This window comes from Cetorhinus maximus, chromosome 2 (assembly GCF_964194155.1).
Source record: "Cetorhinus maximus chromosome 2, sCetMax3.hap1.1, whole genome shotgun sequence".
In the NCBI taxonomy this organism is placed as follows: Eukaryota; Metazoa; Chordata; class Chondrichthyes; order Lamniformes; family Cetorhinidae; genus Cetorhinus; species Cetorhinus maximus.
This window is the reverse complement of record NC_135880.1, coordinates 111,454,774-111,598,952: the sequence shown is the minus strand read 5'-3', so window position 1 is coordinate 111,598,952 and position 144,179 is coordinate 111,454,774. Positions and strand designations below refer to the sequence as shown.

At 45.0% G+C, this 144,179-nt stretch overlaps 3 protein-coding genes across 4 annotated transcripts in view; 2 read left to right on the top strand and 1 right to left on the bottom strand.

The window, feature by feature from the left end:
• LOC144696798 (intracellular hyaluronan-binding protein 4.S-like) overlaps nt 1-233 on the bottom strand; it is a 44,715-nt gene extending 44,482 nt beyond the window's left edge. For both annotated transcript variants that reach the window (XM_078568549.1, XM_078568555.1), the window contains exon 1: nt 1-233. This exon is cut by the window's left edge and continues 2,872 nt beyond it. The gene's annotated coding sequence lies outside the window, so the exon portion shown is untranslated.
• A 26,047-nt stretch (nt 234-26,280) lies between these two features.
• Nucleotides 26,281-36,707, top strand: znf367 (zinc finger protein 367). Its single transcript, XM_078568419.1, has 5 exons — nt 26,281-26,643; nt 28,403-28,553; nt 32,573-32,692; nt 33,404-33,542; nt 35,114-36,707. The coding sequence occupies exons 1-5, from the start codon at nt 26,386-26,388 to the stop codon at nt 35,346-35,348; spliced, it is 903 nt and encodes a 300-aa protein (XP_078424545.1). The 5' UTR covers nt 26,281-26,385; the 3' UTR covers nt 35,349-36,707.
• Nucleotides 36,708-61,865: 25,158 nt separating this feature from the next.
• hsd17b3 (hydroxysteroid (17-beta) dehydrogenase 3) lies at nt 61,866-121,274 on the top strand. Its single transcript, XM_078556988.1, has 12 exons — nt 61,866-62,045; nt 66,384-66,603; nt 75,943-75,989; nt 77,156-77,231; nt 92,576-92,683; nt 94,721-94,788; nt 96,691-96,735; nt 98,331-98,365; nt 103,068-103,149; nt 104,844-104,909; nt 113,685-113,831; nt 121,194-121,274. The coding sequence occupies exons 1-12, from the start codon at nt 61,866-61,868 to the stop codon at nt 121,272-121,274; spliced, it is 1,155 nt and encodes a 384-aa protein (XP_078413114.1).
• Nucleotides 121,275-144,179: the final 22,905 nt, after the last annotated feature.

Here is a 144,179-nt window from a genome sequence, read left to right as displayed (position 1 = left end):
GCTGCTCCTGAGTCAAGGTTGACCATAAATAAAGGGATGGTGTGTAGGAATGAACCTAGAAGGAAAATAAAGAAAAAATAAGCCCTTATCTAGAAAATGAATGAATAAATTAGGAGGCACAGCTTGGAGTGTAAATAAATAACTATGGTTGGATGAATGAATCCAGTTGGAATAACTAAATAGAAATTAGAAGCTAAATAGAAAGGGAAATGTACCAGATAATAAATGGTGCCAAGTAGAAATAAAAGGAAAGTGAAGAGGAATAGTTCAGGTCGGAAAGAATAAAATTAACAGGAGGAAGAAAAAAGTAATGATGAAGCTGAGGAAGAAATCAACATACCTGCTAAAAAGATTTTAAGTGAAAATAATCAAAGATGTGTTCAGCAACAATGAAGTGTTAAAGTGCTTTTTGATTGAATTCAGAAAAACATGGAGCTAATCGGAATGCATTCATGAGCTTTAGCTACTCCAGATGTGTTCTCATGAAACTCAAAGATAATTATTCTATTAGCCATGAGAATCATTCAGAAGTGTCCCCATCAACATAATTATAGTTCCATTAAAATCAAAAACAAACACTTGAACATGCCTAAAAGTCAACTCAAATATAGTGAAACCTATATAATGTTTCCAGCCATGTCCCAGTGGTAGCATAAAAGCAAAATACTGCAGATGCTGGAAATCTGAAATAAAAAGAGAAAGTGTTGGAAAAACTCAGCAGGTCTGGCAGCATCTGTGGAGAGAGAAACAGAGTGAATATTACAAGTCCATATGTGTGGACTTGAAACATCAACTCTGTTCCTTTCTCCACAGATGCTGCCAGGTCTGCTGAGTTTTTCCAGCATTTTCTATTTTTATCCCAGTGGTAGCACTCTGGCCTTGAACACTTCAATGCTGTACTGAGGTAGTACTTGCACTGTTAGAAGTGTCATCTTCCAGGTGAGATTTTAAACCAAAACTCTTCTGCCCTTTCAGTTGGACATACATGGCACTATATAACGAAAAGCAGGTGAGTTGTCTCCTGTGTCCTGGCCACTAATTTTTCCTCAAATGATATAATTAAAACAGATTATCTGATGTGTTCAAATTGACTACCATGTTTCCTCCACTACAACAGTGGCTATACATCAAAGGTATTTCTTTGGCTGTAAAGTGCTTTGGGAATAAATATTGGCCAGAACTTTAGGAAAACCCCCCTGTTCATCTTCAAATATTGTTCATATCCACATAAACAAGCAGGCAAGTTCTTGGTTTAAAATATCATTCAAAGGATAATGCCAGCAATAATAAACTACTCCCTCAGTGCTGCACTGAATTGAATGTTTCTTTTGTCACAATTGAATCTCTATGTGTTTACAGCAGAAGCATGATCACAAATTTTCTGTTATTTGGCAGGGATGAAGCAACAGAATTTGGTTCAAGGTTCAGTGAAAAACTGTGCCTCTAATCATAAAACATTTAATCTTTGTCTGTGTACTAAATAAGTCTCTTAATTGCACTTCCAGTTCAAACAGCAATGGAAGCAAGCTCAGTGGTGTAATCTTTGGTGCAAAATATGTAGTCAATTTCAGTTCAGGCCTTCAACCTGAAAAAGAAAAGAATACATAACATATAAACTACAATGTAGAAGTCTGAAGATACCAAGTGTTTTACTTGTGCTATCAGTAAGGTATGAGTTCTTTCTATTCATTTGTACTCTGGAGGTCCTTGGCTCATTGTCTGCTGATCCCTCATCCTGAGCTTTTTTGTGGTAGTCTGTGGTGGTTTAGCAATTGCCTCCTACTCTCAGAGCTAGGGTGAGGAGCCTGCTGGGCACCAAGTCCAGCTTAGTTGAAATGGGAATTGAAGCTATGCTATTAGTACTGCATTATTCTGAGCCACATGGTAGTCATCCAGCAAACTGAGCTAAACGCCCCAGTTCTTGCACTTATCTTTTTTTTTCCTTTTATCACTTTGCTAATTGGTGACACTGAACCAAGGGACTCTCAATGCGCGTAGTGAAATTTCATTTCCATGAGAGTATTGATAAAGGTCACAACAACATTTACAGGAGTACTTCAAGATATGGCTCTCTACCTTTTTGAGTATATATGCAGAAAAAAACATACCCATATTCATTTAAATGGAAAACTAATATATTTTATGTCAATTGCACCTCTATATAGGTTCTCCAATTGAGTTGCCATCTAGTTGCCATTTCTGAGGCCTGATGCAGAACATCTTATTTTTTCCCTTTGTTTCCAGTAGATTCGTGGAGAGTTGTTGCAGCCAAGATTTAGGGATAAAGTATCACATTCCTTCAGAAATTACGCTGTATATCATGTTAAGAAACTTATTAAAATGTGATATGAATACTGTTTCTAGAATAAGTGTAGGATTGTGGACAATTATCCCCACCTGTCTAACTACGCAACTGGTTTTAACTGGATTAAAAATTAAGCTTTGCTAGAAGCTTGGTTGAGGCAGCAGACTGGCCAGGAGAGCATACAAATAGGCGAGATTCGAGGTGACACAGGCCTGAATGGGACATGCTATCATACTATAATTGAGCTATAATAGGGGCAGAGGTGGGAAATATAGAGCTGGAGGTAAATAGTCTGAATGACAAGCTTCATCTTGAGTCAGTAGCTGGGGGTGTTAGAGTGTGATTTTGTGACAGGAGCTGGAGATGTTGGCTTCGGTCTTCTCAATGTTTAATGGGAGGATATTGTGATTCATCCAAAACTAGATGACAGCACAGGGGCAATGCGGGAGTCTAAAGAGATGGTGGAGAGGTAGAACTGTGTGTTATCAGCACACGTGTGGAAGCAGATCCCATGTCTACAGATGCTGTTACCCTGCTTAGCAAGTTCATGAGGAAGAGAAGGGAGCAAAGGACTGATCTGTGGGGATTTACCAGTGCTGCCTCTTAGAGGCTGAATCTACAGGTCAAATATCCTTTATCCATGCATCCAACACATATGAACACATCCAAAAATGGAACTTTTATTTGAACAGCTATACAGTTAATTTGTAAGTTAATAAAACAATGTAATATTGCATAACAGGTGTAATAAGTGTTGACAGGTAAGAAGTAGGGTGTGTGAGGGTTGGCAAATAGAGAACCAACCTAGTATTTGGTGTAGGATTAGGCTATTGTAATGTGAATAGGCCTAGGCCAACCGTATATACAGTAGATCCGAAAACCAGAAATATCTGGAAACTGAAACGTAATTGGCCGCAAGAGTTTTGGATAAAGGATACTCGACCTGTATTTTAAAGAAACTCAACGATCTATCACAGTGACAACATTTCTGCATGTACAGAATATAGAGCAGGTAACACATATTCTAAACATCAAATAAAGACTATCCGCCCAAGAAATTACTATTGTGCAAGATTTCCCTGTTTGGAATAATTTCTATTATTGCTCTAGCCAAAGACCACATGTGATTTAACCTTTCCAGGTATGGGAAAGAAGGAGCAAGTGGCCTGCCTAAAAATAAAATGGTGCGATGGTAAAAAGTGAATTATTTTGGTGTATTTGATGCACAATGCAGAGAAAAAATTGATGGTCCATTATTGACAGTTACATTTACAACAACTTTGAATCTCTTTGTCACTGTGCCCTTTCAATCTACTAGGGATTACACTGGTGTTAATCAGAGTACAATGTCATTATCTACACAGAAGGCAGTTGAACATCTTCACGTTTATTTTTAAAATAACTTTTAAGCACTCAGGATTCATTGCACACAAATCCAATTAACATACAGTACAACAATCATATAGGCTACATCAGCAGAAAAAGATTTAAATGGTGATGGAGAAACTTTTAGAGGCAATGGGCAGAGTTTAAACTGCTGGGGGATTGGGGGGGTGTGGTCAACTGCAACAGGGGATTAAATACCCGAAAAAGTGGGGTTAGGTCGGGAATGTCCGCTTTCTTGTTTAACCCAGGCGACTTTGCAAGTGGGGAACCCCTGTGGAGCTGCCAGGAAAGTAATTTTGATATAGGAATGGATGATTAATTTAGGATTTAATCCAGAATTTTGAGTTTAACAGCCAGGGCACAGATTGCCAAAGCTATGTGGAAATTTTCAGAGTCAACAAGGCAAGAGCACAGTAGGAAATCATTATTTAATGAAACTGGGAGACTAGAAAGCCTTTGAAGAATGAAACTGCAAAGGTTGTGGCCAGCCATTGTGGAACTGGACCTGTTCTGAGGGCCTGATTTCACTGCTTTCAAGGTGATTTTCAACTTTTTCGAAGTCACTTTACCTACTTTGGACTTTACTCAGATTGACTGAACTTCTTTGCTGTTAGCCTTCACTGCAGCATGGGAACAGCTTGTGTAGCCATAGGGACCTCTGATGAGGAGCAAGAGAAGGAACCGCACCAGAAGCGGCACCAGATCGCAGCAAAAACAGCAAGAGTACCAGCAGCAGCAGGAAAAGCTCCAATACAATAGCAGCTGTTTTCTTTGTAGCCACAAGCCACTCCACCAGACAGAGGTGATGGATACAGAGTTCGAGCTCAAAAGAGGTGATGTTCCCCTGCAAAAACAAAAATACCTGGAAAAACTCAGCAAGTCTGGCAGCATTTGCGGAGAGGAACACAGTTAACGTTTCGAATCCGAATGATCCTTCAACAGAACTAAGTAAAAATAGAAGGGAGGTGAAATATAAGCTGGTTTAAGAGGGGGGATGGGACAAGTAGAGCCAGTGATAGGTGGAGATAACCAAAAGATGTCACAGACAAAAGGACAAAGAGGTGTTGAAGGTGGTGATATTATCTAAGGAATGTGCTAATTAAGGGTAGAAAGCAGGACAAGCAAGGTACAGATAGCCCTAGTGGGGGTGGGGTGGGGGGAAGGAATCGAAAAAGGCTAAAAGGTAGAGATAAAACAATGGTTGGAAATATATTTAAAAATGATGGAAATAGGTGGGAAAAGAAAAATCTATATAAATTATTGGAAAAAATAGGGGGGGGGGGATCGGAAAGGGGTGGGGATGGAGGAGAGAGTTCATGATCTAAAATTGTTGAACTCAATATTCAGTCTGGAAGGCTGTAAAGTGCCTAGTCGGAAGATGAAGTGCTGTTCCTCCAGTTTGCGTTGAGCTTCACTGGAACAATGCAGCAGTCCAAGGACGGACATGTAGGCATGAGAGCAGGGTGGAGTGTTGAAATGGCAAGCGACAGGGAGGTCTGGGCCATGCTTGTGGACAGACTGAAGCTGTTCTGCAAAACGGTCACCCAGTCTGCGTTTGGTCTCTCCAATGTAGAGGAAACCGCATTGGGAGCAACGAATGCAGTAGACTAAATTGAGGGAAGTGCAAGTGAAATGCTGCTTCACTTGAAAAGAGTGTTTGGACCCTTGGACGGTGAAGAGAGAGGAAGTGAAAAGGGGGAGGGCTATCTGTACATTGCTTGTCCTGCTTCCTACCCTTAATTAGCACATTCCTTAGATAATATCACCACCTGCAACACCTCTTTGTCCTTTTGTCTGTGACATCTTTTGGTTATCTCCACCTATCACTGGCTCTACTTGTCCCACACCTGCACCACCCCCCCCACCCCCCACCACCTTAAACCAGCTTATATTTCACCTCTCTTCTATTTTTAGTTAGTTCTGTTGAAGGGTCATTCGGACTCGAAACGTTAACTGTGTTCCTCTCCGCAGATGCTGCCAGACTTGCTGAGTTTTTCCAGATATTTTTGTTTTTGTTTTGGATTTCCAGCATCTGCAGTTTTTTGCTTTTATCTTGATGTTCCCCCGCACATGGTATACAGACAAAGGATGAGCTTCCTGGATATGACAGAGCACCAGTGCCTCAGGGGACTCAGGCTTTCATGGTAGGTCATTGCTGAGATCTGCAGCCTCCTGGAAGAAAACCTTCTTCATACCTGCTTCAATGACAAACAGGTTCCCAACCCCTGACTAGTTTTCCCACTGTGTAGGGTCTATTTAGATAAAATTCCACCCAAAATCTGAGACAAATTGTCATTTGGAAGAGTATTGGTGACGAAATGAAAATCAGCATGGATTTCTTAAAGGCATATTGTGCTTGACTTACTTCATTGACTCTGTTTATGAAGTAACAGGGTAGCGTATTTGTTGTCTTGTAAATGGATTTTCAAAAGACAACAGAAGGAATTTTGCCAGCCCACATGAGGTGGGCCCATGGAGAAGTGGGTGCAGTAAATTCGGGGAGAACCGTGCTGAATTAGCACCCCGACCGTGTCCTGGCATCGGGGAATTTTACCAGCAGTGGGACCAGCTTTGGACAGGCTTTCTGCCACAAGGAGTGGGGTAGGGGGGGGAGCAAATTTAAGTATTGTTATGAAGCTGGACTTTACAAGCCAGTTATGTTTTAAAATGTTGCCTTCAATATAAGGTAAAATTGAGAAATCCAGAAGTACCCTAGTTTGGAAACGTGCCTATGGCCTAGTTGCCAAGAGGGAGAAACTCAAACAGAAATCTATTGAAATATCGAGTGACAGTTTTCATACCTTTATACAGTATCTCACAGGAATGGGCCAGCTGTTTTCTGAGACACAAGGTGAAATGAAGAAGATACTGCTGTGTGGAAAAGCGAAGCAGTTACTGCTGTGGAGAAGCAGAAAAGAACTGTTTTGTGTTAACAGCCAAGCAGGATGTTTGTAAGAGTTTGTTTTCTATTCAAAACAGATGGGACTTTTGGAGATTTAAGGAACAAGGAATCGCCAACATGGGCCTTGCTGGTGAAAATCAGATCTGGATGACTTGGGCTGAGTGGAACAATTTTCAAAGGACACTGGAAGTTTTGACCTAATGTGGCAGGGAGAAGTGAGCCTGCTGGAGAATGTTTCTATAATGCTATTTATGTCTGCCAGAAGTGCGATGCGTAGCGAAAGGGGTTGTAAGATGTACTTTGATTGTGTTAGTTAATGCAAAAGTATCTTTCTTTAGTTTGGCTACATTAGTTACCTGTTAAGTAATGTTTGATCCTCGATGATTTTAGTTTGTTTGTTACAGTAAAAATCTTAAAACATGAAATGTTGTCCTTTAGTTCTTTCCATTGGTTCTTGGAAATACATCTCCTAAAAAATGATCAGTCTCTACAGGGATTGTAACAATATTCAAATGCTCTACCACCACCATTTTTGCTGCTCCACCAAGTGGGAGGCTGCCAGTTGAATGAAGGTGGCCTCCCAGCAGCAGCCCAGGGGAGAAGTAATTTTTTATTCAAAGAGGGGCCACAGGCAGGGACACCAGTCCCCATGGCTCCAGTGATCACAGTAATGGATCCCTTATCTGGTGTCCCAAAATCCAGAAGGACCCGAAAACCTAGTGTCCTGAGTAGCAATTTGAATAAAACCCTTTGATTCTTTACTTTTTGTAACTTATTTTATGTATTATAAGTACATGCTAGGCTGAGGACCCAAAATCCGCAAAATCACCAGATCTGGTACACATCCGGACCCGAGCTTTCCGGATCCAGTATCTCAAAGTGATTTCCCCTCCCTCAATGTAATATTTATTTCTCTTAGAGTTTTTTTTTAGCCTTCCTGGTGTAGGCTGCAGGGCCCCTGATTTCCTTAGCAGTGGCCACCGCTCCTGACCATTTGCCAGCAGCACTCTGAGGTGGGCCTTCCTCCTGAGTGAAAGGCACAAGTCCCATGTCCAGCCAATGAATGCTCCACAGAGCATTAAATGGATGTGGGGCAGCCGACATCCACGTGGATGCATTCCCCGCCGACTTTATCAGTGACAGAGTGGGAAACTTCACCATCTGAAAAATCCTGCCCGAAGTATCCTGTAACAGACTTGATGATAAAATTAAAACTGATAGAATTAAAGGGATAGTGGCAGGGTGGTATCATAATGTCCAGTTATGAACTTGGCTAAGTGACAAAAAGCCGAGTGGCAATGAGCAGTTGTTTTTCAGACAGACGGAAGTATAGAATGGTGTCCCCCACTGGCTGGTATTAGAACCACTGCTCTTTCCGATGACCTGGACTTGGGTGAGAGGGCATAATTTTAAAGTTTACAGATGGCGTGAAATTCAGAAATGTAGTAACAGTGAGGAGTATAGTAACAGACTCTAGGAGGACACAAACAGACAGGTGAAATTTAACACAGAAGTATGATTTTGGTAGGATGAATGAAGATAATGAATATAAGCTACTTGGTACAATTTTAAAAGGAATTCAGGAACAGAGAAAACTGGGGCATACTGCACAAATCTTTGAAGGTGGCGTGACATGTTCATAAGGATGTTAAAAAGGAGTGTGGAATTAGTGGCTTTATTAATAGCGGCATACAGTACAATGGTAAGTTATGCTAAAACTTTTTAAAACACTAGTACACTTCAGCTGAAGTCTTGAGTTAATCCTGGGCACCACACTTTAGGAATAATGTCAAGGTCTTAGAGAGAACACAGTGGAGGTTTACTAGAATGGTACTAAGGATGAGAGACTTCAGTTATGTAAAGAGACAGGTGACGTTGTCAGTGTTCTCATTACAGCAGAGAAGATTAACAGGAGGTTCAATACAGGTATTCAAAACTATGAAGAATAAAAACAATTTACATTTATATAGCACCTTTAATCTAAAGAAACATCCCAAGGTGCTGCACAGGAGCCTTTTTTTAAAAAAAAACTGAGACACAAAAGGAGATATTAGGCCAGATGAACAAAAGCTAGGTTAAAGAGGTAGGTTTTAAGGAATGTCTTAAAGGAGGAGAGCAAGGTATTGCCAAATTTTAAGGCAGGTCTTTATTATAATATTTTTATTCCATTTCCCATTGGCTGTCTGCTAAATTGACAGGCTGGTCAGCTGTTGAACGGGAAAACCAGCAGCAGAATCTACAGCCAGAGATCGTTGGAAACAGCCCAAGGTAATTATTAGGGGGGAATCGAGAGTTTGGGGCTTGGTGGGTGCAAGTTGCGGCACAGGGAAGACAGGGGCTACAATCAGCAAAGAGAAGGCTGAAGGCTTTGTTCAGGACCTGGGAGGAACGCTCCTTCTCCTCCTGGCCCACAAGAAATGCTGTAAAAGGCACATAACTTTTTGAGCTGGAAGCTCCCACCTCAGTTTTACTGCCGGATTTCCTCAACCCTGGGAAACCAACTGTTAATTTAGCACAGGTTCCCACGTGCAATGTGGAGGCCTGATTTAAATAGTTTAATTAAGTATCCTACCTCTCCAATGTCTGATCCTACCCCTCCCTTCTTGGGGGTTTAATATCAAGGACACAAGAATTCAGAGCAGGAGTAGGCCATTCAGCCTATCAAGTCTGCTCTGCCATCCGATAAGATCATGGCTAATCTGATTGTGACCTCAACTCCATTTTCCAGTCTGCCACCCATGACCATTGGCACCCTTGTTGATCAAAAATCTGTCTAACACAGCCTTGTATATATTTAATGACCCAGCCTCCACTGCTTTCTGGGGAAGAGATTAATGACCCTCTGAGAGGAAAAGAAATTCTCCTTATTTCAGTCTTAAATGGGAGACCCTAATTTTTAAACTGTGTCCCCCAAGTTCTAGACTCCCGCACAAGGGGAAACATCCTCTCAGCATCCACCCTGTCAAGTTCCCTCAGAATCTTATATGTTTCAATAAGATCACCTCTCATTCTAAACTCCAATGTGTATAAGCCTGACCTGTTCAACATTTCCTCATAAGATAACCCCTTCATACCAGGAATCAATTAAATGAATTTTCTCTGAACTGCTTCTAATTTAATTATTTCTCTCCTTAAGTAAGGAGACCAAAACTGTGCACAGTACTCCACATGTGGAATAACTAAGGCTCTGTACAGCTGCAGCAGTACTTCCCAACATTTATATTCCATTCCCCTTGCAATAAACACCAACATTCCATTTGCCTTCCTAATCACTTGCTGCACCTGCATACCAACTTTTTGTGATTTTGTGTACCTGGACACCCAAGTCCCTCTGTACTGCAGAATTCTGCAGTTCCCCTCCATTCAAATAATACTTGTCCATTTTGGCAGGAAGATTAGAAAACTTCACATTTTCTGACATTATACTCCATCTGCCATTTTGTTTCCTACTCACTTAACCTATATAATCCTCGCTAGACACTTTATATTCTCTTGCCAACTTACTTTCCTACTATCTTTATGTCATCAGCCAATTTAGCTACCATACATTCAATTCCTTCATCTAAGTCACTGTTGTAGGTTGTAAATAGTTAAGGCCCAGCCCTGAACCCTGCAGCACTCCACTAGTAATAGCTTGCCAAGCCGAAAATGACTCATTTATCCTTACTCTCTGCTTCCTGTTAACTAACCAATAACCTATCCATGATATTATGTTACCCCTACATCATGAGATCTTATATTACATCTTAACTTTTGATGCGACACCTTATCAAATGCCTTTTGTAAATCCAAGTACATCACATCTACATGTTCCCCTTCAGTAATGCTGAAAAAAGAGACATGGAGCAGAGATTTTAGCTTGGCAGGCGGGCACGAGTCCGACCTGCTTGAGCATTAAATAAAGCGCGTTGACATGGGCCGAGTGTGCTGACATCAACGCGCACTCTCGTGACATTTCACTAGACAGGCGTGCGATGGAGACGGAGGCGTGCCCGCCATTAATTAAGTGGCCAGTTAAGGCCCTTGAGGCACTAATTGCCTCCAACTTTATGTAGCCCGTGCGATTTTTAGGCCGTCGCATGGGCAAAACGGGCGGGCCACAATTTGCAAAACCTCATCCCTGGGCGGGATAAGAGGGGTCAGTGGGCTTGTCAATGTGATTAGTGAGGAGTTCAGGATATCACTTGCTGCTGGTTGCTTCTGTGAACAGGACAGCTTCGTTTCACTTCAGAGCTGCATTTAGATATTTAGAGGCTTCAGTTCAGGACTCAGTGTTGTTTTCCAGGTCCACAGAGAATTCACACTACGTGGGGGCTTCCAGGTATCAGACAGCCTTCCCTTACCCTGGTAATGGGGATTGTAGTCTCTGCTGGAGGCACCTCCTCCTCTGAGGAAGAGAGGGCCAGAAGGGGGAGGAGGCCAGGTGCCCCTATTCAGATTCCAGGGGAGTGACCTGTGGGAGGAGAGGCGCAGGCACAAGGGGCGCAGGGCCAGCAAGAAGTCCAAGGCAGGAGGGGGCCGCAGAAGACACCAATATTCTGTTGCCAGGGTTTACAGGTGGTGGTGCAGCTACCTCAATATGACTGAGGTGCAATGCCGAAGGAGGCTCCGTCTCTCATGACCTCTCAGTGACCTCCATCTGTGAGAGGATCGGCCCTAAGATCAGTTCTGACTGTGTGGGTGGACACCCCATGCCAGTGGCACTGGAGGTCACAGTGGCCCTCAACTTCTATGCCTCCGGCTCTTTCCAGGGGTCAGTGGGGTATCTTTGTGGAGTCTCCCAATCAGTTGTCCACAACTGGTGACAGACACTCTGTTCAGGTGTGCATTGACTTTCATTCATTATTGTATGGTCAAGGCCAGCAGTGCTGAGTGAGCCAGAGGCTTCACAGCCATTGTTGGCTTCCCCCCCGTCCAGGGTGCTATAGACTGCACACATGTGGCCATCAAAGGGCCAGCAGGTGAGCCCAGTACCTTCGTCAACAGGAAGGGTTTCCACTCCATGAACGTGCAGATAGTGTGTGATCACAGGATGCAGATTCTGCAAGTCTGTGCAAGGTACCCAGGCAGATCCCATGAAGCTTATATCCTGAGACACTCCCAGGTGCCGAGGTTCTTCAGTGCTCTAGCCCGACTGGATGGATGGCTGCTGGGTGACAAGGGCTATCCCCTCAAAAGGTGGTTAATGATGCCTCTCTGCCACCCAACAACAGAGGCCAAGCGGCGGTACAATAGGAGCCACGTCTCCACAAGGGTGGTGGTAGAGAGAACCATCGGTCTTCTCAAAATGTGCTTTTGATGCCTGAACAGTTCAGGGGGCACACTCCAATACCCCCCCAGAGTGGGTGTCACTGATAGTGGTTGCACGCTGCACTCTCCACAATCTGGCACTGGCAAGGGGGGACGCAGTGGAGGAAGAAGATGTAGATGCAGCTGCACAGGGAACAGATGATGAGTCCAGTAGTGAGTCCGAGGGCGAGCACGGTGGTGAGAACGCTGAGGGGATAGACGCTGACCTGGGTAACCTCCAAGGAGACAGGGACACCCAGGACACTTTGATCCAATGCTCCTTCAGCTAGCCCACCAAATAACCACCACCACGTGCCAGGGCTGCAGGCTCCATACTCGATCCCAGAGAGGACCAGTTCCTTGGTCAACAACATAAACAATGTGCCTTTGGAATAAAGTTTCAGGAGACACACGTCCACCATAACATCATTGGCTGCCCTGCACCTACTGAGCAAATGAAGCATACAGAGGCCAGTTGAACAAAATAACATCTCATTTACTTGTGAATGTTAAACATTGCAGAAATTAACATGAACTGGTGTTTTCAATCACACCATTAAAAAAAAAGAAAAATGGGGGAACCAAATATCATCTATGAATAGGCCGTGTTGTGCTTAAGGTGCTTTAAGTTTTCATTTGCGAGTGCTACGTCTAGGTGCTCCCCCCTCGCTGGCACCGGCATTGGAGACAGCCTGCTCACTCTGCTGTCCTATTGGCCTTGATAGCCTTGGCGGGCGTCCTCCGGCCCATGGAGCCTGTGCTGGCCCCGCCTTGGAGGAAGCGGCCAGTGCCATGGCTGGCATCTCCCCAGTTGCCACAGCCTCATCAGATACCATGGTCACTGGCAGAGGGGTGGAGGAGCTCTTGCCAACATCTGGAGCGTTCTGAGAGGAGCTCGCAGAGATGACAGGCACCTTGTGCACCAATGTGAGGTCGCTTTGGACCTCCCTGCTCACCATTGATGGATGGGCATCTAGCTGGGATAATGGGTGCTCAATCCATCTCCCACACTGACACTGACCAGCTGAGGTCATTGCCGCTGTGAGGGCTTGCAGGTCTGAGCGCATCTCCAGGAACCCGTGGTTGAGTCCCTGGAGGAGCCTCTCCATGAGAGTTGCCACTCTCTCCATGGAGGAGGCATTACGCTTGGCCATGAGGGTCAACGCAGTGCTAATGCTTCGCAGGGACTCCTCCACAATGGACACCATGACACGCATTCCCTCATGTATCTCCGCCAGATCCTCCCTCACATCCTGCTGGACTTCCAGCATCTGCAGCCTCAGGGATGACTCCAGAGACCCATCATCAGCCACCGATTGAGCATGTTCCTGGTCCCCAGCAGTCCTCCAACTGTCAGCGCCCTGGGCACTGTCTCTGCCTGCACCTCAAGCGAGTGTGAAGTGCCCTCACCAACGTGCATCGATAGACTACATGGCAATGTTATACCTGCCGAGGTGATGGTATCTGCACTGGTGCCTGCTTGACAGAGAGGGTGTGATGCAGGTGCGTGGTGAGCATGCTGGTCCTCAGGGGTCAGGAGTGGGCCTTCAGGCTCCTCATAATGAACTGCTGGTGAGCCTAAAAGGGAGAAGAAGGACAAGTCACTAGTTTAAGTCATGACACTGTCACTGTGCATGCCTAGCACCCTGATGAGACAGAGATTTGCATCATGGTGCCCTTGTCTTTCAATTATCAATGAGGATTCCATGTTCCAGGCTCACATCTATATAGAGACAACACTGCAATGGTAGCAAAAACTGCCATTCTCACCTCAGTGCACTGCAGTCTTACCTTTCTCTGGCACCCCAACCTCACCGAGGGCCTCTTGCTTGTATTGCGAGAGTGTGAGGAGGTGTGAGGGTCCCCGCCAGTCCGTGGCCTCTCAGCAATGTTACTGGATGTTTTCTCCTGAAAGGATAGAGGAGCATTGATTAGTCTGCTCTCTACCTGCAGCACCATTGCAGCCTGGCCAACCCCACCTGAGGAACACCTCGCAGGGCTCAGCCGATTGGTGACCCTGGAATCACAAGGCACTCAGTCCAAGCAGCCAGGGCTCACCCCCTTGGCCAGCTCCTGCCTCATTGACATTTGGCACTTACACTCTAACACCTCTGAGGTCCATGGGGAGATGGGCAGCTGTTAAGTGTTCTGCAAAGTGACCCATGCCAACACGGTATTCACCCTTCCCGATTGCAGCAGATTGTTAAAGCGCTTCCGGCACTGGACCCATGTGCGCCTCACCACGTCGTGGCTGCTGACCCTGGAAGCCACCTCCTCCCAGGCCTTTTTGGTGGTGCCTCTGGGGACAAGGGCTTCTCTCCTCACTGCCATCTCTTTCAGGAAGGCTGTGAGGCACTCATCTGAGAAACGCGGGGCTGACTGCCCCGCCGACCTGCCCTCCCACCTGCCGTGTCCACCCGCTACGGTTTCCATTCACAACATTTCTGTGTCCTTAGGTGGCAACCTTCTAGGGGCTGCCGAGGCCACATTTGAATCGGCCGCCGGGTCGCCATTGGACCCGGCGGACATCATGTCTCTGTCCGCCCCCTCGCGCAATATTCCAGGCTGCGTATCACGCTGGGCGGGCCTTAATTGGCCTGCTTGTGTAAAATCACGGAGCGCTGCCGACTGCGGGCAACGGTCTGCTTCCCGACCGCATGCCCCCACCACCGATCCTGCATGCCAAGGGTAAAATTCACCCATGCGGTTGAAGCTTTTCACCTTGCGCTCATCAGGAGAGATGCAGGGATGGCAAATTTCAACGGGAACAACAGTTTTTACTTTCCCAGTAACACAAACTTTTCCATTAACTAATTTTATTGTAAAGGAGACAGTTATAAGATACCAGCTTCCAAAAAAATGCACAGTTAATCAGCGATAACAAAGCAGAGTTGTATTTAAAAGGACCTTTCATTTTAAATAGCCTGAGAACTGACCGTGACGCTGCATCTGCACATGAGCAGTACGCGCTCCCCCTGGTGTTGTGACACAAATAAATACAGCCTATCGGAAAACCTGGCAGCCAATCTGAACGCAATAAAATCCCACAAAAAGCATTCATTTAAGTCGGCAAAGAATCAGGTTAATTATTAATAATAATTAATAAGGTTGGTTGAAGGGTTGCGGCACGCTGACGACACAGCGCTACTTGCAGAATCAGAAGAGGCCCTACAAAATATCAGAGATCAAGTAAAATCTGAAAGTCTAGAATGTGGGTTGCGTATGAACACCACTAAAAGGACAAAAACAATGGTAGTTAGAAGGAATACATTAGAAGAAACTAGATTGAAGTGAATTGTGTCACACTGGAAGAAGTAGATAAGTTTGTCTATTTAAGACAAATAATAGAAGATGGTAGATGTGATGCCGTGCTCAGAAGAAGGATAGAGGTAGCCAGAGGTAATTTTGTGAAGATGACGGTTGTGCTAACAACAAGAAAACTCAAGCTTGTAACAAGGAAAAATCTCATTAGACGTTACATTCTATCCACTTTCCTGTAAGTCTCCGAAACCTGGTCAATAAATAAAGACGAGTGGAAGAAAACAGGGGCGTTTGAAATGTGCATGCTATGACATATGCTTAAACTTCCATATAGAGATTGTAAGACAAATGAAAAGGTGCTTGAAATTGCATGAGCAAAAAGGACTCTTAAAAAGTGACACCCCAAAAAGAAAATGTCAGTGCTTCAGCCATTTGGTCAGAGTTGAAAAGCTACAGAGATCTCTGCTACAGGGCACAGTGGAGGACAGCAGAAAGAGGGGTCAACGTAGGTATAGTTGGATGACAAATGTCAACAGAGCAGTTACAAACAAGCTGCAGTGGGTGTGTGAGGATGACACGAGAAAGATGAGCATGGCATGTCATGACAGCATAAATCCTGGTTGGAGATTGGATTCTGCCAGGGCCACTCAGCTCCTGACATCATTACAGTCTTGGCCAACAGGGATAAAAGAGCTGAACTCCAGAGGTGAGGTGAGAGTGACTACCCTTGATATCAAGGCAGCACTTGACTGAGTGTGGCATCAAGGAGCCCTCGCAAAACTGAAGTCAAAGGGATTCAGAGGGAAACCCCTCCACTGGCTGGAGTCATATCTAGCACAAAGGAAGATGGGTGTGGTTATTGGAGGTCAATCATCTCAGTCCCAGAACATCACTGTAGGAGTTCTTCAGGGTAGTGTCCTAGGCCCAGCCATCTTCAGCTACTTCATCAATGACCTTCCCTCCATCATAAGATCAGAAATGAAGATATTCGCAAATGATTGGTGCTGAACATTATGCATTCATGACTCTTCAGATGCTGAAACAGTCTGTGTACAGCTGCAGCAAGATCTGGACAATGTTCACGTTTGGGCTGTTAATTGGCAAGTTACATTCATGCCACACAAGTACCAGGCAATGACCATCTCCAACAAAAGAGAATCCAAGCATTGCCCCTGTTGCTAGGTCAAAATCCTGGAACTCACTTCCTAACAGTACTGCAGGTGTACCTACATCACATGGACTGCAGCTGTTCAAGAAGACCACCTTCACCACCACCTTCTCAAGGGGAATTAGGGATGGGCAATAATTGCTGGCCTAGCCAATGACATCCCATGGAAGAAAAGAAAGGAGTAGCTAGAAGCAGCAGCAGCAGGTTCAAGGAAAAATGCTTGTCAGGTCTCTAAGAGGCCTCTCCTGCTGTTCTTTGAAGGGTTCTCAAAGATATCTTATGTCCACCAAAAAGGGTAGGTGAGACTTTGGCTTAATGTCCCACCTGAATGAGGGCAAAAGGGTCATTGTTAGTCCTGTGGTATGCTTCTCTTTTTACGTCACCTATAACAGAGGCCATCGGAGATGTGAGGCTATTTTTTGGAAACTGTCTTTTTTCAGTGAGCCTGGGTCAAATGTGTTGTGGAGGAAGCCTGAATTGTCATAAATCTTATGCTGCAACAATATGAGAAGATAACTTTTCCAACCATAGGTTCTCACAAAACCTAGAACCAGCTGCTTAAATAATCGCCCTGATCTTGGGGACAATTATTATTAGATGTAACAAAAATATGCATTTTGTATATATAGTATTTACCATTCTGTAGATGAGCTAAATGAATAAAAAAAAAAGAAAGACTTGCATTTAAATCATCAGATGTCTCAAAGCACTTTACAATCAATGTAGTACTTTTGAAGTGTAGCAATTTTTGCAATATAGGAAACGTGGTAGTAGAACATTTGCGCACAGCAAACTTCCAGAAACAGCAGTTTAAAAAGACCAGATATCTGGTTTTTGTGATGTTGATTGAGGGATAAATATTGGCCAGGATACCAGAGATAGCTCCCCTGCTCTTCTTCAAAATAGTGCCAATGGATCTTACATCTACCCAAGTGGGCAGATGGGGCCTATTAACGCCTCATCCAGAAGACTTCCCCCAGGATGTTGATAATGGGGGATTAACTGATGGTGATATCCCCTCATTACTGCTCTGGAGTGTCAGCCTTGATTTTTGACCTCAAGCCCTGAAGTGGCACTTGGGCACAAAACCTAGTAATTTAGAGGCCAGAGTGCTACTCACTGAGCCATGGTTGACACATAGTATAAGTCAATTATTTTTTTCAAGCTCTTTCGCTGATACCAAGACCTGCAAATAACTGCAGTTATAACATCAAAAGACATGTGTCCATGGTACTGTTGGTTATATACCCAAATGAAGCAGTAATCCCATTGCAGAAAAACATGGGCCAGAATTTTATGTTCGGCATGTGGGCACATGCCTGACACGCCCCAGCATAATATGATGAACGATGACGTCGGGCATGTGTCCCGACGTCACTGCGTACCCTCGCGATATTTCGCTAGGCAGGTGCAGGATGAAGATCGAGGCGCGCCCGCCATTAATTAACGGGCCAGTTAAGGCCCTTGAGATACCAATTGTCTGTGGCTTTACCTAGCCCATGCGATTTTCAGGGCTTTGCATGGGCGCAATGGGCAGGTGGGCAGGCCACATTTTCAAAAACCTCATCCACGGGCAGGATAAGAGGGGTGAGTGGACTTGTTGATGCGAGTTGTTTGTACTTTAGCTTGTAAGTTGCTGCTGTTTGCTTGTGTGAACAGGACATCTTCATCTTGCTTCAGAGCTGCTTTGACAGAAATAAGAGGCTTCAGTTCAGGACTCCGGAGGAGTCATACCACTTGGGTCCTTCCAGGTATCAGACAGCCTTCCCTTACCCTGGGAATGGGGATTGTGGTCTCCGCTGGAGGCACCTCCTCTGAGGAGGAAGAAGGGGGAGGAGGCCAGGTGTCCCTATTCGGCCTCCAGGGGAGCCACCTGTGGGAGGAGGGACGCAGTCACAAAGAGCGCAGGGTCAACAGGAAGTCCAAGGCAAAAGACGCCACTATCCTGCTGCCAGGGTTTACAGGCGGCGATGCAGCTACCTCAATATGTCTGAGGTACAATGCCAAAGGAGGCTCCACCTCTCAAGGGAGACAGTGACCTCCATCTGTCAGGTGATCGGCCTTGAGATCAGCTCCGACTGTGTGGGTAGACACCCCACGCCAGTGGCGCTGATGGTCACAGTGGCCCTCAACTTCTATGCCTCCGGTTCTTTCCAGGGGTCGGAGGGTGACCTTTGTGGAGTCTCCCAGTCAGCTGTCCACAGTTGTGTCAAGCTGGAGACAGACGCTCTGTTCAGGTGTGGATTGACTTTCATTCGTTACCGCACAGACGAGGTCAGCCAGGAACAGCGAGCCAGAGGCTTCGCGGCGATTGCTGGCTTCCCCCGCATCCAGGGTGCAGTTGACTGCACACATGTGGCCATCAAGGCGCCAGCGGGTCAGCCGGGTGCATTTGTCAACAGGAAGGGCATCCACTCCATGAACGTGCAGATAGTGTGTGATCACAGGATGCAGATTCCGAAAGTCTGTTTAAGGTACCCAGGCAGCTCCCATGAAGCTTATTTCCTGAGACACTCCCAGGTGCCGAGGCTCTTCAGTGCTCCAGATCGACTGGATGGATGGCTGCTGGGTGACAAGGGCTATCCCCTCCAAAGGTGGCGCATGACGGCTATCCGGCATCTAAGAACAGAGGCCGAACAGCGGTACAATAGGAGCCACACCTCCACGAGGGCTATGGTAGAGAGAGCCATAGGTTTTCTCAAGACGTGCTTCTGATGTCTGGACTGTTCAGTGGCACACTGCAACACCCCCTAGATCGTGCATCACTGATAGTAGTTGCATGCTGTGCCCTCCACAATCTGAAGCTGGAGAGAGGGGATGCTGTGGAGGAAGAAAGTGTTGTCGCAGCTGCTGTGGCAGACGATGAGTCCAGTAGTGAGTCCGAGGATGAGCAGGGTGAGGAGAACACTGAGGGGATAGATGCTGACCTGGGCAACTTCCAGGGAGGCAGGGACACCCAGGACACTTTGACCCAACGCTCCTTCAGCTAGTCCACCAAATAATAACCACCACCACATGCCAGGGTTGCAGGCTCGATACCTGACAGGAATATTTGCATGTTGAACAAGATGCACTTTGTGCCATTTCAATAAAGTTCATTGACAAACAAGTTACTCATAACATCATGAGTTATCCTGCACCTGCAGAACTAATGAAACAGCCAGAGGCTTATTGAACAGAAACACATTTAATTATGTGGTGTCTGGCATACATAAAACAAATGAAATTGATACCTGTTATCCATCACACCAATTAACATTTAGCTTAAAAGTGGAGGAAAAAAATATCACCAGCGATAAGCCTGTGTTGCATTTAAGGTACTTTAAGTATTCACTTGCGGGTGCTACATCTAGGTGCTCCCCCTCGCTGGCACTGACATTGGAGACAGCCTGCTAACTCTGTTGCCTTGTTGGCCTTGATGACCTTGGCAGGCGTCCTCTGGCCCTTGGAGCCTGTGCTGGCCCCGCCTGGGAGAGAGCGGCCAGTGCCACGGCTGGCATCTCCCCAGTCACTGCAGCCTCATTGGATGCAACGTCACTGGCAGAGGGGCGGAGGAATTGCTGCCATCATCCGGAGCGCCCTGAGAGTAGCCTGCAGAGACAACAGGCAGCTTGTGGGTCAATGTGAGGTCACTTTGGACCTCCCTGCTCACCATTGATGGACGGGCACCTAGCTGGGATGCTGGGTGCCCAATCCATCTCCCACACTGACACTGAACACATGAGGTCATTGCCGCTGTGAGGGCTTGCAGGTCTGAGTGCATCCCCAGGAATGCCTGATTCAGGTCCTGGGGGAGCCTCTCCATGAGAGTCGTCACTCTCTTCATGGAGGAGACAGTGCGCTCGGCCATGAGTCATTGCATTGCTCATGCTCCGCATAGACTCCTCCACAATGGACACCATGGCACGCATTCCCTCATGTATCGCCGCCAGATCCTCCCTCACACCCTGCTGGACCTCCAGCATCTGGTGCCCCAGGGACGACTCCAGAGGCCCATCATCAGCCACTGACTGAACATGTTCCTTGTCCCCAGCAGTCCTCCGACTGCCGATACCCTGGGCACTCTCTGCCTCCGTCTGCACCTCAAGTGAGTGTGAAGTGCCCCCACCAATGTTCACTGGGATACTAGCCACTGATGTAATGCCCACCGAGGTGCTGATATTTGCGCTGGTGCCTGCTTGGCTGAGAGGTGTGACACAGGTGAGTTGTGAAGGTTGCTGTCCTCTGGGGTCTGCGGTGGGCCTTCAGGCTCCTCACCCTGATGGGCTGCTGGTGAGCCTGAAAGGAATAACAAGGACATGTCATTAGTTGAAGTCATTACACTGTTACTGTGCCTGCCTGGCACCTGGATCAGGGTGCCCTCGTCTTTCCATTATCAATGGGGATTCCATGTTCGAGGCTGACATCAAAATAGCGACTACAATGGAATGGTTGCAATTACAGACATTCTGACCTCAGTGTACTGCACTCTTACCTCCCTGTGGCACCCCAACCTCACCGCGGCTGCTTGACCGAGGCGCATGGCGCCTCTTCAGCTCCAGGACCTCCTGCTCATATCGAGTTAGGATGAGTGAATGGGGCACTCCCAACCTCTCGGCATTTTTCTGGGATGTCTTCTCCTGAAAGGACAGAGGAGCATTGATTAGTCCACCCTGTACTTGCATCGCCATTGCAGCCTGGCCAACCCCGCCTGAGGAATACCTCGCAGGGCTCAGCTGATTCGTGACCCTGGAGCCACAAGACATTCATTCCAAGCAGCCAGGACTCACCCCCTTGCCCAGATGCTGCCTCATTGACATTTGCCACACAGTCTAAGACTTCTGAGGTCCAAGGCGGGGAGGTGGGCAGCTCCTAACTGCTGTGATAAATGACCTATGCCAACATGGTACTCACTCTTCCTGATCACAGGAAGTCATTGAGGTGCTTACGGCACTGCACCCATGTGCACCTCACCACATCTTGGGAGGTCACCCTGGATGCCACCTCCTCCCAGGCATTTTTGGTGAGGTGGTTGGGGGGGGGCCTCCTCTTCCCATCCCTGGGGACAAGGATCTCTCTCCGTGCTGCCAGCTCCCCCCAGGAGGGCAGCGACACACTCATCCGAAAAACACGAGGCCGACTGTCCCGCTGACCTGCCCTCCCGCCTGCTGTGTTCACCTGCTACGATCTCCATCACGAGGTGGACGTGCTTCACTGGCAGCCTTCGAATGGCTGCCATGGTCACTTTAGAATCGGCCATCGGGTTGCCATTGGACCCGGCGGACATTGAGCTCCCGCCCCCACCCACCCTTTCTCGCTGTTGCCGCTGCCGCGTCTTACACCGGGTGGGCATTAATTGGTCCGCTTGCATAAAATCGCGGTAGGGAGCCGATCACGGGTGGCGGTCAGCTTCCCGACTGCCCCCGTCTGCTCCCGCCGAGCCCACCCGACGACGGAAACATTCTGGCCAAAGTTTTATTCGCATGAACAGCAAAAAAAAATCTGTATGCTAGGAATTCAACAAACCTAGATAGCTTAAAGTACTCACTATGTATTTTAGGCTAGATACCAATGGATAAAGATCTGATTATCCCACAGCCTCCCTCATGTTGCCTTATGGATACTGAAGAATAACAGTAGCGTCTAATTCACATGAAGGCTGTTTTGATTTATAATTGTAAGTTTCTCTTATTTTGATGAGACCTTAGAGTTAAATGAAAGGTCATTGATCTGAAACATTAACTCAATCTCTCCCTCCACAGACATAACCAGACTTGCTGAGTATTTCCAGCATTTTCTGTTTTTATATCAGTTTTCCAGCAGCCTCAGAATTTCTTTTTGTGTTATGATCATATTAGTGATGCCTCTTCAGATGTAGGGGCAGTTGTAGAACTGTTTTTCCATTAGTGACATGGTCGCCATTATTGATCTATCAAAAGCAGATATTTCCTTTCGAAGTTGCACGCCTCCAACTGCCAGCCCCCGCATCACCACCACCCCCCAAATGGTGGCATTGTCACTGGACTAGTAATCCAGAGACTCAGGGTAATGCTCTGGGGACCTGGGTTTGAATCCCACCACAGCAGATGGTGGAATTTGAATTCAGTCATTTCAAACTTGGAATTAAAAGTCTAATGATAACCATGAAACATTGTCACCCATCTGCCAACCTTGGCCTGCATATGACTCCAGATCCACAGCAATGTGGCTGACTCTTAAATCCCCTCTGAAATGGCCTAGCAAGCCACTCAGTTGTATCAGTTGTACCGTGCTAGAAAGTAAATAAGGAATGAAACTGGACGGACCACCCAGCATTGACCTTGGCACCGGAAATGACAATGTCAAACTCAGCCCTATCAACCCTGCAGAGTCCTCCTTACTAACATCTGGGGAGAGCTGTCGCAGAGATGAATAAAGCAACAGCCTGACATAGTCATACGCACGGAGTCATACCTTACGAATAGTGTCCCAGACACACCACGAACATCCCTGAGTATGTCCTGTCCCACCGGCAGGACAGACCCAGCAGAGGTGGCAGTACAATGGTATACAGTCAGGAGGGAGTTGCCCTGGGAGTCCTCAACATCAGCTCTGACCCCATGGAGTCTTATGGCATCAGGTCAAACATGGGCAAGGAAACCTTCTGCTGATTACCACGGATGAATCAGTACTCCTCCATGTTGAAAACTACTTGGAGGAAGCACTGATCGTTTTATTTCATTCATGGGATGTGGGTGTTGGTCTAGCCAGCAACCTTTATTGCCCATCACTAATTGCCCTTGAAGAGTGGTGATGAGTTGGCTTCTTGAACCGCTGCAGTCCATGTGGTGTAGGGACCCCCACAGTGCTGTTAGGGATGGAGTTCCAGGATTTGGACTCAGTGACAGCGAAGGAATGGCGATATATTTCCAAGTCAGGATGGTGAGTGGCTGGGAGGGGAACTTACAGGTGGTGACATTCCCATGTGTCTGCTGCCTTGTCCTTCTAGATGGTAGTGGTCGTGGGTTTGGAAGGTGCTGTCTAAGGAGCCTTGGTAAGTTGCTGCAGTGCATCTTGTAGATGGTACAAGCTAAAAGCAAAATATGCAGATGCTAGAAATCTGAAATAAAAACAGAAAATGCTGGAAAAGCTCAGCAGGTCTGACAGCATCTGTGCAGAAAGAAACAGAATTGATGTTTCGAGTCCATATGATGCTTATTCAGAGTGGAATTCATAACGTCTTCTTGTAAAGGAGCTGATGAGATTTTTTTTAATGATTAAAGAGACAGAGGCGTTGGCAAATGCTGCTTTATGTAAATAATATTGTACATCTGCTTGGCCGTGCATAGATAATAAACACACGTAATAAGCTCTGAAGAAGGATCATATGGACTCGAAACGTCAACTCTGTTTCTCTCTCCACAGATGCTGTCAGACCTGTTGAGTTTTTCCAGCATTTTCTGTTCTTGTTGTAGATGGTACTGTTATGACCGATGCAGTTGGTAAAGCGGAGTTATTTAAAAATCCCAGAGGGAAACTTTAAACAACTGTCAAAACCTATAATTTTAAGTGTTATGTTTGAGATGCGACTCTAAATTGAGGAATTAGACCATCAGTTCTCGAGGTTTTACATTAAACTAAATGAAACATTTTATTAATTTACACAGGTTAAAAATATATACACATGGCTACAAATTACTACTATCATAACTTTTAACAAATTCCCAAATTAATCTCCATTAAGGCAACAGCAACCCATAGACTTAACCAAACACCAGGCAAAGCATTTTCAGCTTACGAATTCAAAACCTGTGGAGCCAGTTGGAGGCTTACAGCTGCCTTTTGATCTCACATTGCCTCTGCTCTGCACACCCGAAAACTGCTGAAGTTATAGCTATCACTCCCATTGAATGTTCATTCTCCTTGTATCAACAACGTCTGAACTAAACCTCTCCAATAATAAAATCCCATTCAAAGTACCAACTTTATTAGTAATATAAATATATTGCTTGGTAGCTGCTAGAAAGATGTCAGTTTCCATCCCACTTCTTGTATGCTCTATTCACCTAGACTAGCTGGCTTTAATCCAATTAAGACATACATGCAGACTTAACCTCTATTTTAAAAGAAAAATATTTTCCAAAATATTATATACATTAACAGCTTCATGACAGTACCCACTGCTGCAACTGTGCGTTGGTGGTGGAGGGAGTGAATGTTTGTGGATAGGATACCAATCAAGCGGGCTGCTTTGTCCAGGATGGTATCAAGTTTCTTGAGTGTTGTTGGAGCTGCACTCATCCAGGCAAGTGGAGAGTATTCCATCACACTCCTGACTTGTGCCTTGGAGATGGCGGACAGGCTTTGAGGAGTCATAAGGTGAGTCACTCGCCTCAGGATTCCTAGCCTCTGACATGCTCTTGTAACCATAGTATTTATATGGCTAGTCCAGTTCAGTTTCTGGTCAATGGTAACCCACCAGAATGTTGATAGTGAGGATTCAGTGATGGTAATGCCATTGAATGTCAAAAGGCAGTGGTTAGATTCTATCTTGTTGGAGATGATCATTGTGTGGTGCTTTTGTGGCGTGAATGTTACTTGTCAGCCCAAGCCTGGATATTGTCCAGATCTAACTGCATTTGGCCATGGACTGCTTCAGTATCTGAGGAGTTGGGAATGGTGCTGAACATTGTGCAATCATCAGCGAACACCCCCACTTCTTGACCTTATGATGGAAGGAAGGTCATTGATGAAGCAGCTGAAGATGATTGGGCCGAGGACACTACCCTGAGGAACTCCTGCAGTGATGTCCTGGATCTGAGATGACTGACCTCCAACAACCACAACCATCTTCCTTTGTGCTAGGTATGACTCCCAACCAATGGAGGGTTTTCCCTGATTCCCATTGGCTCTAGTTTTGCTAGGGCTCCTTGTTGTTGCACTGGGTCAAATGCTGCCTTGATGTCAAGGGCAGTCACTCTTACCTCACCTCGGGAGTTCAGCTCTTTTGTCCATGTTCGAACAAAGGCTGTAATGAAGTCAGAAGTTTAGTGGCCCTGGTGGAATCCAAACTGAACATCAGTGAGCAGGTTATTGCTAAGCGCATGCTGCTTGATAGCACTGTTGATGACCCCTTCCATTACTTTACTGATGATCGAGAGCGGAATGATGGGGAGGTAATTGGCCGGGTTGGATTTGTCCTGCTTTTTGTGTACAGGACATTCCTGGGCAATTTCCACATTGCTGGGTAGATGCTAGTGTTGTAGCTGTACTGGAACAGCTTGACTAGGGGCACGGCAAGTTCAGGAGCACAAGTCTTGAGTACTATTGCCGGAATGTTGTCAGGGCCCATAGCCTTTACACTATCCAGTGCCTTCAGCCATTTCTTGATATCACCACCCCAACCCAGCGCCCCCCATCATTATTGTCTCAAGAACCCCCCACCCACCCCTTTTTACGTTGAGCCCACCACACCTGCTCTCACAGTCACCAGCACCCCCATAATCCCGTAGTCAAAGTGTTCCTTACTTTATTTCATAAGAGTTGGTCACCCTGGCGCTCATCAATAACAGGGTATCATGAACAGGCCTTTATTTTCTAGGAAGGTTTTGGGTCTGTTAATGTATAAAACTAAAATAAGACTTATAGAATTGTGTATAAATAAAAGTATCTCCAGAAGCTCAGTATTCGTTTTTTACAGACATGGTTCACATAAACACAGTGTTTATAATGTATGCACGGCCAAGCAGATGTACAATATTATTTACATAAAGCGGCATTTACCAACGCCTGTCTCTTTAATCATAATAAAAACAACTCATCAGCTCCTTTGCAAGAAGACGTTATGAATTCCGGCGGGTAAAACCTGGGCTCAGCCAATCAGGAAAGCGCGCCGGCGCCTGATTGGCTGAGACTGGACATTCCAAAGCATGAATGGAGCTGTCAATCAGCCATTGTGACGTCGCTGGGTTCCGGCGCCGCGTTCGGTTGGTTTCTGCAGAAAAGGCGGGAAATGCTTAAACGCGGGAGTTTGTGTCTGAGTGGCTGTTCCGTCACCGCCGTTTTATTTATTTATTTTCACTGTTTTTCCGTCTCTCTTCGGGCACCGTCCTTGCGATGGCGGAGAATCAGATCGCCGGCGGTTCTCCCAGGCGTGTGTCGGTCATTAAAACCACCCCGATTAAACCCAAGCGCCTGGATGTGAGCCCCACCAGCCCAGGCTTCAGTGATTTCATGGTGTATCCGTGGCGATGGGGTGAGAACGCCCACAATGTCACCCTCAGCCCCGGAGCCACGTTCACCGGCCCCGGCGCCAGGGATACCCAGTGCGGGACAGCGGCGGCTCTGCACCAGGAGCTGGATCATCTTTCACAGGTCGGTGAGTGAAGATCGGCAGCAGCAAAACAAAAACACTAGCAGCTTGTAGCGCCGGGGAATAGAAAGTGAAGTCTTTGCCTTTTGAAAAAAAGTTTTTTTAAGTTCCACAGTCTGGTGCTTTAGACTTCAAATTTTTTTTGAATAAATAAATAGCCTTTAATTGTAGAAGTTAAAGCGCGGGCGGGCTGCTGCTGTAACTGTGTGGCTCTGCTTGGCGCCCATTTTCAGTAACTGTGTGTTAGGGGGATGGAGGAGTAAATAAACAGCGGCAGCAGAGAGCGGGATTTATAGCAGCCTCAAGGAGAGCTACAGTTAGACCCTGCTTCACCCCCCACCCCGCCCCCGTTAACAGATTAAACCCGAGTCCTGTTGCTTTCCCGCCGCCGTTGCTGTTGATTTCATTTGCTGTGGAGGGAGGGAGGAATTCAAATGAATGAAATCACTTCCTGGAGAGCTTGTCAAAACTCCAGCGCGCCAAAAAAGAAACGCAGCTTCCTCCCGCTGGGTTGTTTAAAGAGACCCTTCCAACCCTTCCCATCTTTTCCTGGCTGAGAGGAATGCATCTTTTCGAAAGTCAGGCTGTTCCATTTGGAGTTAGCTGATGTTCAGCTCGGGTGAATTTTAATGTGCAGACTGATGCCATTGCGCCGCAAATGATTCCATTCACATGCAGGTTTTAAAAATAATTTGTTCCTGTGTCAAAACATTCATGTGCCTGCCAGCGAGTGTGCTGCTGAAAGTCTGCACCTACAAGTATTGGAGCTGCAGTTTAATGGAGTGTGTTACAGCCAGGGTGTACTCCTACATTGTAAACTGAGTTGTGCTGCACAACGTGCAGCTGGTGGGTCTCTCGTACCCGCCGTCTTGTAGAGCTCAAAGACATGCTGACCATTTACTGACTATTCCTCCTTAGAGCGCGGGGTGGGGGCGTGAGGCAGGGCCAGTCTCCGAGGTTTGTTTTGGTTCCAAGATGATGCACTTGATTGAAACGATGTGAGCCTTGCTCGGCAGACTATCTGAACCAAACAAGTTCACAATGTTCCAGGTCACTGTTGGCTGGCCGGTCAGTTGAATCTGGCTCATTAATGTGCCCTGTTGGATAACAGCAACTTGAGAGTATAATCTATTAAAACATGCCACAGGAGTGTAATCTTTAAAAAAAAATTCTGCCAAAGAACAAGACATTAGGACAGGTGACAGTGGGTTTTCAGGACTGTCTTAAAGGAAAATGGGCATGTTTTGGGACTGAATTCTAAAATTTGGCACCTCTACTGCTGTAGACATGACTGCCAGTAAATGAACCTGTTGCTAGGGACAGCCATTCTCCCTATTCAACTCCACTACACTGAGATAGGAGGTTGAACAGGCAGTGAAAAGTTAAGCCAATATAATGTTGAGCTATGTGGTTTTTAAACCCATTAGCACCCCAGCACAAACTGGAGGGCAGTGCTTAAGCCTGCCACCTTGCCAACTTTTGCAGAACTGCCTGAACTTGGTAAGTGGCTTGAGCCTAAAAGGGGAGAGAGTGCTTTCGGTATTGAACTCTGAGAAACGAACTGGATTCTTCAGCTTGGTTTGGAGATTTCAAAAAGATTTCCCAAATTGGTTTTCAAGAAAGCATCAGGGGCTCTTGTGGAGAATTTTGGTGGAACGGTTCACAATCTTGCCTGTTGCATCAAAAGTCTACCATTGCTACATACCTCTGGTATTAATGAGAGAGTAAGTTATTAATCCAGATTGGGGTGTCTTATTTCAGGATGGGACAAGACGTGGCCGGCCAAGAGCAGAGCTCATCCGTGATCTGATAAACGAGGGTGAACACTCCTCGAGCAGAATCCGCTGTAATATTTGTAACCGAGTGTTTCCCCGTGAGAAATCCTTACAAGCTCACAAGAGAACACACACTGGTAAGATGTAGAACTTTTGATGGGTAGCTTACATCGGCAAATGAAGTATGCCACAGTCCTTGCTTCATCCGGGTGATGATCTACTGATGTAAATAACGGAGTGCAAATGATCACTTTGTAGCTTGCACCTTTCTGTGTTTTTGCACACTTAATTCTGCAGGTAAGTCCTGACTTCCAGTAGTATGGAAGATTTTAATTATTGCAGCTTGTCATATCATCAGTCCATAACTTGGTAGTAATTTTCCAGGAATAATGTAATGTAATCTAGCAGAAGGCACTACACAGCTCTTTTACTTTCCATGTTGGCTTTATTACTTATCTTCAAAGTTTTACTTTAAACTATATTATAAATCCCAGAGTGATAGGTCTACTGGATCATTTAACTTTGTTTCTGACCTTGTATCTGTTATTAACCAGAATAATTGCTCATTCTAGCCTGCACATCAAGATTGTCACCACTTGGCAAAATTTAATAACAAATCATTGGTATTTACCAAAATTGTGCTAGTAATAAATCTGAGTAATCTTGCTAAGTTGAAAGTTAGTCTTATTAAAAATAAATTATGTTCTTTCAACGCTAGCAGATCTTGTGCTACTCCTCTAATGAGGATGACTTGTGCCGTTTAGCACATATCTTACTTTATTGCTGAAGTACAGTTGCATATAGCTTGGAATATTCTTTTAAAGGCTACAAAGTGTGATTGTTATGCAGTCATGGTTGTTTCACTGTAACTTCTTAGTCTGATCAATAGATGTTAGGTTACCTTTCTTTAAGTGTATCTGCTAACATCTGTTAGACAATATTTTGTGTTGAAGATTCTGTAAATTAGAAATAATTGGCTTTTTCAGTATATATTTGGATGTATGACAATTGTCAAAACATTGGCTTGTGGCTAATCATTTGCATAACTGAACACATTTCAACTTTTAAATAGAGATTAAACTATTAATTTGCAGTAAAAAAAGTAATTCTTATTTCATGAGTCGGCAAGAAACAATTTGGGCAATTGTTCTTGTGATGATCTCTTCATTTTATCCCCTTTTGGCTCCATACATAATTGAGAGCAGCCCAGAATTTAGGCAGGAACACTAACTGAAAGTATTGCGTATTGCATAAAAAAGACATTTTGTCAAAGCTTTTCATCTTGCACTAATCAGGACAGGACAATTTTTGAGAGACCTTGCATTTCCAGGGTAACCTGAGGTAGACTGGGCACTTTTCAGGGTTGAAAGTGAATGCCTGGAGCACGTTCATGAGTTTGCATGCTATACAGCGCAAAGTGATCTGATCAGGGTAGTCATTATCCTACAGGATGTCTTTGATGCGCCCTTTTTCAGCATCAAGCTTGCATGATGAACAAATGGCTTGGGGTCTATTTACAAGCTTGCCGATGAGGCCAATCTTGTAGCGTGTGGAACCGTAAGAATCCCAACGCATGTATTTACTTGTGAAGGTAGACTTGTGGTAGAAAAACCTCTGGCAGATTTCTCAACTAGGGAGTTCATTTGACTGCTCCATTTCAAAGATAAATTTGCGTGCGGAATGGAGCCCATTAAGACATGCAAAGAAATTATTACATGCTGCTCCAGATTTAAATATAGCAAATGTATCCTCCACATATCGGAAATATGCGAGAAGTAGGAGGTTAGGTGTCATTCCATCGAAGATGCATTTCTCATGGAACCCAGCAAAGATGTTTGCGAGAGCTGGGCCTAGGGGGGATCCCATGGCAACATCATCTACTTGGGGATACGTGGTGTTGTTAAAGCTGAGCTCAGCTGCGTGAGTTGCCGAGTTCATAAGCTCAATGAACACTGATTCGCACAATATTGGCGGGTCTAGATCACCATGATATGGAGCTGCAGCTACCTTAAAAATGTATTTCTTAATTCAGTCCCATGCTTCTAATCTCTGGGCATCCGGTGTGGAGGGGCAGGTGGGAGGAGGACCTCCTCATGAACCTGCTCTTGGCCAAGTTGGCCATCAACAGGCGCAGGCAGCGGGCAACCGAGGGGGTCGGCTGGCCCAACTGTCTGTCCCTCTTCTGCAGCTATGTTCGTGGCGGGTGTCCCTGAAGAGGGAGCACATGGTGTTCGCTGGCACGATTGAGGCCTCCTGTGACCAGTGGGTACCACGGGGATTAGGGTGCATTGTTGACCCCCATAATCACGTTTTGGTTTAACCTTTGTAAGTTTTCCTTTGTGGTTTTGTCTTTGTTGCAGTTCTCCTTTAAGGAGCTTTAATTTGTTCATTTGCTCTTTGGTTAATCTGTCTCCTTTAATTGTTTATTTGATTACTCAAAAGAGTATAATGCTGCAGCGCAAATATCTGTGGCTTCCTTAACTGGAACATTGGTAAAAAGGCTGGTAATGTCAAATGAGCACATGGACGCAGCATTGCTATCAAAATGCAAGTCCTGTATGGCCTTCGCAAATGTGAAAGAATCCTTTACCATGTACGTGGAAAACTTGGTCAAAACTGGTTGTAACGATTCACCCAGCCATTTGGCCAATTCATGTTGTGCAGAACCGGTCATAGATAAGATAGGGCATAAAGGGACATCACTTTTGTGTGTCTTGGGCAGCCGATACATGCATGGGTGCAGCGAGCCGTGAGGACAAACCCTGTCTTGTACATGATGTGGCAACTCATCGCTCTTACACAAGTCCAGCAAGCAGTGTTTAGCTTAACTAATCAGATCATTTCACACTATATCGTGCAAACTCATGAACATGAGTTTTTGGCCCTGAAAAGTGTCCAGTTTACCTCCGAATACCCTGGAAGGGCAAGGTATCTCGAAAATGTGAGCAACAGGTGAAGCTAGCTGTTTCACACTACTACTATGCAGTAGAAAAATGAGTGGTATTTGTCACTGATAGGATACTGCAGTCAAACCAAAAAGACGTTCTGCCTAGCTCATGAATGAGTAATGTGGTATATGAATTTCAGGGCCTGTGTGATGCTAGGTATGTAGGCCGTACATCCCAAAGATTGGTGGATCATGTCAAACAGCATGTCCCTTCTGTTGTTCGCAACGGGCAAGGTACATACTGTACCCAACCAACCTGTGCTTGCAAAACTCAAAACACCAGTGTCCAACGTTAGATGTGATTCCGCGATTGGTCAAGACATTTGCTGAATAATCCTCAGTGTGCTAAGAATTATGCTGACAACCAACTTAAGATTGTCAATCAGGCTCACAGTGCAGCGCATTTACATGTACTGGAAGCTACATATATTAATACACAGGGCTCTGTTCTTTGCAGACAGAAAGAACATATATACACATTGTGCCTGTTTAAGCTAAACAAAATAAGCGACAGTCATTTGCTGGTTCATTCCTCAAGGCAATGCCTTGACCAATCAGAATCAAGCTGTCTAGTTTAAATTTCAAACCTCTTGGCAGTTAATTATCAGTCACCATTAACTGATGCATTCTCCATTGCAACACTTCTACCAATCAGCGTCCACTTGCCAACCAATCAGCACTCTCTTCTCATACAGTATAAAGTTGTTGCTTCCCCTGACATTGGTAATCTTGTGATTGTCCTGATGAGTGCAAGACGAAAAGCTTTGACAAAATGACTTTTCCAGCAATATTCAAGTTCTGTACTACCAAACGACTATTTGAAAGTATTGCATTGAAGGGTTCTTTAAAACAAGGTGGGACTCTAACGTTAAACGCATTCAGGTGCTGAAATTGAGTAATAGCTGGGTATAGGCAGAAACCATACATTTCGGCATTTTTAGTGCACAGTATTCGCTTTAGATGATTAACTATTCACTGTAATTTCCAATTCTTATAAGCTTAAATATTGTAAAGGCTTTTTTCTAAATTTGGTCAAATAAAGTTCAGTAAGAATTATGGTTGTATAATTACTGCAAGAGCAATTTTAAATACATTATACTTGCAAATTTTTACCCTGACCCCTGTAAAATTAAAATTTTGTTCTTTATACAAGCAACTGAAAAAGGATTCTAATTTTTAATTGTTTGTATTACTATGGGTTTCCTTTAGGTGAAAGACCTTATTTATGCGACTACCCGAACTGTGGGAAAGCATTTGTTCAGAGTGGGCAGCTAAAAACTCACCAGCGCCTTCACACTGGGGAAAAGCCATTTGTTTGCTCTGAAACTGGTAAGCTGTCAAACTCTTTTCATATCTCCCTACCGTGTGACAGGCTGATCCAGCAGTAAAATCAGATCTCTAGGTTTTCACTTCGTGCATGCTGGGCATCTTGTGTCTCAAATTAATTTATGATTATAGAATGAGGAGTGCTTAATGTAAACATTAGTGTACTGCTCGCTAAGGTGTTGACGCTTATATATTCATTGCCTCCTTTGAAAGCGAGAGAGGCAATTGTGCAAACCTGAGCCAAATTACTCTAGAAATGAGGATATTTAGACTTTCTTGTGGCATGGAGTTTTCTGTTCTCCCATTCCAGATTTGCACCCAAAAAGAGAGCAAATGCTGCTGAGCAGAATATTTTTGCATTACAGCAGGGGTCGTAATGAGGCTTGCACAGGATGTGGGTGCAAGCTTGAGCAACAGTGGAGCAGGGAATTACAAACCAGAAAGGCTCCGTGCAAATTTCTATCACCTAATTCAGCATTTCTTCGGTGTTAGTTGCACACCTGCGCTCCCAGGGCACAGACTACAGTTTGGCTTTTGAGTGTAGAGCTGCTGCATATGAAATGTAAATTGAAGAGCAGATGTTGCATGTTGTTTCATCTTAAATTGGATTAGGGCAATGCTAGTTTTGGAAATAATTTCTGCTGAATTAACCTGTTCAAGAGAGATGCATTTTATATGAGAAAAGTGATGCAACATCAACTGGTTTCTGCACAGGCTGTGGAAGCAGGTTTACACATGCTAACCGCCATTGCACCAAGCATCCTTATGCACGTTTACGGAGGGATGAAGTGTCTAATGGAGCAAACAAAACACAGGCTGCTGACAACAAGGCTGTTGCAGAATGGCTGGCAAAGTGAGTATGTTTAGAAAGAATATCTTCTAGAATAAGGTTTGTTTTTATTTTCAGTGTATTAGCTAATAATCCACAGTTGCCACTTGTTACTAAACTATCCATTCCTGGTGACAAATCCATAGGTCTTCATTTGGATTGAGTTTTAAGATGAGGTTAAAGTTGGGGGAGAAAGGAGGAATCTGTTTGACACAGTCCCTATTGAGAATTAGATGCCTTGCAGATGGAGTGCTGAATTCCACCTGAAGTCTCAGTATTTGACCTAATGGTGAAGGGACAATGAGTCAGGTTTTGACTGTACTGGTTTGAGCAGAAGCCTCATGCATTGTAAATGGTGCAGAGTTTGGTGTCACTGAGAGCTTTCAGTATCTGTTCCTTGGTCTGGAAGGAGAGTCATGTCCTAAACTTTAATTGTCTTAACTGAGTATTTAATTTATTGTGCTTGCACAATGCCGGAGATAGATGCCTAGATTCCTTATGGTCTCTATTCTGGATCTCTGCATTTTTTCTTTTTAGCTTACACTCATTCGAACGGCTACTGAAACTGTCTGGCTGATTCCGTTTTTCTTCACTGTAATTGCAACTTAGAAAATTTGTTAGAGATCCTATGGCTGCAGAGGAAGCTCTCTTCGCTGAATTTGCAGTGGACTTCTCTGATATTCTCTGGATAGAGATGGGTTCTTCCTTTTAAGTGGCTAATTTTTCCAGGGCTCCTTTTAAATGACCCAAATTTTAGGCACCTATTTCTGGGAAAGCTATACACATGTATGGGTGAAAGAGCTCCAAAGAAACTAGTGTAAGTGCTGCTGCTATTGAGAACTATAACCATCCCAATGTAGCTGACTTCACCCAAACTTTAGGTCAGACTGGCTCAAGATTTTACACGTAGTAAATGTACGTATGAAAGTAATGACGATGTTACAGTTTCACAATGCCCGATCAAAATTCCTGAACTTGCAGTTAGGATTATTTGACTTGCTTCTGCCCACTCTTCAGTGTGGGTTTTGTACCTAAATTTAGTAGAGCTGGTTAGGGAGACAAGTCTAGAAAGAAAAGGCCTGTCAGTTGCTGCCACTTTACCTCTTATTGAGCATGGGACTACTGGCACACTTGGTAGTAAGGATCCTGAAGGAAATATTACATTACTGCATAGAATTTAGGGCCATGAGTGTAGATCTCAAGAATGTGTGTTTGTGTTGCAGGATGAGGGAACACTGCAAAAAGCATTCAAAACTCGATTCTACCATGGGCTGATGTTAACTCAAAAGTTCTACATAGTGAACATTAGTGCGAAATGTTCACAAAGCATGTGTATGATGGCCCTTTTCCTTCATGTGACATCTTTACATTTGCCTTCTTTCTTATAAGTTGACTTGTCTCAGCTCTGTCAGGATAGCATGCGCTAAATGTATCGGGGGAAACTGCAGTTTGTTTTCAGTTGAGATATTTCTGCTTATGTTGAAGTATTTTTATATAGATAGATCTTCCAAAGCGGTTTATTTCCAATTGGCGGATGTGACGAAGATCATCTTAAACTGGAAATGCTGAGTTTCTAAATTCTGTCTTACCTCCAGATACTGGGAGACCCGAGAACAGCGTACCCATCCTGTGAAGAACACTGGACAGAAGGCTGACCAGGAGCAGCAGGACCCTTTGGAGTTCATACAGTCTGACGAAGATGAAGAAGAGGAGAAAAATGGGCCACATGCAGCAGCACGCCGACGTATGCAGGAGCAACGGGAGCGACTGCATGGTGCTCTGGCTCTCATCGAGCTGGCGAACTTAACTGAAGCACAGTTGCGCCAGTAACTGCAATGCATATATTTTATGAAACGGAACTGTCTGTGGACTAGGGTCCTACTAGTCCACTAGACAAGTCATGCACCTTATATTTGCTTTTAATAGGCTGCTATTATGTAGAAATTAAGATGATGAATGTTGTTGCCCTTGCTTAAAGGAGCACCAGTGTTATGCACTTTTTGTCTGGAAAGGTTTGTTTATGTAAAGTTTTAGTTTAGTAAATATTGCAAAGCTTTGAAGGATCACATAATGTAGGGCAGGAAATGAATCTGCAGGTGCTGAATTCTAGGTGTAGCAGGAATATTTAACTTGCATTTATAGTGCAAAATTTGCACTGTTTGATGGAATGTAAGATGAGCAGTGCCTTTCTGAGATCTTCCTTAGTGACTTTAACTTTTTAAGCTTCAGTATACGCTTTCCAATAGCAACATTTATAGTCATCCAAGCAAACGCACAAGAATTCAGTTAGCATCTGAAAGAAGGGAAAAAGGTTAACCCTTTTTCAGAAGGAGCACCCTTTTAAAAACTCTTACAACCCAACCTTTCTCTTTCTGGCACTATCTGAATTGCAAGTGCATTCTCTTTTTTTGTTCATAATTTAGATTTTCAGCATTCAGTTTATTTTATCTTGGGCCAGATTTAGTCTATCATTCTGTTAAATTATTAAAGCCGCTGAGTTCCATAACTTTTTCCTCTTTTCAGCAGCCCTTTAAAATGCACTGATGGCCTGTTCACCGAGCTCATCTATTTGAGAACTGCTAGTATATTGGGAAGGATAGTGCAGTAATTTTCATCTATTAGCCACAATGAGTAAATACACCCCACCTTTATCATCATAATAGGCAACCTTGGCTTGGTTGAAACAAATGATCCGTTTTTTGTCGGAATTGAAAAGGAGAAATCAATTAAATGGGAACCACTTTAAAACATGGCCTCATATCAATCTGAATTCCAGTAACAGGTAAATATGTTTCAGATACTTTATCTAAACATACTATGATACAGTAGCTTCAAAATATACATGAGATGGACCAAGTATTGACATACTGTGGAACACAGCATTGTCTGAAGGTACCACTGAACTCAATTACCGTACACTCAATTTATAGTAGTCTAACATGAAAAACTTAACTAACTCTGAATTTGAAAAAAAAATAGAGTAATTGGACTTATTTGCAGCTAGGTGAAACATTGGAAAAACATTTTTGCCCTCTTTAATGGTTATTGGAAAATTGTGACATCTGATTTAACTAGAGATAGTTAACTCAATTGTAAATGATCGTCAGTGCTTGAGTATTGTTGCTAAAGTTTAGTTTTACTGAAGCGAACATGAGGGTATAGCACTAGGCTTTTTTTTATATATATATATATATAATATATATATATATAATATATATAGCACTAAAAGCACAGGAGGCTAAAGACTTCTGTGCCAGACATATTGACAAATTGCACCTTTTGTGTGTTGAAATGCAACCTGTATTCCGTCAAATGGACTTAAGCAACCCTGTGAGGCCTGGATCTTGATTTGGTGCAAATGATTTAACCCAACTGGCATCACACAACAAATGCCCTGAATTTCTGCACTTAGCGTGTGTGGTGCGCGTTGCTGCCCAGGTACTTCAATCTTGTGTAATAAGCCCTAGAAACAGTGAAGATGCTGATTTCTGAGCAACAACAAATTGCCTGCCCTATTCTTAATCTGTAAAATGCAGGCTTAGGGATCTACAAGTGAAATGTGGTACTCATTAATTTTAGTTGTTTAGTGAAGTTTGAACTGGGTGAGTTTGGGTGATGGAAGAAGTTTTGTTGAATTTCCTGTTGGCAACACTAAATTGTATTGCTGTGTATCAGTAGTTTTATTATAGTCACATTGCAGTTTTTATAGCTTGCCGTTATTGCTTTGTTGCAGTGTCTCTTAATTTTTAAAGTCCTCTTATTTTGTTGGACAACTTCAATTTGTTTTGTCATAATCCAATATTTTCTGCCTTTTTTTCCAGTTAAACATTTACATACTGCATGAAGTTTTTAATTCTGTAAGTTGACGAGCTTGAAATGCCATTATGGTATAGACTAACAGCTGTTTATAGTTGCGCACGTTTTACATCTACACAGTTACAGCATTGGCTGAAGCAACCGGGACTGATTTTATTCCGTCACTTTCCAGAAAAAAGCAGTCTACCCTCAGTGTCCAAACAGAAGAGATTTTGTGCGTTTCCAAGCCTATCATGCTAGTCAGTTTCTGTGCAAGACTTCCTTCATCAGCTAACTAGGTTTTGTAATTTTAAAAAATTCATGGGATGTGGGCTTCGCTGGCTAGGCCAGCATTTACTACCCATCCCTATTTTCCCTTGAGAAGGTGGTGGTGAGCTGCCTTCTTGAATCGCTGCAGTTCATTGAATCTTATTTATTTTACGTTTGAGTTGAATAAAGCTGATGTCACTTCGAGATGTATTTTGTTTTATGGAGAAGTTAGACTACACTGGAGATGTATGAACCCACAGGTTTTTGTTTTGCTTGAAACAAAATGTCATTTTATGATTGCAGGTGTGTAGTTTGTGTCTGGTGACTTCAAGGTAAATAACATGGTCGTGGCCAGAGTTGCTATTTCCACTGGTCTCTGCTCGGCTATGCATCCATGTGGTTGGCAAAGTGCTGCAGTTTAAGAGGGAAAAGATCAACAAATAATATTGCTCAGTAATAATTTTTAAGACTGCATGGTTTTGGACAGCATTGCAGAAATTGTGAGTTCATACAACTTCAGTTTGTGGGAAGGAACTGGAGGTAGAAAGAGTTTCAAACAGGAGTCCCTGTTTTTTCTCAATTTTGTTTGTTAAAGAGTTTGTGATGTTTAATTGATTTGTAACCAATTCTAATTTAAGCAGATTTGTAAGCCGGAACAGAACTTGTAGTCAAGTTGTGTTAGCATCACTGACTAGTGAGGATATTTGTCATCTGGTCTTGCAAAGCTGATGATTGCTGTACTTTATTTGTACAATAAAGTTGCATTGCTGCACATTATATTCTAAATTTATTGAATATTGAATTTATTCCCCATCTTTTAATTGCTAACTTTTGTCTTTTGTCTTATGTACTGGTGTGTACCTGAGGAGAAGGTGTGAAGATGGTCTGCCTCCACACTTCTTCCAAAGTTTCTACAAGGCACAGTGGCCTCAAATCAACCTTTCCCTCTGCCTTGGCTGAGATCAGGATTCCATTGCACTTTTTTTTTTAAAGAGTTCCCCAAATGACCTATGCTATCTGCAAGTTCCATTAACTACAGAGCTATGACAACATTTTGGAGTTAGTCTAGTCCCATCAGTAATTGTGGCTGTGTAGGACAGTTGTAACATTGCTGTAACCTGGCAATGGAACAGAATTTGGAAGGTGCTTTGAGGAATATTTAACATGCTGATTGTGGGGCCACTGCTGCTTTAAAGGTGAGCTTTCCCTACTGCACTTAAACCTTGTTTTGTTCCATGCACCTATTATCAATGTAATGAGTTGAATAGTTTATCACTAACATAAAGGGAATGTTGGATGACAAATAGCCTCTCTGGTGGATGAAAAGGTTTAGTCTCCCACTAGGGAAAGGTTGATTTTATGTTTAAAATGACAATGTTTTTTGTTAAGTGCCAATCTGGGCTGTTTAATGCATGTACATTTTGCACTCGATTAGTTGTATGTCCAGAGGCATACTTTTTTGTTGCAATGTTTCTGGTTTGGATTTTGATATTTTTAGGAGAAATGGGATCAGTTGTGGATTTTCTGGGGCTTTTTTTTAATAAGGCTGCTTTATGAACTTGGGTTCAAGTGCCAAATCCACTTTTTAAATTCAAATTTTGGTGAGCTTTAGTTTTGCCCTCACTGTCCGTTTATCAAGCTGTAAAGAACAAGACCGTTACCAGCTTGCATCTGCCTTTGTTCATTAAACAAGCACCCTAGTAAATCTGCTGAAGTATTAATATTCAATAAATATTGGCAGTGCTAAAATGTTGGCTCTCTTATTGAATCCTTTCATTATCTTGCTTCTTCCATGCTATATAAGGGATTATCTAACCATTGGATTTTTTTCTGAGGGTCGGGAGTCTTTGGAACTCTCTTCCTCAGAAGGCAGTGAAAGCAGGGTCTTTGAATGTTTTCAAGGCAGAGCTAGATAGATTCTTGATTAACAAGGGGGTGAAAGGTTATCGGGGTAGGCGGGAGGTTACAATCAGATCAAGACTGCTCCACCATTCAAGATCATGGCTGAAGGGCTCAGTGGCCTGCTCCTAGTTCGTATGTATTAGCTACTTGTTACAATTATGAGGTTGTTTATATTGTGGGTCTAGTTTTAAATTTAGAGTAATTGAAGAGGGTCATGTGATCAGTACTGAAGTCTGTCTGAAAGTAAGCCTGAGTGGTTTGATAGAGATCAAAGAATGGCTCATTGTTTTGCTGGGAAAAAGGTGCAAGGTGAGGTATGCTTGGAGACAATGGCAGCAGTCTTTGGCTTTGCAATGAGTAAACTCTGAGCCTCCCAAGGTCCCAGAAAGGTGTCAAAGATACCAGGTTGTAAATAGTTGTGCTTAAAACGGTCCATTTACTTCTAAGACAAAAGGGGTTGGGATCAAGGATAGCTATTTGTAATTCCACCTAAACACATGGTTATTATGACCGATGCAGTTGGTAAAGCTGAGTTATTTAGAAATCCCAGAGGGAAACTTAAAATTATAGGTTATGACAGATGTTTAAAGTGTTATGTTTGAGATGCGACTCTAAATTCAGGAATCAAACCACTGGTTCTTGAGGTTTTACAATAAGCTAAATGAAACATTTTATTAATTTACACAGGTTAAAACATATATACATATGGCTTCAAATTACGACTATCATAACTTTTAACATTCCCAAACTAATCTCCATTAAGGCAACAGCAACCCATAGACTTAACCAAACACCAGGCAAAGCATTTTCACCTTACAAATTCAAAATGATATTCTTTTCACTTTGATTCCTGTGGAGACAGTTGGAGGCTTGCAGCTGCTTTTTGATCTCACATTGCCTCTGCTCTGCACACACAAAACTACTGAAGTTATACTTAGCACCGCTCATTGAATGTAAATTCTCATTGTATCACCATCATCTTTGAACTCCACCTTTTACAATAAAACACCTTTCATGGTACCAATTTTATTAGTAATATAAACATACTGCTTGGTAGCTGCTAGCTAGGTGGCTAGTTTTCACTTCACTTCTTGAATGCTCTAGTCAAAAAACGCAAAAACATGCTAGCTCTTATATGTCAAAACTAGTACACATCAAAGCTCCCAGACTAGCTGGCTTTAGTCCAATTAAGACACACCCACAGACTGAACCTCTATTTTAAAGGAAAAATATTTTCCAATAATATATACATTAATAGCTTCATGACAATGGTTAAAGTGTTTCATGTTGCCATGGAGAAGAGGGCAGAGGGAGCTAATTTTGAGATCAGGTTACAAGGTTCCCTACAAATTAATGAAAATCACTGACAAAATATAGAAATACAAGCACCATGCATGTTGTTCTGCGCTCAGCTTAGAAAGCATTTTCATTAAATAAGGTCACTATTGTATCATTACAGGCTTTCAGTACAGAATGTTATCAATTGCAGAAGCAGAAATATTTCCCTTTTGCACTTTACCTTCTTAAAATGTTCACCCATATATTTTAAAGTTATTGAGCACAAGACAAGAGGAAACAAAAGCATAAAAACAAAAAGCTAAAAGCTACTGCGGATGCTGGAAATCCAAAACAAAAACAGAATTACCTGGAAAAACTCAGCAGGTCTGGCAGCATCGGCGGAGAAGAAATCAGTCAACATTTCGAGCCTTCATGGCCCTTCGGCAGAACTGAAGCATAGTTAGAAGAAGGGAGAAATATAAATTGGTTTAGGGTGGGTGGGTGGGGGGGGGAGGGGGGTCTCTCTCTCTCTCTCTCTCTCTCTCTCTCCCCCCCCCCCCCCAACCCACCCACCCACCCTAAACCAATTTATATTTCTCCCTTCTTCTAACTATGCTTCAGTTCTGCCGAAGGGCCATGAAGGCTCGAAACGTTGACTGATTTCTTCTCCGCCGAGGAAACAAAAGCCTTGCTTTTAAATCATTTTGCTTGCTTATCACTCTTGATAGCAGTTTCAGTACTAAATGCATTGTGGGACCAATACTAATCAGTTGTTTGAAGTGATTAACTCTTCAATGTAATTGAGACTTCTACAGAATGCAGAAAGGGGAGAAAAGGTTCCAGACAGAAACACAGAACCTTGATAGCCACTTGAAACAGAAATGACACCAGTGTACCACAAGATGGTGATATTCTCTGCACAGCACAATTATAAAGGGGGTTTATAAGTCCTTAAATAACCTTAAATTTCAATTACTTTAAGTGTACATATGATGGAAGCAAACTGAACACATGAAATTATAATTCATAAAGTTTTAAAACAATACAGTAAAAATTTCTAGACGTCAACATAATTACCACATTGCACATTGTTTTTCCTGATTTTTCCAACAGCTCATCTTTTGCCTTTTTCAATCAGTTTCAGTATCTGAAATAAAATGGAAAAGCATTAATGTTGCATTTGAATTACACTTTCATATATTTACAGTTTGATTCTATCATCTAAATGCAAAGTTTTTAAAGTTGCACAAGGACTTTATAAGCATTCATATGTATCCTGGAATGTTATAGCATAGAAGGAGACTATTTGGATCATCATGTCTGATCGCTTTGAAAGAGTTATCCAGTTAGTCCCACTCCCCTGTTCTTTCTTCATGGCTCTGCAAATTTTTTCCCTTCAAGTGTTTATCCAATTCCTTTTTGAATGTCATTATTAAATCTGCTTCCACCACCCATTCAAGCAATGTATTCCAAATTGGCACATTCTCATATTTTTTTCCCCCTCTCATGTTACCTCAGGTTCTTCTACCAATAATCATCTTACATCTGTGTCCTTTGGCTACTGACTCGTTGCCACCGGAAACAGTCTCTCCTCTTTTGAAACCATTCATGATTTTGAACAGCTCTATCAAATCTCCTCTGATGATTAATCTGAAGCGTTAACTGTTTCTATCTCTACGGATGCCAGACCTACGGTTTTCACATCTCTTAACCTATTTTGCTCTAAGCAGAACAGCCTTAACTTCTGCATTCTCTCATTCCTGATACTTTTTTTAGTAAAACTCCTCTGCATTCAGGTCTTAATATTCTTTTGAACACACCTGAGGCCTAACCAGTATTTTAGAAATACTTAACATATCATCCTTGTATTTCTACTTGTCTGTCTCTTTTTATAAAGCCAAGGACCTCATATGCTTATATAATTGCCTCCTCAACTTATCTTGCCATCTTCAAAGCTTTTTGCATGCACACCCCAAGGTCTTTGTTCCTACACCCTCTTTTCAAATTGTACCATTTAGTTTGTATTACCTCTCCTCATTCTTGCCAAAATCTCATTATCTCATACTTGTGTTAAATTTATCTCTGTCCATTTCACCAGTCTGTCCTGCTGAAATCTGTTACTATCCATCTCATTGTTTACTACATTTGAGTTTTGCATCATCTAAAACTTTGGAATTGTGCCCTGGATACTGTGGTCCGGGTCATTTCTTTATATCGATAAGAACAGTTGCCCTAATCCTGACCCCTGGGGAAAGCCACTATACTTTGCTCCTGTCTTCAACAATTGTTCACCACCACTCTGCCTTCTGTCCATTAGCCAATTTTGTATCCACATTGCCACTGCCTCTAAGCCCATGGATTTCATTTTTCTAATGCATAATAGAAACGTTAGGTGGCCATATCTTACCATTTTGTCAGACTGTCAAAATATCTGGTTATAACACATCTCCATGGTCTTCAGTTTTTGCACAAATAACCACTTCAGACCTGTGTGACTTCTAATATTCATCTAAAGAAGACAAAGATTAGAAGAAATCGGGACTTTTAGATCATATCTCATGAATCTTAATGGAGTTATCTGAAGTAACGAAATTAATGAATGAATGCTATTCAGTGATGTCACTTATTTTGAATTTTCAATTGGCAATAAAATTCCACCCGTGAGGATTCTAATATGATTATAGAATTAACAGCAATTTAAAAATTGGCTTGAAACCTGGCTTGCCAATAGAGAGCTTAGTGTGATGAAACATGGAAACTGTTCTATTTAGCAACAATGGGGATAAAATTGGTCAATTATTGTTTGTGACTGGAACTGACGCACTTCCAAATGCAATAATGTGAGACTATAAGGTAACTGTAAATCAGGTACGAGAATGTAATCCATCCAATACTTTGCCAAATGTGGAGGATCTGTTCACATTGTTGTCAGGAGGCCAGAGTTTTTCAAAGTTACACCTGACAAATGCCTGTCTGCAGCTTGGGTTAAATGATGAGTCTAAGCCATATCTGACTACGAATATAAACATATTTCAGTTTCATAGGCTGCCATTTGGTTTTTCTTCATCCCTTGGAATTTTCCGAGAGGTAATGAATTGAATTTTACAAGGAATTGAGCGAGGAGTGTGTTATTTGGATGACATACTTATTTCAGCTCCAAACAGGCAGACCCATGATGACAGACTGAAAGAGGTGCTCAAATGTTTGGAAAAGCTTAGAGTTCGGGCGAAGACACACAAATTTGAAATGCTTCAAAACTCTGTAAAGCACTTGGGTCACTGGGTAGACAAAGATGGGTTATGTCCTACCAAAAGTAAGGTTCAAGCAATAAGAAATGTGCCACCGCCTCAGAATATCTCTGAGCTCCGATCTTTTTGGGCCTAGTGAATTACTATGGTAAATTCATACCAAATGTGGCAACATTATTGTGTCCATTAAATGGCTGTAGAGGGAGGGTGTTCTGTGGAATTGAACAAAGGAGTGGCAAAGCATTTGATTTGTGTAAAAGTCAACATGTAGAGGGTATGGTGCCCAGGCTTGCCAGCAGGTGATAGAGGGTCTGCTAAGACAAAAGGCCCCACAAGCATTCCTTTCAGCTCAGTGACTGGGACGTTTAGCACTCTTTGTGACCCAGCGGATTCCAGTCAATAGATACATATCATTTGTTGGAGACCTAGAGGAGAATTTTCTCCCTGTCAGTTGGGCCATTCGGGAACAGGTGGGTGCAGAGCACCCGCGATCGGCACCGCGCTCCCATTTTACACGGGCGGGCCAATTAAGGCCCGCCCAGCGTGAAGCGCGGCTCCCGAGGTTAGCGGGAGTGGGCGGGCAGCGGGAGTGCAATGACCGCCGGGCCCAATGGCGACCTGGGGGCCTGTTTAAATGAAGTACTGGCAGCCCTGCAATGGCTGTTCATCATGGCCAGTAGAAGGGTTCACCAGAGCGCTGCTGGAGAGCAGGCCAGGTCGGAGGGTAGGGCAACCGGTCAATGTGCCCCTTGGTTTTTCACTGAGTGCCTAGCTGCCCTCCTGGAGGAGGTGACAGCACAGCGGGAGGTCCTCATTCCGAGGGAGGCGGAGGCCCACCCGCCTGACCAAACGTGCCTGGGAGGAGGTGGCAGAGATAGTCAGCTCCCATGACGTGGTGCAACACACGTGGGTCCAGTGCCGCAAGAGATTCAACGACTGCTTGTGCTCGGGAAGAATGAGTACCATGTTGGCAGAAGTCACATAACACAGCTGGTAGCCTTTCCCCCCAAGGACCCCCCCCAACTCTGAGTACAGTTACAACATTGAATCCTTCATGGCATGTTTCCCTCGCTGGGTGGGCCGGCAGATATTGCCCATGCCTAATTCACCCTGAGAGGGTTGAGCTAAGATGGGCACTGCACCCACAGCATGTGTGACACTGACACCCGGAGTAGAATTTTGGGGGCAACCTCAAAGATCTGCACCTAGGCAGAATGCTGGAACTGCGAAGCATGTCAAAGTCAGGGTGATGACATGCTGGGAGGGGAGCTTCCAGGTGGCGGGGCACCAATCCATCTGCTGGCCTTTGTGTTCCACGTGCTTGTGCCTCCTTACTTTGCAAGGTTAGGCCGTGTGGTGCCAAGTGTGATGGAGGCAGCATTTGGACAAGGGCCGGGGGGGGTCAGGCCTGGATTCTGTGTGTGAGGGTGCGGCAGCTGCGGGGTGACGAAACACTGGATCCCTGCAATGTCCCACTCTGGCTGGGTTAGCAGGGATGTGATGGGAATCCAGCTACAGGGTGGACTAATCAATGCTCTTCTCTCCTTTCCAGGAGAAGACTGCACACAGTTCCACTGAGTGGATGTGGACTGGTGGAGGCCAGGCCCAGTTGGTCATCATGACCAAGTGTGAGCAGGAGGCGATGGATCTGGAGAGGTGCCATGCGCCCAGGTCCACCAGTGGCAGTGAGGCTGGGGTGCCACAGGGAGGTATGTTTGGCGAGCACTCAGGTCACCATGTGTGTCCCAGCAGCCATGGCACTGCTGAATGCTCAGTGATTGAAGTTTGCAACATGGGTTGACCATTGATTATGGAAGGATGAGCGCATAATGATCCGGCGGACAGGAATGCAAATTGACGTTGTCTGCGCTGTAACTAATCAAATGTCTTTGTTCTTCCTTTCAGTATCACCAGAGCAGGGCTGGGAGGAGGAGGCAGAGGGGCCACCTCTCACACCTGAGGCCCCTGAACAATTGGGCTCACCAGCGTCACACCATCTCTGCCATGCAGGCACAAGCACAGATACAAGCACCTCGGTGGGAATTAGATCATTGGCTAGTTTCCCGAGACACAGTGGTGAGGGCTCTTCACACTTGCTTGAGGTATGGGTGGAGACAGAGAGTGCCCAGGACACCGGCAGTAGGAGGAATGCAGGGGACCAGGAACATGCTCAGTCGATGGCTGATGCTGTGCCTCTGGAGTCATCCGTGAGGCAGCAGGCGCTGGATTTGCAGCAGGGTATGTGGGAGGATCTGGCAGGGATACATGAGGCAATGCGTGGCATGGTCTCTGTGCTGGAGGGGTCCACGTGGAGCATCACCGATGCAATGAGCCTTGTGACCGAGTGCCATGCTTCCTCCATGGAGAGAGTGGCGACTCTCGTGGAGAGGCTCCTCCAGGAGAACAATCAGGGCCTCCTGGGGTTGCATTCGGACCTGTAAGCCTTCATAGTGGCATTGACCTCAGCTAGTCAGTGCCGGTGTGGGAGATGGTTTGGGCACCAAGTATCCCAACTCGGTGCCCATCCATCAACGGTGAGCAGGGGAATCTGAAGCGACCTCACGTTGGTGCAGCAGTTGCCTGTCATCTCTGCGGGCTTCTCTCAGGGCGCTCCAGATGAGGGAAGCAGCTCCTCTGCCAGTGACTGTGGGATCCGATGAGGCTGCGGCGACTGGGGAGAAGCCAGCTATGGATTTACTGAGGAGGCCCTTAGTTAGTATTCCTACCCAGGCAGATTTTGCACTCAGGTATCAAGTATGGAGCCTGCAGCACAGGCTTGTGTTTGAGGTCCATCTGTGGTGTGCTAACTGAAGGTTCATTGGATTAAAGCCTCCTGGGTGTCCCTGCCTCCCTGGAGTATGCCTGGGTCAGCATCTACCCCCTCAGCGTTCACCTGTGCATGCTCATCCTCGGACTCACTACTGGACTCATTGTGTGCAGCCAGAGCAACTGCGTCTACTTCTTCTTTGTCCACTGCATCGCCCCTTTCCAGCGCAATATTGTGGAGAGCGCAGCATGCAACCACAATCAGTGACACACGATCTGGGGGGTATTGCAGTGTGCCCCCTGAACGGTCCAGGCATCAGAAGCACATCTTGAGAAGGCCGATGGTTCTCTCTACCACAGCCCTTGTGGAGGCTCCTATTGTACCGCCGCTTGGCCTCTGTTCTTGGATGGCGGAAAGGCGACATGAGCCACCTTCTGAGGGGATAACCCTTGTCACCCAGCAGCCAACCATCCAGCCGAGCTGGAGCACTGAAGAGCCCCAGCACCTGGGAGTGTCTGAGGATGTAAGCGTCGTGGGAGCTGCCTGGGTACCTTGCACAGACTTGTAGAATCAGCATCCTGTGGTCACACACTATCTGCACGTTCATGGAGTGGAATCCCTTCCTGTTGACGAAGGCACCGGGCTCACCTGCTGGCGCCTTGATGGCCACATGTGTACAGTGTATTGCACCCTGGACACGGGGGAAGCCAGCAATGGCCGTGAAGCCTCTAGCTCGCTCTGTCTGGTTGGCCTCATCCCAGCGGTAGTGGATGAAAATCAATGCACGCCTGAACAGAGCATCTGTCACCTGCTTGACACAACTGTGGACAGCTGACTGGGAGACTCCGCAAAGATCACCCACTGACCCCTGGAAAGAGTCGGAGGCATAGAAGTTGAGGGCAGCCGTGACCTTCAGAACCACTGGCATGGAGTGCCCAGCCATAGAGTTGGCGCAGATCTCAGGGCCTATCATCTGACAGACGGAGGTGACTGCCTCCCTTTAGAGACAGAGCCTCCTTCGGCACTGCACCTTAGACATATTGTGGTAGCTGCCTCGCCGCTTGTATACCCTGGCAGCAGGATAGTTGCATCTTTTGCGGCCCCTTTTGGTCCTGTTGGCCCTGCGCCCCATGTGCCTGCGCCTCTCCTCCCAAAGGTGGCTCCCCTCCCAAAGATGGCTCCCCTGGAGGCTGAATGTGGACTCCTGGCCTCCTCCCCTTTCTGGCCCTCCCTTCCTCCTCAGTGGAGATGCCTCCAACTCTCACTCCCAGGCTAAGGGAAGGCTTCCTGAAACCAGCAAGGCCTCAGAAATGATGTTTACTCAAGAGTCCTGACCTGAAGGCTGTTACTCCTGTCCAAGCAGCTGTGAGGAGTTTTGAAGTATTCCTGCTCACACAGGCAAGTACCAGTAACTTTAAGCATTAAATGTCTGACAAATAACACTCGCAACCCCACTCACCCCTCTTATCCCGGCCGTGGATGAGGCTTATACAAATGTGGACTACCCGTCTGCCCATTGCACCCGTGTGGCGTCCTGAAGATTGCACGGGCCCAGAAAAATCGCCGTCGATTGCTACCTCAAGGGCCTTAAGTGGCTCATTAATTAATGGCGGGCGCACATTGGAGATCATTCGCGCCCGCCCACCTAAATATCGCAATGATGCACGATGTCGTCAGGATGCTTGCCCGACGTCACCGTGTGTCATTTCACGCATTGGCATGGGGAGCCCACCTCCACACGCTTACGAGAAGATTCTAGTCCTGGTGGAGAGGTTTGGGGGTGGATGGGGGGTGTTGGGGGGGGGGGGGGGGGGGGGGGGTCATGTGACCTAGGCCTCTGGCTTGTTGAACAAATTAATATTGTCTTGCTGAGCTTAATAGCTTAGCCTGCTCTTTAACATCTGACTAGTAGCCACACAAAAAGGACCTCTGCGAGGTTGAACACCTGACCCTATCTATACTACTTCTGTTGGAAGCTCTGTGCCATCGTCTACTAGACTGATTCATCTCTGCATCCCTATCTTGTCTTTTGAAGCACGTTGATCTCTGTGAAAGATTACCTCATTGGACTTTGATTCTGGACTATGGAACTCACGTGAACAAATCTTTATTTTCTTTGTGGACTATGTGCCATAAAACCTTCTTCCTTTATCCCTCTCTTGCCGTGTGTGTGCAGAGGTGATGTTGTAAACCCTCCTTGACTTTTGAGTGTGTGCAAATAAATTAACCCTTTGAGTTCATCCTATCTCAGTTCTGCTGTGGGGTTATTAATAGAAACTTGGATGGTACAAAAAATGAGGGGGTTGGGGAAGTGCACCACCACTGAAAAAGGGGAAAACAAATCAAAACACCTTTCTGTTTATGGATGGGTGGTGAGAGGAGAAAATAGTGCTGTTTAAATTAACCCCCTTCCTGTGTATAACAGAAATTGGGAGCTCAAACCTGTGATCGCCCATTTGAATTTGACCAGATCCAAGTTTAAGACACAAGCCAAATCTGATTTAGAAGAGTAATTTGGAAGCCAAAAGAAAAAACAACTCAGTGACTGGAATGAATTATAAAACACAGTAACTTACCACAGCAAATTCCTTGTTCTCTAACACTAAGAAAATGGCAACTTTCGATGCCCAGATGTGCATCAAGCAAGGAGATCTGAACGGTGAAACATTAGCATCCCTTAGCAAAGAGCAACTGAAAGCTGTAACTAGAGAGTTACTTAAAATTACCCAGTAAAGTGAAGAAAAGCGAACTGATCCAGTTATTGGTAGAAATTTGGATCTCACATATCCAACAGAGCAAGTAGAGGAAGAGCCCAACCATGACTTTGAATCTCCTCTCCTAGTCAAATTTGAGCTGAGAATGCAGCTAGAATTTCAGGAGAGAGAAAGAGAGACAGAGAAAGAGAGGGAGCAAGAGAACAGAGGAAGGAAAGAGAGGCTCAGAAGAGGGAACCAGAAAGGGAAAGAGAATTCCAGCTCTGGAAATTGGAAATAGAGCTAGCAGCTCAAAGAAGGAGGGAGACCAGAGAGCTGGGAGCTGTGAGGGAAAATCTCTCTCTCCCCAGTAGCACCCCCTTTCTCCCTAAACCAGAACCACTCTCTGAGGCCTTCAAGTATGCTACATTCATTCCCAAATTTGAAGTGACATGGAGTAATTTTTTGCCATTTTTGAGAAAGTAGCCAGACAGCTAAAATGGCCATTGGATATCTGGACATTTTTAATTCAAGGGCAGCTGTCAGGGAGAGCCCAAGTGGTCTACTCCATGCTGCCTCCTGATATGTCCATGAATTATGAGCAGACCAAGGCTGCCATCCTAAGTATCTACAAGTTAGTCCCGGAGGCATATCACCAGCAATTTCAGAATGCTCGTAAGAATCCCACACAAACCTGCATCGAGTTCAAATAGCTGAAGCAAATCGCGTTTGATTGATGGTCCTTAAAGATCCTATGCACCTATGAGGGATTGCGTGTTTATATTGTGAGAGGAATTTAAAAACTGCTTATCCTCCAGCCCGAGGACGCACTCGGACGAGTAGAGAATTCTCACAGCCTGTGATGTAGCCATCACAGCAGCCAGCTACAATCTCACACATAGGTCTGAAAACACAGGCAGACCCTTTCCAAACCATCCTCATGAATATTGGAAAGGTAAGCAGGGTGATCTAGATAGGCGAGGTCTCCCACCTCGAAAAAAGGAAAAAACAAAGGAGGATGTGAGGAGTGCTCCTGCAGCCCGAAAGGAGAACAGCCGCAAATCAATGTTTTCCCGTTGTAATAAAATATGCTACTCCAGGCCTGAGTGCTGGAAATTATGAGGAAAGCCTGTAGGTCTAATTGGGCTCCACGTGAGTAGTTCTCCCCGAAGTACAACCCAATGGGTTGGGCGACAGAGCAGACAAAGACTCTCGCTGCAGAATCTTACCCCTTAGAGGGCATGGCACCAAGTGTTCCTGAGCAGGACAAACTCCCAGAGAGCTTCCGGAGTTTTATCCTTTCAGGAACAGTGTCCCCATACTCATCCCAAAAATGTGAGCAAGTCCGTTGTACTGCTCTGGGACACAGACGTCACTCAGTCCTTAATGCTGGAGGGAATCCTACCCCTTGATTCCCCCTCTGAAGGCTAAAGCACTGATCAGTGGAGTAAGAGGAAGATCTATGTTTACAACCCTCCGTAGGGTCCACTAGAGCGTGACCTTGTTTCAGGCCGTGCCACGGTCAGAATTGTCCCTGAACTACCCGTAGCAGGAATTTCCTCCTTGGAAACGATTTGGCTGGCAGCAAAGTGTTAGCCAGCAAAAGAAAAGAGGCCCATGTGGGCCAGCAGAAATCTGCAGGAGTGCAGAAGGCTGGGGAATGTTCAGAGGCCCAAAAGGGTGAAATAAAACCCATAACCATTGCGCGAGAGCTGCTTGAATGTAACACGGCCAAAGCCAGGCCTGTATGGTTAAAAGAGGTCCAGGAAGGGCCAACAGAATGTAAAACAGACTTAACAGAATATCCCAGAATTAAACAGGAACCAGAGAAGTCCCAGAGCAGGGAAAGAGATAGTGAGGGCGATGCTCCACATAGTCGAAAAGCCTGAAGAAAGGCAAGTTGCTAAAACAGGAAGGAAAAGGGTTAAGGAGTTGCCTGAAGCATGGCTGGCAGAAGCCTTCTTTCTGAATTTAAAGAGGGACCAAGGGAGTACCCCAACAAATGAGCAAAAAGGGAGTGAGATGCCTCACCCGGGTGAAAAGCCACGAGAGAGTATAGCCAGAGCTGCACCTCTACTTAACATGGAACAAGTTAGGAGAGTGCCCACTCCCAATCCAAAGGCACCGGCTAAGAAGCCATTGGTTGGTCTAGCCGGCAGCTTTATGGCAAATTCAAATTGGGACCAGGAAAGTTCCCAAACTGACCCAGAAAGAGCGAGGGTGATGCCTTACTTAATTGAAAAGCCACAGGGAGGTACAGCGAGAGCGGACTGTCCGCCAGAGGGCAGTAGTGTTCCAAACGATATACAGCTTTGTGACCCAACTGACCAGCAGAGAGATTCCAATCAGATTGGATCCCATCTTCACCCATCTTGAGGCAGAATTGAGAGGCAACCTGACAGAGCTGCCCACTGCATTTGAAACCAGCCCACCAGGCTGTAGCACTGTAGCCCTAACTGGTATGGACGTGGAAGAGACCCCTTCCAGAAGGCAGCCTTCCTATCATCCGATCCATGAAATGTTGGCCCAGGCTCAGGAGAAGATTATCTACCTGTTGCAGTGCCAACCCCTAGCACCTAGCATCAGTAACTGGAATGCCCCAGTTGTACTCGCGCCTAAACTGGACACTGAATGGGACTCCCCGAGAGAGGCCAAAGTCCCATTAAAGAACACCAATCTCCTGACAATCAGCCCAATCACAATGCCTGGATTGGGACAACTGAACCCATAGGTTACCAAGGTGGACAGGGAAGCGCTAAGCTGGACAAGGGCCACTCAGCCCTATGATCAAAATAACTGGCACTCACAGAGTGAGATGCCCAGCATTCCCCTGTAGATAGCCCTGTGCAGCTTGACCATTACTCACCACAAGTTCAAACCACCATGTAAAACCCCCTGACCCCTTTAGAAGATATGTAATCAGGATTTGGACAGGCACAGAGTTTTGAAAACCATGGATTTGCTTATGTCAGATCCCCGACACAGGAAAATTCAGAACTCTAACCCTGAATAGACTTCCCCCTAAGGACAGATTTTGAGCCTTCCGAGGGCACCTAAACATTCCACAACTCAGGAAAGTGTCACGACTCACTGGGGATTGTGTGCTGTAATATCAAGCCCCACTGTTCCCCGAGCTGTAACAGATGTGAAAAGTTTGATCAAACCATCAGATTGCCCCAATTCCACCTAACTGTTTGATTTAGGTTAACAGAATACGAGCACCAGGTTTGTAAACTTAATGACTAAATAACTGTTTATTGAACAAATTGTCTTTAACCAGTGGCAAAGGAAAGAAATATGAACTGCTAATTTCTAACTCTATAACCTAAACTCTACTCCTTCTTAAATCCCTATACACACACATACAAGACACATAAGACACACAAAAACATGGATTTTAAGGGTGGTATAGAACAGTTCAATAAGCACCAATTCCGGAGTACAGGATTCGTTGGGTTGATTTTGATCAATATCTTTCAAATTCCTTTCAGTTCTTGTTGGTGACACAAGGTGGCCTTCCAGCACTTTCAGTCTTTAGTTCACTGGTTGAGCACTTGTCTTTCAATGTCTCTAACAGTAATTTTCCCCTTTGCCTCTTGACAGGGGGTTTTCAGAGAGAGAGCAGGTTATAGAGATATGAGGAGGGAAAAAAACAGCTAGCTATTACTGTAGGATTACTGGAATCTTACACACACAGGAGAGAGAGGTTTTTGGTCTTTTTCCTTTCAGGCTAGGAGCTATTCTGCTGCATTGCTCTCACACAAAACCTAGTCACCTGGTCAGGAGCCAAATAAAATGCAGCTGTCAGGCAGCTCCCTTGGTCCAGGACTCCTTTCTGGCACTATCCTGTCTTTCATGGCACACTCTGTTCCAGGACTGCAACACTGTATATATCTCTCATCCTGTTCCAGTGGACATGTCTTTCAAACTGCAGCCATTGTCATTTTAATCCACAGTCCAACAGAAAATAAAAAGATATGTTCTTTACAACAGTCCAACAGAAATAAAAAGATATGTTTCTTAAAAAAGCACAATGTCCTTGCTGATGCACGAACCCAGGTTAAAACCTCAAAAAATGCAGCAGCGAAGTGCCATTGTCGCTGCTAGCTTATATTTGACTTTCCAGTGTGAATGAGAGGACAAATGCACACTTCTTTACTTCCTGTTTTTCTTTCATAAGACCACATATTAAAAAAAAGAATAAAATTCATTTTTTTCTCCAAGACTTGGAGGACTGTGATGGACTAAGACCTCATGCTGTATATTTTTTATAAAACATATACATACTCATTGCTATTTCTAAATTTTAACATTGTCCCATGGCTGAACAAGATTCTTAAAATGGCTGGACCTATGTCTGTCTGTGACCCTAGAACAAAAGAAGCCACTTTGCAGTTTCAGGAAAACTCACACCACATTGTCTCTGAGAAGCCACTAATGATCACCTGGGGACTGCACAGCCCAATTTCAAAGAGAGCTATACAAAGGCAACAAAAACAGAAAATGCTGGAAAAACTCAGCAGGTCTAGCAGCATCTGTGGAGAGAGAAACAGAGTTAACGTTTCGAGTCCATATGATCCTTCTTCAGAGCTGAAGAGGAGTGGAAATGTGATGAAATTTATATTGTTTAAGGAGGGTGGAGCGGGTGGAGCTGGATAGAAGGCCAGCGATAGGTGGGGACAAATGAGGGATTGACAGAGATGTCAAAAACTAAAGGACAAAGGGAGTGTTAATGGTAGTGGGTAGTGCTAAAAAGGTGCTGATGGTGGCATAAAGGTAAGGTAATTTGCATTTGATAACCAAGGCTTGCCAGCAGGACACAGAGGGTCTGCTAAGACAAAAGGCCCCTTAAGCATTCCTTTCATATCATAATGACTGGGACTTTTAGCAGTCTTTGAGACCTAGCCAAATTCCAGACAATGGATACACATCCTTTGTTAGAGACCTGGTGGAGAGGTAGGGGTCATGATTAACTTATTGAACAAGTTAATATTGCTTTGCTGAGCTGAATAGTTCAGTCTGCTCTTTAACATCTGACTAGCAGCCACACAAAAAGGACCTCTGCCCAGGTTGAACACCTGGTCCCATCTACACTGCTTCTGTTGGAAGTTCTGTGCCATAGCCTATAAGACTGATTCATCTCTGCACGCCTATCACATTGTGTGAAGTGAACACCACTGGAAAAGTAATTCTACAATAATGGTTTTCAGCCCGCTGACCTCTGACCTCATCTGGACTGTGAATGATCTCTGTAAAACCTTCTTTTCTCTATCCCTCCCTTTGGTGCCTGAGTGTGGAAGTGATGTTGTGAACCCTTCTTCCCATGTTTTGAGTGTGTGCAAACAAACTAACCCTTTGAGTTAATCCTATCTAGAGTTTGCTGTGGGGTTATTAATAGAAACTTGGATTGCAAAAAAACTGAGGTTTTGGAGAAATATACCACCGCTTATAAAGAGGGAAACAAATCAAAAACACCTTTCTATTTATGGATGGGTGGTGAAAGGAGAAATTTGTGCTAGTTAAATTAACCAACCTCCTGTCTGTAACAGAAGGTTATGCTGGGTGGATCAAAGCTGATGGGTGCAAGCGTGAGAATGACAGGAGGAGGTTGGAAGGTACAGGAATGAGTCTGGAAGGTTACATGGACCATCTTTTTTTTTGCTTCAAACACATGTGAGGATGCTAAGATAGCACATCAAAGTTAAAGGAGGATTGTTTTTGATGACTGGAGTTTGTGTCATGCAAGATTGGCTGATTAAAGGGATTCCCTAATTATTAGTTAAATGGATGAAAACCATGGATGAGCATTCTCTCACATGTATGTCTGCCTCTTCACACGGTGCAATTACTCCCATAACCATGGGGCTCGTTCACCCAATGTTCCTGCAACCTCAGGAGTAGGAGGAGAGAATGCAAAGAAGGAGAACTCTTGCTGCCCAAAAACAGAGGCCACAAGGCCAACAGCAGGCAGCACCAGACAGGGAGGCTGGTCCGGAGGCAAACAACTAGGGAAGGCATTTGTGAAGATGGCCACTGGTCCGTCAACGCACCCAGAGGATAAGAACAAACTACCTCCAGACATCAGAGAGGCGATGCCAGATATGTATGAGGAATTCCTAGGAAATGGTCATCCAGATATGTCAGGTTTTTCACCAAGACATGCAGCCATGTGCATTTGGTTGAAATTCCATGCCAGTGGCCCTCCAGGTTACAGTGGCACTCAATTTGTACACCAGTGGTGGCTTCCAGGGTGCGACGGGCAACATATATGCCATCAGCTGATTGATGCCCTATTTAGTCATGTGTCATGAAGAGATTAATGTCTATAATGTTATTGGAAATGATTGTTAAATTGGAATTGTAGTAGGGTCTGTGTCTATGTGTGTGTCAATTTGTGTGTCTATGTGTGTCTTAATTGGATTAAAGCCAATGCTTTGATGTACAATAGTTTTGAGATGTTAATTAGATAAATGCAAGGAAGTCAAAAGGCAATATGCAATTTGCATTTGTTGAATAAACCATTCAAAAGAATGGGTAAAATCTTGCATCTAGCTGGGAGACGCCAAGCAATGTGTTTATATTACTAATAAAATTGGTGGAATGAAAGGATTATTGTTAGGAGAGGTAAAATTAAAAACGTAGTAATACAATGGAAAATTTACATTCAAAGCAAAAGCTAGATATAAACAGAAAGGAGTTTGTGTGTGAGTCAGAGGCATTTAAGATCTAACCAGCCTGTAAGCCTACAACTGTCTGCAAAGGAACCAAATTAAAAGGAATCTAATTTTGAATCTGTAAGGTCAAATGTGCTTTGCCTGGTGTCTGTTTAAAGTCTATGGGTTATTGTTGGCTTGGTGAAGATTTACCTGGGAGTGATTACATTTGGGAATTTGTTTAAAAGTTATTATGGTAGTAATTTGTAGACATGTGTATGTGTTTAGTTTGTTGTTAAATTAATAAACATTTACTTTAGTTTTATATAAAAACCCTTTCGAGGCTCGGTGGTCTTATTCCTGAATTCAGAGCTGCATCTCAAGCATACCAATCGAAAATATAGGTTATGACAGTTGTTCAAGTTTTCCTCTGGGATTTAAACAACTCAGCTTTTGTCATAACACGTGCCAATGATTTTATCCACTTCACCATGGATATAGACAGCCAGGCAGCAAGGTCAGCCGCATTCAGTGTCATCGCTCGGTTTCCTCGAGTGCAAGGTGCCATCAGCTGCTCTGATGTGGCCGTAAAAGCTCCAGGGAACAACAAGCTATATTTGTAAATCGTGAATGGTTTCACTCCTTGAACGTACAACTAGTGCACCGCAGGAAAAGAATAGCACAGGTCTGTGCTTGTTTTCCAGGGAGCTGTCACGATGCACATATCTTTTGCTACTCACAACTCCCACAGCTTTTTAAAGCCCCAGCCTAGATTGATGGATGAATTCTCAGTAACAAGGGCTATCCCCTGTGTATATGGCTAATGACGCCAGTGAGGCATCACAAAAGCAAGGCAGAGGGGCACTACAATCAAGCTCGTCCGCGGCGGTTGCCAGCCTCTCCATGGATGAAGCCATGCACCCAGATGCCTGGAACATGACAGAAATCATGGTGTGCATGGACTCCTCTTTACATTCAAAGGGAAAGCTAGATATAAACAGAAAGGAGTTTTTGTGTGAGTCAGAGGCATTTAAGATCTAATCAGCCTGTAAGCCTACAACTATCTGCAAAGGAACCAAATTGAAAGGAATCTAATTTTGAATATGTAAGGTCAAATGTGCTTTGCATACCCTGTGCAAAGCTGCACATAACCCCTGATATCTCTGTCATATTGTCCCCTAGCCTCTGCTGCATGTCCAACAGGCTTCTTGTGGCCGCTACCTGAAGCCCGTCATCAGCGTGGGGTTCAGCAGGGGCCTGATCCCTAGCAGTTCTCCAAATGTCTGGGGACCCGGCCGTCACATCCTCCCTCAGCTGCTGGGACCTGCCTGTGTTGTGCTCACCAGACTGTGGTCCCAAATCTATAGGTAAATACTCTGTGGACAGTGTGGGTCTAACTGTGCTGGCGGAGTAGAATGATGAGGCAAATGACAGTGCATCCACTGGGGCACTGGCTTCTTTGCCCCCAGAGGTGGAGTCTTTGGGCTCCTTCCGTGGCTGCGGCCTGGTCCTTGGATGGTGATGACCTGTTGTAGAGAACAAAACAAATCACATTCAGAATCATCACAGTTTGAGTGCTTCACATTTCATCGCATCCATCCTGTGCGCCCTTTTTCCCACCAGGATGGTTGCTTCTCCCTCCCTATGCCTGGTTGGTCAAGCCTCACTGTCTATGACAGATCGTGCTCCCTCTTCCCCAGCGATTTCCATTGCCTCCTCCTTGGTGCCTGTGAGGAATTGATAGCCAGGAACTCCTTCATGTGGGAATTATGGGTCTGCTTATCCTACATGACAAATGCAAGATTATGACATGTGAAGTGATAACTAACTCCCCTATCTGCATGCATTCCCATGACACATACTGGCCTGTCAGTGCCACGTTGTGTCCAAGCTCACACAAAAGGCAAGCTTTCACACGCTTTGGCCTTAATTGCCATGTGGCATTAAGGCTGATCACACATTCACTTTTCTGGCATAGCTGCCCACTCGCATGTATACATTATTGATGACCACAAGAGAGACTCCTGTTGAAGATTTGACACTGCCACTTATCTTGGCGGAGCAGGTTGTTGACTTGTTTCCTGCACTGGACCCATGTTTGGTGCATTACCCCAGAGTTGCTCACCTCCTCTGCCACCTTTGCCCAGACCTCTTGGTCTGGTGGGAGGGTCTTCTGATGCCATCTTCAAGACAGAGCACCTCCCGCGTTTCCCTGATGGCCTGGAGGAGAACATGCAGGGAGGCATCACTGAACTGTAGGGCTGGTCTGCTGCGATGATTAGTCGTCTAATGAGGTGTTTGAATGAGCCTCTGATGAAAATAGTAGTCTCCAGCATAGCAGTGTACAGGCAGTGATGCACAGCCTCCTTGTTTGACCAGGAGGCTCTTTAATAGGCTGCCCATTGATGCAGCATTGTCAACTGACAGCAGGTTTCACCAATGAAAAGCTTCCCTCTCTGCTAAACACACGTGTTTTCCATGCTCGCCTCTGGCACTCAGAATTTTAACGATAATCATGTGGGAAATGGCACAGAAAGGAAGTGACGCAGAGTTCTGGTTTCAGGAACAGCACATTGTCAACAAAACCCTGGCCATTGTATCCTTTCATTAAGGAAGGAGGAGTGGAATAGCACCCTCTTATAGCTATTTGTATATGCATGTATATAAACCAAACAAGATTAAACAAGTTCACTTTGTACCAACCATGTTGCCCACAAGACTGTAAGACCATAAGACCATAAGACATAGGAGCAAAAATTAGGCCATTCGGCCCATCGAGTCTGCTCCGCCATTCAATCATGGCTGATAGGTTTCTCAACCCCATTCTCCCGCCTTCTCCCCGTAACCTTTGATCCCCTTACCATTCAGCCCATCGAGTCTGCTCTGCCATTCAATCACGGCTGATAAGTTTCTCAACCCCATTCTCCCGCCTTCTCCCCGTAACCTTTGATCCCCTTACCATTCAGCCCATCGAGTCTGCTCCGCCATTCAATCATGGCTGATAAGCTTCTCAACCCCATTCTCCCGCCTTCTCCCCATAACCTTTGATCCCCTTACCAATCAAGAACCTATCTATCTCGGTCTTAAATACACTCAATGACCTTGCCTCCACAGCCTTCTGTGGCAATGAATTCCATAGATTCACCACTCTCTGGCTAAAGAAGTTTCTCCTCATCTCTGTTCTAAAAGGTCTTCCCTTTACTCTGAGGCTGTGCCCTCAGGTCCTAGTCTCTCCTACTAATGGAAACATCTTCCCCATGTCCACTCTATCCAGGCCTCTCAGTATTCTGTAAGTTTCAATCAGATCCCCCCTCATCCTTCTAAACTCCATTGAATATGGACCCTGAGTCCTCACAAGTTCCTCATATGTTAAGCCTTTCATTCCTGGGATCATTCTCGTGAACCTCCTCTGGACCTTCTCCAGGGCCAGAACATCCTTCCTGAGATACGGGGCCCAAAATTGCTCACAATATTCTAAATGTGGTCTGACCAGAGCCTTATAAAGCCTTAGCAGCACATCCCTGCTTTTATATTCTAGTCCTCTCGAAATAAATGCCAAAATTGCATTTGCCTTCCTAACTACCGACTCAACCTGCAAGTTAACCTTAAGAGAATCCTGCACTAGGATTCCCAAATCCCTTGGCACTCCAGACTTCTGAATTCTCTTCCCATTTAGAAAATAGTCTATGCCTCTATTCTTCCTACCAAAGTGCATGACCTCACACTTCCCCACGTTGTATTCCATCTGCCACTTCTTTGCCCATTCTCCTAACCAGTCCAAGTCCTTCTGCAGCCTCCCCGCCTCCTCAATACTACCTGTCCCTCCACCTATCTTTGTATCATCTGCAAACTTAGCCAGGATACCCTCAGTTCCTTCATCTAGATCATTAATGTATGAAGTGAAAAGTTGTGGTCCCAACACTGATCCCTGCGGAACTCCACTAGTCACCCGCTGCCATCCTGAGAAGGACCCCCTTATCCCCACTCTCTGCCTCCTGCCAGACAGCCAATCTTCTATCCATGCTAGTACCTTGCCTCTAACACCATGGGCTCTTATCTTACTGAGCAGTCTCCTGTGCGGCACCTTGTCAAAGGCCTTCTGGAAGTCCAAGTAGATATGTAAAGATAGGACAATGACCTTTAGGTTCACCATGATGAATATATGAAAGATTTACATTCGTCTAAGAGATGTAGACAAATTATTTATATGCGTCAAGGAAAGAGTAATGGATATTAATTTTGATTCTTGTAACACAATATGTATTGAACAGAAAAATGAACATTATGTACACAATGAAGAGGTCCTATTTTGAATTGGACCTGTAAATTGTGAGACAGTAGGAAGCTCAATGCTGCATAAATATATTAAAATTTGGTTTCCCATACAGGGAGGATTGCACGAGGTGCTGGTTCCCATGAACCCCAAATAGAGGCTTCAATGACAAGATTAGAAATGACAAAAAATAAATAAATGAAACAGCAATGTAATGTCAAATAATATGAAATACAACCTAGTCTCAAATGAATGGAAATACTTACCTCTCCTTAAAAGGGTGACACAAATAGGATACGATTTTGTAGGTCCATTAGGAAAAGTTAAAAAAAACATATTTTGGTGAATTTTAAAAAAAATATTTGTTGATGGGATGTTGGCGTCGCTGGCCAGGCCAGCATTTACTGCCCATCCCTAATTGACCTTGTTCACAGAGCATTTAAGAGTCAACAACATTATTGTGAATCTGGAGTCACATGTAGGCCAGGCCAGGTGAGGACAGCAGATTTCCTTTCCTAAAGGATTTAAGTGAACCAGATGGGTTTCTTCGACAATCAATAATGGTTTCATGGTTATCATTTGCTAAAAATGCTAATCTTTGTAAAATTGTTATGAACAAGCTGACTCATTACTGGAGACATCTGACAAGCACTTTAGCGTGTCAAGAAATACATCTTTAAACTTCTATGGATAACTTGGCAGTTATCAGTATTCTATCTTGAAATATACATTGTACATTGTAGATTCAGAAAAGAATAGGTAAGATAATCCCAGGACTTGGGTTTTTCGATTATGAAGGAAGAGTTGAAGAATTGGATTTTTCACAGGAGAAAAGTGATTGAAATTGGCTGCACTCCAAGTTTTTAAATTGCTAAGGATCATAGATAATGTAGGTGTAATCAAGAGGTATAATTTTAGCTGTGGGCACAAAAGTGGATTTAGTGCATAATTACCAAATGTCAAATGGCATTAAAGTACAGAACAACTTTAATTTATTCAGCCTCTTTAATGTAGAAAAACTTCCCAAAATGCTTCACAGAGGTGTAGTCAAAAAATAAACTCTGAGCCAAAGAAGATATTATGAATTGTGACTTAACTTTGGATTAAATAAAGAGGGTCTTAAAGAAGGAAAGGAAGGTGAACAGGGAAGGAATTTCAGGATATGTTGCTTAGGCAGTTGAAGGTACAGCTAAAATTGGTAAGGAGAACTTGGGGCTTGTAAAATAATTCAGAAGAAGAGTTTGTGGGAGAGGGGGACACGGGGTTTGTAGGGCTGGAACAGGTTACAGTGATAAAGATTGACAAAACCATGGAGGATTTGAACAATGAATTTGAGAATTTTAAATTTGAGGTATTGGGGGGTCCAGCAGCTCAGTGGGGCCAAGGGTGCTGGATGTGTTGGAATTGGAACAGGAAAGGATATGAGTAGCAGAGATTTGGATGAGCTACAATTTACAGAGAGTAAAGGATGGAAGGCTACCAGAAGAATATGAGAATAGTTGAGCCTGATGGCATGGATGAAACTTTCAGCAGCAGACGGGTTAAAGTAGAGGTAGAGGTGGCAGTCTTCACGATGGACAGAAAATGGGGTCAGAAGTTCAGCTTGGGGTTGAATAGGATGCTGAGTCTGATTCAGCCTGGGAAAGTGGTCAGATTGGGTGATGGAAACAGTGGCAAATGTGCAAGTTTGTGGCAGGGGTCAAAGGTGATAATTTCAGTCTTCCTGATGTGCAGCTGGAGGAAATTGCCTCTCATTCAAGATTGGATATTGAATAAACTTTGACAAAGTAGAGATAGTAAATGGCCTAGCGAGATTGTGAAGAGGTAGAGAGTCTGTCATGAGTATGTGGAAGCTGACCCTATGTCTGTGGGATACATTGTAAAGAGGCATGTAGATAAGGAAGTAGCAGGGGGAGTGGTGGAGGGGGGGTTGGGGGCGGGGGTTTGTGGTGCAAGGATAAACCTTTAGGGCACTCTGAAAGAGAAACTTGTTGAAAAGTGTTTGGTATTTTGAAACCTTGATATCATTTTGCTCCACATAAAAGCTAAGATTTTATACTATATTGCTAAATGTATTTATTTATATTAGGTTACATTTTGTGGTAACTTGTGTGGTTCACAAAAGATGATGGGATACAGTGCAATCGTACAGCACTGAAAGAGGCCATTTAGTCCATCATGCCTATCCAATTAGACTCACTCCTCCTGCTCTTTTTCCCAAAGCCCGAAAAATCTCTCCCTTTGAAGTATTTACTCAATTCCCCTTTGAAAATATTATTGAATCTGCTTCCACTGTTTCAGGTAGTGTATTCGAGATTATTATTGCTCACTGCTCATTTTATTTCCCTCAAGTCACCTCTGTTTCTTTGCTAATTACTGTCCTCTGGTTTTTGAGCATTCTGCCACTGGAAAACAGTTTCCTCTTATTTACTGTCAAGACTCTTTGGGCTGGATTTTAAGGTCATGCACCAGGCAGGTTTTTTGGCCGGGGTTGGGGGGGGGGGTCATGTAACATATGACAGTTGGCTAGCCCACCGCCTTTCTGCCCACTCAACCCCAATCCAACCCATTCCCCATAAAACAGTAGGTGGGCGGGCACCAAAATTGGCAGCCTGGCTACCATTTTTAAAACGATAATTAACGGGCAATTGAGCTTGTTAACAAACTAATTGACCTGAATAGTATGCTGCTCACTCCAAATCTGGGAGGCATAGGCCTCTGCCTATGCATAGGCATGTGGGAGTGGGTAGGCTGTTTTTTCAACTAGACTGGTTAAAAGGTGAGAAGGAAGGGGGTTACGTCCTTTGGAAGGTGCCCAGTGCGCATCAGGGGCATTCCCCAAGATGTTAACTCCAATTTTGTGCCTCCCAACCTCACACCCCTACCTAGGCTTCCGATCCTACCCCGTCCAAAACCCAGGCTTTACCTGGGTTCGGATGCAATGGCTGTTTTCATCTTGGGGTCTGCTTGCAGTCCCAGCAGTGGCCACCACTGAGTCCTGATGCTCCTGAGACAGCTAGAGCTGCTGACCACTGAGAAGTTGGTTGGTTAGGCAGTCGAAGGCATATACTCAAATTGGAAAGAAATGACTAGTGGTATTCCACAAGGACCTGTGCTGGGACCTCAACTAGTCACTATATTTATTAATGATTTAGATAAGACAATAGGGAGCCATATATCAAGTTTGCCGATGACACAAAGGTTGGTGGCATAGTACGTAGTGCAAAAGGGAGCAAAAAAAATTACAAAGAAACATTGACAGATTATGAGTGGGAAAAATTGTGGCAAATGGAGTTCAACTCAGGTGATTGTGAGATCATCCATTTTGGATTAAACAAGGATAGATCCAAATATGTTTTTAAATGGTGAAAAATGAAAAACAGTGGCGGTCCAAAGTGATTTATTCGTCTGTGCACACAGATACTAAAATGTAGTAGTAAAGTACAAAAAATAATCAAAAAAATTAATAGAAAGTTACAATTTAGAACTAGAGGGCTCGAATATAAAGAGGAAGAAGTTTTGCTTCAGCTATATGAAGCCCTGATTAGACCATCTGGAGTTTTGTGTACAGTTCTGGGAACTGCATCTTAGAATGAATATATTGGCTCTGGAAGGAGTGCAGTGCAGATTCATTTGATGTTACCAAGGCATCAGGAGATAGGTTATGAAGAGAAATTACTAAAACTATGCTTGTATTCCCTGGAATATGGAAAATTAAGAGGTGATTTGACTGAGGATTTTATAATTTTGAAAGAAATTGATAAAATAGATAGAGAGAAAATTTTTCCAGCAGTCAGGACAAGGGGACCAAACATTAAAATCAGAGCCAGGTCATTCAGGAGAGAAATTAAGAAACACTTCTTCATGAAAAGATGGTGGAAGTGTAGAACGCCATCCCATAAAAAGCAGTAAATTCTAGCTCAATTTATAATTTTAAGTCTAAGATAGATTATTTCTCGACAAGTGTGTTAAAGGATATGGAGCCAAGGCAGGAAGATAGAGTTGGGATTCTGTGGGAGGGGTAACATAGTGGTATTGTCACTGGGCTAGTATTCCAGAGACCCAAGATAATGCACTGGGGACCAGAGTTCAAATGTCCACCATGGTAGATGGTGAAATTTGAATTCAATAAAAATCTGGAAAAACTTATCCTTTAGGAAAGGAAAGCCTACATGTGACTCCAGATCCACAGAAATGTGGTTGACTCTTAAATGCCCTCTGAAGAACGCCATTCTGATTGAATAGTGGAACATGCTTGAGGGTTTGACTGGCCTACTACTGGTTGACTGTATAATTGTTGTCCCCATGTTTATGTTAGTTCTTTTAGTGGATCTTGTAGTAGATTTTGTAGTAGAAGGCCCCTTGAATTTACTAATGAAGGACCACATGAGGAACCCTTTTAGAAATTTGTCTCCAATATGTGGAGTAGGATTCAAGACTTGCCTTGCTCAGGAATCTTCAGTGTTTCTGGTGACCGCCAACTAAGGCTAAGTTGTTAAAACATAATTAGTTAGTGAAAAATGTTCCTGTGCAGACAAAGGAGCAGGAGCGCTCTACGGGTCCTACAGGAGTCACAATCACCACCTCCCCCATAACCTGCTCCAACGTCTCAAGATTCACTTGAGGGCCAATGCCAGTGAGGCAGATTGGTCCAAATTGAAGTTTTTGCTTAGGCTAACTACCTGTGGAGGCTTAACCAGCAATTCCAGTATGTGCAGGGTAGGCTGAAGATATTTGTTGTGGACAAGTTCTTTCAAGTCTAGATTCCCTTTTTTCAGTCATGCTCATGCTAAATAGTAGGAGTATCCTAACTCCAAGTTCCCACTGGTTATTGGGGATCAGAGACACAGACTCTGGGAATGAATGAAATTTACAAGAGCTGCTCTCTCTCTCTTGTCAAGGGTACTGATTTCAATGACCTCACCAGATGTTTCAAGGTAAGAATCTTACCTCTCAGCTCAACTCACTTGTTTTTTATTTCTTGCCACTAAACCCAATATTTCATTCACTTTTTAAATGACCTGGGTGCCTTGAAGTGCTGCTTCTATTATCTTGTGAAACTGATCTCCAAATCTCTGCTCTTTTATATCAGCCAACCTTCCTCCATTCAAAGCATAATTATGACTTTTATTTTTACCAAATTGTACCACCTCACATTTGCTGACATTGAATTCCACCATCTCATAAACTGTGACCGGAGATAGTGTTCTTTCTGTGTATGAATAGAAGTGGTGTCAGTACAGAAACCACCTGGAACACCATTACGGACTTTCAGCCACTATGAGAAACTGCTGTTAAATCTCTGTTTCCTCCCTTCTACCAGGGTTTTAACCCCATTTTCTACCTTTGTCCTAATTCTACACTTCTTAAACTTGCTTCACCTGGGGTCCGAATATGCAACTTATATAAAATCTATGCGCCCCATAAGCACATACTGGAGTTTCTGGCCACAGGGCTGTGCCCAAACAGCTGTCTGCACCAGTCTGCTCCAAGTTAATATGGTGTCTTCCCATTGGCCTTGCAAACTCTGATCAAGTTGGTGCTGGAGGGCTGTGGTGAATACTAGTGGACGCTCTGAAGAAGAGTCAAACGGACTCGAAACGTTAACTCTGTCTTTCTCGCCACAGATGCTGTCAGACCTGCTGAGTTTTTCCACCAATTTTTGTTTTTGTTTCTGGTGAATACTATCCCGCCATGGAATGTTGGCTCCGTCGACTTTTGCTGTCATGTTGGGTTATTGGGCGGGAGATTTTACCTGTTCACGATTGGCAATGTAAGTGTATTTGGAGTTTAAATTTGATTTCACCACAAGAAGGAGAACAGTTGAACTGTCATTTCAATCAGTTGTGACCTGAACAGTAAATCTCCTTTGGAACGAACTTCAGGTTGTGTAAGCAGGGCTCAATTTTGATTGGTAGTCTTCTTGCGGTTCCTATGGCAATGGTATATGATAGACAGTTGATTTGCCTTACATGAAATGTTGCAGCTCAGCTCGAAGCAGTCTCATCACAGGTTACTGTTCCTGTCTGAGCTTGGCAGTGATACTGCAGCAATGGAAAAACTCTTGGAGGATACATTCATTTTGTTTGGCATATTTGCTATTTTAATTTTTTTTCTAAAAATAATGAAATGCCTGAGGTATTTAGTACTTACCAAGTGGTTTGGAGTCCCGAATTCCTTCTTCAATTCCTTGGGCGAATGGGCAGGTAACTATTACCTTTATGCTTTCCTTTTCAGCGATCTGCTATATTTTGGTGCGGATGTGCTAATGTATAGCAATAAGGGATAGTTATAAAGTTTCATATTTTCCACCTGGGCGTGAACCTACTTGCACAAATAGTTGGGGGACTAGAAAATTCTCAGGTTTTTTTGCAGGTGGAAGTTTCAAAACATTTGGACGGGTTTCAACTGATATCAACTTTGAACATTTTGCATCGGTTTTTCGTTTAAATGTTTGCATTTCACTGGGGCTCGGGTGGTGGGGAATGGGTGGGAGGGATCCAGAATTATAGTTCCCGAAATCGTGCACTTTTTGGAAAGTAGAGTACCATTATAAAGGATCGGAATCTGTGGCGTAATTCAATTATGTCCGAGTTATAATTATTCTGAAATACAGACTAAATTCTGTTGGAATAGGGTGCAGGCAGGATATGTACCTGCCACAAACGGATGCACGAATCGCAAAGGATCATGAAACTATTCGAAGAAGTAAAGGATGTTCTTCTCCATGTCCTGACCTCTATTTATCCCGTAAACGCCTGATCTGCTCATTATAACATTGTTGTTTATGAAAGATTGCTGTGTGTAAATTGCTGTGACATTTCCTACATTGATGATGGATTCTCCCGTCGATTGGACGGATGAGTGTTCAGCAATGAAAAAAAGGACCAGTTTACAGTCTAGGTTGATGCTGTCTCATGTGTGACATTAGACCAAGTATCAATTTGCATAACCGATTGCAAATATTGCTTATGAAGTCGAGGTTAGAGGGATTGGTGGAGGTATTGGCTTTGTGTCACAGTAACTTGTCTGGGATGCACTTGACTCTGTTCTCCTCAAATGTCAAAATCACTTGATGACAGAGACCTCTCCACTTGGGTCTGTCCAAAGTTGTTTTTCCCCTACATATTGGGATCCAGCTTGCAAGCAACACACTTAAAAAAATACTTGGCTGTAAAGTGCTTTGGGATGTTCAGAAGTTGTGGAACTTTATTCTTTTCTGATTTAGTAAATACCTAATTGATATAATACCTTCCAGTTATAATTTTTGTACAATTTATTGATTTTTTGCAATATACAGCAAGTTATAAAGATAATAAATAAAAAACAAACCTAATTCAATGACTCCCACACATCACCATTGAAGCCCAGCTTCAGGGAGATTAGACTCCATTCTCAATGAGAGCCACTAACGCTGCCTGACCCCTGGAAAAAACACATTACATAATAGTGCAATCACAAGCTGACGTGAATTCTGCTTCCCCCAGTTTGTTTCTCTCTCTAGTTGGACTATCTGTCTCTCCCTCTGTCTCCCTGCACACTCCCTCTCCCCCCCCGCCCCCTGCCGTTTGCCTGTGGTGCACTTGACATTTTACTGGATTATTTGACATTGGTCTCAATGCTATCTACCTCACAACCAGCAATGAAGCAATGTCTCTAAATAATGGTGACGGGGGTGGGTGGGGTGGGGGAGTCCAAAAGGGCTCAGACATGTAGTGTGGTTACAAGCCATGAGAGCTAGGGTGCTGCTTATCTTCTTCTTCCTCTTTGGCAGTCCCTCAGGATCTGGGATGACTTGCTTTCACTCTGATTTGATGCATTCTAAAATGATGAATAAGTCCAACATGTGATCTGCAGACTCTGCAGGTGGTGTTTGAAAGGTTGGGTACATACATACGAACTAGGAGCAGGAGTAGGCCACTCGGCCCTGCTCCACAATGTAAGAAGACCATGGCTGATCTGATTGTAACTTCGCGCTTACCCCCGATGTCCTTTCACCCCTTTGTTAATCAAGAATCTATCTAGCTCTGCCTTAAAAATATTCAAAGATTCTGCTTCCACTGCCTTTTGAGGAAGGAGTTCCAAAGACTCACAATCCTCTGAGAGAAAAAAATTCTCCTCTGTCTTAAATGAGTGACCCCTTATTTTTAAACTGTGAAACCTAGTTCTAGGTTCTCCCACAAGAGGAAACATCCTTTCCATATCCACCCTGTCAAGACCCCTCAAGATCTTAAAGGTTTTGATCAAGTCACCGTCACCTCTTACTCTTCTAAACTCCATTGGATACATGCCTAACCTGTCCAACCTTTTCTCATAAGACAACTTGCCCATTCCCGGTATTAGCCTAGTAAACCTTCTCTAAACTGCATTCATATATTTCCTTAAATAAGGAGACCAATATTATACACAGTTCTCCAGATGTGGTCTCACCAGTGCCCTGTACAACTGAAACACAACCTCTCTACTATTGTATTCAATTCCTCTCACAACAAATTCTATTAGCTTTTCAAATTACTTGCCGTACCTGCATACTATCTTTTTGTGATTAATGCATTAGGACACCCAGATCCCTCTGATTCTCAGAGTTCACACCATTTAGATAGTATGCTTCTTTTTTATTATTTCTGCCAAAATGAAAAAATTCACATTTGCCCACATTATGCTCAATTTGCCAGGTCTTTGTCCAAGACTCCTTAGACAGCACCTTGCAAACCCATGACCACTACCATCTAGAAGGACAAGGGCAGCAGATACACCACCACCTGGAAGTTCCCCTCCAAGCCACCCACCGTCCTGACTTGGAAATATATCGCCGTTCCTTCACTGTTGCCGGGTCAAAATCCTGGAACTCCCCCACTAACAGCACTTTGGGTGTACCTACGCCACATGGACTGCAGCAGTTCAAGAAGGCAGCTCACCACCACCTTCTCAAGGGCAATTAGGGATGGGCAGTAAGTGCTGCCCTCACCAGCGACTCCCAGATCCCTTAAATTAATAACCAAAAACTCACTTAACCTATCTATGTCACTTTGTAGCCTCCATATGTCCTCTTCACAATTTATTTTCCTACCTATCTTTGGGTCATCAGCAAATTCAGCACCCATATCATCAGTCCCTTCAGCCAAGTCATTTATATAAATTGTAAAAAGTTGAGGCCCCAGCACTGAGCCTTGTGGCTCACCACTTGTTGCATCCTGTCAGATTGGGCGTTTGGAGGTTTAGTTATCCTAAACTTTTATAAAATACTGGTCATCCCCAGCTGGAGTATTGTGGCCAATTCTGGGCATCACATTTTAAGAAGGATGTCAAGGTCTTGGTGGGTGCAAAGGACATTTTACTGGATTGGATGACATGGTGAGACGAGAGAAACTTGGATTGTTCTCTATGGTGAGGAGTAGCTTAAGAGGAGATTTGATGGAGGCGTTCAAAATCATGCAGGGTTTTGATAGAGTAATTAAGGAGAAACTGTTTCAAGCATCAGAAAGATTGATAGCCGGAGAATACAGATTTAAGGTTCTTGGCAAAAGGAAACATTTCCCTATCTTTCCAATTAGACACTGGCTCCAGGAGTGCCATCCAATTAAGGATGATAGGTGGGACATGCACCCGATTGGGCCAATGGGAGGGCCTGCAGCATTGTGCTGCTGGTAGGACTAGGGGAGGTGTTTGCTGCTACAGCAGGCAGAAGAAAGCGAGGGTGCCTGAAGATGGAGCCGCTTTCTGACGATATCAATGCCCCGTGGCAGGTGGCTCTGGGTTGGGAGGGTGGGAGGTGTAGTTCGTATCAATAAAAGAGGCTTCGCTGGCACCCTTGGCCTGCCACAGGGTCTCTGCCACCAGGGACCCATTGGGGTCGCCGCAGCTTGGGGCCTGTGTGCCACTCACAAAATCCTGGAGGCATCCCCAATCTGACCCCCAAGTGGTCAGCTAATTAGCACATGCTGGGTGGGTAGCTGCTTCCAATACTCACCTGCCTCTTGCAAGATTGGCTGGAAGTGGCAATGCATCGGGTGGCTGACCTGATATGCCATGTTGAAAAGGGCCAACCATAACCCCCCATCCGAATCTACCACTGAAGCCAACCCCGCGTGGCTGATAAGACTCTGCCCATTAACTCTGTTTTTCTCTCCACAGATGCTCCCTGTCTGGCTGAGTGTTTCTAGCATTTTCTGTTATTATTTTGGATTTCCTGCATCCGCAGTATTTTGCTTTTGTAATGGCCTGTTCTGTCGTTGGCACAATGAAGGTAGAGGCCAAGTGAGATGGCAGGTTGGAAGGGGTAACCATGAATATAGGTCAATGACTTGATATGGTGGATAGGAGGACATTGAACCTGAAAGAGAGCATGACGAATCGAAATGGACGTTGAGATTGTTTGAGAAGTAAGAGGAAGACTGAAGTGTGATTTTTGCGATAGTGCTAGGTGGGAAGCTTTAGTAGGTTGGAAGATGTCATCACCCATCAGCAAAGTTTCCATCAAGGCCAACAATCATCCACAAAAAGCTCATGGATGGCAAGGGTCTTTTAGAGAGATATGCAGAGAGGTGTGTTGATACCTGGCCTGCTGGCAGTGTCTGTAAACTCAGCACCGGGAGGGATGAGTGGGACTAGGAGGTTGGCAAGACCCAGTAGACGAGCTGGATGGGAAGGTCGGTGAGAGTAGGATGTTGCAAGTTGGAGTTGGTGCTCGGTAAGAGACAGTGATGACTTCCTTGATGGGCCTTTTGGAAGAATGACAAGTGAGACACAGAGGAAATCTTTAGCCTTTCAACGCTGGGATGCCAGCAGGGGATCAGGAAAGTTCAGGAATGATGATAGCTTGGGGTAGGGATTTGAAGAGGAGTGGGGGTAAGGGGTTAGAGTGCCTGAGTGAGGAGAAATTTAAGGAAAGAAGGAACAAAAGGACAACAAAAGAATGACTTAAGAGGCAGATAGAAGAGATGGACAGATCCAGAGCGGAAAGGCAGTAAGACAGTCATAAAACTCAACAGGTTGGCGTGGGTTATAACAGTGGGGGTGGGTTTTAGCAGTGGGGGTGGGTTATAGCAGTGGGGGTGGGTTATATCAGTGGGGGTGGGTTATAGCAGTGGGGGTGGGTTATAGCAGTGGGGATGAGTTATAGCAGTGGGGGTGGGTTATAGCAGTGGGGGTGGGTTATAGCAGTGGGGATGGGTTATAGCAGTGGGGGTGGGTTATAGCAATGGGGATGGGTTATAGCAGTGGGGATGGGTTATAGCAGTGGGGGTGGGTTATAGCAGTGGGGGTAGGTTATAGCAGTGGGGATGGGTTATAGCAGTGGGGGTGGGTTATAGCAGTGGGGATGGGTTATAGTAGTGGGGGTGGGTTATAGCAGTGGGGATGGGTTATAGCAGTGGGGGTGGGTTATAGCAGAGGGGATGGATTATAGCAGTGGGGATGGGTTATAGCAGTGGGGGTGGGTTATAAGCCAGACAAAAAGCAAGGAAAAGGCAGGTGGGAAATAAAAAACAACTTGTAAAGTGATCAGGTGGACAGGAGACAATTTAATTACTGAAGTGATAGTGAGAGACAAAAGAAGGCATAAATTAGAGAAATTAATATATGACACCCAGAGTTTGTGAATAGTTAAAGCTGGATGGATAATTGGTGTATGTAGCATAGAAAGTTGGCTGAGAAACTTAGCAGAACAATGTAGAATGTGGCGAAACCAGAAATAAAAGAAGAATTTCATAGTCTGTCTCCTATTCCTGGCAGTTTTTCCCCTTTTTGAGCATCTTGTCTTGTCCCTCCCCTCTGCCCTCACAGCTAAATACGATAAAAACTTTCTCAGATCTTCACTGCTTTACCCCTTCAGCTTCTCACTGAAAGATTTCTCATTCTCTGTAGTTTCAACCTCCATCCTAATTCATCATGCCATCTCTCCTGGGTTTACTGTCTTCTTATCCTTCCTTATTCTCTCTCTCCCCTGCCCATATTCACAGCCAACCCCATTCACATGGCATCACCATTCCCATCATGCCAATCACAGATAAGGCCATCTATGACCTTATATTGCATACATCTTCCTTCCCCTTCCCAACCTTACTTCCTTCTTCTTCTGCCCCTGAAAAAAAATCTCTTCCAGTTCACTTACAACTGCACTTTCAAAATTCTGACTGTTTAACAGTTTGCCCCCTATCACCAACATTTCTGTAGTAACTGATTTAATCAACCCCATCCTCACCTCCACCTTTTTATGTCCTAGTCCCCATCAAATTACTCCCTCTCACCATGGTAGGGCCCTCATCCCTACTCTGAAATTCCAAGGGATGCAGATTTTAACAGGTATGGTGGTCAACTGATTTAATCATTCACGGCTGCATCTGGCTGGACCATAAAGCACTATTGGGTCCTTTTCTCTATTCTAGGATCATCCTAGAATGCAAAGGTAATCCCCAGCTTCTGTTCTCTACTAAAAACAGTCTTGTTAAGCCACTCTCCCCTGTCTCCCCCACCTTGTCTCCACCAGGTGCGAGGAATCATGATTGCTTTGTCATTAAGACTGAGACCATCTGATCAGCTAACTCTACTACTTTCCTTCCTTCCCCTTGCCCCCTGGGCCAAATTTTCTTTAAGGTTCACCCCTTCCCTGGTCCTGAACTCCCACCTGTCTCAAGTTTCTCTCCTATTTCTCCCCATGCCCTCTCTGAGCTCAACTTGTCCATAGGATCCACTTCCTACTCGCTTGACCCTTTTCCCACTAAACTGCTGACAACCTAGCTTCCTGGCTGCAATTTTAACTGATGTTTTAAGGTTCTTTCTTCTCAGGTATTGTCCCCTCTCCTCCAAAAAAGCATCCTTGCAAACTGTACAATCTCTAATCTCCCTTTCCTCTCGATTGAACATCTTTCTCAGAACTCGGTTTGAATCTCTCCAGTCAGGGTTCTATCCTTGCCACCATAACAAAACAGCTGTTATCAGAGTCACGAATAACACCCTCTGTGCCTGAAAAACATAAACTACCTCATCCTTCTCGACCTCTTTGCAGCCTTTCATGCAGTTAACCACACTCCTCCTCCACCACCTTTCCACTGTCATCCAGCTGGATCAGACTGTACTCATCTGGTGCCATTCTTATCTATCCTGTAGTCTATTGTAACCTGCAACAGTTTCTCTTCTGGCTCCTGCACCATTACCTCTAGATCTATCCTTGGTCCCTCTTCTCTTTCTCATCTACAAGCTGCCCCTGAGCAACATCATCCAAAAACACATGTTAGTTTGTACACGTACGCTGACAGCACCAACTTTATCTCTGCACCACCTCTCTCGACTCTAAATTGTCTCTAGGCTGCTTGTCTGACTCCTAGTACAAGATGGGCAGACATTTCCTCAACTGAATAATGGGAAGACTGAAGTGGTTGTCTTTGGTCCCCACCACAAACGCTGTTCCCTAGTCACTAACTCCGCCCTTCTCCCTGGTGATTGTCTGAGGCTGAATCAAAGTATTGCAATCTTGATGTCATGTTTGACCCTGAGATGAACTTCTGATTGCATCTGCATCATCACTAAGACTGCCAATTTCCACCTTCTTAACATCACTGCCCATTCCCCGCCCCCCAACCCGGCTCCCCAACGCCATCTCAGCTCATCTACTGCTGAAAGCTTCATCCATGTACTTGTTACCTCTAGACTTGACTATTCCAATGCACTCCTGGCTGGTGTCCCACATCCTACATGCCTTGAGCTTTAGACTATCCAAAACTCTGCTGCCTGTGTCCAAACATGCACCAAGGCCCATTCACCCATCATCCCTATGCTCGCTGACCTACATTATACCAGATGTCCAGCATCTGCAGTATTTTGCTTTTACATTATACAAGGCCTTGAATCTAAAGTTCTCTACCTTGTTTTCAAATCCTTCCATGGCCACACCCTTTCCTATCTCTGCAATTTCCTCCAGCCATACAACCCTCCAAGATATTTACACTGCTTCAATTCTGGTTTCTTAAGCATCCAGTTGCACAGATTCTAAGTTTTGGAATTCCCCAAACCTCTTTTTCTCTATCTTTGCTTCTTTAAAACCAACCTTTTTGATCAAAACTTTGGCCCTAATACTCTCTTGTATCTCTCAGTGCCATTTTGTTTGATATCTCCTTTGTGAAGCTTCTTGTTATATACTACGTTAGTTGCTTTAAAATTAAAGTATTGTCATTATCAATTGTATTACTGGTTCAGCTGTTGGGGAAACAATTGGGTAAAGGTTGCATCAGATTTTCACAAAGGCTACTCAGCACTTAAAAACAATGAATAAAGGAAAGGTTACGTTTTGCCAAGAATCTTAAAACCTCTCTAAAGTTACTTCCATTTTACAGCACTGTTGCTTCCAGCTCATTTTATGTGGGAGAGTGACAGAGTCCATGTTAGGCATTGGAGAACAATGGGAAACTGTGAAATTCTCAACTTGCTGCTTCTTGTCCTCAATTCCTCCACAGGATATGAAGAGCAGCATGACTGGCTATCAGGACATTTTTTTGTGATCTTGTCTTCTGTTGAACTTCCTCTTAAGAATTCCAATGCTAATGTCCTTTCAGTGTGTTAAGCAGTTGAGAAACCAGTCTCATGATTTATACAGAACTGTTGCTTATCTGCAGAAAATGTAGTTGTTATTGACAGTAGATGATCACATCCTGGGAGTTACCATTGACTAGAAATTGAACTGGACTAACCATATAAATACTGTGGCTACAAGAGCAGGTCAGAGGTTAGGAATAAAGCCTCTTTACCATCTACAAGGCACAAGTGTGATGGAACACTCTCCACTTGCCTGGGATGAGTGCAGCTCTAACAACACACAAGAACCTTGACACAATCCAGGACAAAGCAGCCCACTTGATTGGCACCGTATCCACAAAAATTCACACCCTCTACCACCGATGCACACTGGCAACAGTGTGTACCATCTACAAGATGCACTGCAGGAACTCACCAAGGCTCCTTCCAAACCCATGACCACTACCATCTAGTAGGACAAGAGCAGCAGACAAATGGGAACACCACCACCTGGAAGTTCCCCTCCAAGCCACTAAACATCCTGACTTGTCGCTGGGTCAAAATCCTGAACTCCCTCCCTAACTGCACTCTGGGTGAACCTACAACTCATGGACTGCAGCGGTTCAAGAAGGCAGCTCACCACCACCTCCTCAAGGGCAATGAGGGATGGGAAATAAATGCTGGCCTAGTTAGTGATGCCAACATCCCTTGAATGAATAAAAAAAACCACAACTCTCATGTAGAGTTTTAAAAATGCAAATCCCTTGCATATCAGTGATAATTCTGAGTCTGTGGATAGCCCATGATTTTCTGATCATTTTAGCATCTGGAAGATTGTGGGCAAATGCATGCTTGAGTTTCCAATGTGTGCTCTCAGTGAGTGTGGCTCTTCCAAAGAGTGCAAATACATGAATTTATCCCTGCAGCCCATGATCTCTACTTTATTTGCTTTTTGAGGTAGAAGTTTTTTTTCACAAAAGTGGAACTTAAGTTAACAGACTATGGTAAATTACATTTGTAATTATATTTGTTTTCAGTCATCACTGGTGGAACAGATGGCATTGGGAAAGCATATGCACATGAGGTGAGATCTCGCCATGATTTCTTTATATTGCATAAATTACAAAACTTAATTGCTTATTTTGAATATCTTTTGTCTTCTGATTTTAGGTAAGCTGCAATTATTTGTGTATCAAGTATTTCCAGGTATGCGCTCTAAAGAGAATAATTATTCTGACGCTCATTGTTGTTGATGGGTTACAGACTGGTTTTACATTTGAGTTTAGAGAGGTTATGACACTACCCTGAAGGAAGTCCAGAGGCCGCCAGGCCTTAAGGGAGTGGGGGTCCTGACTTCAGAAGGGGTCTTATGTTGGAGGCGCCCCACCCCTTGCCACTCAAGATCTTAGTCTGTTGATTTTCAGGCTTCCTGTACACAGGATCAGTCCTCCGCCAGCCTAAAAATTGAGGCTGGGCAGGAAACAGCCCTTAAATGGTCAGTAATTGGCCACTTAAGGGCCTCAATTGGGGCAAGGGCGGGCTTCCCGTCCGGGCCTTGCCCTCCCCAGCGTAAAATCGCTGCATGGTTGGCGTGGGTGGGAACCCAGAGGGAATCCTGTCCCTTCAATTTCACGGTCCCCACCCCCTGCCTAAAAATCCACTGAAGGGGGAGCATAAAATTCTGGCCTATGAAAGATCATAACAATCGGTTGTGGTCTGAAACCTGGCTGTATCTCCTTGTAGGTGTGCCGCAGTGCTGATCAATGGGGATGGTATCATGGCATGTTACGGCAATGTTGCTCACAAGCATCTCATGCAGCACTACCTGATTGCAGCAGTCATCAGGCTAGAGGTTGATAGTTAACTGTTCCATCTGTCCTCTTCATTTTGGCTGCCATTTCTTAATCTCCTGCTTTCAGCCTACACCAAAGCTTTAAAATGCTCTTCAGGCTTTCCAAAAGCTTTCTGAATTTTTGTTCACCTATTGTGATACTCAAATTTAATTAGTACCTTCTCCTTAAATTTCACTTGCTTGCAATTTTCCTCTTCCAGCACAAATTTGTACCCAGCCAAATCCAAGTCTGCAGCTGTCCTGTAATAAATATCGCAATGAGTTTACCTCCGAACTGAGTGCTAGTAGCATTGACCTGATAGGATATGCATCAGTTTGTAGGTAGAGCTGTTAGACAAAAATCAACCCTATTGTCTTTGAAAGCACATAATGCTACCCAATGTTTCTTTTCTTCACAGTTTGCTAAGCGTGGTTTAAATATTGTACTTATCAGCAGAACTAAGGAGAAACTAACAGAGGTTGCAGATGAAATTGGTAAGATGACCATTTTCTGTTACTGTTTTTTGTTCTTTTGTAACTAAATGTCACCATTGGGAATTTCTTTAGTGTGTTCTCTCCATAACTTTGGTGGAAGATTAACAGAAAAGCTGGATAAACTATGTAAGCGATAATGTAAGATAAACAGCACAATAACAGGCTATTCGACCCAACCAGCCCATGCCGGTCCTTTAATAATTCATGCCGATGTTTAGGCTTCACTTGAGCCTTTGCCCATCTTTCCCCATCAAAATCCATCATCCTAACCCTCTATTCCCTCTCCATAAAATGCTTGTCTAGCTTCCCCTTAAATGTATCTATACTATTTGCTTCATCCATTTGCTGTGGTAGTGAGTTCCACATCCTGACCACTCTGTGGGTGAAGAAGTTTCTTCTGAATTCGTTGCTAGATTTCTTGATGACTATCTAATATTGATGGCCACAAGTTTTGCTCACCCCCACAAGAGGAAACAGTCTCTGTATCCACTTTTATCACCCCAGAGCTGTCTTTTTTTTCTGGAGAAAAGAGTTCCAGTCTGTCAATACTTTCCTAACAGGTACACCCACAGATTTCTGGTATCATCTTTGTAAATCTCCTCTACACCCTCTTTCGTGCCTCTAATGCGGAATTTTATGGTCCCGCCGAAGTCAATGGACTTTTGAATGACTCACATTCAAGATGGGGCTGTAAAATTCCACCCTATATCTTTTTTTTCTAATTTATTCATTCATGGCTAGGCCAGAATTTATTGCCCATCCCTAATTGCCATTGTTCAGAGGGCATTTAAGAGTCAGGGTCTGGAGTCACATTTAGTCCAGATCAGGTCAGGATTTCCTTCCCTAGTGAACCACATGGGTTTTTTTTTTAAACAACAATCAGTAACGGTTTCATTGTCATCATCATCAGACTTTTTAAATCCCAGATTTTTTATTGAATTCAAATTTCACCATCTGCCATGGTGGGATTCATTCCCAGAACATTACTCTGGGTCTCTGGCATACTAGTCCAGTGACAATACCACTATGCCACCACTGCCACTGACAATACCAATATGCCACCAGCACCAGTGATAATACCTCTACGCCATCACCACCAGTGCCAATACCACTATGCCACCACTGCCTCCCCTTGAATAATATAATGACCAGAACTGCCTGGATTATTCTAAAGTGTGGTTTAACCGAGGTTCCACGCAGGTTTAACATAACTTCCCTACTTTTCAATTCTATCCTTCTAGAAATAAACCCTGGTGCTTGGTTTGCGTTCTTATGGCCTTGCTAACTTGTGGCGCAATTTAGTTGTGGGTGATTTTGTAGAATACAAGAAGTAATTGTAAGACCGTAAGACATAGGAGCAGAAATTAGGCCATTCGGCCCATCGAGTCTGCTCCGCCATTCAATCATGGCTGATAAGTTTCTCAACCCCATTCTCCTGCCTTCTCCCCATAACCTTTGATCCCCTTACTAATCAAGAACCTATCTACCTCGATCTTAAATACACTCAATGACCTGGCCTCTACAGCCTTCTGTGGCAATGAATTCCATAGATTCACCACTCCCTGGCTAAAGAAGTTTCTCCTCGTTTCTGTTCTAAAAGGTCTTCCCTTTACTCTGAGGCTGTGCCCTTGGGTCCTAGTCTCTCCTACTAATGGAAACATCTTCCCCATGTCCACTCTATCCAGGCCTTTCAGTATTCTGTAAGTTTCAATCAGATCCCCCCTCATCCTTCTAAACTCCATTGAATATGGACCCTGAGTCCTCACAAGTTCCTCATATGTTAAGCCTTTCATTCCTGGGATCATTCTCGTGAACCTCCCCTGGACCCTTTCCAGGGCAAGCACATCCTTCCTGAGGTACGGGGCCCAAAATTGCTCACAATATTCTAAATGTGGTCTGACCAGAGCCTTATAAAGCCTCAGCAGCACATCCCTGCTTTTACATTCTAGTCCTCTTGAAATAAATGCCAACATTGCATTTGCCTTCCTAACTGCCGACTCAACTTGCAAGTTAACCTTAAGAGAATCCTGGACTAGGACTCCCAAGTCCCTTTGCACTCCAGATTTCTGAATTCTCTTCCCATTTAGAAAATAGTCTATGCCTCTATTCTTCCTACCAAAGTGCATGACCTCACACTTCCCCACGTTGTATTCCATCTGCCACTTCTTTGCCCATTCTCCTAACCTGTCCAAATCCTTCTGCAGCCTTCCTGCCTCCTCAATACTACCTGTCCCTCCACCTATCTTTGTATCATCTGCAAACTTAGCCAGAATGCCCTCAGTTCCTTCATCTAGATCATTAATGTATAAAGTGAAAAGTTGTGGTCCCAACACTGGCCCTTGTGGGTTATTGCTCTTTTAATTTAGGCTTGCTGTTCCTATCTTTTTGCCTATAGTAAAAACATCTTGAGATTTTTCTGAAGCTCTGAAGAAGAGTCATACGGACTCGAAACATTAACTTTGTCTTTCTCTCCACAGATGCTGTCAGACTTGCTGAGTTTTTCCAGCATTTTTTGTTTTTGTTTGAGATTTTTCGGCTCCACTTAAATGCTTCACCACAGTTGACGGGCCTTTGTTTTGGTGTTGCATATATTGTGCGGACGTAGTGTTGCGAAACCACGCTTTATATCAAAAATTGTTTCTGAATTTATTGGCTGGAAACCCCTCATTGATATTTTTCAACAGAGACTAAAGCTGCATTCTAGTGACCTGGGATCTCAGTGAAAGATGGCTTCACATTTGCATCACTGCACCGTCTAAATTCCCAAATCATTAAAATAGAGATAACCTGTCTGCAAAGCCACACCAGGAACAATTGCCTTGAAAGAGATGAATGGGAGCCATCTCCTATCCCTTTAGCAAAGCATGCAGACAATCACCTGAGTGCTCAACTGGGTGGAGACAAACCATTAGATATAATCACTTGGGCAATGGGACCCTGGCTGAGAGAGGAATTCCCAGCCATGATCTAATCAGGTTAAAATTAGAATACACAATCCATGACCATATTTGGGCCACTGGGCAGTTGGAGAGAGATGATCATGTGACGAGACAGCCCTTGGTGTTTTAAACACCTGCTTTCTCTGCAGAACAGGTCAAGTAACTGAGATGTTGAAGGAATAAGACCATATGTGGGTTCCTTCCTCCCACCGTCCCCACCCCCACCCAACTTGCAAGTTTTGAACTTTTACTGAGTTTGATTGTGCAGGTGCCACAGACAGAGATTTTAAAAATACCTCAGCCCAGCATTGCTATCTCCAGAAGAACAGATAAATTGTCCATCTATAGCTTTCAACCACTTTGATGAGAAAGCAGCAGGAGCCTGAAACCAGCCAAGCCACCAACTTCCAAGAGCCATGTACCCCTTTAATTTTACTGGACTCTGAATTACTTAATCTATCCTCCCCAGTCTGTAATCTATTTGTGTCTGCATGGACTTTGATTGTGTGTGAAAGTCAGAGCATTTTTATTATTTTACTTAGACTGGGTTAAGTACAATAAACATTATCCTCATTTCTTATTAAAAACTCAGAAGAAACCTGTTGCAGACAAACAAGGAGAGGGAGAAGTGGGGAGCCATTCAACCCCTCCTCAACTGATTGTAACAGCGGCAAAAGCAGCAGATGCCCATAGGAGCCTGCATGGGACCTGATGAGTTTGGTTTGGGGGCCTTATAAGCTGATCGGTGAGATGCCTGTGTGAAATACCATTCCCAGTAGGCAACTCACTAATCTGGAGATGGAGTAGTTGAATGTAAAGGCCCTTTGGCAATACATTAATGAAGGGATTAGTATTGACAATGAAACGAAACAATGGGCAAAATATTTGTAGAGTAGCAACTACATTAATTTTGAATTTCTTGCCTGCAAAATCCATCAGCAACTATCATAATGTTTCCAAAATCTCACTGTAGCTGGAAAGGCTGCCTTTCGATTTTGTAGCTTCAGTGGTTGGTGGAGGGAACACAAGTTGGCAGGCAGGCAGGATGAGAATGTTATCTGGGGGTCTTGCCCCAAATTGTAAATATATGAGCCTCCCAATGGTGGGAACTCTGGTCACCAGAATGGAAGTTCATCCAAAAATCAGGATGAAGGGTAGCTCAATGATATATGAGCATTTCCACCAGACACATAATTCTGATCAGATTCCTGCCCTGTGTTAAGCCCAAGTGGGGCAGTAGTGACTTTAAAATCACCCTGATTGTTTACTTTCACTGTTTAATCCATTGTGGCAAAAATGCTATCATTAAGGAATGCCAGATTGATTTTTACAGCTGTGAGGTATCAGTGGAAAATCTCATATTTGTTGCTATTGGGTTCACTAAGTCATAGAATTGTAATGGATAGAGAGATGCCATTTGTCCCATTGAGTCCAATGGGCTCTCTCTAGAGCAATCCAGTCAGTTCTGTTCACTCTCTCTAACCCCATGGCCCTGCAAGTTTATTTCCCATAAGTACCCGTTCAGTTTCCTTTTGAAATCGTTGATTTGATTGTCTTCGCTTCCATCATCCTCTTAAGCAGAAAGTTCCAGCTCATTACCACTTGTCTCATTTTTCTTTTAAAAAAAAAGTTCTGCCTCACATCCCCACTACATCTCCTAAGAGTCTTACTCATATAGTCCGTGTAGGGAGTGCCTATCTGGAAATTAATGGATGGAATGTTAACTTTCTAATCTTTGAATCTCTCTTCTTATCTACATGTGGCTGCCAGGTGATCAGGGTGTCTCCATCTGGCTCTGGGCATCTTATCTTTTCTTTCTATCTGTCTCTCTCACAGAAACTCTCTTGTTTTCTTGTGCAGCTATCACTCCTTTTTATGAACATATTTAATAGCCTTAATTTTGTGATCCTAGAAAAGCTAAGATTGCACCCTCTCAGCTCTATGGCTCTCCTTGTGGCTGACCCTGTTCCCTTGACCTCTGCCATTCCCGCCACTACAATGCTTGCTACCTTTCAGTCACAGCACATTCCACAATCCTTTCTGGCCTGATCCTCAGACCTGCCTGTCTTTTGCAATTGCTCATGTTGCAGCATTTCTTTGACAGCTTCTTTTTGCCATGACTTCCAAACTGGCATCTGTCGCCTCACATTGTTTTGAATATCCTGGGACTTAAAAACAATATGCCACAAAAGGCTGTTGCCCCAGACCTTTGGCACTAGTGTATCTTTGTGATGTACTAGCAAATTTTGCAATTTCAGGTTCGGTCTCATTTTGATTAAGCACCAAACACAGGAGAAGCTTGTCCAGAGATCTTGGGCAGGACCAAGCTTGCCAGGAAAGTGGAAGTTCCATCAGTGACTCAATAAGAGGGTTCAGGAATGGGCTGTGGCTTTAAGCTCAATATTGACAAGCTGTGAGGTTTTAGCTGGTTAAACTTGAGCAGTACCACTAAATACATTGAATCTGCCAACCTGTGCCAATGGTCACCAGAATTTAAGTGTGACATGTTACTGTTAGGATGAGCATACACATCAGGCAAACAGGTTTGTCAGCCACCACCAAACACATCTTCCATTCACCCCCCCCGGCGGCATTCCGTAGGGATCGTTCCCTCCGTGACTCCCTGGTCCACTCCTCCATCACCCCCTACACCTCAACCCCCTTCCACAGCACCTTCCCATGCGCCGCAGAAGATGCAACACTTGCCCCTTTACTTCCCCTCTCCTCACTGTCCAAGGGCCCAAACACTCATTTCAAGTGAAGCAGCATTTCACTTGTACTTCCCTCAACTTAGTCTACTGCATTCGTTGCTCCCAATGCGGTTTCCTTTACATCGGAGAGATCAAATGCAGACTGGGTGACCGCTTTGCAGAACACCTTCGTTCTGTCTGCAAGCATTACCCAGACCTCCCTGTCGCTTGCCATTTCAACACTCCACCCTGCTCTCATGCCCACATGTCCGTCCTTGGCCTGCTGCATTGTTTCAGTGAAGCTCAACGCAAACTGGAGGAACAGCACCTCATCTTCCGACTAGGCACTTTACAGCCTTCCGGACTGAATATTGAGTTCAACAATTTTAGATCATGAACTCTCTCCTCCATCCCCACCCCTTTTCTGATTTTTCCCCCTCCTTTTTGTTTTTTCCAATAATTTATATATATTTTTCTTTCCCCGCCTATTTCCATTATTTTTAAATGTATTTCCATCCATTGTTTTATCTCTACCTTTTAGCCTTTTTCGATTTCTTCAGTCCACCCCACCCCCACTAGGGCTATCTGTACCTTGCTTGACCTGCTTTCTACCCTTAATTAGCACATTCCTTTAGATAATATCACCACCTTCAACACCTCTTTGTTCTTTTGTCTGTGACATCTTTTGGCTATCTCCACCTATCACTGGCCCTCTATCCAGCTCTCTTGTCCCAACCCCCCCCTTAAACCAGCTTATATTTCACCCCTTTTCTATTTTTCCTTAGTTCTGTTGAAGAGTCATGCGGACTCGAAACGTTAACTGTGCTCCTCTCCACAGATGCTGCCAGACCTGCTGAGTTTGTCCAGGTATTTTTGTTTTTGTTTTCGATTTTCAGCATCCGCAGTTTTTTGCTTTTATCTCAGGTTTGTCGGTATTTGTTTCAGTGATGCGTAAACATGATGCCAGATTTCCATGTATATGAAACTACTGGCTGATTGAAAGATAAGATCCACTACATTCTTTTAAAAGAATTTTTGAATGAAAACAGGAGAATTATTTTGGCTTTATAGAACAACATTTCGTGTTTTCTAAGCCACAAGTCCAATTCTGAGAGCAATAACCCCCGTATTAGTGGTTGATACAGATCTTCTACCTTTCTGGTTAGTCTAAGTATATATTTGCATATAAGATGAAAATGTATGGAGCTTGGTGGTGGGGAAAGGGGAGATTGAAAAGCCAACAAAGAGAGTGTTCGAGTAATTGGACTGAATTTTTATCGGGCTAAGGTGGCAGGATTGGAGGTTGGCATGTTGGTAATTTCACACTACCAGCTGGCATGCCAGTTGGCTGGCATGTTCCCAGCTCTGGGTTGTTTTCATGGAATCTGTTTTGTGGTGGGGCATGGCGTCGTTGGGGGGGGGGGGGGGGGGGGGCGGGTGGGTTAGGAGGTTGGTTGGGGGGGTGCGGTGGTTGGTAGCTTCCTGCCTGCCAGAGGAATTTTCCAGAAGGCTGGCATGCTCCTGCTGAGGCCGAAGCCTGGCTGATGAATGGAGGTGGCCATCTGATGGCAGACCATGAGGCCAGCGACGTCTCACTTAATTTTCCATCATCTCCCCCACAGCCGCAATTACCAGAGAGCCACAGCTGCAGCTGCAGGCTAACCTGTGGGGAGGTTTTCTTCTTCCCAATGCTGGCGTGGAAGCTGGACCATATTTTGTTTTTAAATATTGAAAAGTCTTCAGAGGGCACCTCCACCTTGAGGCACACTTATGGTCTCCCACCTCCTTCAGCAGTGTCCGCTTCTGACAGTGGGGCTGCCAATCTTCCAGCGCTGGACGACCTCCTATTGGCTGTCCAGACTCAGAAGCTTATATGCCGTCCTTATTTGAATGTGTCTCCTGGAACAGCTACTTAATTGTCCACCTCCACCAAAATCTCCCTCTGAGTTCTGGCACTGGTGTTTATGGGTTCCCAAACTGCATTTCATCCTGCCAGTGTGATTGGGACATGGGAATGAAAATCCTCTCCATTGACTCTAGACATGAGCAAGGAATGGAGTGGAGGAGTTAAGGTATAGATGTGGGCAGTATTGCAGGGTGAAAGTTAAGTAGGCTTTGTGATGGGTTTGAAACTGAATTCACCGTTAAATAGGATGGTAAATTTGTGGATGGACTGGGAAAAGGGATTGGCAAAGAAGCTAAGGTTTTGTATTGGACCAAAGGCAATTGGCAGAATCATCCCAGATTTGCACTGAGTGTGGTAGCGAGTATGTAAAATGATGTTTTACCTGCCAGCCGCAATGGTGGCTTTTCGCGCCGCATCGTCCCTTTCCCGGCGCGATCTGCCTCATTAATAATGCATTTGTGGGAGACATGCCGGATTGCTGGCGGGCGGGCTTGAACTTACCGTGACCTCAGTGCTTCCTCACCATATTTAAAGCGCACCAAAGCGTAGCCTACTTCATGTCTACAGACCAGGACTGCTCCAGGCAACAGATTGCCCAGAAAGCAAAGAAGACAGCAGCCCCCAAATTTAGTGAAGCCTCTCTGGGGCACCTGCTGGAATGCCGCTGCGATCTTCTCTACCCAACTCTGGTCGCAGGAGGTCCACCAGAGCCACCAATCCAGCTTGGGAGGTGGTGGCAGCAGTGGTCAGCGCCACCGGAGCACAGAGGAGGTCAGCCACCCAGTGCAGGAAGAGGATGAATGCTCTCATCCGTTCCCCCAGCCTAAGTCAACCACCTCATCACTCTCAACTCACACACAAACCCATCACACATCCATAGGGATCTCACACCTCAAAGGACAACACCACTAACTCGTACACACACTCTCACATCTCCATCAGGCTCATGCCCTCTCGAGCTCGTGTCCTCATCCCGTCCATGGCTTTGCTCACCACACAAACATTCTATGCAGTGCCATGTGTCCTGCTCACACTCTCTCCATCTGTTTCCTTGCAGGAGAAGCCTTCTCACAGCAGCAGGGAGAGGTCCCAGACTGGGGGTGGAGTGGCCCACATTAGGCTCCTCACTCACTTTGAGGAGCGTGCCATTGTGCTGTCAGGTGAGGACATGGACCGTTCCTGTGGTGATGGTGAGGTTGGCGGCGAACACCCACGTGAGGATCCTGCACCCTCCCATCCCTCTCTCAATGCAAATGTGAGTGCTCTCTCTCCTGCTTTTGACTCTGCTGCCATGCACTAATCATCTCTACTTTGGTTCACAGGGAGCTCTGCCAAGTGACCGACACCCCCAGCCAACCAGTCCCTCAGCTCCATCCACGTCCTCACCTCCAGCCAAGAGGACACCTCCTCCATTGAAGAGCTGGAACTAAGCAGCCTGGAAAACCTGTCACAGCGCTTACCCACACCCTCCACCAGCGCAGAGACACACACCTCAGTGGTACCTAGATCTAGAACAGGTTCGGGTTCATAAACTGGTGGTCACCACATGGACAGGCATCCGCAGCAGAAGGAGGCAGGTTCAGTCAAACATTCCTGGCACTCGGAGGACTCCTGGGGACAAGGCATCTGTGAGGCCCGAGTCAGATGATGATCCTCTGGATTCAACCTTCCAACTCATTGTGGAGAGTCAGCAGAAGGTGGGGGAACATCATGCAGAGATGTTGGGAGCCCTCAATAGATTGGTACACGAGTCGGAGGAGTGCGTCCGCCTGCTCTCTGATGAAGTGGTGCCCACATGTGCATTTTTGGAGGTCTCCATGGGAAGGATGGCAGATGCCATGGAGACCCTGGTCCAGCAGAACATGGAGATGTATGCAGACCTGCACTCCATCGCGGTAGCTATGGATGAGTTCCTGCAGTGGCAACTTGAGAGGGAAATGAGGCACCTCAACATCCCCCCAGGTGCCCCTTTCCCTGAAGAAGTCAGGCTGGGGCACTCGGGCACCCGAAGGGATGAGGAGCAGCAGCTGGACATCCCTGAGTCATCCACTCAGGAATCTCAGAGACTGTCACCTCTCTCTGGGTCCCCTTTGCCTGTGAGCCCCTCAACTTCATCCTCTGTTACCGCAGAGGGAGCAGCTGGCCCACAGGAGGACAGCCAAAGCAAACCAGGGCCCTCAAGGCCTTGGCTCTCCAGAGGACGCATGCTGAAATCATCAGAGGCAACAGGGCCAACCATTGCACAGGCTGTCTCCACCCCTGCTGTGAATGACAAGGCAGCACCTAGAAGAAGTGGTAGGCCTAGAAAAGTTAAGAAATTCTGATCACAAGTGACTGTACGGGTGAACACATTTTGTCACTTTATAATCTGAAAAAATATTAATTTTCACTGCATAATGTGTAATGTTGTCTTCATTTCCAGGCTTTGCGAGTCCTCCCATTGCATTCCCCCAACCACTAGCAGTTCAGCTGCACACAGCTGAACCATGAGTGATTCTGGAGGGAGAAGTGTGTGTGTGACAGGACCTTTCAGAGCCTCGTGTAAGCACTCTCCCACACACACAGAGCCTTCATCCATCACACTCACCTCACTGTCCCGCGCATCTTCAATGCTGCCTGCTGGGATCCACCTGAGCTGACCTGCATCTCCGCCCACCCACTGATCACACTCCCATGCTGCACCTGTGCCCGTCCAACACGAGGCTCCGCTCATTTTCGATTTTGACAGCCATGGTCATGGTCAAGTATCTTGTAAACTCCCCCGTCATTTCCCCTCCCCCAGTCACCCATGTCCTTTCCCCCATCACTGTTGACCCCCCTGGCATCACCTTCCACTTCCCTACCGTCATCTACCAATCCAAATCCTTGTCATCTAGGATGTCCAGGTGAATGTGCACATTCCCTACCTTCCTGAGAATCCCACCCTCTTCCACATTGACTTTCCTGACCTCCTCCTTCCCACCCCAGGGTTCATGTCTGCCTTCGAGTCCCCACCAGCCACCCTCATTGCCCTTTCCACCGCTACCGTTGCACCCCCACCCTCCCACCCTACCAGCTGCCTCTGCCCCCTCTCACACTCACTATTCCCTCCAACCACACCCACCGACAGTTCACTCCCCAGGAGGCAGTCATTGACTCCACAGACGCCTTGCTTGCATGTTCACCTGGACATCCCATCCCCCTTACTCCCTCCTGCACCCTTACTCCCTCCTCCCACCGAACACCTTCCCCCTTCGAACTACCTCCTCCCACCGAACACCTTCCCCCTTCGAACTACCTCCTCCCCTTGAACACCTTCCCCCGTCTGAACTCCCTCCTTTCCCTCGAACACCTCCCCTCCTCCGAGCTCCCTCCTCTCCCAAACACCATCCCCTCTCCGAACTTCCTCCCTTACACCTTCCTCCGCCCCTTACACCTGCCTCCCCACTTGCAATATTCTCCCCTGTTACACTGCTCCTCCCCTCAACCTCACCCTCACCCCCCCCCATCCCGAGGCACCTTCGTCCCCCTACCTCACCAACCTCACCCCACACCGACACCTTCACGCCCCCCCCCCTTACAGCCTCACCCCCCCCACCTGACACCTTCTGTGTTTCCCTCCACCCCCAACCTCACTGCATCCAGTACACCTTCCTCTCCCATTCACACCTAGACCTTCCTCTACCCCGCCTCACCGACCATCCATAGCAGCCCCTGGCCAAGACCATGATGTTCCGAAACAGACCTGAAGCATCAATGGAGACCTCTCACCTTCTGTGAGCTGCTTCGTGGTGGAGCCACGTCCATGAGGATCCACCCAGCGTGCGATGCATGTGTTCCTCCAGGGTCCAGTAGCTGTAGGGCTCCAGCATCTTCTTCTCCTTGGATGCCCACAATATGAGCAAGGCCCTAAAGGTGAGTCCCGGCTTCTGCATGTCTCGCTTGCTCAGACATGATCTGAGCCAGTGTGTTTTCCCGACGGCATAACGATAAATCGGGCATTGGGAGGCCGGGGATGGGGGAAGATTCTGGTTGGGCTTTACTCTGCATCCCATTATGAGGATTTGTGTTCCGACATGGCGGACACCATCGGATGAACCCACTGTGATCTCACACTGGCGTGAAACCGATTTCTGCCCCTCACATTGAATTGTCACTGCCGCCTGCCATGACGCCAACGGGACTGGACAATTCCGTCCAATGGCTCTGATTTTAGAGGGATGGAGTGTACGGTGCACATGAGCGCCAAAGCAGGTGGCACAGCTGGGGAGTCTGGGAACGTAGAGGCTCGGCTGATTTAATGGTTAGGCCTCATTTCTATACACTTCCTGGGTAGCCTGCCTGAAGCCAGGCAGGGGTGGGAATTTGGTGGCAGGGCCTAGGCAAGTGTTACTGGGGCCTCTGGATGTGCGGAAGAGTGGGGGAGTGTGCCTGGGGCAATTAGGGAAGCCTAAGGCTTTCTTGAGGCCTTAAGACCTGCCTGTCTCTTTTGGCCCACCATGCACCTCCTGGCAGGTTTGGCCTGACTGGGAAGCCATTACTACTCCTTTGCTTGGAGTCCAACTAAAATTGCAGATTGAACGCTGATTTTTTGATCTGAAAAAGGACCCCTGGCCTTCCTGTGGGTGTCCTACTTGCCTGATCAAAATTTTAGATTAATGTTCTGATGTGGCGGAAAAGCTTTGAGGTCAGAGGGGATAAGTTTCTGTGCACAGTTTAACTTCCCCCCTGCCCCTCTTCCAGTTTCTTCCAACAGGGGGTTAATACCAGGGATGAGAAGTTTGGTCTTTTTGATGTCAAGCTGGAGGAAGTTGATTCATGTCGAACAAACATAGAAACAGTAGAGAAAGATATTGAAGAGAGCGAACTGGGTATTATTTCTGTATACATGAAATCTGACGCCATGTCTGATATCACCAAGCATGTAATTGAGGAAGAGTTGAGGATCATAGATTATTCCTTTGGGGTTTCCACATGATAGGAGAGAGGACAGAAGTCATTTTTGGATATGCAGAAAATGGACATGTAGAAAGAACTTAAATAAGGGGAGTATGTGATACTAGTAGGTGGAAGGGAGGCATTATTTAAGACCAGAGGGAGGGAGAAACCAGAAAACTCCAGCCTTGCCAACATGTGTTGTGGGGGAAGTTGGTGGAATCAATTTTCAAGGTAGATGGAGTATTTGAACAAAACGAGCCGATCAAAGAAAATTTAGCATGAATCTGTAAAAGGTGGATTGTGCCTAACGAATCTAGATGAAATCTTTGAGGATGTCGCTGACAAGATGAACATGGAAATGTCTGTTTTGCCTGTTGTCTAAATGGAATTCCATCTGGCATTTGATAGGGTTATGATGGAGGGGAGAACCCAGAACAGAAGGGAGCATTCTCAACATTGGGCCAATTGAGAGTCAAATTGAGAAGCACATTTACACACAAAGGATAATCAGTGTAGAATTATCTGCTGCAGGAAGCTGTGGATACCAGGTGAATTGAAATTTTCAAGACTGAAACTGTCAGATTTTTATTGGGCAAGGGTACAACACCAGCAACAACAACTTATATTTATATAGCACCTTTAACTTAATGAAACGTCCCAAGGCGCTTCACAGGAGTATTATAAGACCGTAAGCCACATAAGGAGGTATGAGGTCAGATGACCGAAAGCTTGGACAAAGAGGTAGGTTTTAAGGAGTGTCTAAAAGGAGGAAAGTCACGTAGGGAGGCGGAAAGGTGTAAGGAAGGTATTTCAGAGCTTGGCGCCAAGGCAACTGAAGGCGTGAACATCAATGGCAGAGCAGTTATGGTTATAATACACAAGAGCCAAGCTTTGAGAAGTGCAGACATCTCGGAGGGCTGTGGGGCTGAAGGAGATGACAGAGATGGGGAGGGGCAAGACCATGGAGAGAATTGAAAACAAGGATGAGAATTTTAAAATCAAGACATTGCTTGACTGGGAGCCAATGTAGGTCAGTAAGCACAGGACTGATAGGAGAACGAGACTTGCTGTGAGTTAAGACACAGGCAGCATTGTGTCTTAACTCACAGAAAGTGAGAGCAAGGCAGCAGAGTTTGGTTAACCTCAAGTTTATGGAGGGTAGAATGTGGGACTCCTCAGATACTGATGCAATCCATGTCCAAATGCAGCAAGACATGGACAGTATCCAGGCTTGGGCTGACCAGTGGCAAGTAACATTCGCACCACACAAGTGTCAGGCAATGACCATCTCCAACAAGAGAGAATTCAACCATTGCCCCTTGATGTTCAATGACATTACCATCACTGAATCCCCCACTATCAACATCCTGGGGGTTACCATTGGCCAGAAACTGAACTGGACTAGCCGTATAAATACTGTAGCCACAAGAGCAGGTCAGAGGCTAGGAATTGTGTGACGAGTAACTCACCTCCTGATTCCCCAAAGCCTGTCCACCATCTACAAGGCACAAGGCAGGAGTGTGATGGAATACTCCTCACTTGCCTGGATGAGCGCAGCTCCCACAACACTCAAGAAGCTTGACACCATCCGGGGCAAAGCAGCTCGCTTGATTGGCACCACATCCACAAACATTCACTCCCTCCACCACCGACACACAGTGGCAGCAATCTGTACCATCTACAAGATGCATTGCAGGAATTCATCAAGACTCCTTCGACAGCACCTTCCAAACCCACGATCACTACCATCTAGAAGGACAAGGGCAGCAGATAGATGGGAACACCACCACCTGACAGTTCCCATTCAAGTCACTCACCATCCTGACTTGGAAATATATCGCCGTTCCTTCACTGTCACTGGATCAAAATTCTGGAACTCCCTTCCTAACAGCACTGTGGGTGTACCTACACCACATGGACTGCAGTAGTTCAAGAAGGCAACTCACCACCACCTTCTCAAGGGCAACTAGGGATGGGCAATAAATGCTGGTCCAGCCAGTGAAGCCCACATCCCATGAATGATTAAAAAAAACAGCCAGGGGTGTGTTGGAATAATCGAGTCTAGAAGTAATGAAGGTGTGGATGAGCTGAGACAAGATGAAGTTAGGCGATGTTACAGCGGTGGAAATATGCTGTCTTAGTGATGACGTGAATATGAGGTCTGAATCTCATCCCAGGATCAACTGTACATATAATATAAATCAGCAACAGAAGCCTCTCTCTAGACTGTACTAAAGAGTTGTTATTTATATTTCAGTGCTACAGCATCTATCTGCTGCCCTTGTCCTTCGAGATAGTAGTAGTTGTGGGTTTGAAGGTGCTGTCGAAGGAGCCTTGGTGACAGGGATGTGCTGGTTATAACGGGAATAAAGGGAAATGTATTTGTGAAGGTCACCCAACACTAGGGAAGAATTTTGGTAGATCGAATACTCTAATACTATCATAGTATACAAGTATCATTATTTTATTTTTGTGAGGGGAGAGGATATTGTCAGATAGCGGTTGCCTCTTATATGAGTAAATGTTAGACAGATTTTCCAGAACATGGATGTGTACTTTTACTAAACTACCAGGAACCCTCATGAAGGCCAGCAGATGTCTACCACCCACTACCTGCTTACCACCTATCCCCTGCCTCCTCAGCATGAGGTATTTAAAAAGATTTGCTGTCAGTCACAGCTGTTTTCCACTTGCCTGCCATTGGTTAGATTGACAAAATATAAAATGTTAATTAGAAACAGGAGCATGTATAATCCTGAAATTTCTAAATTAGTTATACCCAGGGAATTAAGTGAGATACTTATGTGATTTTTTTTGTTGTAAAATTTAGTTGACTGCCGAATGGTGTGTCTTTTTGATACTGCATGTGTACCATTTTTTGTTTATTGACAGGGCAAGTCACGGGAAGAAAAGTAAAGACAATTCAGGTGAACTTTATTAGAAGGGACATCTATGAGCACATCAAGGAAAATCTGAGAGGACTTGAAATTGGGGTCCTGGGTAAGAAAGTTAAATCTTTTGTTGATCAGCATTACTCCATATTTGACGATTATGGAGGCTGATTCTGGCCACGACTGTCTTGGACATAAGAAAGTAGGTTTGAAATAATCGAATTCTGTCCTAGCACATATGGGGCAGGATTTTTCCCTTGGCGTGTGGGAAGGGTGGGGGGCGGCGGTCGGGAAGCCGACCACCGCCCGCGATCAGCACCGCACTGCGATTTCATACTGGCAGGCCAGTTAAGACCCGCCCAGCGTGGAATGCGAGCGGCAGCGCTGAGCGCTGCCTGTGCGGGAGAGGGGAGAAGGGTGAGCGGGCTGAGCGCAAACTTTGCACATGCGCTCGAGTGAGCACTTCATAATCTCCCTGAGGCAGAGCTGCCTTTGGGAGATGAAGCGCTGTTTAAAAAAAATAAAGAAAACAAAAATGTCATAAAACATGTTCCCTCATGTGGCTGTCACATGAGCAGGGATATGTTTTTAACACAAGCGTAAAGTTTTTATTTGCTTTAGGAAACCTCATCCCACCCGTGGATGAGGTTTCCTAAAAAGTGCAAAGGCCGTTTGGCTTTTTTGCCTTCCTGCCAACCTTTAGGTTGGACAGGCAGCATAAACTTTTGAATTTAATTACCTTTTTAATGGCCTTAACAGGCCTTTTAATTGTTAGCGGGCACACTGCCAACTCCAGCGCGTGCCCACCGAATGAAATATTGCGGGACTCCGCGATGACGCTGGGACGCTCACCCGACGTCATTGCACGTCATTTTACACTCGGACGGGTCGGGCGCATGCCCGCCCGCCGAGCTTAACATTCTGCCCGTGTGCTATATAGCACTGCAAAATTGGCTTCATATTTTGCATCATATATTGAACTTAGGATGTTATCACAGAAGAGAGTTCACAGTTAGGAAAAGAGACTTGAGTGGTTTGAGCTTTTTTCATCGAGCTGAGAATGTAAAGAAATGATCCAATGAACGCCTTGAAGATTATGAAGAAATATGATGGGATAAATAGTGATATTCTTCCTGCTAGTCTTTGGGAAGGTAATGGGAGTGCACAAATTGCGCAAAGAATTAAAGGCAAGTTTAAAAAATATCTTCAGAGGGTGCTTAAATTGTGGAATTCTCTGGCATAAATTATTGTTATGCCTGAGACATCAAATAATGATGACCTTGTCATTTGTAGGGAGACCAGAGAGGATATGCACTGCATTAGACTTAGCTAGCTTCAATTTCAACAAAACAACTTCATTGAAGCTCTCAATGCAGTAATCAAGTAAAAAGCTGAGACTGTGACTGCTGCTACTACAACTGAGCAGACTATCGCCACAACAAGCAGTGCTAGCCAGCAGTATCACAATCTTTGCCATCTCAGCTGCCAACTTTGCCAGAAATTCATTTGAATTCTGCATTCACATTGTTGCTCCCTTTCAGAGCTTTTATCAATTATCAGTTGCCCTTGACCAAGAACCAAACAGCAACTTGCACAACAACTTGGCCAAGCAAGATGACAAGTTGTCTCAGAGTGGGAGTATTATCATTGCATGAGTAGCAGCTGGGTTTCGTACCCTATTATGACTATAACATGAAATGGAATTAAAATTAGTAGATATGAGCGCTATACTGAGTGTTTCAGTGATTATGTTCCTTAAAATATTGCATACCACTGAGCTCAGTAATTCCTTTTAAGTCAGTTCTCGGAGTATCAGAGGCATTTCCTTCTTTATTTTAAAATAAATCTCAACAGAACTGGGCAGAGAAGTATAAAAAGTCATAAAGAAACTTTTTTAACAAGAGGGCTGATGAAACAGATATGAAAACAACAAACCCATAATATAACTATCAGCAAGAATGTTTTTTCAATCTTCTGGAATTATAAATTGAATTTGAGAACTGTGCACAGCTGTTTTCACATGATCTGGGGAGGGCTTTTTCTTCATCATTTGGGTGCGGAATGGATCAATAAATGTATGTACAGATTTGCATCACTTTTTTGTATGTCGTAAAAATAAATATAACTACTTTCATTTTCCTTCTAGTGAACAATGTTGGAATGTTGCACACCCCAAATCCGTGTAGGTTTCTTGAAATAAATGACATAGATAAGGTATAACTCTTTTTATTTTTTTAGCACCATAATCTTGCTGTTAAATTTGAAAGCAACTCTTTACTTTCGATAGATTTATCACCATATGTGACAGTATACGTTTGGTTGTAAAAGCGGTTTTGTAATATTCAAGTTGTGCTTTTCTTGGCCTTTTAGGGAAAGCAGTTGCCATCAAAGAATTTTTGAAGTATAAGAACCCTGAGGCATGGGAAGAATTATTTTACTACATTTGTTAATACCTTGAAAACAGAAGATAGACTTAGTTTTGATTTGAGATCGCATCCCTGTTAAATTTTGTCATAAATTGTTTGCCCAGCTTTGTCAAGATGGCATCAGTAGATTTTCTTTGCCAGAAATATCAACTTGCAACCCTGAAGCTCCCGTGCTTGCCCTGTGGGTTTCAACATTGCCCCCTGCAGGTCAGGAGGTTTGCAGTTCAATCCCTAATGTGTTGATGGGGCTGATTTCAGCGAAGCCAGCACTTGGGGGTGCTATAAATGGTCTCAGCACCCCTTGAGAGCAGAAAACACCCCTGGCTACTGCTTTTGTTTGCTGTCCAGCTTTGCTACAGAGTGCATGTTGATGAGAACAGGATCGGGATTGACTGTGATGCTCTCCATGGTAAAACAGTCTAATATTTCAGCCTAATATTTTCCTCCTTAGGAATGTCAAGGTGGGACTTCTTGTGCTTAGACTCCACTGTAACCACAACCATTTTTGAGCATTGGAGCTCATTTTTTTCTCCAGTATAGACTTTTAGTGTGATCCCAGCCAACAGGGGACATGGAACAATGTTGCAGTGGGATGCCTGTTGCAAGGCTAGGAAGAGAATGAGCAGCCAAAACTGGGGACAGAAACATCCTGAAGCTCATGCAATTTAAAAAGTGGCTCTTGCTAAGCTGAGAACCCTCTGAGAAATGGTAAGGGGCCTGAAGAGATGGAGAGGTGCTAAAGATACTGCCTTACAATTTACTGCCACTTTTCTCTCATGGTCCTTGGGTCAGTGATAGTTGAGGTGAGAATCAGGGAAATTGGCTGGGCTTTTCAAATCCACCATCATTTATATGTGGCAGGGTAGTTGAGGGTTGGGTTGCTGACTTCCCTGCTGTGGGTGGAATGGAGGAAGATTCCTGGTGATGGTACTGGCAGGGGTAGGGATCTGGTAGGCCTCCCCCACTCCCATTGGTTTTCTGTTGTTCAAATCCAGTGCTTGTTGACATAGATAGAATGAATACTTGGATGAAGGGTGTTGATGTCTGTAACTCAGCTGGAATCTGTGGCTTTAGGAAAGGATGGGGGTGGTGTGAATTCAACATCATTCAACAGGATTTTGAAGTGGAACAATCGTTGATATTGCTGAAATGATGAGATTTGGATTGACAGCAACGTATAAATAAACCCTTTTGAGATGTTTGTAAGCAGCTGACTATTTGTTTGATTCACTGTTTACTATCTGGATTCTTGAAAAATTTTATATAGTTCAGTTGGATTTACTTAAAAGCAACATTCCTTGATCAAACTTTATCTTTAAGTTTCCACAACTGCAATCATTACATGATTATTTTAAATTGTAGTTGCATCATTAGATATACGTAGGTGGCTTACTTTTTTTGAAAGAACTGCTCATTTCCTGCTTGGTAGCTGTAGGATGAGCACCCAAGGGGCTGGATTTACCTCCCTGTTTTCACCACTGCTTAATGGTAAATTAAGTGTCATTTGACCATCGAGAAGATATTTTTCAAATCTGCTTTGTATTAATGATACATTTTTTAAAATTTTGTGAGAAAACCTGAATTTGAATTTGCTATATGGAAATTTGAATATCTGTTATGCACTTGTAATAGTGCTGATTCTAATCCTATTGTATCATTTGCTAATTTTCTTCTTCTCCCTGTACATTAGACCATCAATGATATGATCGCTGTTAATATGGTATCTGTTGCTAAGGTATGTTGTCCAGTACTAACAATTTTTTGCTACCAGAAGTGTGTGACACCAAAGCACAATTAAAGGTGGCATTGGATGATTCTTATTTCATATTTTTATTTTCTGCACTCGGCTATGACCTGTGTAAATTCTACAAATGAAGACATTTGTAATTGCTAAATCGTTACTATAATGGTTTTTATTAAACAGATGTCTTAGAATGTCATGTTATGAAAATGCAATAATTTGTATTCTTATACATAGATATAATGTCAATTTTTACAAGTTGGCTCAATTGCATCACTGATGGCAAAGTTACTGTAAATGAACCTATTGAAAAATAGAATGCTGCAAGTATGCAAAACTGGAATGGTATGAATATGAAGCTTTGCCTGGATTAAGTTTTTATTGTAAATCTATGGATTGCTAAGTTTTAAAGGGGGATTCAAGAAAGTAATCCACATTAAACAGTTGTAGCACAGGAGGAGGAGGAGGAACCTATTGCTTGCATCCCTCCTTGGCTGATGAACCTGGGTCTGGTTCTCATGGGACGTTTCTTTAAGGAAGGATGATTTCTGAACCTCTGGTACAGATACAGTTACTGGAAACCCTGCCAAGCAATGTGCTGCAGATAGTGTTTCAGCTGGAGGAATCCTCTAGGGTGGTATGTAAACATTAGTCTATCATGGTGCATGTAAAAATGGGAAGCAGAGACATTTAAACCACCATAAGCTAAAATACCTCTCATCTTACTAGACCCTGGGGATTAGATCTGGGGCAGAATTTTTCATTCGGCGTGCAGGCATGCATCCAACACGCTTGAGCATAAAATAGTGCGTGATGATGTCCCAATGTTATCGTACACTCGCGCGACATTTCAGTCGGCGGGTGTGCGTGAGAGTTGGCAGCACGCCCGTTGACAACTAGAAGGCCTGTTAAAGCTATTAAAGTAGTAATTAACTGGGATTTTTCATTGCCTGTCCAACGTCATGGTTGGCAGGTGGGCGAATCGGCTGGGCAGCTTTTGCAATTTTCAGGAAACCTCATCCAAGGGCAGGTTGAGGTTTCCGATATTAGTTTAAAAAAAAATGTTTGGACAGAATTTTCATCATCCATATATTCCAGTGACTGATTCTGATGCGTGGACATTTTCCCTGGTTTTTAAAATCTATATTTTTTGCGTTTAAAATTTTCAGCTCCCTGAGGCAGCTCTCTGCCTTCAGGGAGCTTTCATTGCGTGCTCCCCTGCGCCCGCGCTGACTTCTGCGCTCGCTGTCCTCCTGCCCACCCCAGCAGTGCTGAGCTTCTCAGCGCGCCCTTCACGTTGTCTGGTCGTTAATTGGCCAGCCAGCATGAAATCGTGGTTGGGGGCCAATTGTGGTCGGGGGTCCATTCCCCGGCCACTCCCGGGCCTGCTGATCACGGGTACGTGCGGAACTAAAAACCCTGCCCCTGGTTTCATAACAAGGTTTACAATTCAACACCAGGAAGAAATAATTTTGTAGTTTGATTTTAGTGGATCTTTAATAAATATTGCTGAACACTGTCAAAAGTCACATTTTTAAAAGATTTATAAAATGTATCTTGGTGCATTAATCTCTTGCAATCTTTTGCAGATGACCCAGCTTGTCCTGCCACAGATGAAAGAGAGGTAAGGACTTTTAAGTTTTTGCACGATCCGAGATGTCTAATTAGTTATTAGCAGAAATCATTTTGTTTTCATTAGTAGTGATTTTAAATTGAATTTGATGTATTAATATAAACATCCACACAATTAAAATAACAAGAACAAAAGTTAATGGTAATTACTGCTGACACCATTCAATGTTATTTATACTGAGCAGCAGTTTTTTTGTGTATATTGTTACGATCCCCGTGAAGACCAATAATGCAAAAGAATTGAACTTCTCAATCGACACCAGTGGAGGAAACCAATGGGCAAGATTTCACGTTTAAAACTTTTACTGTAACAATCAAACCAAAAGCAGCAAAACTTAGTATGAACCAACAGGCACATTGTATTCAATGGAAACAATAAATTACACTTAAAATAGCTGAATCAGCGAAGGTAAATCTCACGAATTTCTTAGGCAGCACACTTAAGATCATACTCCTAGCACATGTATGGCACCACGTACAGACCCAATATCTCTCACAACTGCATCCTCCTCCGGTAGAGCTCAACCACTCTTTATTTCGCAGTATGTGATCGACAAGTAGCCTCTGACAACTGCTTTGCTCCATCCATGGATATGATTATCACCAACAAGTTGCCCATCTGTGGAACCTCTTTTACTTGGTTCACGACAGTCCTGATGGCGTAGCTTTCCATAGTCTCTTTCACCCGGCTACTCAGTAATAACCCAGTACACGGTATGGTCATAAAAACCACCTAGCTCTTCAGCGTGCCTGGACGGCTCACACAGTTTTTAGGTTTCAGTCCTTTCAGTTGGCTCAGACACACAAGGTGTAATTTAATAAGGAGAACAGGGCCCCTGACAGCAGGACAGTAAGTGGGCACCACTTCCACTAACTTGTCGGAAGCCACCATTAATTCAATTAGAATGCAATCATGCAGAGGAGGCTTTCTGACCCCACCATCAGCTGACTCAATTCCACGTCGGGGTGGGCTATAAAAGGCCCACCTCTGCAAGAATCCAGTCTCTGCAGGGAGAATTGGTGCTGACTGGGGGAAGTGGTCATGCACCTGCAAGGTGTCATGTACAATTTTAAGGTCTTAACTTTTATTGCCCATGATCAAAGATATTTGTATGTGGTTGATTACCCTGTGATTACTTCACAGACACATCCCAGCAGCTGAGGGAGGCTGTATTAGCCTAGGTCCATGAACAGTGGGAAGACTGTTGGGGATCAGGCCCATGCTGAGCCCCAGGCTGAAAATGGGCCTCTGGTCTCAGTCATTATAAGCCTGTTGGAGACGCAGAGACAGGCAGGGGAACAGCGGGTGGAGGTTTCACAGACTATACAGAACCTCGCATGGATGGTGAAGGTGTCCATCCAAGCCTTGATTTCTGCCATGGCCCTGGCTTGTAAGTGCATGGCTTCCTCCATGCAGAGGTTGGTGGCCATCATGGGGAACCAGGTCTACCATATGACCCATATGTGCAAGGACCTGCATTCCGTCACTTTAGCTCAGTGCAGCAGTGGCTAGGGGAGAGGGGAACAAGGCAGCCGGAACCCCTTCCAGATTCTCCTTCTCCTCAGTGTTACAGGGAGGTGCCTTTGTGCACCGAAAGGGAGGAGGAACCGCCCTGGGGCCATCCTCTCTGGGCACTCCTAGGAACAGTGGGCGCTCCTCATCCCTTCTGCCAGTGACCCCAGAGCCTTCAGTAGGCAATGCTGAGGAGGGTGCCCCTGCCCCTATCCAGGAGGCACCCAGTAGGCAGGGGACTTCAAGGCCTTGGGCCACCAGAGGACATCCGCCAAGGTTATCGCATGTTGACCTTGCGCCAAAGTGTAGTGGTCATAAAAGAAAGATTAAGAAGTATTGAGGGCACAGTGGTGGCGTGGGTGTTGAGACACTGTTATGTAATGCAAATGTTTTATGTATTTATGATATATATGCGTGTATATATATAAAATATCACAATATATTTTATTCACTTGATTATTATGTGCATTATGAACATTTGTTGGGACATCCTCATTCAGAGGGCTTATTGCACTGTCATGCATCATGTTTGGTACTTGTTGTTAATGAAGGGGACTGAGGGACTTCTCACTTGTGTAGGTAACAATGTGGCGGCGATGTGTTAGATGGTAATGTGTGTGGTGTGATTTGTATTCTCAAGGCAATGCCACATGGCTGAACACGGCCTCCCCATAAATGACGTGCCAAGGAGACTGCTGAGCTCACTGACTAGCTTGAGAAGTGATATGCTGCTCGTGCACTCTTGGTCTTGACAATGTGGGCATGGAGCGGAAAGATGGCCCATAATTGCTTCATTGCATTTGCCAGTGCAAAGCCAGTATCCTCGGTGACAGTCATCTCCTTTTATTCTGTTTGACAACAGCCCACTCCCCTTGACCTTCTAGAGGGTAGAGGACGTGTGTAGTGAGGTATCTCCAGATGGAGGCTGGTAGAGGTGGGCACACAGTTAAATCAGGCAAAGGCTTGCAGGTGGTGAAATGATGGTGAGATAGGTGCATCACTCATGGTCAAACTGATTGAAGATGAGGTTGTCCCTGACAGCCTGGCATGTCTCTCCACGGCCCTGGCACCTGGGAGAGCTGCTGTGAAATTTCTGTCCTTGTCCTGATATTCCTCGTACTGATATTCCTCCCCATCATCCTCTTCTGAGGAGGTTAGCAGCTCCTTTATGTCCTCAATTGACAATTCTTCTCCTCTTTGCAATGCCAAGTTATGCATTTTGAGCAATCCTATGTTCTGCTCAATGATTGCTCGGCTCGATCCGTGTGCTGCGTTATAACACTCTTCTGCGGGGTTGTGGGGATGACACACTGATGCTGAGAGTCATGTCCTGAAGGGATAGCCTTTGTTACCCAGAATCCAACTGGAAGCTCAATTTGCATATTACAGGATGGCATCTTCCTACAACAAGTTGCACTTCTCAAGAGCCTACCCAAGAAGGTGACAGCAGAATGCTGCAGTGTAAACCTGCTGATGTTATCAACGCCATTTTTGAGGCAGCTACCACCCTATATACACTGGACAAACTCAATTTATCCAGGCATGAGTTGAGCAGTATAAACTGGATTTTCATTCAATATATAACAAACATTTACCGTATACTATGATGAAAATAATCTGTTTGTGGCTGCATACAGTAACACAGATTTTATAAAAAGAGCCTGTTTATTCTCCCTCGCAGAATTATTTTAACTGGTTTGAGCCATTTCTGATAAGATCTTGTTTGTAGAAGCGTAGCTATGAATATTATCAGTCCACTTTGATCTAGTCTTGCTGCACCTAGACTAACTTGTTACCACTTTTGCTGCCAAGGCATATTTCCTGATTGTGCGCCTGGCATGTGGACCAGTTTGTGCTGGGTGTGTTGCATAATTAATAAATGGACGAATCCTGGAAAATATTGGGAGATTTCCTTTCTCCCACCCGAGTTGAAATTGTTGCTGAAATATGTTCATTGGGCTGAATTTTACGTTGATCGGGCGGGCGCGCACCCAACCTGATTGGGCATGAAATTGCGCGAGATGGCTTCAGGCGAGCTGCCAGATGTCATTGCGCACTCGCGCAATATTTTGCTTAGCGGGCGCATGCAAAATTAGGAAGCGCGCCCGCCGACAATTAAGAGGGCAATTAAGCCCATTAACAGCACAATTGTCTGCTATTTTTCACCTTATGGTTGGCAGATTGTCGAATCAGGCGGCCTTTATATTTTTCATGAAACCTCATCCAAGGATGGGATAAAGGTTTTTATCATCTATATTTTCAGGTGCCTGATTGTGATGCTCGGACATCTTTTTTCTATTTTTCAAAACTTTATTGGAATAGTTGCGGGTCTGCAGCTCCCTGAGGCAGCTGTCTGCCTTCAGGGAGCTTTCTCTCAGCGCTCGCCCACGCCCTCATTGATGTCATCACCCACCCTCCTCCCGCTCCCACTGAGCTTTTCAGTGCGCACTTCACTGAAATTGTGATCGGGGGCCGACTGCGATCGGAGGTCCGTTTCCTGTCTGATCCTGGGCCTGCTGATCTGAAAATTCAGGCCATAGAAAGCCTGTTCCTAATTGCAGCACTTGTTTCAAGTTAAATGCAAATGACAAATGCATTAACAATGTAATGGGCCTGTGATCAAAAGGGCAGATAATAGATGTTCTGCCAACTTTCGGGCATGTTGTTTTTCGCTAATTTGCTGGCAGTTGCATGACTTGTGAGATCCCTTTCTCTCTTGTCCCAAGGAATGAAGTGCCTGGTTTTCATTAAGTGCCTTTCTAGCAGAGTGCCTCACTCCAGAATGTCTATGGGGATGGTCATCCTATTTGAAAAAAAAATGCTCTAACCTATGACAATTTACATTTAAATAGTGCCCTTAAGATTGGAAAAAGCCCCAAGTCCCTTTAAAGAGGCAGGGTGAGATAAAATACATTATATAAAAAAAACTAAAGGAGTGAGTACCAGCTTGTGGAGGAGCGACTAAAGCTTGCTTGAAAAGATTGGCTTTGTGAAGATTTTTAAAGGAATGGAGTGGCTGATATAGGCAAGGAGTTCCAGAGAATGGGACAAGGTGGTTGAAAAGAAAAATGTACAAAGCAAATAATTGGTTCTAATCTAGTCTGTTCCCTTTTTGGAAAGAAAATGCAGTATCTGTAAAGTATATTTTTATCTTTTATATAAAAAAATCTTATACTTTCAGACAGAAGGGTCTGATCCTGAACATTTCGTCTGGTGCGGCTAATGCTCCGTGTCCACTGTACTGTTTGTACTCTTCTACTAAGGTACGTTGTTTTAAATAAATAGGTTATTATTGAATTTATTATTAAATAAATAGGTTATTAAATCAAGTAGGCTAAATTCCCTGAAAAACAACTTTTTTGTATTCCTCTGTGACAATTGACTAGAAATATGGAATCAACAATGAAGACTGTAACTTCATTGTCCCTCCCTTTCCTGCTACCTCATTTCTCCAGGCAGGGCTCTGAAGCCTCATGATCTCTGTGTGCAACTGATGAAATCCAAATCACAATGGTTCCTACCACTGGTAAAATCTGACCATTTGGTCAGATGTCCAGTCAAATGCTGTCCACTCCCATTTTAAGGCTCCCCATCTAGCCCCCAGTTACGTTTTTAGTGACCCAGCAAAATTCAGGTCAATAATCTTTCTGAAGGATATGTGCTTCCTCTTTTAGTCTCTAGATTAGTTCCATCCTCTTTGACTTTCCACTGAAAAGTAATTAGCAGAACGTGATTAGATGAGGAAAGAAAATAATTCATTTAAAGGATACTGTCGTCAGGAAAATTGCTTGTAATTTTTTGGCTTTGGGTTCAATTTTCATTGCGTGAAGCCATGCAGCTGATCGTGCTGCCTCATGCCTTGGGATGATCTTGCCAGCTGTCTCCTGGCTGCCTGACACCTAGGGGGCCCCAGATGCTGTTAGTGTCACTGGCAGATGGACTGTCCACAATTGGAGCACCATGAGAGGAGCCCCTATAAACAGTTCCTCCTCCCTTGTAAGGCACACTTGTATCTCTCTGTTCACCTGAGAAGGATGAGGGCCTGGTACCTTTGCCATGCTACTGCTGCATTGAGCTCATGGATAAGGTGATGTCTGGTCTGGGTGCATCTCTGGCATCCATGGCGTGGTCTGCTGGAGCTGGCTCCCCATTAGGGTCGCCAACTTCTCAATGGAGGAAGCCATACATGCATCCATCAAAGATAAGGCAGCACTTGTGGCCTGGCTGGGCTCCTCCATTATCCTCTCGTAGCTCCACCAGATATTCCCTCCTATTTCACTGCAGCTCGAGCAGCTGCTGTGTTGCGGCTGAGTTGAGAGGCCCCTCATCAGACTGGGGCTCAGCATAGGCCTGGCTTCCCACAGTCTTCTGACTATCATTGGCTGTCACAGTTGCCATTACTTTCTCAGGTGCTGGGCCTGCACGTAGAGAAGGAGGATGCATTGATGGACTTGCCCCCTCACAACCAGGGGTCGGGGGCACTGGAGTCAGTTAGGCAGGGGGCCCCCCTCTTGAACCAAAAATGTTTCACAAGGAGAACCCTCCCCTCCCCACCCTCACCCCGACCCCCGGAGCCCACCAGAAGGCGGTCAGCGTTTACCTAGCAGTCTCCTGATGTGGCAGAGGCACCCCCGCCGTTGGTTAAGTGCCAACGGAGGTGAGAAGAGAACCTCAAATTGGCCACTTAAGTGGCTTATTTGAGCTCTGGGCAGTAGGGCTATTTGCCACCTTTCCCCTTGCTAGCAAGATGGCATGGTGGCAGGATGATGACGGGTGCTCCACCTGCCACCTTCCTGCACCATTTTATGGGCCCTCTTACCTCCCCAGACTGTCCCCAAAAGGCCAATAAAATACAACCCAGAGTCATCCTAATTGAGATCTTTAAAATAAATTTTTGCTTGCAGTTTCTGATTTTAAAATGCATAATCTCTTTTTTTCTCATTAAATTATTTGCTAGGTCTTTATGGAAAGATTCTCCGGAGGCTGTCAAGCTGAATATGGTTCAAAGGGAATTATCATACAGGTAAAGATGGATTATCTTGTGAGGATCTTGTGCTCAATGGAAAAACCTGGAGCTTGTGCTGTCTACTTACGCTGCATTTCTACAGTACATTATTTTAGATCAATTTACTAGTAACCTTTTTACATTTTGAATAATTTTTAAGAATATTGAATATTGCCAAATTTAATGTTCAGTTCACATTGCATTAATATACTAGCTATGTGTGGGGGTTGGCTAGCTCAATTGGCCAGATAGAGGGTGATGCAGAATGTTGCCAATGGTTGGTTCACTCCCAGTACCTGCTGTGGTAGTTCATGGAGGATTGCCTGCTTGTCTTGCCCCATGCCTGGTGCAGAATGGTGCCCCTCAAACTGTATAACCATTTGTCTCTCTGTACCACAGAGAGATGCCAATGCTTCCTTATGGACTATGGCTAATTACCTTACCTTACCTTGTCACCTTACCGTACCTTATCTCCTCACATGGTGAATTAGAGCACAAGAACTTTTAAGGCCTAACAACCTTGTCTCTTTTTCATGGCTAAACCCTTCTCACCTACTTTTCTTCAATCCTTTTCTCTGGAAATGCATCTAATTTTCTCTTGAACCATTGAAAGTGGATTTTCAACAGCTTTTCTTGCAACTTAGTCCACAACTCTTATCCTTTGAGAGAAAATGTGCTTTCTCACTTCTTATTCCTAGCTTCCTAATTTTTAACTGCGATCTCTTGGTATTTGAATCATTTATGAAAAAGAAGAATTTGCCTGGGTCACTTTTACCAATTCCTTTCTAATCTTGAAATTTTTAAGGAAATCACTTCAAAGTCTGTTCATTTCCAAAGACAAATGCCCACTTTTTGGAACTTTTCCCCATGACTGGATTCCTGACACCATACTGGTTCATGTGGTTCTTCTGCTGAAGTTAAAGCAAACAATTGGGGAGCCCCTGGGGAAATTCACCCTTTAGGTTTCTCAATAGTATTTTTGCTCCACTTTACAACCTAAGTATGTAGTATAAGGGTCTGGTACATAAAGGGTTAATGTTGGGCTGAGGTGATGTAAGAGAACACATGACCCACACCTAGAGGTCAGTGTAGTGTTGGCCAGAGCCATGTGTAGAAGCAAGCATGGAGACAGCTCCTAGCTTGGACCTTTACTGTAGCTATGTATATAGTTTCTGGTAGTTAATAAATACTTACGTAGATACAGCATGGATACTTTGGGCCTGAATTGTCCAGTTGTGGCTTTTTATGTCAAAAGACAGCTTTACTGCACACTTTTTTTTAAAGCACATCTGAGGTGCTGGTATTATTTCATTGCCAATGACAGGTTTTACTGTTTATGTAGATCAGTGGTGCTCTATTGCAGTAGGAATGTTGCCTAATAATCATACAGGCCTGAATATACAATGTGGAACAATATTGTGTAGACATCCTTATGAGCATAGCTTCAAAAACTCCCAGTGTGTCAGCTAAGGTCCTGCTAAATTGGTCAAGTTCAATATGATATGACTGGTATTCTGTACAATTGGCACAACTCCACATGATGTATTTTCCAAAGTCTGTACTGTAAGGGCAGACTCATTGGGCTGGAGTTGTCAAATCTTCAAGGATAAAGTCCACGGTTATTTATTATGTTGGTGATTTGAGAGCTGGGGAAAGATAATATTGGGAAAAAGATCAAGAATGACGCAGTGCTATTATTCATTTCAAGTCATATTTTGTTTAAGATTTTGCTGTTGTTTTTGAGCATTTTTTCATTTCAAAATTCTGTGCAGCAATTTTTGTTTCATGCAGAAACCAGTCAGCACAGAAAAAAGTCTGTTCTCTGTGTATTTTATCCATAATTCTGCTACATAATCCACATGCCACTAATTGCATTCAAATCTCATTGTATTGCTTCCAATTCGAACTTCCATGAGAATTGTACCAGAAGTACTTCAGTATTTGCTGAAGTGTTTCTACTTCATGCTTTAGAATTCCATCGTGAAGTTATTCATTTTGGACTTTGCAATCTAGGAATAGATGAGGTACAGCAAGAAATTATATTTACACCTGTAACATAGTAACATGTTCCAAGGCCCTTCATAAGAGCGTTATCAAACAAAATTTGACACCGAGCCACATAAGGAGACATTATGACATATGACGGAAAGCTTAGTTCATGAGATAGGTTTTAATGAGCATTTTAAATGAGGAAAGAGAGACTTAAGGAGGAAATTCCAGAGCTTAGGGCCTTGGCATCTGAAGGCATGGCCATCAATGTGGAGCAGTTTTAATTTGGGGTGCTCAAGAGACCAGAATTGGTGGAACACAGCTATCTTACAAGGTTGTACAGCTGGAGGACATTATGGAAATAGAGAGGGGAGAGGGTAAGGAGGCATTTGAAAACAAGGATGAGAATTTTGAAATTGAAGCATTGCTTAACGTAGAACCAACATGGATCAATAAGCACAGGGTAGATAGGTGAGCTGGAATTGGTGCAAGTTTGGACACTGGCGGCAGAGTTTCGGATAACCTCAAGTTTATGAAGTGTGGAACATGAGAGACTGGCCAGGAGTACATTGCACTAGTCAAGTCTAGAGGTAACAAAGCCATGAATGAGGATTTCAGCAATAGTTGAGCTGCTGCAAGGGCAGAGTCAGATGATGTTGCAGAGGCTGTTTTAGTGATGGCACGAAAATGTGGTTGGAAGCTCATCTTGTACATCTGCTTTATGGGCGTCAAAGCTGTTAATGTGTCAGATGAAATGTGTGCGCACATTCTGCACCAGAAGTGTGCTGTTTGTCATATTTATAATGGCAGAAAATGAGGTGCCTAGACCCTGAGGAAGGTGTTGGACTATTCACATTTGCATAAAGGGCCAAACAACTACTTGACATTTCTTTTGCATTGTTGGTTTGCCCTGAACAGAAAACAGGGTTTGCAAATGCCCTAACATATGATCCTTAAAGGCACTGCAGGAGGCCATCACCTAAATTACTTACCTGAGCATGGATCTGTGAGGAGTAGGAGAGTGCCTGCTCACATTCACCTTATACAGAAACATGTCCACATCAAGCAGGGTGCCAGATGCACTGCTCCACACTGGAGACCTTGTGCCATGAAATTGGATTACTTTTGGCGTGACTTATTGTGAGAGTTTTGGAAAGATTATAAACATTTTATTTAAATTGAAAGGTGTTAGATTTTTAAAAAATATCCTATTCCTCAATGTGGCCATTTCTACCTTAAGTGGCTGCATCCCTTTAATTTTTTTCTTAGTTGCCTTTTAAGAGTTGTATCTGTGCTCCCATGTGCATGCACAGTGCTTGGAGGGCAAAGAATTTATTTAAATTGGAGGACCTCGTGTTGTATGGTCAGCTTATTAAAATGCTGTTGCCAGGCAGCACCCTTGATCCAGGACTCCTTTCTGGCATCATCCTGTCTTTCATGGCACACTCTATTTCAGGACTGCAACACTGTATATATCTCTCATCCTATTCCAGTGGATATGTCTTTCAACCTGCAGCCATTGTAATTCTACCACAGTCCAACAAAAAATAAAAAGATACGTTCTTTACAACAGTCCAACGGAAATAAAAAGATATGTTCATTACATTCTGCTGCCAAGAAGTGTACGCTAAATGGTAAGATTCTTAAGGGTGGATTCATAGATATTGAGAGGAAAAGATACAAACAGTGAAAGGTCACTGGAATTATACCAGGCGTGAAGGGTTCTAGTTAAGATGAAGAAAGGCTGAAAAAGCTTGGGGTGTTTTTTTAACTAATGGGAGAATTGAATTGATTTTTTTCCCATCATTCTAACATTGTTTTCTCTGCTTGGCAAATTAGTATCAAGGGGGTAGAGACTCAAAAATGTGACTAGAACGAGACTAAAAGAACCTTTCTCAGGAGGTTACTAAAAAAATAGAATATTTTACCATGTAGTAGTGGCTACATGGTCAATTTTGGGAGACTTCACTCCCAGCGCAGGGTGTTGTTGTAGCAGAGTGCACTTGTAAAATTAAGCTTGAAGATCTATGCATCAGATGCAAAGCTGTCCTTTATTTTGTAGATGAAGTCTTTTGGAGGTATGGAAAATCACGCACTTCAGGATTTCATATATTTTGGGTGGCCTCTGCCACAACATTGAACTCACTTATGTGAAATGGGTGCATGAGGGGCTACAATCTTATCTGCTTCACTTGGACTCTTAAAGGAAGATTACTGCTGCTGAATTTGATGAATAACTTTGTTCACTCGCTTTAGGGGCCTAGCGGAGCTGAGAAGAATTCGCTCTCCCCCCACTGGCTGCCTGCACTCCCCATGCTGGCCTCCACCCTCACTCCTGCTGGCCGTTCGCTCTCCCCCCACTGGCCTCCTGCTTCCCCCCAACCGCCCCACTGGCTCCCGTTCACTCCCACCGGCCTCCCCACTGGCCTCCTCCATGGAATCTCTGATTGGCCAATCTGAGCATTCTGACATAATGGCCAATAAGGGCACTGAAAGGCAAACCATGTGTAAGTAAATAGAACCTGAGGGGTGGGGAAAAGGCACCTAGCGGAGCTGAAAATCCTGACATTTGTGCATTTTGGAGAAAATTGTCGGGATACCGGACACTTAGCGAAAAACCTGGACTGTCCCGGCAGAACTGGGGTGTCTGGACACCCTAACCACAGTGGCCCAGGCCTCCAGGACCAAAGGTGAGGCCAGAGTATTTACCAAGGGTTTATTAAGGGCAGGTATTATAGCGGCTGGGAAGTCTGGAAATATAGGTAATATGGTAGTCCTAATGAATTTAACAACATGATCTCATTTGAATTTTTGTTTTGAATGCGAGGTTGGTTGGCATTTGAGTGGGAAGGAAGATCTGCAGCACATACCTGGGAAGAGGAGGGAGGGAGTATTACGAGTTCAAAGACTACAGTGTTTCTAGTGTAATGTCTTTATTGAACTGGCTGTATTGTGGCTGCCTCCAATCCTTCCCTCATTGCAGAGGTCACATGACTCAGGCAAGTCAAGTAGGACATTTAGTAATAATTGCATTTCAAAACCCAAACAGGGAAGGAGGAAAGGCTGGAGGGAGGGAGGGAGGGAGGGAGGGAGGAAGAGGTCTTGGAGAAGAGAGAGGGAGGGAGGAAAGGCCGGAGAGAGGGAGGAGAGGCCAGGGAGAGGAGAGAGGGAGAGTGGAAGAGGCCAATGAAAGGGGAGAGGGAGGGAGAGGCTGGGGGGATGAGAGCGGGAGGAAATGGTTGGGGTTTTCAGATGACGGGTGGGGGGCCTCAAGCAGGTTAGTCACCCAACTTGCCTGAGGTAAACCCAGAAGTGACCCTGTTGGAGCTCGGTTAGGGTTATATTTCAGATTTTACATTTTTAATTGCACCCTTGTGAGGAGTTAAAATTCATCTCTAGGTATCCAGAAACAGTTGTAGCCTCGTCTGGGAGTCTCTGTTCAGAAGTTCTCCTGTGTTCTTTTTCAATCTACGTTGTATCAACATTGCTGTCAAATAAAAGTTTCAAAGTTTGTGGTTTTTAATTAAAAAAATGTTTCTTTACAGTCTCCTGGGCTTTTCCCTTGGATTGCAAAGGGTTAGGATGTAGAAACAGCTTGTTAAGGGCATTTTCAGCAGGAGAAAAGTCAGAATGTAGCTCAAATCAACGTTGTAGTTTTTGAAGTGATTTAATTGCCTGGCTGCAGCCTCGGTGGAATTGACCACAGTCTCCACGGTGGATGACAGAATGCAGAGTAAGATGACACCATAGAGGGTGGAAACAGACTTCTGCATGCTCTCAGCTACAGTTTCAAAACCCCTTGGCAGGCTTTCCAATATATCATGTGTAGCTGCTGTGTGAGGCCAGCAATTTTCATTTCATAGCTGGGCCCATGAGGTCCTGAACTTGGTCCTCAGTAGAGTTGGGAGAGGACATTGCCCTCTGTTGAGCTCTCTCCTGTCTTCTGCCACCAGTACCTGCTGCTACTCACTGACTGATATCTCACCATGGATTGACGCATTTGGCTCACTACCTCATGCGGAGTACCAATGTGTGAGCTGGTGCCTGGGAGGGATGGAATGAGTGATGCTGCAGCAATAAGATTGCTTGCTGTCTTTTGTGGTATCTTGTCTTGCTGGGGTCTCTTGCTGCCAAGTAGGATGTACAAGAAAGAGAAAAGGTCAAGAATTAGAATGGCTGATAAATAATGGTCATTGGCAAGTGGTAGTCTTGATATTTTATATGTTTGGAATAGAATTTGTTGATGTGATGCTTGCTTCATATTTGCTGAAGTGGATGAAAGGTCATAAGTAATATACAAACATGCTACTGAGATAAAACACCAGCCTCACCCTTTCCTGATGTTGTTCACTCTAATTCAGCCATCGATCCTACGGCAATGATCCTGGTGACTCATTTCCCTCCATCTTATCCCTCTCCAGTTTGTGTATGGTCCTGCTCTGTAGAAAGGGATGGTGAGGGGCTGGTGGTGGTTAATGAGTGGCTGCTGTAAAGGTGAGTGGAGGTGTGTGGGCCTTGTGCATATAATGCATCTAATGTGACATTTAGGAGTATCAAGATAGAGTGAGGATGGGCGTGGGTGAGAATGTAAAGGGAAGTGAATGCAGTATGAGGAGTGGTAGGAGGAGTTAGTAGTTGTGCAGTCTGGTATGTGAGAAATGAATAGTGTTAGTGTCTGGTGTGAAGAGTGGAAAGGAAGAGATAATGTGCTTAGAATGAGAACAAGACGTTGCAATGTGTCCTTGTGATTGTATGTTGAAGGGTATACTAGAGGGGAGAGAATTGTTGGGAGTGGTGGAGAGTGAGTTAAGCTAAAGAGCTCTACTCATCCTTGATGCTCCTGTGAGGTTATTGAACCTCTTTCACTGACCCTTCCAGCCACCTTTAACTGGGCCAGTTTCACTATGAGCTTGGAGTGCTCTTGCGGCTTCAGGGGAACAGTTACTCCCTCCTTGCCCTTGCTTTCCCACTTGGACCTCTAGGAAGGCATTAGAAGAGCTGGATGGGGGTAGCCTTTCAACTTATCTCTGCAAGAAAAATGTGTTCAAGAATTGTCCAATGTAAAATCCGAGCAAAGGATGCACCCTCTCTTTTCAGAGGTGCATCTCAACTTTAAGCAGGCCTTGGGAGTCTTGTGGGCAGGCCACCCAATTTTTAATGCAATCGGGAGAAAAGTTAATCAGTAACAAAGTTATTTCCATAGTTTTCTGTTTTTATTTCCGATTTCCAGCAGCTGTTGCATTTTGCATTTTAAGTTGAAATGGTTTGGGCTGTTATGAGTCTTGCTGCCCTTCAGTTCATGTCCCAAGTTAAAATTAGGGCTGTACGTTGTATTGTGTTCTATCTAAGCTTCCTGTCCTTATGAAACAGCATATCATCTGATTTCCTGTGTACAACATAACAGTAGAGAAACTAGTGATACATTAAAATATTTTTTTATGGACACATTTTATGGACAATATTTTATGAATTTCTATGCCCACACTTGCATGTGGGGAAGCAAGGGAGTAATTTCTATGTCCACACTTACAATAAAACCTGCTGTACCTCCCTTGTTGTGCTGCTGCATCCTTCCTACTCTATCCTCCCTGCCTCTGGGCTGAGTGCTGTGTCCTCCAATATTATTCTATTCTCTCCTCTCCAGGCCTCTGACTTGCCGGTAGCCTCTTGCAATACTCTACATTTCTTTTTCCACTACCCTGCCTCTCTAACTTCTGCTCTCTCCTACAGAGGCTCTAACTCTGTTTTACTTTTCCCTTCTCTTCTTCCCAGCTTCTAAACCTGCCCTATGCTGCTTCATGTCTTTCCTCCAAGGCTCAAGTTTGGCTCAACTTTCCCCAGACCCTCCCCAACCTGCTCCAACTTCCTCTTCTCATCTTCGCCTTGGCAGCACTCACTCCAATCCAATTTTCTTCTGCTTTCTATTCCTGTTGGCCTCAAGACTATACTTGGTCTTGCCAGCATCCCTCCTCCCATGTGATAGGTATTTTTAAAGAATCCTTGGCCCTCCAGCAGTTGTGAGGAGGAGATACTGCTGACCTCATCTACTGACCCCACCAGTGTATGTGAATCCTGGGCAGGGCTGTTGCACTGGAATATCTTGTTGGCTACTTGCACCAAATTGGGTACTGGCTAAAGGAAGGGATACAAGAAACATAGCACTGGCAAGTCATGGGTAGGCCAGCCAGCATGATCAGTTCTCCTTGAGGCAGACAGTGCTTGCGCCAGCTGCATTCATCCACACCAGGTCTATCGACAGCCTACAAGGACCTCTTAAGGTCACCAGCAAAAACATTAGTTTGTTAACAAATATTTGCCTGAAAATAGAGCCGGGAGGAGCAGAAGTGGTTCTACCGATAAAAGAGTTGGCCAATGTCAGCAACCACTCTCGCTCCCCCTTCCAAACCAGGCCTGCTCACTTCCCGTTGCCAGCCTCCCCGTTTGCCATCACTGTCCTCACCTCCCAGTTTCTCCTGATCTCCTGGGTCCCTTCTGGTTCCCCCATAAGGACATAAGTGAGGTCTGCTGGCAACAATACAATAGCCTGCTCTTCAAGGCTAGTGAGCTGTCTTCAGAGGTTGTTCAGCTATTGGAAGACCAATATTGGGTGTGCCTTGGGCCTATCCATTCAGGTGCAAGGATTTTTCCCAACATGCCTGTTTTTTGATGTGAACCAGTTTTAACCCCTCCCTCCCCAGTGTTTTCAGTTTTATGCGAATTTACATGATTTTGGACCAAAACCTTTTTCATCATTTTCTAGCAGCACTCTGCATGGAAATAGCTTTTTTTTTTGCTTATTTACAGTGTTTAATGCCCTATGCCGTTGCTTCTAAAATGTCACGTGTTAAGCCTGGGATATTTGCAAGGTCAGCAGAAGACTATGTGAGGAGCTCACTGGATTGTGTTTTACTTGGAGAGCGATGCAATGGCTGTCTGCCACATGAGATATTGGTAATTATTTGCAGTGAAAATGCATCTTGGCGATAGTGATAGAATGTTAACTGTAATCACATGAGCATACAATCATATGAAATACAAGCAGAAGTAGGCCATTTGGCCCCTCGAGCCTGCTCTGCCATTCCATAAGATCATGGCTGATCAGTTTGTGTTTTGAATTCCACATTCTCATCTACTCCTGATAACCTTTGATTTAACCTTTGATTCCCTTGCCTAACAAGAATCCATTACCTCTGCCTTAAAAATATTCAATGACCCTGCCTCCACCACCTTCTGTTGCAGAGAGTTCCAAAGTCGCACAGCCCTTTGAGAAAAAAAAATTCTCCTCATCTCTATCCTACAAGGGCAACCCCTAATTTTAAACAGTGTCCCCTAGTTCTGGACTCACCCACAAGAGGAAACATCCTTTCGATATCCATCTTGTCAAGACTATTCAGGATCTTGTATACTTCAATCAAGTCACCCCTCACTCTTCTAAACTCCAGTGGAAACAAGCCCAGCTTGTCCAACATTTCATAAGAACATAAGAACTAGGAGCAGGAGTAGGCAATTCAGCCCCTCGATCCTGCCCCACCATTCAATATGATCATGGCTGATCTCATTTCAGCCTCAACGCCAATTTCCCGCCCTCTCCCCATAACCTTTCAACCCATTACTGATTAAAAATCTCTCTATCTCCTTCTTAAATTTATTCAGCGTCCCGGCATCCACTGCACTCTGAAGTAGTGAATTCCACAGATTCACGACCCTTTGAGAAAAGTAATTCCTCCTCATCTCTGATTTAAATCTACCACTCCTTAGCCTAAAACTATGGCCTCTCGTTCTAGAATGCCCCACAAGGGGGAAACATCTGCTCCATGTCTACTTTGTCTTTCACCTTTAGCATCTTGTATACCTCAATTAGATCTCCTCTCATCCTTCTAAACTCTAACGAGTATAGGCCTGAACTGCTCAATCTCTCCTCATAAGACAAGCCCCACATCTCTGGAATCAATCTAGTGAACCTCCTCTGAACCGCCTCCAGTGCAACTACATCCTTCCTCAAGTAAGGGGACCAAAACTGTGTACGGTACTCCAGGTGCGGTCTCACTAATGCCTTGTACAGTTGCAACAATACTTCCCTATTTTTATACTCTATTCCTTTAGCAATAAATGCCAAAATTCCATTTGCCTTCCTTATTACCTGCTGTACCTGCATACTAACTTGCAGCGATTCATGCATGAGGACACCCAGATCCCTCTGCACTGAAGCATTCTGAAGTTTCCCTCCATTTAAATAAGTCGCCTTTTTATTCTTCCGACCAAAATGGATAACCTCACACTTATTCATGTTAAACTCCATCTGCCAAATTTTGGCCCATTCACCTAACCTGTCCATATCCATTTGTAAATTTCTTATTTCTTCATTGTAACTTACTTTCCCACCTATTTTGGTGTCATCTGCAAATTTAGCTACAGTACCTTCTATCCCTGAATCCAAGTCATTAATATAGATTGTAAATAGTTGGGGCTCAAGGACCGAACCCTGTGCTTGCCATCCAGAAAAAGACCCACTTATCCCGACTCTCTGCTTTCTGTTGGTTAGCCAATCCTCTGTCCAAGCTAATATATTACCCCTAACTCCGTGTGATCTTATCTTGTGTATTAATCTTTTGTGTGGCACCTTATCAAAAGCCTCCTGGAAGTCCAGATATACCACATCTACAGGATCCCTATTATACACCTTGCTTGTCACACCTTCAAAGAACTCTAGCATATTAGTCAAACACGATTTACTTTTCATAAGACCATGCTGACTCTGATGGATTGCATTTTGACTTTCCAAATGCCCCATCACTGCTTCCTTAATAATGGATTCCAACAATTTCCCAACAACAGACGTTAAACTAACTGGCCTATAGTTTCCTACTTTCTGTCTCTCTCCCTCCCCCCTCCACTTTTTTTGAATAAGTGTGTTATATTAGCATTTTTCCAATCCACTGGAACCTTTCCAGAATCCAGGGAATTTTGGAATACTATAGCCAATGCATCCACTATCTCCGCTGCCATTTGCTTTAAGACCCTGGGATGTAGACCATCAGGCCCTGGGGACTTGTCACCCTTTAATCCCAATAGTTTGCTCAGTACTTTTTCTCTAGTGATGGTAATTGTTCTAAGTTCCTCCTATATATCCTCTGCACTACCTGTTACTATTGGGGTGGTACTAGTGTCCTCCACCATGAAAACTGAGGCAAAATATTGATTAAGTGTCTCTGCCATTTATGTGTTCCCCACTATTAACTCCCCAGTCTTATCCTCCAAGGGACCAACATTCACTTTAGCTACTCTCTTTCCTTTTATATACTTGTAGAAGCTTTTGCTATCAGTTTTACATTTTGCGCTAGTTTTCTTTCATAATTTACCTTTGCTCTTTTTATTTTTTTTTAGTAACCCTTTGTTGATCTTTAAAAGTTCCCCAATGCTTCAGCCTGCCACTGACCTTTGCAATTTGGAATGCCTTAGTTTTTGCCTTTATGTTATCTTTAACTTCCTTGCTTAGCCACAGATGCCTGTTCCCTCTCTTACCATCTTTCTTCCTCTTTGGAATATATTTTACTTGGGAGGAATTGAATATCTCCTTAAATATCTGCCACTGTTCATCAACTTTCCTACCTTGTAGTCTTCCTGCCCAGTCCACTAGGGCCAAATCTGCCCTTATGCCCATGTAGTTACCTTTGTTTAACTCCAGAACACTAGTGTGGGACTCAAGTTCCTTGATCTCAAACTGAACTTGAAATTCTAGCATGCTATGATCACTCTTCCCTAGAGGATCCTTTACCATGAGATCATTAATTAATCCCATCTCATTACACAAAACCAAATCCAGAATAGCCTGCTTCCTGGTTGGTACCACACCAAGAAACAATCTCTAATACACTCTATGAACTCTCCCTCAAGGCTACCCTTGCCAATTTCATTAGTCCAGTCTATATGCATATTAAAATCATCCATGATTATTGCCGTGCCTTTCTTACATGCTCCCAGTATTTCCTGGTTTATATTGTGCCCTACTGCTGAACTACTGTTTGGGGACCTTTGGATTACTCCCACCAGGGACTTCTTTCCCTTGCTATTTCTCATTTCTTCCCAGACTGACTCTACGTCTTGCTCTCCAGTGCCTATATCATTCCTCACTATAGCACTGATCTCTTCCTTTACTAACAAAGCTACACCACCTCCTTTTCCATCCTGCCTGTCCTCCCGAAACTCTGAGTACCCTTGGATATTCAAATCCCAAACCTGTTCTCCCTGTAACCACGTCTCAGTAATCACCACCAAATCATACCTATTTATCTCTATTTGCGCTGTTAACTCATTATTTTTATTCCGAATGCTACGCGCATTCAGATACAAAGCCTTTAAGTTTGCCCTATTGTCAATTTTCCCTACTGTTATATGATTCTTTGGTGCAATATGGCATTCACACACTCTGTCCCTTCCTTTCACTTTTTGGTAACAATCAGCCTCGTCACTAACCTGCACTCTTACCCTTTTCTTGAACTTTGATTTTTTATATTTCCATGCAACTGAACCCTCCCCCCCACTATTTAGTTTAAAGTCCTATCTACAACCCTAGTTATGCGATTTGCCAGGACACTGGTCCCATCATGATTCAAGTGGAGCCTGTCCGAACGGAATAGCTCCCTCTTTCCCCAGTACTGGTGCCAATGTCCCATGAATTCAAACTCATTTCCCACACCAATCTTTGAACCACGCGTTTACCTTTTTAATCTTATTGACCCTGTGCCAATTAGCTCGTGGCTCAGATAGTAATCCGGAGATTATTACCTTTTTGGTTCAGTTTTTTAATTTAGCCCCTAGCTGCTCGTATTCCCTCAGCAGAACCCCTTTCCTCGTGCTACCTATATCGTTGGTACCTACGTGGACCACGACAACTGGACCTTTCCCCTTCCACTCCAAGTTCCTCTGCAGCCCAGATGAGATATTCTTAACCCTGGCACCAGGTAGGCAACACAACCTTCGGGACTCTTTATCCTGGCTACAGAGAACAGTATCTATTCCCCGAACTATACTATCCCCAATTACAACTACATTTCTTTTTTCTCCCCCCACTTGAATGGCTCCCTGTACCACACTGCTATGGTCAGTTTGCTCATCCTCCCTACAGTCCCCGCCCTCGCCCACACAGGGAGCAAGAATCTTGAACCTGTTGGATAAGGGTAAGGGCTGAAGCTCCTGCAGTGCTACTTTCTGGATCTCTCTACCTGCCTCACTCATAGTCACACCCTCATACCCTTGACCACTGGCCGAATTTAAGGTAGTTAATCTAAGGGGTGTGACTGTCTCCTGAAACACAGCGTCCAGGTAACTCTCCCCCTCCCTGATGTGTTGCAGTGTCTGAAGCTCACACTCCAGCTCACCAACTCTGAGCCAGAGTTCCTCGAGCAACCAACATTTGCTACAGATGTGGTCACTAGGAACCACAATGGGGTCCACCAGCTCCCACATCATGCAGCTACAACACGTCGCCTGGCCCTGCATCTCTATTTTATTTAATTAGTTTTTCAATTTGTTTTTAAATTTCCTGCTGGTCTTTAGTTTATCAATCTGTAAATTATTTCTCCTATTTACCTTTAATCTGAAAGCAAGTTAGAATAGAGATTCCAAATACACTTTTAAAAATCAACTGGAACTCGCTCTCTCTGCTGAAATGAAGCTGAAGTGTTAGGCCTCCGATCCTGGGCCCCAGTAGTCACATTTAATCTGAAATCAATTTAGAAGAGGTAGTTCAAACTAGCAGTTACTCACCAGCCAATGAACTTACGGTTTTCCTGTGATGTCACTCTTTGTTTTTTTTCACTCGGCGACAGTGACTGCAGAGGACACTCTTCCCAGACTGCTTCAGTGTAACAATAAAATACACTCAATACACCTTGTTAATCAGGGTTTCTTTACTTTAGGGCTATGTTTTCGGCAAAATCCCACATTGGATTAGTTACTCTGATGCGTTTCTAGATAAAATCATGGACCAGCAGCAGAATCCTTCCAGAAGTTGGAGCAACAATCAACCCTGAGTGGAGCATTATCTTTATCTAGTTCATTGTTTTTAATCTAGTTCACATTGCTTATACTACTGTATTCCGATTTTAAATTTACTCAAAAATATTGAATATCTTTTCATATAATATATATGTATTCCATTTTGTATTTTTCCCTTTGTGCTAGTCTGTATCCTGTTCCCATGTTTTGTTTCCTGACAGTATTGACCTTTATTCTGCTATTAAAACCTGCTTTGGACCATTGCTTTGTTCCTTTAGTACTACCATTCCCACTCTTTTTGTCCTTTATTCCATGACATCTTTGTAATTTAATCTCTCCCACCCTCTAACCTATCCCTGACCTTCTCTTTTGATCCCTCTGACCTTCCCCACTTTTCCAACAACATAAAGCCCATCACATTCTTGTCTCTCTTCAGTTCCGAAGAAGTCATATTGGATTCGAAACATTAACTCTTTCTCTCTTCACAGATGCTGCCAGCTCTGTTGAGTTTTCCCAGCATGTTCTGTTTTATATCAGATCTCCAGCATCTGCAGTATTTTGCCTTTATTTCAATGGGCAAGATTTTCGGGTTGTTGGGTGGGCGTGGAGGGTGGGTCTGGGGACGGGCGCGGAGAGTGGGCCCGGGGATGGGTGCGGAGGGTGGGGATGGTGGAGGGCAGGCCCAGGGACGGGCGCGGAGGGCGGGGACGGGGATGGGCGTGGAGGGCGGGCATGGGGACGGGCGTGGAGGGCGGGGATGGGCGCGGAGGGCGGGCATGGGGACGGGTGCAGACAGGGACGGGCGCGGAGGGCGGGCACGGGGACAGGCGCGGAGGGTGGGCACGGGGACGGGCGCGGAGGGTGGGCGTGGAGGGCAGGCACGGGGACGGGTGCGGACGGGGACGGGCGCGGAGGGCGGGCTGGGGGACGGGCACGGGGGGGCGGGCCCAGGAGCATTTTCACGCTGGCTGGCCGGGGTGGGGGCGGGAGGAGTGTCAATGCAAAAGTCTGTGCATGTGCGGGGGAGCGCGCACTGAAAGCTCCCTGAAGGTAGAGAGCCGCCTCAGGGAGCTGAAGTATCTTAAAAGCAAAAATAAAGAATTTGAAAATCGTAAGAAAATGTCCCCACGTAGGACACACTCACATGAACAGAAACATGGGGCAGAATTTTGCCCTTGGTGGGCGGGCTCGGCAGGGGTGGTCGGGAAGGTGACTGCCGCCCACGATTGTGAATGGACCGCAATTTCACGCCAATTAAGGCTCACCCAGCTTGAAAGGCGGCTGGGGAAGCTCTGAGAAGGGGTGGGCGGGGTGGGGGCTTAATGTCTGCCAGGTCCAATGGTGACCTGGCGGCTGATTCAAAAGCAGCCTGGGCAGCCCCTGGAAGGCTGCCACGGAAGGACGCTGAGCTCTCGATTGTGCGGTTGGGCACAGGGGGCAGGAGGGCAGGTCAGCGCCTCAGTCAGCCCTGAGTTTCTCCGATGAGTGCCTCGCAGCCCTCCTGGAGGAAGTGAAAGCCAGGAGGGAAACCCTTGCCCCCAGAGACGGCAGGAGGAGGCCCTCCCCACCTCACCAAAAAGGCCTCGGAGGAGGCGGCATCCAGCGTCAGCAGCCACGACGTGGTGAGGCGCACATGGGTGCAGTGCCGGAAGCGCTTCAGTGATCTGCTGTGATTGGGAAGGGTGAGTACCGTGTTGGCATGGGTCAGTGTGCAGAACAGCTAAGGACTGGGCATTCCCCCGTGGGCCTCATGGGTGTTAGAGTGTGAGTGGCAACTGTCAATGAGGCAGTATCTGACCACTAAGGTGAGCCCTGGCTGCGTGGACTGAGTGCCTGTGGTTCCAGGGCCTCGAATTGGCTGAACCCTGACAGGTGCTCCTCAGCTGGGGTTGCAATGGCGCAGCAGGTAGAGAGCGGACTAATCAATGCTCCTCTTTCCTTTCAGGAGAAGACATCCCATAACAACATTGAGAGGTCACGGACTGGCGCAAGGCCCCCACATCTCTTCATCCTAATGCGCTATGAGCAGGAGGCCCTGTCGCTCGAGAGGTGGCATGCACCTCGGTCAACTGGCCACAGAGAGGTTGGGGTGTCAGGCGAAGGTAAGAGTGCGGTGCACTGAGGTGGGAATGTTGATTATTGTTGATTCTAGTGTAGTCTCTGTATTGATGTGAGCCTCAAAACCGGAGTCTCCGTTGATAATCGAAAGATGAGGGCACCATGATGCAGATCTCTGTTTTCTTACCAGGATGCCTGGCATGCAACATGATAGTGTCATGACTTAAACTAATGATATGTCCTTCTTCTCCCTTTTAGGTTCACCAGCAGGTGGTCACAATGAGGACCCTGAATGCCCACTCTGACCCCAGAAGACCACCATACTCAGCACGCACCTGAGTCACACCCTCTCTGTCAAGCAGGCACCAGCACAGATACCAGCACCTCAGTGGGCATAACATTGCTGTTTAGTATCTTGGTGCACATTGGTGAGAGCACTTCACACTCGCTTGAGGTGCAGGCAGAGGCAGAGAGTGCCCAGGGTGCCAGCAGTCAGAGGAATGCTGGGGAACAGAAACATGTTCTGTCGATGGCTGATGATGGGTCTCTGGAGTTGTCCATTAGGCAGCAGATGCTGGAAGTCCATCAGGATGTGAGGGAAGATCTGGTGGAGATACATGAGGGAATGCATGCCATGGTGTCCGTTTGGGAGGAGTCCCTGCAGAGCATGACCACTGCGTTGACCCTCATGGCCAAGCGCAATGCCTCGTCCATGGAGAGAGTGGTGACTGTCATGTAGAGGCTCCTCCAGGGACTCCATCAGGGGTTGGACCTGCAAGCCCTCACACTGGCAATGACCTCAGCTGGTCATTGTCTGGTGGGAGATGGATTGGGCACCCACTATCCCAGCTAGGTGCCCATCCATCAATGGTGAGCAGGGAGGTCCAAAGTGACCTCATGTTGGCGCACGAGCTGCCTGTTCTCTCTGCGGGTTCCTCTCAGGGTGACAGCAGCAGGTCCTCCGCCCCTCTGCCAGTGACCGTGGCATCTGATGAGGCTCCGGCGACTGGGGAGATGCCAGCCATGGCACCGGCCACTCCCTCCCACACGGGGTGTTCACAAGCTCCACAGGCCAGAGGACGACCGCCAAGGTCATCAAGGCCAACAAGGCAGCAGAGTCAGCAGGCTGTTTCCAATGCCGGTGCCAATGAGGGAGGAGCACCTAGATGTAGCACCCGCAAATGTAAATGTACACCTTAAGCACAAGACAGCCTTATCACGGGTGATATTTTGTTACCCCTTTTTGCTTTCATGTTTTTAATGGTGTGATAAACAACACCGGTTAATGTTTATTTTGTCTATATTTCACATGCGCAATTACATGAGATTTTATTTTGTGCTATTGGCCCCTGTATGCTTCATTTGTCCTGTAGGTGCAGGAAAAGCCATTATGTAATGATGGACGCATGTCTCCTGAAACTTTATTGCACAGGCACAGAGTGTATGTTGGTGGCCAAGGAACTGGTCCTCTCTGGGATCGAGTATGGAGCCTGCAGCCCTGGCATGTGGTGGTGGTTCTTATTTGGTGGGCTAGGTGAAGGAGCGTTGGATCAAAGCGTCCAGGGTGTCCCTGCCTCCCTGGAGGTTACCCAAATCAGCGTCTGTGCCCTCAGCGTTCTCCTCACCGTGCTCATCCTCGGACTCACTCCTGGACTCATCATCTGTTGCCTGTACAGCTGCGTTTTCTTCCTCCACTGCGTCCCCCCTTGCCAGTGCCAGATTGTGGAGAGCGCAGCCTGCAACCACTATCAGTGACATCCACTCTGGGGGGGTATTGGAGTGCGCCCCCTGAACTGTCCAGGCATCAGAAGCGCATCTTGAGAAGACCGATGGTTTTCTCTACCACCGCCCTTGTGGAGGTAAGGCTGCTTGGCCTCTGTTCTTGGATGGTGGAGAGGCATCATGAGCCACTTTTTGAGGGGATAGCACTTGTCACCCAGCAGCCATCCATCCAGTCAGGCTGGAACGCTGAAGAGCCTTGGCACATGGCAGTGTCTCAGGATGTAAGCTTCATGGGAGCTGCCAGGATACCTTGCACACACTTGCAGAACCTGCATCCTGTGATCACACACTATCTGCACGTTCATGGAGTGGAATCCCTCCCTGTCGATGAAGGCACTCGGCTCACTCGCTGGCGCCTTGATGGCCACATGTGTGCAGTCGATGGCACCCTGGATGCAGGGGAAGCCAGCAATCACTGTGAAACTTCTGGCTCGCTCTGCCTGGCTAGCCTTGTCCATATGGTAATGAACGAAAGCCAATACCTGCCTGAATAGAGCGTCTGTCACCAGTTTGATGCAAATATGGACAGCTGATTGGGAGACTCCACACAGATCCCCCACTGACCCCTGGAAAGAGCCGGAGGCATAGAAGTTGAGGGCCACTGTGACCTTCAGAGCCACTGGCATGGGGTGTCTACCCACACAGTCAGAGGTGATCTCGGGCCCAATCATCTGACAAATGGAGGTCGTTCTGTCCCTGGAGAGGCAAAGCCTCCTTCGACATTGCACCTCAGACATATTGAGGTAGCTGCATCGCCGCTTATAAACCCTGGCAGCAGGATAGTGGCCCTTCTGCCTTGGACTGCCAGCTGGCCCTGCCCCCTTGTGCCTCTGCCTCTCCTCCCACAGGTCCCTCCCCTGGAAGCTGCATTGGGACACCTGGCCTCCTCTCCCTTCTGCCCTTCTCTTCCTCCTCAGAAGAGGTGCCACAAGCAGAGACCACAATCCCCATCACCAGGGTTATGGAAGGCTGTCTGATACCTGGAAGGTCCCATGCAGTCTGAATCCTCCGGGGGCCTGGAAGACAACAGTGAGTCCCGAAATGAAGCCTAGAAATGCTCAGAATGCAGCTGTGAAGCGAGATGAAGCTGTCCAGTTCACATAAGCAACCATCAGCACACGATCTCCAAAACTCCTCACTAACTTTGACAATGCTGCTGATCCTTTGTATCCCACCCATAGATGAGCTTTTGCAAATTGTGGCCTGCCTGCCCATTCTGCCCGTGCAATGGCTGAAAATTCGCATAGGCTACTTTCAGGAGACAATTGGTGTGTCAAGGGCCTTAACTGGCCTCTTAATTAATGGTGGGTGCACCGCCGTCTCCCTCACGTGCCCGCCGAGTGAAAGATCGCGAGAGTGTGCATTGACATTGGCATGCTTGGCAGACGTCAATGCGCATTATTTCACGCTCGAGCGGGTCGGGCGTGTGCCTGCCCGCCGAGCGAAAAATTCTGCCCATTATAAAAAATTATGTCAAAACATTTTTATTTAAAAAAATATGAATGTTGGAAACCTCAATCCGCTCATGGACGAAGTTTCCTAAAAAATCCAAAGGCCGCGTGGCTGACTCGCCCGACTGCCAACCGTAAGGTTGGACAGGCAGCGAAGAACAGTTTTCAATTAATTGATTAATGGCCTTAATAGGCCTCTTAATTGTTGGCGGGCACACTGCCAACTCTCACGCGTGCCCGCTAACCGAAATATCACGTGAATGAGCAATGACGTTGGCTTGCCCAACGTCATCGCGTTCTATTTTATGCCCGATCAGGTCAGGCGTGTGCCCGCCCGCAGGACATAAAATCCTGCCCAATATATTCTTGTCTGTCTAAAAACGAACATTAACAAGCTTACTTATGTTACTTAAAGGGATGATGATGGATAGGCAATGGCAAACATTCAAAGAGCGCATGGCTGAACTGCAGCAATTGTTTCTTCCTGCCTGGCGCAAAAGTAAAACAGGAAAGGTGGCCAAACCATGGCTTACAAGGGAAATTAGAGATAGTATTAGATCCAAGTAAGAGGCATACAAATTGGCCAGAAAAAACAACAGACCTGAGGATTGGGAGCAGTTTAGAATTCAGCAAAGGAGGACCAAGGGATTGATTAAGGAAGGGGAAAATAGAGTACGAGAGTAAGCTTGCGGGGAACATAAGAACTGACTGTAAAAGTTTCTGTAGAAATGTGAAGAAAAAAAGATTGGTGAAGACAAATGTAGGTCCCTTACAGTCAGAAACAGGGGAAATTATAATGGGAACAAAGAAATGGCTGACCAACTAAATACATGCTTTGGTTCTGTCTTCACAAAGGAGGACTCAAATAACATACCAGAAATGTTGGGGAACACAGGGTTTAGTGAGAGGGAGGAACTGAAAGAACTCAGTATCAGTAGGGAAATGGTTGGGGAAATTGATGGGATTGAAGGCCAATAAATCCCCAGGGCCTGATAATCTACATCCCAGAGTACTTAAGGAATTGGCCCTAGAAATAGTGAATGCATTGGTGGTCATCTCCTGAGATTCTATAGACTCTGGAACAGTTTCTACAGATTGGAGGGTAGTTAATGTAACCCCACTATTTAAAAAGGGACGGAGAGAGAAAACAGGGAATTGTAGACCAGTCAGCCTGATGTCGGTAGTGGGGAAAATTCTAGAGTCCATTATAAAAGGTTTAATAGCTGACCACTTGGAAAGCAGTGACAGAATTGGATGGAGTCAGCATGGATTTACGAAAGGGAAATCATGCTTGACAAATCTACTGGAATTTTTTGGAGGATGTAACTAGTAGAGTTGATGAGGGGGAGCCAGTGGATGTGGTTTATTTGGACTTTCAGAAGGCTTTCGACAAAGTCCCACATAAGAAATTAGCGTGTATAATTAAAGTGCATGGGATTGGGGGTAGTGTATTGAGATGGATAGAAAACTGGTTGGCAGTCAGGAAACAAAGAGTAGGAATAAAAGGGTCTTTTTCCGAATGGCAGGCAGTGACTAGTGGGGTACCGCAGGGATCGGTGCTGATACCCAAGCTATTCACAATATATATTAATGATTTAGATGAGGGAACTAAATGTAATACCTCCAAATTTGCAGATGACACAAAGCTGAGCGGGAGGGTGAGCTGTGAGGAGGATGCAGAGATGCTTCAGCGTGATTTGGACAAGCTGAGTGAGTGGGCAAATGCATGGCAGATGCAGCAGAATGTGGATAAATGTGAGGTTATCCACTTTGGTAGCAAAAACAGGAAGGCAGATTATTATCTGAATGGTTATAAATTGAGAGAGGGGCATGTGCAATGAGACCTGGGTGTCCTCGTACACCAGTCGCTGAAGGTAAGCATGCAGGTGCAGCAGGTGATAAAGAAGGCAAATGGAAAGTTGGCCTTGATAGCGAGAGGATTCAAGTGCAGGAGCAGGGATATCTTGCTGCAGTTATACAGGGCCTTGGTGAGACCACACCTGGAATATTGTGTGCGGTTTTGGTCTCCTTATCTGAGGAAGGATGTTCTTGCTATAGGGGGAGTGCAGTGAAGGTTTACCAGACTGATTCCTGGGATGGTGGGACTGACATATGAGGAGAGATTGAGTCATTTAGCATTAAATTTGCTGGAGTTCAGAAGAATGAGGGGGGATCTCATAGAAATCTATAAAATTCTAACAGGACTAGACAGGGTAGATGCAGGAAGGATGTTCCCGATGGTGGGGGAGTCTAGAACCAGGGGTCACAGTCTGAGGGTACAGGTAGATCATTTAGGACTGAGATGAGGAGAAATTTTTTCACCCAGAGAGTGGTGCGCCTGTGGAAATCGCTACCACAGAAAGTAGTTGAGACCAAAACATTGTATGTTTTCAAGAAGGAGTTAGATATAGCTCTTGGGGCAAAAGGGATCAAAGGATATGGGGAGAAAGCAGGGGCAGGCTATTGAGTTGGACGATCAGCCATGATCATGGTGAATGGTGGAGCAGGCTCGAAGGACTGAATGGCCTACTCTTGCTCCTACTTTCTATGTTTCTATGTTACTGTAACTTTCATCAAGCTTCCAAATACATAATAAAGTTCGATCATTGAAATATAGACCCTGATAATGACCCCAAGGTTCACACATGGACACTAGTGGGTGAGTGGAGAACAGGTAGTGTAATAGCAAGTGGGAAACCCACAAGAACTTTTAGCACACCTGCCTGTGCCATTTTAATGCAGCCGCCTTATTAGATTAGAACTTCCGGTGTCAGCATGAATGTGGGGCAGCAGGTGTGGTGCACAACGTGATCTCAACTTAAGGCACCAATCCAGAGACGGAATTTGAAGAGTAAGTGGAACCCAGGTGAGTGAGAGAACAAGGATCTGCAAAAGCTGATCCTACTCAATAGGTATAATGTACTTGCTACCTGTGAGGATGAGCATAAAGACAGCCGACAGGACAGTCAGAATGTGGATCATAGCACCTTGGAGCAGGAAGCTGTCCAAGGGGTTGGGGGGTGGTGGTGCGGGGAATGAGTGTTGGTGGGAGGGGAAGCATAATGTGGTACTTGTGGGGATTCAATAATTAGGGGATGGATTGTATCCTTTGTAATCAGGATTGAGAGTTCCGCATGGTATGTTGCCTACGTGGTGGTAGGGTGAGGGACATCTTGAACCAGTTTGAAAGCATATTGAAGACTGGGAGAATCTAGTTGTTGTGATAAATGTTGGGACCAAAAACATAGGCAAGAGTAGGCATGCGGTCCTGTTTGAAGATTACGAGGAACGAGGAACTAACTTAAAGAAGCGGACCTCAAGGTTATAATCTCTGGGTTATTACCCAAGCCATGTGCAAATTGGTGTAAGATTAAGCAGGATCTGACTGAAGGAGTGGTGTGGGAAAGAGGGGTTCCATTGGTAGGATACAGGCACCACTATTGGAATGGGAAAGCACTGTACCATTCGGATGTGTTCCTCATTAATGTCTCATTTTCGCTCTCCTCACACCTCCCATTCTATTCCCCCTCCTCTTCGTCCCATTCCACCCCTCCTCCCCTTTGCCCCATTCTACTCCTGCTCCCCTTTGTCCCATTCCACCCCTCCTCCCCTTTGTCCCATTCTACCCCTCCTCCCCTTCGTCCCATTCTACCCCTCCTCACCTTCGTCCCATTCTACCCCTCCTCCCCTTCGTCCCATTCTACCCCTCCTCACCTTCGTCCCATTCTCCCCCTCCTCACCTTCATCCCATTCTCCCCCTCCTCACCTTCATCCCATTCTCCCCCTCCTCACCTTTGTCCCATTCTACCCCTCCTCCCTTTCGTCCCATTCTTCTCCTCCCCCTCCCCCTCATCCCATTCTACCCCTCCTCACCTTCGTCCCATTCTCCCCCTCCTCACCTTCGTCCCATTCTCCCCCTCCTCACCTTTGTCCCATTCTACCCTATCTCATGTATCACACCCGGACCATTAGCTCTTCTTTCCTGTCACGAGTTCACATTTTCAGGAGAGTGGATAAAATGTGAAAGGAGTGGGGAGGATGCACACTGATTGAAAGTGTGGGTCCAAGTCATAAACAACCTTAAAAATTCACTCATCTCTCTGAAATGAAACCCATATAATCTAGTCTTTCATCCATTATCCATTAATTTAGACAGAGCTATGGTTTCTAGGCTGGTGAATGTGGCTCACTCAATGCTAAATAAAGATGTAATTATCTGTGCCATAGTGGTAATGTCGCTGGACTAGTAATCCAGGGACCCAGGGTAATGCTCTGGGGGCTTGAATTCAAATCCTACCATGGCAGATGGTGAAATTTGAATGAGTAAAAATCTGGGAAATCTGATGTCCTTACCTGGTCTGGCCTACATGTGAATCCAAGCCCACAGCAATGTGGTTGACTCTTAACTGTCCTCTAAAATGCCTTGGCAAGCCACTCAGTTGTATCAATCTGCTAAAAACGTGTAAAAGGATTGAAACCAGACAGACCACCTGGCATCAACCTAGGCACCGGAAATGACAATGGCAAACTCAGCCCTGTCCACCCTGCAAAAACCTCCTTTCTAACATCTGGAGGTTTGTGCCAAAATTGGGAGAGCTGTCTCACAGACTAGCCAAGCAACAGCCTGACATAGTCATACTCACAGAAACATACTTTACAGACAATGTCCCAGACAACACCATCACCACCCCTGGGTATGTCCTGTCCCATTGGCAGGCCAGACCTAGCAGAGGTGGCAGCGCAGTGGTATATACAGTCAGGAGGGAGTTGCCCTGGGTGTCCTCAACATTGACTCTGGACCACATGAAGTCTCATGGCATCAGGTCAAACATGGGCAGGGAAACCTCCTGCTGATTACCACACACCGCCCCCCCCTCAGCTGATGAATCAGTGCTCCTACATGTTAAACATCACTTGGAAGAAGCACTGAGGGTGGCAAGGGCGCAGAATGTACTCTGGGTGGGGGACTTCAACGTCCATCACCAAGAGTGGCTCCGTAGCACCACTACTGACCAAGCTGGCCGAGTCCTAAAGCACATACTGCTAGACTGGGTCTGCGGCAGGTGGTGAGGGAACCAACAAGAGGAAAAACATACTTGACCTCATCCTCACCAACCTGCCTGCCGCAGATGCATCTGTCCATGACAGTATCAGTAGGAGTGACCACCTTGTGGAGATGAAATCCTGTCTTTGGGGATAACATTGGGGATAACCTCCATTGTGTTGTGTGGCACTACCACCGTGCTAAATGGGATAGATTTCGAACAGATCTAGAAATCAAGATTGGGTATCCATGAGGCACTGTGGGCCATCAGCAGCAGCAGAATTGTACTCAAACACAATCTCGTGTGCCCGGCATATCCCCCACTCTACCATTACCACTAAGCCAGGGAATCAACCTTTTTTCAATGATGAGTGCAGTAGAGCATGCCAGGAGCAGCACCAGGCATACCTAAAAATAAGGTGTCATTCTGGTGAAGCTACAACACAGGACTACTTGCGTGCCAAGCGTGCATAAGCAGCAAGTGATAGACAGAGCTAAGTGATTCCACAACCAATGAATCAAATCTATGTTCTGCAGCCCTGCCACATCCGTTGTGAATGGTGGTGGATAATTAAAAACTCACTGGAGGAGGAGACTCCACAAATATCCCCATTCTCAATGTGGGGGAGTACAGCATAGCTGTGCAAAAGATAAGGCTGAAGCATTTGCAACAATCTTCAGTCAGAAGTGCCGAGCGGATGATAGATTTTGGCCTCCTCCAGAGATTTCCAGCATCACAGATGCCAGTCTTCAGCCAATTCGATTCACTCCACGTGATTGCAAGAAATGGCTGAAGGCATTGGATACTGCAAAGGCTATGGACCCTGACAGCCTTTTGGCAATAGTACTGAAGAACTTTGCTCCAGAACTTGTCACGCCCCTAGCCAAGCTGTTCCAGCACAGTTACAACACTGGCAGCTACCTGGCAATGTGGAAAATTGCCCAGGTATGTCCTGTACATGAAAAGCAGGGCAGATCCAACCCGGCCAATTACCACTACATCAGTCTACTCCATCATTAGTAAAGTGATGAAGGGATCATCAACAGTGCTGATAAGTGGCACTTGCTTAGCAATAAGCTACTCACAGATGCTCAGGTGGGTTCTGCCAGGGCCACTCAGCTCCTGACCTCATTACAGCCTTGGTTCAAACATGGACAAAAGAGCTGAACTCCCGAGGTGAGGTGAGAGTGTTTGCCTTTGACATCAAGGCAGCATTTGACCGAGTGTGGCATCAAGGAGCCCTAGCAAAACTGGAGTCAATGGGAATCAGGGGGAAAACTCTCTGCTGGTTGGAGTCATACCTAGCAAAAAGGAAATGGTTGTAGTTGTTGGAGGTCGATCATCTCAGTTACACTGCAGGAGTTCCCCAGGGTAGTGTCCTATGCCCAATCTTCTTCAGCTGCTTCATCAATAACCTTCCTTCCAACATAAGGTCAGAAGTGGGGATGTTCGCTGATGATTGCACAATGTTCAGCACCATTCTACACTGACAATATCACTGTTATCAATTTTCAAAGGGCTCACATTGCTCCCGACCATCTAACTTATTTTGGGTTATCTTGATATCCTTTGCAAGTTTTTTGTATATCTTTGTTTTCTTATACTTTTTTTTCATATCCCCTTGTGGCCTCCATGTCCAAATGCAGCAAGACCTGGACAATATGCAGGCTTGGGCTGACAAGTGGAAAGTAACATTTGCACCACACCAGTGCCAGGCAATGACCATCTCCAACAAGAAAATCTAACCATCACCCCTTGACATTCAATGGCATTCCCATCGCTGAATCCCCCACCATCAACATCCTGGGGGTTGTCTTTGACTAGAAATTGAACTGGATTAGCCATATAAATACTGTGGCTAGAAGAGCAGGTCAGAGGCTAGGAATCTTGAGGTGAGTAAGCGCCTCCTGACTCCCCAAATCCTGTCCACCATCTACAAAGCACAAGTCAGGAGTGTGATGGAATACTCTCCATTTGCCTGGATGAGTGCAGCTCCAACAACATTCAAGAAGCTTGACATCATCCAGGACAAAGCAGCTTGCTTGATTGGCACCCCTTCCACAAACATTCACTCCCTCCACCACTGACGCACAGTAGCAGCAGTGTGTACCATCTACAAGATGCACTGCAGGAACTCACCAAGCCTCCTTAGATGCACCTCCCAAACCCACAACCGCTACCATCGAGAAGGGCAGCAGACACGTGGGAAAACCACCACCTGGAAGTTCCGCTCCAAGCCATTCACCATCATGACTTGGAAATATACCACCGTTCCTTCACTGTCGCTGGGTCAAAATCCTGCAGCTCCTTTCCAAACAGCACTGTGGATGTTCACCACATGGACTGCAGTGGTTCAAGAAGGAAGCTCACCACCACCTTCTCAAGGGCAATTAGGGATGGGCAATAAATGCTGGCCTAGCCAGCGACACCCACACCTCATGAATTAATAAAAAAAACTGCTACATATATATGATTGATAATTCTGAATAATAAATGTGACCGTCAGAAAGCATTAGGTGCTCATTGAGTCTAGGCTTTTTGATCAACTTCACCCCAGACTCTGTGTGTTTATCTGACTATGATGCGCTGTGCTCACTGGGTTTCTGGCCCTTAGTTGCTGTCGGCTTTCCAGGGCCATTTGGCTCCAAGCTGGGTCTGGGGCACTGAGAGCTCTGAATGGGGCACACTCCCAAGTCTGGCCCTAAGGACTGGCAACTAGATGTTGCACAGGCCCCACCAATTTCACCTGGCTCAGTCCTTCCCCTTCATCCCACAAGTTGACCAGCTACTGGGGAGTTTTCTCTCCCCCTCTTGGAAGCCTTGCCCAAGGATTCTAGAGCACTCTCGCCTTCTGAAGCTCTGTCTGTCCTGTGGTTCTGAGGCTCTGTCCAGTTCATCACCTCTCATCCTTCTCACTGATCACTTCTGGATACACCTACCCCTCCCCATCATGCCCACTTGACCTCAATCTCTCCAATATCAAATTCTCCCTCCCTGTGTCTGCTTCTCATCCAGTCAAAGCTGCACTTTCCACTATGCTCTCTATAAGCACTCACCCTTATGCCATGACATTTGTAGCTCATCCCCGACTCCCTACGTGAGCTCGCTATTGTGAATGGCCTGTTTATTTCAATGTGCAATATATTATAGATTGCTGTGCAGCCGTGTATGCACTTACCTTAGAGGGAACATTGCTAATGAGTCAGATTTGATTAACAGCCTAACTGTGTGTGAACATTTATCTAATAGTCATCATGATATGATCGAGTTCAACATTGTGTTTGAAGGGAGAAGCATGAAGAGTTACTAAGATTCTAGATTTAGGTAAGGCCAAGCTCAATATGATGTTACAGTGACTGTCCACTGAAAAATGGGAAAAATTTGTTAATGACTAAAACGACTCTAAATTAGTCAAAGATGTTCAAAAAAGGAATTTAGTGTGATACTAAACTGGTTTATAGTCCCAATGGGCAAGAGTTCCACTCCCGGACCCCCCCAAAAAAACAGCCATGGATAGCCAAAGAGGTAAGAGAGAATGTAAAACTAGAAGGTAAAAGCATACAAAAATATATAAAAATAACACAATTTTGGTGGCTGGTAGAGAACAAAGAACAAGAAAACATGACACAACAATAATAACTTATTTATACAGCACCTTTAATGTAACAAAACATTGCAAGGTGCTTCACAGCAACAACTTATAAGAAGTTGAGAAGAGATTTGATCAAGGTATTCAAAATCATGAGCGGTCTGGCAGAGTAGAAAGGGAGAAACTGTTCCCATTAGTGGGAGGATCGAGAACCAGAGGCCAAAAATTTAAGGTAATTGGCAAAAGAAGCAATGCTGACATGAGGAAAATCTTTTTCACGCAGTGAGTGGTGAGGATCTAGGTTGCACTCTCAAAAGTGTGGTGGAGGAAGGATCAATCGAGGCATTCAAAAGGGAATTAAATCATTATATGGAAAGGTGAGACTTGCAGGGCTATGGGGAAAGGGCAGGGGAGTGGTCCTAGGTGAATGGCTCCTTCAGAGGGACAGCACAGACATGATGGGCAAAATAGCTTTTTTCTGCACTGTAATCGCTATAGGATTCTGGCGCTTTTAACATAATGTAGCACTATTAACGTAATAAACGTCCCAAGGCACTTAACAAGGATGTTATAAAGCAAAATATGATCGCATAAGGAGATATTAGGTCAGATGACCAAAAGCTCAGTCAAAGAAGTAGGTTTTAAGGGGTGTCCTAAATGAGGAAATTGAGGTATAGAGGATATAGGTAGGGAGGGAATTCTGGAGTTCAGCGCTTAAACAACTGAGGGCATGGCCACCAATCATGGAGCAATTAAAATCAGGGATACTCAATAAATTTGATAAACGCTGATATCTCAAAGGGTTATGGGGCTGGAGACAATTACAGAGATAGGTAGGGATGAGGCCACGAAGGGATTTGAAAAAAAAATATAAGAAAACAAAGATATACAAAAAACTTGCAAGGGACATCAAGATAACCCAAAATAAGGTAGATGGTCGGGAGCAATGTGAACCTTTGAAAATTGATAACAGTGATATTGTCAGTGTAGATAAAGAAATAGTGGATATTTTGAATAATTATTTTGCATCAGCATTCACATGATGAAACGTGGATAGCATGCCAGGCATTTAAAAATATATTCATATTTTAATCAAGAATGGGAACTCACCAAAATTAACATAAGCAAAATAACAGTAATGAAGAAAACAACGGTACCAAAGCATAACAAATCCCCAGGGCTTGATGGTTTCCATCCCAGGGTTTTAAAAGAAGTAGGTGAGAACATTGTAGATGTCCTAACCATATTCTTCCAAATTTCTCTTGATTCGGGGACTGTTCACTTCAGATTGGAAAATTGTGCACATTACTCTGCAATTTAGAAAGGAAAGAGAGGGAAAACCTGGGATCTATAAATCAGTTAGCCTAACATCTGTTGTTGGGAAATTACTGGAGTCTATAATTAAGGAAGTGGTGACTGAGCACCTTGAAAACTTTCAGCTGAACAGTGAAAGCTTGGATTTGTAAAGGGTAGGTCATACCTGACAGAACTGATTGACTTTTTTTGGAAATGTGACTAATGAACAGGGGAATGCATGATTGATATTTCTATTGATTTCCAGAAGGCATTTGATAAGTTATAAGAAACTATTAGCTAAAGTTGAAACTGAAGGCATGCCCGCTTAGGAAGTTGGCTGAACAGCAGGAGACAGAGAGTACTCTAATTGGCAGGATGTGACTAAAGGTGTCCTACAAGGATCTGTGTTGGGGCCTCAAGTATCTACTATATTTATTAACAACTTAGATGAGGGGATAGAAAGCCCCATTTCCAAGTTTTCTGTTGACACAAAGATAGGCGGCATTATAAGCAATGTAGATGGAAGAATAAAACTAGAGTTAAAAACAGTTGCTTGGTAGTTACAGAACTTGAATATTACTGAAAAGAGAGACATGTTGCTGAAGCTTTTTGTCTTGCACTGATCAGGACACACACAAGAATGCCAAATTTCAAATGATCACAACAATTTATACTACAGGGGAAAAGGGTGCTGATTGGTTGGCAAGACAACTCTGATTGGCTGAGGCATTGCTATGGAGAAAGCAACCCTGAACTATAGGCTCCCAAGCTCCCGGGCAATTCAAAAAAGGTGCAAGGTTTGAACTATTTCTTTTGTTTGCAGAGAATGGGCTCTAGTTCATGAATCTATGCTGCTTCTAACAAGTGTAAATTAGGCACGTTACATGCTTGACTGATTTTCTTAAATTGCTTGTTAGTGTAGCTATTAACACACTCAGGATTGTTTAACAAGTGCTACCTAATTGTGGAATCACATCTACCAGTAGACATTTTGGTTTGGATTTTGCAAGCATGGACTGGTTGAGTACAGCCTGTACTCTGCCTGTTATGAACAACCAAAGGAATATGCTGTTTGATTTGGTTAGCCAATTGCTGGACGTACAGCCTCTATATTTGGCATCGCACCGACACCAAAATTCATATACGACTTACTCAATTGTGTGGTCCAAAAGATGCTCTGCCACTCCATTACAAACCTCATTAGAGCCTTGGTTCAAACAAAAGAGCTGAGTTTCTGAGGTGAGGTGAGCGTGACTGCTCTTGACATCAAGGGCAGCATTTGACTGAGCTTGGCATCAAGGAGTCCTAGCAAAACTGAAGTCAGTGGGAATTGGTGTGGTTGGGGGTGGGGGTGGGGGGGTGCAGTGGGTGGCGGGGAGTCCTCCACTGGTTGGAGTCACACCTATCACAAAGAAGAATGGTTGTGGTTTTTGGAGGCCAATCATCTCAGCCACAGGACATTGCTGCGGGTGTTCCTCAGGACAGTTACCTAAACCCAACCGACTTCGGCTGCTTCATCAATGACCTTGCCTCCATCATAATGTCAGAAGTGGGGATGTTTTCTGATGATTGCACAGTATTCATAACTCCTCAGGTAATGAAACAACCCATGACTGCAAGCAACAAGACTTGGACAACATTCAGGCTTGGATTGACAGGTGGCAAGTAACAGGCATATAACACAAGCGTCAGGCAATGACCATCTCCAACAGGAGAGAATCTAATCATCTCCCCATGACATTTAATGACATTGCCATTGCTGAATCCAGCACCATTTGCAACTCCTCAGATACTGAAGCAGCCTGTGTCCATATGCAGTAAGACCTGAGAAATATCCAGGCTTGGGCGATAAATGGCAAGTAACTTTTGCGCCTCACAAGTGCCAGGCAATGACCGTCTCCAACAAATGAGAATCTAACCATCTCCCCTTGACATTCAATGGCATTACCATCGCTGAATCCCCTACTATCAATATCCTGGGGGTTACCATTGACCAGAAACTGAACTGGACTAGCCATATAAATACTGTGCCTAATAGAGCAGGTCAGAGGCTCAGAACTCAGCAGTGAGTAACTTGCCTCCTGACTCCCTAAAGCCTGTCCACCATCTCCAAGGTACAAGTCAAGAGTGTGATAGAACATTGATTATCCACTTGCTTGGATGAGTGCAGCTCCAACAACACTCGAGAAGCTTGACACCATCCCAGACAAAGCAGCCCGCTTGATTGGGTAATTAGAGATGGGCAATGAATGCTGGCCTTACCAGTGTTGCCTGCATCCTGTGAATGAAAAACAATAGGCTATGTCTGGTAAATCATTTCACATTTCACAACAGTCATAACTGTGTCCAGGGTACTATGCTATGACAATGTTTCAAGAGGAACAGCTGCTGCCCAACAAATCCATAATTTAACCTTTTAAAACCCTGATGGTACTGTTACTTGAATATTTAATCCAGTCATGGCCACAAAAGCACAAAGGAAGCATGCAAACCCTGAAAAGGGTGCCAGGAAAGACTAGAAGCCTGTTTTAACCTCACTCAGGATTGGTTTAGTTGCTCCATTTACATCCTGTTCAATTTTCCCTTCCATTAACGTTAATGGAATGTAAAGCCTGGTGGCCGAGCTGATCCTGTCAGCTTCCAGCTGGGTGGGTCAGGCTAAAGTAATCTCTGAAAATTGAGTTCTGAGGATTCTTCAGCCTTGAAAAACTGGTGATTGAGAAGTGACCTTACAGTGGTACAAAAGATACTAAGTGGAACAGAACATTTTAAGCGTCAGCACTACTTCAAGTCACTGCAGGATAAGGATATTTAGGCTAAAACTGCTGAAAACGCAAGGTCAAGATTGACATCAGGAAGCACTTCTTCACACAAGTGATTAACTCAGAATAGTATGGATTGCATTTTTCTTAGTGTAATTCCCTCCATATTGACATAGCCAGCACAAAGAATAATTGAAATTTCAAGCACAAATTGTGTTTAGCACATTTCAAGATTCCGTAATCTTTTGTGCTGGTTTTAAAAGCATCACGTTAGAAACAGGCAGCAACCTCATTTCCAGGGTGAATTAATTACCATTGGGGGTTTCCACTAGATGTACACGCTTTCAGGCCTTGAGGAGGTTCCAAAAATTAAGCTGGGCCTTTTGGGTGCAAGGACACTCATAGCTACGTATTGAAGGGTTTTGAATGTTTTGTAGTAATTGTTACGATCAGGTGAGGAGGGATAGACTGATTTTCCTCTTTTCCCACACCCCATTTGGTTATAGCAGAGGTTTTGACTTTTAAAATGCTGCTGTATTGCCAGTTAAGTACTGTCTAAGTACTTGACTGTGTGGAGTTTGTAAGAATTAAGCATGACATCCTTGTCCCCCACTGGCTCTGCTCTAATCTCTAGTGTTATGGGCCATCTTGTCCTGCAACAAGGAGGGCAAAATGTCATTGATTGTTTTGCACCCTGCTCGGGTGATGTGCCTGCCACAGCTGAATAGCTGAAGGCATGGGAGCTTGATTTGAGGCTGGCATTTTTGCAAAGTGTGCAAGGTTGAGCTGGTGTATCAGGATAGTGAGTGCTGATGGGTAGGTGCCAGGGGTTTGGTGCATTGAGCAGAGTGAGAGCTGGTGTGTGTAGGAGATAAATAGGATTTCCACTGAGCTTCACCAAAACAGAAGTCTGAGGAAATTCACCCCTGACATCTCAAGTATTGTCGTGCTCTTGCCCTGTTTCTGTTAATGTACTCCTAATTTCTACTCCAGTTGAAAACATTCAAGTTGTTTTCAAAACCCAAGAGTTTTGAGAAAGAAATTCTACCCTGTAACACAAGTCAGAAATAAAAACCCAACCCAGTGAAAGTGCACAAGACATTTTAAAATAAAAAGTGCGGTTTATTTTGTAAAACGTTCCTCTGATAAAATGACTTACTAAGTAGTATGTCATCTCCCTGCTTATGAACATAATTTCAAGATGCATTTGCGTGAGGTCACCGAATATCTTGCGGTACTGCTGCCAGGTCCTCGGGGATAGACTCCGGGCATTGCCCTCCTTGTTACTTGCTCACATTCCCTTTGGAGAGTAATCTTTGAGGGCCTCTTGGTCACCTGTGGAAACATGACTGCTCTCTTCCTGTTGACCTTCATCACCAAGTCCTTCACTTTTTCATGTGTCTCCCCTGGTGCCCTATTTGTGCAGCTCCTACTTGCAGCCAGTGTAAGTAAAGGCAGTCAGCAGCAGTTTCTCTTCCACGGAATGCAATTCCCCCATAAAAGGGGTAGGCTGCATTTGACAGCCTGCTGGACCATGCGCTATTAGTGCACGATGCTTGGCCCCCTGTTGAGCACTCAGAAACCAGCGGCACAGGTCTCTTTGGATCAATGCTACGAGCAGGCAAACGAGGAGTCAGTGCTAAGCCTGCAGGTTGTGAATCACAACCTCGTACCCGGAAACAGGCCTTAATGAATTTTTAGCTTAAAAACTTTGGAATAATTCAAATGGCAGTTACACTGTATAGGGAATTGTGGATTTTTGTGGAATGCGGTACGTGGCGTGGAATGGCAGCTCAAAAAGAGCTGCTAAGCTGTTGTAGACTTATCATTATTATAGCTACCAGTTTAAAAAATGAAGGATGGCTACTTTAACTTGGGCATAACAGCTTTTAAAATGACATTCAAGCCTAAAAGACAGATTGAATTTCCTTGGGGCTTCTCCGGCTGTACTGTCATAAGTTAGGCAGAAATCATATTTTCATGTGTGAATAGGATTTCAGCTGAACTTGCAACAAAACGGAAGCCCTGAGGAAATTCACCACCAACATCTCAAGTTTTGTTGTGCTCCTTTTTGCTACGGTGCTCCTAATTTCTACTCCAATTGAAAACTTTCAAGAAATTACAAAGTAGTTGACCCAAAGGCTTATAAAATAAAAACTCTATTGTATCCCGTAACATGAGCCAGAAAAACACCAACCCGGTGAAAGTGCACAAGACATTTTAAAATAAGAAAGTGTCATTTATTTTGTAAAATGACATACTAAAGCAGTATGTCCTGCCCCTGAACATCACGTCCTTCCAATCACAAGAAGCATTGGTCTGAAGGTCTGTTGGTTTATGGTTGTTAGGACTACTCTTACTTTATCTATGTTACAGATAGTAATTATGTAATTTTAACAGATGTATTACGATATCAACAAAATTCTGTGATTGCACTGAAACTGCATGGCCCTGAACTACTGACCACTGTGACTGTTCTTATCAGCGAAGTAAGGATGGTAGCATTATTTGCTGCAAAAGTCAGTTCCTGTGGATTTAACTATTTTGTGAATTTTTGCTCAAAGTGAGGGATATTATGCAAATGAAACATTCATTGATTGAGGCACCCCCACTTCAATTTTAACTTGGGGCAGGAATTGTATGTAGAATGACGGGGGTGGTAGGGGTGGGCTGAGGTTGTGGCAATGTGAGGCCTGTGTGATTTTAACTATTGGGCCTCGTGTGTGCTCCTGGTCAGTTTCCTGCCCAAAACCTATAGGTAATGACAATTGGCCGGTGGGCAGGAGTGTGATATGGGGAGGTGGAAAGCCCCCAGGAGGAATCAGATTAATGGTTCCCAGCATTCAGATTTTCAGTGGCCTGATTGAGTGGGAAGGTTTTATGGGCAAGTCTTGTGATTGGTGGGGGAGGTAACCTTGCACCTGGAAGGCCTAAACTAGGTTCATGGGGATCAGAGGAGTTTTCTTAGCCACATAAGAAAAGTAAAAAAAAGTTAATAAGATATGCCTCCTTGGACATCTTCCACCTTGGCTCCTCTTCCTGTTGTGTTAACCTAGCTGGAAAGCCAAAACGGCCTCCTCGCTCAAACCCATGGATAAAATAGTAGCTGAGCTTGATGATGTCATCAGAGCCTGATCTACATATTTAAAGTGTTGCTATATGGGTTCTTGAGATATGTCAATGATGAGGTCTTGAGACTTGTATATTTAAACATTAATCCTTTATTGTTAGTCTTTAACGATTTACAGATCCCAGGTTACTATTGTGCATGGTGCTGTTGTCTCCATGCAGATTGGCTCTAGAGTGTTCTGTTTAGACTGTTCTCTTAGTCTATTACCACGCGACTGTATACATCATACTGTGGGCAGTGCTATTCTCCAGTCCCGCATTAACCCTTGCTCTGCCAAGCACCTTTACATTACAGTACCATGTAGGCACATACAACATACAACATAAAGGACCCTGCGGGTTTTTGGTGGGTGTCTTTCCCGCCTTCTCAGAAGAGTAGGTTACAATTGAAGATTGCAGGAAAAAGCAGGTGGGTTGGGTTTAAATTGCCCCTTAGGGTCAGTATTAAACATTAATTATCCTGAAATGAGGGATTGCATATATAGATACAATGCAAAGCTTCTTGCACATAACCCAATCTGAGAATTGACTACTTATTGGATTACTATTAACTGAGGTGTTGGTTTAACTAGTTGTGTTTCATTTACTGCATTCAACAGATCATAAGTCTGTCCTATTCAGTTCATGACAGATTCGATGTTTGATTTAAATTACTTGATGAGAATTTATCGCTTGTTATAATTGTGACCATTTTGAGTTGCTTATCAGCAGTGTAGACAGCCTGCCTGGATGGAGCACACATCAAGCAGAAGTTCCAAAAACCCCTAAGGCACTGGTCAGGCCTCAAAGGTTCCATCATATTATCTGAACCTGGATTCTGCTAGCAATTGTGACTACTCTCTTTTACCTTGTGACACCTTTAATTACATTTAAGGAAATATTTAATATTGGAAAGAGCCATGGAGAGTGAAAGTTCTCTCCCTATTATTTAACAAGTGAGGGAAGAATCATGACCCAAATGATAGAAACAATTAATATGGCTATGGCCTTTCAATTTTAAAATCTGTTTTGTGTGCCACTATAGAATGGGCACTGGGAGGCCTCTATGCTGATTACTGAAGAATAGGGTTGCCAACTCTGGCTGGACACATCCCGGGGATGAAGGCGGAAGTGACATCACAGAAACTCAGTGGGATCAGGTCTGGGAACACTTGAAAATACCAAATCATTCCAAGGGGATTATCTCTGTTTGAACTATCTCCCTGCCTAAAGGAGTTAATATGAGAAGTGCACATTATTCTGATGATAAGTCCTCTCTGCTGGTTTTGGGCTGCTTTGGGTAAAGGAGGATCCGCTCCCTACCTGTAGAAGTCCAGGCTGGAGAGCTGGTGTAACCAATCAGAGCCTCAGCGCTACAATGTTGCACTTTCGGAAGCTAAGTGTCCGTGTCCAATCAGCAGCCAGCTGGAGTGTCAGAACATTTGGCAAGCGCTGAGGGTGCAGCCGCAGGGCCCACACATGCGCACCAGTGTCAGCTACCTGCATGAAAGGTAGACCAAACAAACAAACTGCTGATTCCAGGAGACACTTGGCCATTCTGGGAGGGTTAACCTCCTGAAAAACTCAACTCCATGAATTAAATCTAGTTTAGCTTCATTTTGGAGAGTCGTATTTCTCATGTTATTTTTGACTTGATGGCCTGAATTTTATGCTCGCAACTTGGGTCCTAAAAATGAGCCAGAAATAGTGGCCAGATTTTCAAAAGTCAAAACCAGGACACATTGAAAAGCCTCAAGGCGGGACTCAGTGATGATGCACATCTTGGATGACCCTTAGCAGGAGTCTGGGGGAGGGGAAGTTAAAGGTAGGAGGTCATATAATGACACCTGCTGGAATATGTCCAGCCACTATCAACAACCCTAATAAGACATCCAATTACTGAAGACAGCAGTGAGGAACCAGAAGCTTTTGTTTCAATCGCATTTCTGTCTCATTTTCTGAAAAAATCTGCTTCACTTGTCGCAAGATTCCAGAATCCCCTATTCCACTTGTTTTGTTGTGCAATGCACAATGGTAAAATCAATCTCCATTTCAAAGCATTGTTTATTTTACACGCTGGGTTCTAACAATGGACATTTTCAACCAGAAGCTGGATTTTAAACTAGCAAACGTACATCAAGTGTTTGCAGCCAGAGCTGCTGGCAGGAAATCACACAATTGTTCAATGAGGAGTTTGGATGAACATGACACGGCTCAACTGTACTTGCCTGCCACCTTCCTCAGCGCTGATTGGTGGTTTACTGATGGATGCTGTCTGACTACTCATCAAGTGTGGTTTGCGGTTGGCAGACACTGCTGTCAATCTTCTGTTGTCACCCAGAGGCTGATTCCCTCCAGGATTCCAGGTGGTCAAGGCTTTAATTTATGAGATCATGGGGGTAAATTACCCCCAGAAACGCCTATAAATTAACCACAGTGCCTCTGCAGGCCTCCAGTTCTCTCACTGGCTTCCAGCTCTCCCACACTAACCCCTATTGGCCTCCAGTTCTCCCATGCTAACACCCACTGGCCTCCAGCTCTCCCACGCTAACCCCAACTGGCCTCCAGCACTCCCATACTAACCCCCACTTGCCTCCAGCTCTCCAATGTGAACACCCACTGGCCTCCAGTTCACCCATGCTAACACTCACTGGCCTTCAGCTCTTCCATAGTAACCCCCACTGGCCTCCAGTTCATCCACGCTATCCCTTATTGGCCTCCAGTTCTTCCGCGCTAACCCTCACTGGCATACAGCTCCATCATGCTACCCCCCACTGGCCTCCAGTTAACCCACGCTAAACCCCACTGGCCTCCAGCTCCCTACCCTAACCCCCACTGTCCTCCGGCTCCCTCATGCTAACCACCACTGGTCTCCAGCTCTCCCACACAAAGCCCCACCGGCCTCCAGCTCTCCCACGCTAAACCCCACTGGCTTCCAGCTCCCTACACTAATCACCAATGGCCTCCAGCTCCCTCATGCTAACCACCACTGGCCTCCAGCTCCCTACACTAAACCCCACTGGCCTTCAGCTCTCTCATCTTAACCCCCAATGGTCACCAGCTTTCCCACTCTAAGCCGCACTGGCCTCCAGCTCTCACACGCTAACCCTCACTGGGCTCCAGCTCTCCCAAGCTAACCCCCATTGGCCTCCAGCACTCCCACACTAACCCTCACTGGCCTCCAGCTCTCCCACGCTAATCACCAATGGCCTCCAGCTCCCTCATGCTAACCACCACTGGCCTCCAGCTCTCCTACGCTAAACCCCATTGGCTTTCAGCTCTCCCACACTAATCTCCATTGGCCTCCAGCTCCCTCATGCTAACTCTCACCAGCTCTTCCACTTTAAGCTGCACTGGCCTCCAGCTTTCCCACACTAATGCCCACTGACCTCCAGCTCTCACATGCTAATGCCCACTGGCCTCCAGTTCTCCCACTCTGACCCCCACTGGCCTCCAGCTATCTCACCCTAACTGCCACTAGCCTCCAGCTCTCCCACACTAACCCAAACTGGCCTCCAGCTCTCCCACGCTAACCCCCACTGGCCTCCAGCTGTCTCACCCTAACTGCCACCAGCCTCCAGCTCTCCCACGCTAACCCCCACTGGCCTCCAGCTACCTCATGCTAACAAGCACTGGCCTCCAACTCCCTAAGCTTACCCCCACTGCCTCCAGCTCTCCCACGCTAAGCCCCACTGGCCTCCATGTCTCCCACGCTAGCCACCATTGACCCCCAGCTTTCCCACCATAACCCCCACTGGCCACCGGCTCTCCCAAACTAACTCCCATAGACCTCCAGCACTCCCACACTAACCCTCAGCTGGCCTCCAGCACTCCCACGCTAGCCCCCACTTGCCTCCAGTTCTCCCACACTAATCCCCACTGGCCTCCAGCTCTCCTATGCCAACCCCCACTGGCCCCCAGCTCTCCCACACTAACACACACTGGCCTCCAGCTCTACCACGTTAACCCCCACTGGCCTCCAGCCCTCCCATGCTAATTCCCACTGGCCTCCAGTCCTCTGAAGCTAACCCCCACTGGCCTCCAGATGTCCCACGCTAACACCCATTGGCCTCCAGATCTCCCACGCTAACACCCACTGGCCTCCAGCCCTCCACGCTAAACCCCACTGGTCTCCAGTCCTCCCACGCTAACCCACACTCACCTTCAGTCCTCCCACGCTAAGCCCCACTGGCCTCCAGTTCTCCCACGCT

Coding starts and splice junctions, on each gene's coding strand:
- znf367 (XM_078568419.1), top strand. CDS start 26,386: ATGGCGGAGAATCAGATCGCCGGCGGTTCTCCCAGGCGTGTGTCGGTC. Junction 26,644..28,402: donor AGCTGGATCATCTTTCACAG/GTCGGTGAGTGA, acceptor GTCTTATTTCAG/GATGGGACAAGACGTGGCCG. Junction 28,554..32,572: donor TCACAAGAGAACACACACTG/GTAAGATGTAGA, acceptor GGTTTCCTTTAG/GTGAAAGACCTTATTTATGC.
- hsd17b3 (XM_078556988.1), top strand. CDS start 61,866: ATGGAAGGCTACCAGAAGAATATGAGAATAGTTGAGCCTGATGGCATG. Junction 92,684..94,720: donor ACTTGAAATTGGGGTCCTGG/GTAAGAAAGTTA, acceptor TTTTCCTTCTAG/TGAACAATGTTGGAATGTTG. Junction 94,789..96,690: donor AAATAAATGACATAGATAAG/GTATAACTCTTT, acceptor CCTGTACATTAG/ACCATCAATGATATGATCGC.